The sequence below is a fragment of the Bubalus kerabau genome, chromosome 10 (assembly GCF_029407905.1).
Source record: "Bubalus kerabau isolate K-KA32 ecotype Philippines breed swamp buffalo chromosome 10, PCC_UOA_SB_1v2, whole genome shotgun sequence".
Classification (NCBI taxonomy): Eukaryota; Metazoa; Chordata; class Mammalia; order Artiodactyla; family Bovidae; genus Bubalus; species Bubalus kerabau.
The window spans coordinates 98,985,233-99,129,411 of record NC_073633.1 but is presented as its reverse complement, the minus strand read 5'-3'; the positions used below and the strand labels follow the sequence as shown (position 1 = coordinate 99,129,411).

General features: G+C 38.1%; 1 long non-coding RNA gene across 3 annotated transcripts; it reads left to right on the top strand.

The window, feature by feature from the left end:
• The first annotated feature begins 42,712 nt into the window (after positions 1 to 42,712).
• LOC129620691 (uncharacterized) lies at positions 42,713 to 139,353 on the top strand. 3 transcript variants are annotated; one of them, XR_008698669.1, is made up of 4 exons: positions 42,713 to 43,046; positions 75,188 to 75,319; positions 104,396 to 104,586; positions 138,981 to 139,353. It is a non-coding gene; the product is annotated as an uncharacterized LOC129620691 (long non-coding RNA). The 3 variants fall into 3 exon arrangements; XR_008698671.1 differs by lacking the exon at positions 104,396 to 104,586 and having other exon boundaries at positions 42,718 to 43,046; XR_008698670.1 differs by lacking the exons at positions 104,396 to 104,586; positions 138,981 to 139,353 and adding an exon at positions 77,166 to 77,336 and having other exon boundaries at positions 42,719 to 43,046.
• Positions 139,354 to 144,179: the final 4,826 nt, after the last annotated feature.

Genomic DNA, 144,179 nt, shown 5'->3' with positions numbered 1-144,179 from the left:
TCCAGGCAAGAATACTGGAGTGGGGTGCCACTTCCTACTCTAGGTGGTCGTCCCTACCCAGGGATCAAACCTGCATCTCTTGCATCTCCTGCCTCGGCAGGCAGATTCTTTACCACTGCGCCACTTGGGAAGCCTTGGTGTTGGTAAGATTGGTTGTAAAACACTTTTAGTATCAGAAAAAATAAGCAGAAGAAAAGCAGACTTGTCATCATTGCTTATGTTGTCAAGAAAAGACACAAGCCTCCCTTGACATCAGGTACAGCTGTACCTCTCCCCTGCTGCCTATTATCTGTTCCTTAGTTCCAACTTCAGAGGAGCTTGATTTGGTGTTCCCTCTAGATCTGCTGTAGGGTGGTGATTCACAGAGGCAATATTTTTCTTTGGATAAGAAGCTGGAATTCACAACTAGCTGGAGATGTAATAAAAGCAGATCCAGAAAGTATAAAGACAAGAAGCTTGCAGAACAAAAGATGAGAGGCAAGTAAACTGTATCCCCACCCCCTACAAAAAATGTGCTTTTGATGAAATTCCTCCAGGAGGTTGGAAATAACTGTTGAAATCTTGCGAAGTCCATGTGATCCCACAGGGAGAACATGTTAATCATGTTATCTCTCTACCTTCCTATGCAGAATATGCCGTAGGGTTTCAAGCAGCCTTGTGACAATGCTCCTCTACCACAAATCAAGTGGAGCAAGATTAAATAGGGAGGTGACGAGGAACCAAGGAGGGCTTCCCTGGTTGTTCAGGGGTGAAAAAACCACCTGCTCATGCAGGAGACACGGGTTCCCTCCCTGATCTGGGAAGATCCCACATGTAGCGGAGCAACTGGGCCCGTTTGCCACAATCACTGAGTCTGTGCTCCAGAGCCCGGGAGCCACAGCTACTGAAGGCTCTGCAGCCTGTGCTCTGCAGCAAGAGAAGCCACCCCAGTGAGAAGCCCCAGCATCACAGCTGGAAAGGGGTCCCCGCTTGCCACAACAAGAAAAAAGCCCATGCAGTAACGAAGACCCCACACAGCCAAAAGTAATAATAAATAAATAAATAAGTAAATAAAATTATAATAAAGAAAAAGAGGAAGGGAGGAGATGACATGCACCACCTCTGTAATGTTGGTAAGTAACCTGCTCCACTCCATAGCATGTACACTACGTGAGGATGATGATAATATAAATCCAATACTAACTAGACTGTGAAATTGCATTAGCAACTTACTTGTCATATAGAAGGCTTTTCATTTTCATTTTAATAGATTGAATCATCTCTGTTTTAAACAGGCCAGCTTATGCACAGTAGGTAAGCAAATAAATCGGACCCTGTACAGTCAATCTGTCTGTTTCCTGATCGATACTGACTGCTACAACCAAATTGATTACACAGCAATTCTTTAAACAACCAAAATTAACAGACTACAAGGTACATTTTTTTTCAAATATATGCATAACTACCACTTATTGTGTTCAATTGATACACAGACAATGCCTCTTTGATTAATAGATTACTGGAAACCCTTGGGTCATGTCTTCCTCTTTTCTCCCCTCCTCTCTCTCACGCTTTCTCCTTTTTTTCAACTCATTATTCAGTCCCTACGTTTTGTCCGACTCTTTGAGACTCAATGGACTGCAGCACGCCAGGCTCCCTGTTCTTCACTAATCTCCCAGAATTTGCTCAAACTCATGTCCATTGAGTCGGTAATGCCATCCAACCATCTTATCCTCTGTCAACCCCTTCTTCTCCTGCCTTCAATCCTTCCCAGCATCAGGGTCTTTTCCAATGAGTTGGCTCTTTGCATCAGGTAAGCAAAGTATTGGAGCTTCAGCTTCAGCATCAGTCCTTCCAAAGAATATCCAGGGTTGACTTCCTTTAAGATTGACTGGTTTGATCTCCTTGTAGTCCAAGGGACTCTCAAGAGTCTTCTCCAGCCCCACACTTTGAAAGCATCAGTTCTTCAGTGTTCAGCCTTCTTTATGGCCCAACTGTCACATCCATATATAACTCCTGGAAAAACCACAGCTTTGACTCTATGGACCTTTGTCAGCGAGATGATGTCTCTGCTTTTTAATATTGTCTAGGATGGTCATAGCTTTTCTTCCAAGGAGCAAGTGCTTATTAATTTCATGGCTGCAGTCACCATCTGCAGTGATTTTGGAGCCCACAAAAATAAAATCTGTCACTGTTTCCATTATTTCCCCATCTATTTGCCATGAAGTGATGGGACCGGATGCCACGATCTTCATTTTCTGAATGCTGAGTTTTAAACCAGCTTCTTCAGTCTCCTCTTTAAAACCTTCATCACGAGGCTCTTTGGTTCTTGTTCCCTTTCTGCCATTAGAGTGGTACCATCTGCATATTTGAGGTTGTTGATATTTTTTGCAGCAATCTTGATTTCAGCTTATAAATCATCCAGCCCAATGATTTTTTGCATGATGTAATCTGTGTATAAGTTAAATAAACACGGTGACAATATACAACCTTGAATACTCCTTTCCCAATTTTGAACCAGTCTGTTGTTCCATTTCTGGTTCTAATTGTTGCTTCTTGACCAGCACACAAGTTTCTTAGGAGACAGTTAAGGTTGTCTGGTATTCCCATCTCTTTAAGAATTTTCCAGAGATTACCAATTTATTGTAAAAGATGCTGCTGCTGCAGCTAAGTCGCTTCAGTCATGTCTGACTCTGTACAACCCCATAGACGGCAACCCACCAGGCTCCGCCGTCCCTGGGATTCTCCAGGCAAGAACACTAGAGTGGGTTGCCATTTCCTTCTCCAATGCATGAAAGTGAAAAATGAAAGTGAGATCGCTCAGTCATGTCCAACTCTTAGTGACCCCATGGACTGCAGCCCACCAGGCTCCTCCGTCCCTGGGATTTTTCAGTCAAGAGTACTGGAGTGGGGTGCCATTGCCTTCTCCTTGTAAAGGATACTGAAGGATAAAAATCAACAACCAGATGAAGAGAGAAATACAAAGGATGAGGTTTCAAAAGAAGGAGCTTCTGTCCACATGGAGTTTGGGACCTGGCTTGGTGGCTACTGGGCTTCTCTGGTGGGTGAGTGGTAAAGAATCTGCTTTCCAATGCAGGAGACTGATTTGATCCCTGGGTCAGGAAGATTCCCTGAAGAGGAAAAGGGCAACTCTCTCCAGTATTCTTGTCTGGGAAATCCCATGGAGAGAGGAGCCCGGTGAGCTGTAGGCCACAGGGTTGCAAAGATTCTGACACAACTTAATGACAAAACAGCAACAACAAATGGAGGCCAGTGGAAGTGTTTGACTTGTCAGCTTGGAAGCTCACCAAAGCCTCTGTTTCTGGGTTTTTATGGAGGTTTCATTGCATAGGCATGATTCATAAATTACATGGCCATTAGTAATTGATTCAATCTCTATCCCCTCTGCCCTCCCTGGAAATTGTGGGGTGAGACTGAATGTTCCACCCATCTATTCAAGGTTTGTTCCTCTTGCAACCAGTCCCCATCTTTAGATGCATTCCAAAATTAACTTTGTAATAGAAAATCAGTGGCTTGTTATGAATAGCAAGACACCCACTTCACCCCCTTGGCCCTGAAACATCTTCAAGAACTGGGAACAAGAGACAAAGTCAAAGTGAATCACTCAGTCGTGTCCAACTCTTTGTGACCCCATGGACTGTAGCCTACCAGCCTCCTCCATCTATGAGATTTTCCAGGCAAGAGTATTGGAATGGGTTGCCATTTCCTTCTCCGCAAAATATAACAACAAAAGTTGTTACCATGTCTCCCACCACTCAAGGTACTCCGAGGGCTCTAGGTGCCGCAAGTCAGGAATCATTGAGGAAGACCAACTATATATTTCTCAACTGGGTCATCTGAATGATCAAACGTATATTTTAAGTGACAGTTTTGTACCAGCTGCTTCCGAGTGACTTTCTTGGTGCCCAGGATGTGCCTTGGGCGCTGGTATGTTTGGGAAGACAGAATATGAGAGGAGTTTGGGAGTTGGTATGACCTGTCACCCTCCCTCCCTCTTTGTGAAAGTCCCCTTAGTTTTTCCCTCTTTCTTCATCCCCCACACTCACCTGTGCAAATGTGATGTTCACATTTAGTGCATCTATGCATTGTATTTTTTAGCTCAGTGACATGATCTGCAAGGAGCAGTTGACAAACAACACTTAAACAAAACAAATTATTTGCTTCAAGTGCACGAAAAGGGAGATGAGTATTCCTTGAGCTAGTCTTGAGAGGAGCAGTGTTTGTGTTGGGGGAGGTGGGGTGATAGGGGTGGGAAGGTTGAGGTGGTGGTATAGTTTTAAGATGTAGTCTGTGCGGTTTCTTTGGCATTATCCCCAAGTTAGTCCTGGATTTTTAAAATTTATGATACTTTGCCGAATATAGTCATAGATAATTTGCAATATTTCTCTCATGCTCAATCAATGTTATATGTTTAAGAGAATACTGATAGTAAAGACATTTGACAAAATAAAAATTTAAATAATATATAATATAAATTATATATTTCAAAGACTATAAAGAATAATTCTCCTTTGTGAAAATGAAACAAACAAAAAAAAATCAAGTTTCCATATCTCTCTCTTCATCTCATTTTGACCCAGAATTCAGCTGCTCTTTTAACAGGGTAGAGTAATAGAGGAAGAACACTGTCTCAGCTGTCTGAGTATTGAACACCAGCTGAACCCTACGTCTTATCTCTACAGCTGGAGTCCTGAATATTGGCAGGAGGGGACATGGGAGAAATTTTGTTTGCTGCAGCTAATCTTACACTTCATTAGCACCTTAGTGACTAGTAATCTCACTTCATTAAATGTGTTTATTTGGTAGTGTCAGCTTTCCTTCTGAAATGCCCTTAAATAATAGTGGTGACCCCTTTAAGGCGGGTGCCTCACAAAAGTCAAGAATAAAATTGTACCGGAACAGGCGATAACACCATAAGGGCTTTAATTTAAAATGAACAGCCCAGGGTCATTTCAGTATTTCAGATTGAGAGATTAAAACTCTTATGCTGGGAAATGTAATACAAAAATTCCAGTATAGTTTTGAAAGCCCATTTCTGATTAATTTTGGGGACTTGTTAAACCTGGAAAAAGGTACCTTACTTTATTTTCTTCTAAATTTAGCAATAAAGCAATGATGTCAATGATGAGAGTAAGGTGAGAATAAACACATGAAAGGAAAATAAAAGCAATGACTGAAGATGTCTTCCTGGAAGTATATTAAAAATTATGTAAGAAAATAGATATCACATATGTGCATGCGAATAAATATCTCCAAGCTCAGCATACGTGAAATGATCAAATCCTAATACTAAAAGGATAAGTTTAAGACTCATTGTGATATGACTCCTGTGCCCACTAAGGTATTCTCTGATAGCAGAAATTCATTGTTTCATGATAATTATTCATTCTTCAGCTGTAATCTCAGTCAGATAAAAGGTAATATAACCAATTCTAAAGCGCTTGCTTACCCCAGGGACTTAAAATGAAGTTCAAATTCTTTGGATTTGTGTCAGACTGCTAATAAACATTGAATATGAAGATCTTTTTATTCTTTTAGTGAATGATATTCCTAGTCAGTCTCTACTCTTGGTTTGTCACCTCCAGGGGACTCAATTTAACTGATACTGCTTCAAATAAAAGCATTTTAGGAGGTAAATTTCTCTTGTTTCCTGCTGCAGTAGTTTATGTAGAGAAAATCTATCAATAGATTTTAACAGAAATCAGAAACACCTAACTCTTTGTATATTATCATATATTATCTGAGGGATAATATTCACTGGTATTGTGATTTTAACTTCTCACCTATATTTACTGAAATATTTGTAAGAGATATCACCAATCATTCTGCATAAACTTCAGAAAATATCCAGTAAGTGCACCTATGTTAACAGAAAGCTTTATTATTCTTTTGTATTCTCTCTTGCTAAATAATTTTTAATATCAATAATAAAGTAAGATGGGATAGTGACAGAATATCTCTGTACTATCGTAACCAAAAGAAAACTCAAAATGGTAAAGAAACTAAACCCATAATTACAGAAAAAAAATGTTACGGCACATTAGGGACATAAAATACAGTTATCTGGAGTTAAATGGACCCACTTAAATTAAGATGACATATCCTGATGGACTTGTATCCTTTGCTGGAAATATGTCGGTTATTATCTCACTTAAAGATAGTCAATGAAAGTCTACTATGTTTGAGGCACTGTTTATGATCTAGGAATTAGAGAAAGTGTTAAAGCAACAGATAAAATCTCTGATCTCATGGTGAAAAAACTGTACTGAAATTGAGGGAAAACGTCTTGTGGATGATGCACAGTGCCCAGCAACAGACCAATGTTGCTATTGAGAGCGATCACAATAAAGATACAGTAAAACAAAACTCCTTCATAGAATACAAAAACACATGCTGGGGGACAGCGGAAAGTTAGAAACAATGAGAACTGGATGGGCCAAGATTCCAAAAAAGGAAGAACTTCAAAATAGTGATCTGATTATATGTAGTTACTTTTGCCTTTACAGCAATTTCTGGTTATGAATAGGGGTAGAAAGCTGAAAATTTATCGACTGAGTATTTCTGCTGGTGTTCAGAATAAAATAGTAAAACTTTGGACAGACTTTGAACATGGACTCAAGAACATAGCTAGTTGCCTTATTCATACATTGGCCATATTGTAAAGCAGAATAGATGGAAAGGCATAAATTTAAAATTTTAAAAGGGCTATAAAAAGAAGAATTGAAGTGTCAACAATTTACTGAGACAAAGGTTAGTTGTCCCATACTTATCCAGGGTTAGAGGCTTAAAGAAAATAAGTTGTTTATTGAAAACCTAAAGATTGAGGCTTACCAAGAGAACAAATTAGCTACTATTCAAAACAGTGTTTTGTTAAAATAAGCAGTCTCCAGTCTTTAAGTATGGCGAATTAGAAGCAAACCCTTCTCTGGTAGCCTCGCCAGGCACATTTTACATATAATTTCAAATTTAATCAGAAATTACTCCACATGTCATAATGAAGACAACATGTCTAAAATAAAAAAAAAAAATTGAGACAACAAAGGTCAATCCACAAATGTTCTATATACAACATTTAATCATAAAGGACACTATGATTATGATAAAATGCTTAAAATATGAAAATGCTAAAATATGAAAAAATGAAGACAGTTGAAATATGGACAATTTAACCAAATTATTATAATCTTCTAAATAATCAAATAATCATACTTCTAGAATGGAAGTATGTTTCAATATCTTAAAATTAATCACTGTAATTCAGCAAATTAACAGAGTAAAAAGAATAAACAATGATAAGCTCAAAAGATGCATAAAAGCATTTGGCATTTTTCAGTATCTCTCATTGATCAAAATTTTCAGCAAACTAAATCTGATCAGGAAAACCTATAAAAACTTAAAACTAATGTAATTTGTAAGAGTACCAAGGTGATGATGGCTCTTTTTAACACTCCTGTGAAATGGCAACCCATTCTAGTGTTCTTGCCTGGAGAATCCCAGGGACAGGGGAGCCTGATGGGCTGCTGTCTATGGGGTCGCACGGAGTCGGACATGACTGAAGCGACTTAGCAGCAGCAGCAGCAGTGAACATTATACTGGGAGTCTTATACAATGCAATGCAGTAAACCATGAAAGAGAAATAAAATGCAGACACATTAGGAAAATGACAAAAGTTTCTGCATTCTCATGATGACACGACTATATAAATTTTTGTAAAGAATTTGCAGAAAATGATGCTAGAACTAATTAGTGGTTGTTCATGGTCAAAGGATATAAATTATTTAAAAATCAATTGTATATAGATGTATTAGCAAAGAACTATTGGATATTGAATTTTTTAATGTATCATTTGCAATATTTCTAAAAACATTATGAAATACTTAAATTAAATCTAACAATACACATGCATGATTTGTGTGATAAAACTACAAAATGCTTGTGAAAGTAATGAAAGGAGATTTAAGTAAATGGAGAGATACATCTTCTTGCTGGATTGAGAGACTCAAGACTCATTATTAAGATATTTAGTTCAGTTCGGTCTCTCAGTCGTGTCTGACTTTTGCAACCCCATGAAATGCAGGAGTCCAACTCCCAGAGTCCACCCAAACCCACGTCCACTGAGTCGGTGATGCCATCCAACCATCTCTTCCTCTGTCGTCCCCTTCTCCTCCTGCCCTCAATCTTTCCCAGAATCAGGGTCTTTTCAGATAAGTCAGCTCTTCACATCAGGTGGCCAAAGTACTGGAGTTTCAGCTTCAGCATCAGTCCTTCCAATGAATACCCAGGACTGAACTCCTTTAGGATGGACTGGTTGGATCTCCTTGCAGTCCAAGGGACTCTCAAGAGTCTTCTCCAACACCACAGTTCAAAAGCATCAATTCTTCAGTGCTCAGCTTTCTTCACAGTCCAACTCTCACATCCACACATGACCACTGAAAAAACCATAGCCTTGACTAGACAGACCTTTGTTGGCAAAGTAATGTCTCTGCTTTTTAAGATGCTGTCTAGGTTGGTCATAATTTTCCTTCCAAGGAGTAAGCGTCTTTTAACTTCATGGCTGCAGTCACCATCTGCAGTGATTTCGGAGTCCAGAAAAATAATGTCAGCCACTGTTTTCACTGTTTCCCCATCTATTTGCCATAAAGTGATGGGACTGGATGCCATACTCTTAGTTTTCTGAATGCTGAGCTTTAAGTCAACTTTTTCACTCCCCACTTTCACTTTCATCAAAAGGCTCTTTAGTTCTTCAGTTTCTGCCATAAGGGTGGTGTTATCTGCATATGTGAGTTGATTGATATTTCGCCCGGCAATCTTGATTCCAGCTTGTGTTTCTTTCAGTCCAGCGTTTCTCATGATGTACTCTGCATATAAGTTAAATAAGCATGGTGATAATATACACCCTTGACGTACTCCTTTTCCTATTTGGAACCAGTCTGTTGTTCCATGTCCAGTTCTAACTGTTGCTTCCTGACCTACATACAGGTTTCTCAAGAGGCAGGTCAGGTGGTCTGGTATTCCCATCTCCTTCAGAATTTTCCACAGTTTATTGTGATCCACACGGTTCAAAGGCTTTGGCATAGTCAATAAAGCAGAAATAGATGTTTTTTCTGGAGCTCTCTTGCTTTTTCGATGATCCAGCGGATGTTGGCAATTTGATCTCTGGTTCCTCTGCCTTTTCTAAAGCCAGCTTAAATATCTGGAAGTTCACGGTTCACATATTGCTGAAGCCTGTTTTGGAGAATTTTGAGCATTACTTTGCTAGTATGTGAGATGAGTGCAGTTGTGCAGTAGTTTGAGGATTCTTTGCCATTTCCTTTCTTTGGGATTGGAATGAAAACTGACCTTTTCCAGTCCTGTGGCCACTGTTGAGTTTTCCAAATTTGCTGGCATATTGAGTGCAGCACTTTCACAGCAACATCTTTTACGATTTGAAATAGCTTGACTGGAATTCCATCACCTCCACTAGCTTTGTTCGTAGTGATGCTTCCTAAGGCCCACTTGACTTCACATTCCAGGATGTCTGGCTCTAGGTGAGTGTGAGGGATCACACCATCATGATCTTCTGGGTCATGAAGATCTTTTTTGTACAGTTCTGTGTATTCTTGCCACCTCTTCTTAATATCTTCTGCTTCTGTTAGGTCCATATCATTTCTGTCTTTTATTGAGCCCATCTTTGCATGAAATATTCCCTTGGCATCTCTAATTTTCTTGAAGAGATCTCTAGTTTCCCATCCTATTTTCCTCTATTTATTTGCATTGTTCGCTGAGGGAGGCTTTCTTATCTCTCCTTCCTATTCTTTGGAACTCTGCATTCAAATGGGTGTATCTTTCCTTTTCTCCTCTTTTCACTTCTCTTCTTTTCACAGCTATTTGTAAGGCCTCCTCAGACAGCCATTTTGCTTTTTACTCCAGTGAAATGAGATGTATGTTGACGCAAAACCATGATGGAAATGTTCATAAAGAATTTATTCATTATTAACAGAAATAGGTGAGAATCCACATATTCCTTAATATCAGAATGAGCAACCTGATGTACAGCCACACTATAAATAAAGTACTACTGGACTGCGGTTACTAGCACATGCCATGTCACTGATGGGCCTCACATGCCTCGTGCTAAGTGGAAGAGTTTAGATGCCAAAGTCTGTGTACTCTATGACTCTGTACATGGCATCTGTAAAGGCAAAATGGTTCAGTGAAAAGATCAGTGTTTGCCAGACAATATGGAGATAGTTGATTCTGATGAGGCAAGAAGAATTTTTTGACATATGTAAATGTACTATATCTTGATTGTGGTGCTGTTTGTATAACTATTGGATTTGTCAAAAGTTCCAAAAGTTTTCGTGACTAGGAATAGAATCTACAGTATACAAATTATGTCTTAATTTATAAAACCAAATAAACCAGTGTATTTTATCACATTTGTAGAAAAAGGTGGCAATCTTAACAAATGCAATAAAGACATTTCACAAAATTTAACATCTATGAAAGATTTTTTAAAATTCTAACATATTATGATTAGAAAAGAACTTCCTTAGTCTAATAAAGACTACACAAAGTTTTAATAAGCATCTGACTTAATTGTGACCTATTATTAATATAATCAGTAAGAGAAAGGAAAAGCTTAATTACTGGAAAAGTAGAAATAAATCTGTCACAATTTCTATTTAACATATGTATACATATGAAATCTAAAGAAACTATGGCATTTAGTAAGTTATCTAGGAAGATTTAAAGCTACCGTGTAAAATGGATAATTCAATCTTATTTCTATTTACCACTCACAAACAGAAAAGAAAATTTAAGGAGCACATAGTTTACAACATCTCCCATAAATCCCAAATATTTGCTAGTGAATCTAAGATTGTAAAGCCTCTACTCTGGATAATCCATATCACTATTAAAACATTAAAATATCTAAATATTGGGAGAAATATAGCATGTTCAGGTAAAGTTTGGGAAGTGTTAGTCACTCAGTTGTGTCCAACTGTTTAGAACCCCATGGACTATAGCCCTCCAGGCTCCTCTGTCCAAGGGATTTTTCCAGGCAAGAATACTAGAGTGGGTTGCCATTTCCTTCTTCATGGGATCTTCCTGACCCAGGGATCAAACCTGGGTCTCCTGCATTACAGGCAGAGTCTTTACTGTTTGAACCACCAGGGAAACCCTAAGTTTAGGTAACAAAACACTGTGTTGTGAAGAAGTCAAATCTCTTCTCATTGAACTAGAGTTAATTCACTCTCCTTAAAAAATTACTGCCTTTTATACTGGATGCTTGGGGCTGGTACACTGGGATGACCCAGAGGGATGGTACGGGGAGGGAGGATGGAGGAGGGTTCTGGATGCAGAAAATGTGTATACCTATTGTGGATTCATGTTGATATATGGCAAAACCAATGCAATATTGTAAAGTTAAAAAATAAAATAAATTTAAAAAATTACTGCCTTTTTAATGAAAATCAGCCAATTGTAAAATTTATATGGAAATCTGCAAGGTCCAGACACCCAAAACAATCTTGAAGAAGAATAAAGCTTGAAGACTTACATACAAGACACAATCTTTATTTTGTTGCTGTTGTTATTTAGTCGCTAAATCATGTCTGACTCTTTTGCAACCTCATGGACTGTAGCCCTCTAGGCTCCTCCATCCATGGGATTTCCAAGGCAAGAATAGTGGAGTGGGTTGCCGTTTGCTACACCAAGCGAACTTCCTGACCCAGGGATCAAATCCAAGTCTCCTGCATTGGCAGGCAGGTTCTTTGCCACTGAGCCACCAGGGCAACCCTAAATCTTTATTATTTGTTTTTTTTCTAATCTTTATTTTAAATGATGTCAACTAAAGCAGCAGAGACACGCAAAATGAATAATGTAATGGAGCAGACACTATAGACACTGTTCTATACATATATGATAAACTGATGTGCTATGGAGAATGAATAGTCCTTTTTATAAAATGGTGCTGGGAAAATTTAATTTCTACCCTTACTTTACATCTTACATAAAAGTCTACTTTAGAAGGATTAAAAACATAAATGTGCAAGGTAAAACAATAAAGCTTTTAGACTAAAACATAAGAAAATATTTTTATGACCTCAGGTTGTCAAAGAGTATTTGCAAAGAACATGAAATGTTAACAGAGAAAAGAAAGTAAATGATCAATGGAAGCATAATAAAACTAAGCACATTTTTTTTTCATCAAACAGAAACATTAAAAAACTAGAAAGTAAGTCTCATATTGGGAGAATCTTGTTATACAACGTATAGTTGAGAGAGAACTTGCATTTAGACTATAAAAATAAATGCTAAGCAACAATATTTAAAAGGAAGGCTAACCAATAGATAAATGGGGGAAATCTTAACAGGGAATTCATAAATAGGATATATAAATCTCCAATGGACACATTAAAAAATAGAGGTTTTCAACATAATCATTTTGAAAATGGAAAGTCAAACCAAAATAAAGTACCTCAAATTCCAGCCAGGATGAAGTCATTGAGATAGCCTGTGGTCCCACTAAAACTAACTAGAAATCTGGAAAAATATTATATATGTAGTGACTTATTTTCAACAATTGACAACACATAGCCAAAAAACGTGATCTTTTGGCGGAGGGGAATATGAAAAGTGAACACTAAAGTCTCCTCAGCTTTACGTTGGAAGGCAATTTCCAGACTACAGCATAGGCCAGGGGGTGCCCAAACAAGATACAATGTAAAGAAACCTAAGAGATAACCTGGTGTCTTAGGTTTGTGAGCAGAAAGGAATAAAGTATGTGGTGAAAGAGCTCCAGAAGCGCTCGTAATGTTCCCTTTACTCCGGAGCTGAATACTAAATTTTCCGTGTTTCAGCTGACACTGCTTAATACTGAACAGAAGGCTGACCAATTCCAAGACCTAAGCTTGGGAGAGATACTAACTAGCCAAATGGGAAAGACCCCCTTGAAAATCAGGGCATTTCATTCAGATCCCAGAAATGGCACAGCTTAGTAAGAGGGCACACGTAGCCCTGGAGCATTTCTCAGGCTTGTCACTAATTTCTTGTTATTGGGACCCATCCAGTGTATTGCAGGGTGTTTAGCACAACCCTGTCCTCTACCACTAGACACCAGTGACACTCCTCAGTTATTACAGTCAGCATGTCTCCAGATACTGTCCAAGGCATCCTACAGGACAAAAATCACCCCTGGTTGAGAACCACTGTCTTAAAGTTTACCCTAAGCCCTAAAAAATAAAACTTAAAGCCATGCCTCAAAGAGATCAAGCTCATCCCGGAGAAACTGAACTGCCTGCCATTAAAACAAAATTAAAAGTGAAGAGAGTTAGTAACACACTTCAAACAACAATGTAACATTCATAGGGTCTAGCATTTTGCCAAAATTTATTTTAAAAAGTGAAGAAACAGGACATTTTGACCAATCGCCAGAGGACAAAGGAGTCAATAGAAACAGAGCAAGAAATCACAGCCATAAAAAAATCAAGTGTAAAGCCTTTAAAAATTGCAATAAGCTGTATATGATATACAATTTAGCATAGCTCCAGTACTTTGGCCACCTGATATGAATAGCCAGCTCAATGGAAAAGACCCTGATGCTGGGAAAGACTGAGGGCAGGAGGAGAAGGTGGTAACCGAGAATGACATGGTTAGATGGCATTACCAAATCTATGGACATGAGTTTGAGCAAACTCTAGGAGACAGTGAAGGACAGGGAAGCTTGGCATGCTGCAGTCCATGGGGTCGCAAAGAGTCGGACATGACTTAGCAACTGAATGATGGCTTTAAATGTCTGCTTCAGTACCATTAGCACATTTACCTTGTTATATAGTCATTACCATAATCTATCTCCAGGATCTGTCATCTTTCCAAACTGCAACTCTGTGCCCATAAACTATAACTTCCAATTCCACTATCCTCAGCATATGATAGCAACTGTTATGCTTTCTGCCTGCATTTGACTACTCCAGGCATCTCATGTAAGTGGAATCATATAGTATTTGTAATTTTGCATTTTGCTTATTAAAAGAGCTTTTAACTGCATGAATCAAACACTGACAAAACTGGAAGGAGAAATGGACAAATTCTCAGTTATAGTCAGAAATTTCAAACAAACTCAGTAACTGACAGAGCAGAAATTAAAAAAAAAAATCACTGAGATATATAAAACCTGCAAAAACTGTCAAAAGTTGACTTCATTGGCATCTTAAAAACATTCAACTTCAAACTCCTCAGAAATATATTTCTCAACACTTAAAACACATAGCCAGTTTATCAATAAAGTCCATATGCTAGCTCAGAGAAAATAACTATCAACAAAGTATCAAAAATATACAGAATACATATTATGTCCTTTGATGTAATTACTTTGAAGCACAGTGGAATCATATTAAATCAGTAACTGCAATGCAGGAAACCTGGGTTTGATCCCTGGGTCGGGAAGATCCCCTGGAGAAGGAAATGGCAACCCACTCCAGTATTCTTGCCTGGAGAATCGCATGGACAGAGGAGCCTGGCAGGGCTACAGTCCATGGGGTCGCAAAGAGTCAGACATGACTGAGTGACTTCACTTTAACTTTCACAGGGAAGTTAAATAACACATTTCTAAAGGTCATGTTATAAGGTATATGAGAAAAATTTTGACACAAAATTAAACCAACTATTTATGGGACTCAGCTAAGGCAGTGCTTAGAGATAAATTGATAGCTGCAAATGATCATATTAAAAAAGAAAAAAATTTTCACATCAAACCTAATTTTCCATCTCAAATAGCTAGGAAGGGAAAACTTGAAACCAATGAAATAGAAAACAGATTAAAAAATGGAATGAGTTAATGAAACCAAAGAGGATTTTTTGAACAGATGATAAATTGATGAATTTCTATCTATGCCAATGAGAGAGAGAAAAAGGAAAAAAGAGATACTAATTAATTAACAATTGCAGGCATGAAAGAGGAACATGATTAAACATTCAACAGAAACTAAAAAGATAAAAGGGAAACAGAAATAATTTTAAAATAAATTCGACAATTAAGATAAATAGAAAAATTCATGGCAGATACAATATACCAAAACTGAATCAAGAAGAAATGAAAAATCTGAAAAGTACTACATCTATTAAATAAAAACTTATCACCAAGAAAACACCAGGCCCAGATTACTCTTTTGGAGCGTTCTATTGAACATGTACGGAAAAAAATAAAAATCAGCCACCACAAGTCCTTTCATAAAATAGTCGGGAGAAACGTGTGAGAGTAAGCTGATTAGGCACATTAGCAGAAGAGCCCTAACTGAATTTCCTCATGTATATACAGGCAGCAATATTTTTAAATAAAATGACAAAGCAAATGCTTTAATCTATAAAAAGGTAATACATAAGAGCCAAGTGAGATTTATCACAAGAAGGCAATGTAGTTCACCAAATCAAAAGAGGAGAAAAAAAATGAGTATTTTGAAAAATACAGAGACAGCATTTTACAAAATTCAATAGCCATTTCTAATAAAGTATATGAATGGATAAAGAAATATGTAGAAGACCCTATAGCTAACTTAATAGTTAAAAAAATAATAATATTTACTACACAATATGGCAAGACTGTCTACTCTCACTATTCTATCCAATATTATTCTGGTCAGTGAAGCAAGGAAAAGAAGTTAAAGAAAAAATGGGTTGGAAAGGAAGATATACAAACAACTATGTTTGTAATCAAAATGGTCAAGCAGAACCTAATACATCCAGATGAAACTTACTAGAATTAAGTATTTAATGTAGTGTGGTCATGGAATATAAATTCAGTATACAAAGAGAATTTATTTCTATATGCCAACAACAAGGTTCAAGAATTTAAAATGTGTAAAAATTGCATTTATGATAGTATTGGAAATATAAAAGAGGACAAAATTTAACATTTAGACATGATCTGTACCACAAAAGCACAGATTTAAAAATAAATTTTGAAAGAATAAATGGAATAACATAATAAATCTATATTATAAAGTTTATAAAGTAGAAAAACTCAGTTTTTTAAGATGCCAATTTTCCCCAAATTCATTAATTTATTCCGCATAATGCCAATTCAAATAACCACAGGTGTTTTTTGCTTTTGTTTTGTTTACTATTAAGCTGAATCTTAATTTTATATGGTATTGCAAAGGACTTTACTGCAAAATTTAAACAAAAATTGCTGGACTTCTAATATCTGATCATTACATTTACTAATGCAATATGGAGGGAATATAAAGATGCATATATCAGTACAAAGGAAAAGGGAGCCCAGAAATAGATTCCCAAACAACCATATGTTCATTTGATTTTTTATCAAGGTACCCAAGTAGCTAATTAGGAAAAGAAATGACGTTTCCACAAGTGGTGCTGATAGAGTTGAATATCTACATAAAAAAGCAAAACCCAAACCCTACCTTACAGCACATACAATAGAAAATAAAATACATCATGGATTTAAAACTAAGTGCTAAAACGAAAATTTCTATGAAAAAATATGGAAGAAACATCCTCACAATTTGGATATAGGTGGCAATTTCTTAAAGAAACACAAAATAGATATTTAATCAGAGAAAAATTATAAAATTCACCAACATTTTAAAGTTGCTTTGAAAAATACTGGTAGGGTAGTGGAAAGCCAAGGCATAGACTGGAAAAAAGTATTTTCAGTTTACTTATCTGACCTAGGACATATGTCTAGAAAGTATAAAGAACTCTTACAACTCAATATTTAGAAACGAGTCCAATAAAAAAAAATCAGCAAAACAACTGAAGAGCCACTTCATAAAATAAAATACACAAATGTCAATAAGTATATAGTGAGATGCTCAATAATTATTAGTCACCAGTGACTGTGATGAGGATATAAAGCATTAAACCAATTAAATAAAAATTAGATACCAAATCTATTTGATAGATAAATTTAAAATATCACACCAAGTGTTGACAATGTATGAAACAACGATAATTCTAATACATTTTTTTTTTTTTGTAATGTGAAATGGTACAACTACTTTGGAAAAGAGTTTGGCATTGTGTTAGAAGGTTGCAGAAATACTTACCATATAACTCAAATATTCCACCCTTGAAAAGTACAAATAGGTAAAACAAAAATTTGTAAAAGAATGTTGATAGAAACTTTATTCACAATAGTCCCAAACTGTAAACAACTCAAATGTTCGTCACTGACTGAGGAAATAAGCACTTTGTAGTATCTTCTTACAATGAATTCCTTATTACTCAGGAATGAAAATAAATGAACGGCTGATACATCCAACAAGAAGGATGGATATCAGAAATTTGCTAAGTGAAAGAAGACAAATAAAAGATTATATATTACATAATTTTATTTTATATCAACTTTAATCAAGACAGCTCATCTGTAGTAATGGAAAATGGGATTACTGATACTTTAAGTTAAATTCAAAATAGGTTATTACTACCAACCCTTCAGAAATGCTGAGTTTGTAAAAACTAGGACTCTCAAGTACTGCAAGTAGTAATAGAAATTGATACTTTGCAAATATTTCATAGTACTTGTTTAAACTGAACATACACCTATTCCATGCTCCCATATATCCCTGTCTGGGTAGATACACCACAAAAAAGTATGTTTATTTATGTAAGGTGATTTATAAAAGGCTAATAGTAGCAACATTTGAAAGAAGTCAGATATTTCTCAAAAGCAGAATGAATGAAAATTTGTAATATATTAAATTAAATCTGTACAGCAGTTTTCTAGGACTGACAGAACAAACTATCGTGGGCCAGATGGTTTAAACAACAAAAATTTATTTTCTCACAGTATGGAAGATAGCAGAGTTGTTTTTTTTCTGAGGTCTCTCTTACAGATGGCAGTCGTCTCCCTGTATTTTCACATGGTCTTCCTTCTGCCCGTGTGTGGGTTCTCATCTCTTCTTAAAAAGACATCAGTCATATTGGATGGAGGCCCACGTTAATTGTCTCATTTTAAGTTAATTAAATCTCTTTAAAGACACTCTCCAAATACAATCATATTCTGAGGTACTAGAGGTTAGGACTTTGACATGTGAATTTTGGGGGTATGCATTTAAACCCCTTATAAGGATATAGATATGTTTTGGGGTCTGGGGATTTTTTTTAGCCTTACCACAACGTACACTGAATGTAATGAACTAACCACTCTGCTTTGCCTCTAGAAGAGTGGAGTTTTATATACTCTTTGGGTGGGTCAAGGAAATAGGCATTCAAATAATGGGTGAAGGTGGTCAAAAGGTACAAATCTCTAGTCATAAAATAAGTGCTGGGATATAACATACCTTGTGATGGTTATGCTTAAGACAGCAAAAGAGGCATGGATGTAAAGAACAGACTTTTGGACTCTATGGGAGAAGGCGAGGGTGGGATGACTTGAGAGGATAGCATTGAAACATGTATATTACATATGTGAAATAGATCGCCACTCCAGGTTCAATGCATGAGACACGGTGCTCAGGGCTGGTACACTGGGACGACCCTGAGGGATGGGATGGGGAGGAAGGTGGGAGGGAGGGTCAGGATGGGGACACATGTACACCCATGGCTGGTTCATGTCAATGTATGGCAAAACCACCACAATATTGTAAAGTAATTAGCCTCCAATTAAGATAAATAAATTAATTTTTAAAACATACTGTATTGTTTTAATTAAAATTCATTAAGAGAGTGAATCTTAAGTTTTTATTATAGGAAAAAATATATATAACTGTGTGGTGATGGATAAAAATATCATTTTCTGTGTTCAGTGGTTCAGATGAGGAACTCTGGCTTGAGCCCAAGACTTTGGGGTGTTACAGATGTTACAGCAAAAACTCGCACTTATAAGATGAATAGTTGTGGAAAAACACTATGACAGTCACACTTCTAAGTGCTCTACGTATATTAACTACTTAAACACAAGGACCCTAATATCACTACAGGTTTTTGCATGAGGAAACTGAGGAGAGGCACAAAGAGATGAAAAAGAAAGTGTTAGTCACTCAGTCATGTCTCTTTGCAACCCCAGGGACTGTAGTCTGGCGGGCTTCACTGTCCATGTTCTCCAGGCAAGAATACTGGAGTAGGTTGCCATTCCCTTCCCCCAGGGGTCTTCCCCACTCAGAGACTGAACCCGTGTCTCCGGCACTGCAGGCAGATTCTTTACCATGTGAGCCACTAGGGAAGCCCCAAAGAGATGAAACTGCTTCTTCAAGGAAAAGGAACTAGCAAATGGCAGAGCCAGGCTTTAAAGTAAGTGAGCTTGGCTCATAACCATCATAGTATCGACACCTGAGCATATCCCAAATCCCAGAAGAGTGATTGGTCTGATGTAATTGTCTGAGGTTGCATTTGATCAAGACTATATTTACCAAGCAATTTATGTTTAACTCTGAACTAAAAGTTCTATCATGTTGATTATATTTTCAAAATAAGATAAGACTACTACTTCTGGGATATTCTGAGAATACAGTACCATTTCAACAGTTTCCAAGCATCTGTCTAAATTATTTGATTTGATTCATCCTTAATTCTATTAAATATGACTTTAAAGTAAGCCAAAATCTGGTTGGGGTTTTGAGTTGCATTTTTCGTTTTCAAAGACTGCATCTTCTCAGTGTTAGAGTATGGGTAAGGGATTTTACTGTAATGGTAGTTTATTATTACATTTATTTAAATTTCAATTGCGCTTAAATAACAGGAAATTTAATTTTTGCTTTAAATAGTATAATTGGTGAATGATATTACTTTATTCTAAATTGGTGTGATGGCACAGGAAACCCCTTTGGTTTCAATTAGAACAAACCACTAAGAGTATTTATAAAAAGCAATCTAATACTTAAAGTAAAGGATAATTTCTAAGAAATTAAAAACCAAGCCCCATTGAAATTGATTTAGGACAATTCTCCTTCACCAAAACCAAAAAATATAAATAAAATCACTATTGTTATTCAATGGGCATTCTAGAACAGACTACAAACAAGATAAATTTTTGGTAATATGAATAATATTGTAATACATTTCAGGGTAGTATTTAAATAGCTGGGCTTCTCTGATGGCTCAGCGAGTAAAGAATCTGCCTGCAATGTAGGAGACACAAGAGATACAGATTTGATCCCTGGGTCGGGAATATCCCCTGGAGAAGGGAACTGCAACCCACTGCAGTATTCTTGCCTGGAGAATCCCATGGATAGAGGAGCCTGGCAGGTTATATTACATAACGTCGCAGAGAGTCAGACAAGATGGAAGCAATTGAACATGCGCATATTGGTGCAGGGTAAAGGTTTTGGATATCAAGGTTAATCCTATTTTCTCAGAAAATGGCCACCCACTCCAGTATTCTTGCCTATAAAATCCCATGGGCAGAGGAGCCTGGAGGGCTACAGTCCGAAGGGTTACAAAGAGTCACACAAGACTGAAGACTGAGCACACATTTAAATGCCTAACTTTTTAGTATTCTTATTCACCCTTTACCTCTATATTAACAATTTCAAATGTATCAGAACCAAATAGCTTCAAGATTTCCATTGTCACTTTAATTCAGTTTTAAGTATAGTTATTTATTCTAGTTTAATGCATAATTTTTGCAATTAGAGTTTGAGTAGAGTTAATTTTTATTCTCTGCAACTCTTTATTGCTTTGTTATGTCTAGACATACCACACATCTTCTGCAATAAACATTTGAGTTTGGCTTCTTAATGCTATTGAGATGTTGACATCATTTACAATGTCTTCGTAATCCATCCATCATAATAATGTCAAGTAAAATTTGTAATCCTGGTGCTACTTTTGGTAACAACATTATGAAAAGAAGATTAACCTCAAGAAATCCACTGATAGCAAAGCAAAACTGTTTTCTATACAGAAACTAGTCTGGCACATTTGTGGTTGTATTGGGGTTTTTGTTTGGTCTCCTATAGCAATTTCTTGTCTTAAAGGTAGGCAAATACCAGAAAACAGTGATATATTGATCTCCACTTTTCTGATAGCTTTGTCTATCTACTGTAAAGACAGACGAAGAACATGAAAGATAGTTTATAGTGAATCACTGATTAAAATAACTCCTGAAGCTTTAGGGAAATTTGAATTAGTTTAAGTATTTACCAACCTAGATAGCATATTCAAAAGCAGAGACATTACTTTGCCAACAAAGGTTCATCTAGTCAGGGCTATGGTTTTTCCTGTGGTCATGTATGGATGTGAGAGTTGGACTGTGAAGAAGGCTGAGTGCCGAAGAATTGATGCTTTTGAACTGGGGTGTTGGAGAAGACTCTTGAGAGTCCCTTGGACTGCAAGGAGATCCAACCAGTCCATTCTGAAGGAGATCAGCCCTGGGATTTCTTTGGAAGGAATGATGCTGAAGCTGAAACTCCAGTACTTTGGCCACCTCATGCAAAGAGCTGACTCGTTGGAGAAGACTCTGATGCTGGGAGGGATTGGGGGCAGGAGGAGAAGGGGACGACAGAGGATGAGATGGCTGGATGGCATCACTGACTCTATGGACATGAGTCTGAGTGAACCCTTGGAGTTGGTGATGGACAGGGAGGCCTGGCGTGCTGCAATTCATGGGGTCACAAAGAGTCGGACACGACTGAGCATCTGATCTGATCTGATTTGTTATTTTAAAAATTGTGATAAACTTATGGTATTTTAAAAATTATCCATAACAAAAGATCTCAAATTACTTGGCAAATTTTAAAGATTGTTTCAATTGTTTTTCATCTAGTTACACTCTCGTGACAATATAGTGTTAGATATAGTCTGTACCGGTCCACACTAGAGCTAAATTTCATCTTTACAGATAATTGAGAAAAACCACCAACTGTGCTTACATAACAATAGGACCATGTCCTTCATTCCTGCAACTCTGGTTTAAAAAAAGATCACAGAGAGTTATTGATGCAATTTCCAAACCTTAATTTTTATTTGCCTGTAAATTTTGCAATTCTATTCACGAAAGATATTCCATTATTTTAAATATCAATATTTGCATTGTAAAAGGATTATTTATTGGTCTAGCAATGGGAGGGGGGTGACAGTATGAAATGGATTAGAAAGTCGACAGGAGACCAGATACAATACAGCGTAGAAGGCCTCTGGGATTCTTGAATGTGAAATACAATTTCTGGTTTCGTACGTTCCTCATTAAAAGAAAAACATAACAGCAAGAATAAAAAGACCCAGATTGATTATTTTTCAGAAAGAGTGTTTACTCATAAAAGATGGAAAGTTTTGAAATAAAATGATACCAAGAAAATCTTTTCATGTGAGCCAGTTTGTTACTTGATCAATTTAATCCACACCCAGGCATCGGAAAACATGGGCTGGAGCAGAAAAACATGTGGTTATGAACTGTGTGATACTGAGTAGAATTTGTAGCAAGAACAAAATAGACACTGAAGCCAAGGGTACAAGAAAGCCTTAACATCACATCCGTGTCTAGTATATCACACAAACAGCAGGTGTATTTTATTTTTCATATCTGTACATTGGTTTTCCATTAGAAACTTTCTGAAAGTTTAAAAAAGAAAAGACTGAAAGGGTGGAACATATAAACTATTTAAGCAATCTGTTTATTGAAAACTTGTAATTGGCCTCTAGGTATTGCATAGAGTGATCAGTAGATAAGCCTTCATCTTTCTCTATGCCAGGCACCTGACTTGTGCCAGGCACTGTGGGAGATTCAAAGAGAAATGACATTTGGCATCTCTTCTTGCTGAACCTGAACTCTTTTTTGGACCAGGAATCATACGATGTGAATAAAATTACCCTGTCTCCAATGGAATGTCAGAAAAAAGATTGATTGCTGTGACCTAAGTTGGTGAGGAAAAGCTTTGTGAAGAAGTTTCAGAGTCGACCTAGATCATCAAAGTGCAAGTGAAAGTCACTCAGTCGTGCCCCACTCTTTGTAACCCCATGGACTTATACAGTCCATGCAATTCTCCAGGCCAGAATACTGGAATGGGTAGCCATTCCCTTCTCCAAGGAATCCTCCCAACCCAGGGATCGAACCCAGCTCTCCTGCACTGGAGGCCAATTCTTTACCAGCTGAGCCACCAGGGAAGCCCAAGAATACTGGAGTGTGTAGCTTATCCCTTCTCCAGCAGATCTTCCCCACCCAGGAAACTACTGATGAATAACCTGAATCTAAAGTAAGAGACATCAGAAAAACAAAATATTAAGCATTATAGTCAGAAGGGGCATTGGGATCTGCATTATTTGAAAATATCAAAGGCTGAGCAAATATTTCAGATGAAAACAGACAAAAGACAACTGAAAATTAAATGCAATACATGATTTTAAACTATATGCTATACTGGAGGACCAAAAAATGAAATAGCGAAGGGCATAAAGAACATTAGGTCAAATGAAAAAACTGAATATGAATGAATGGTAGAGGAAATCATAAAATATAGGCAAAAAATCATTATCATCATCTTGTAAGCTATGTCATGTGTTATTGGTTTGAAAACACATTACCTAGGCATTATCTTATTTATCCCTCACAGCTGAAGAGCAATAAGCAAGCAAATTTGGCCCTGTTGTTGTTTAGTCACTAAGTCATGTCTGACTCTCTGATTCGGTGGACTGTAGCCCACTAGGCTCCTCTGTCCATGGGATTTCCCAGCCAAGAATACTGGTCCGGGTTGCCATTCCCTCCTCCAAGGGATCTTCCCAACCCAGGGGTTGAACCCACATCTCTTGCTTCTTTGCATAGGCAGACAGATTCTTCAACACTGCACCACTTGGGAAGCCCAATTTGGCCCCAGGCAGGATGCAATTGCTGTTAGGAGAACAATGGCGTGCTATCACGAGAAGTTCCCTTCTAGCTGGGCTTACATGGAAAAAGGCCTTAAAACCCAGAAGCTGTAAATCTGTGCGTGTTCTAAGTTATTGAAGTTTTTTTTTTTTTTTTTCTGTGTGTGCATGTGCATAGAGATATAGATAATACATATAGATGTAGACGTATAAACAAATAGATACATAAATAAAAAGTCACAGAGTCGGACATGACTTAGTGACTGAACAACAATGTAAATAAAATTTCAAAATAAGTTTTGTTTTGTTTTTTAATTTTAGGTTGATTGAATTATTCAGATCTCTCTTTAACGCTCAGGAAAATATAGGATATTCACAGTATGTCCTTGCCCAATTGCTTAACATGGAAAGGCATCTAGGATTCATTCTCATAATTGGCAACTTAAAGCTGGAAGCACCACTTCATATTATTTTACCATTATTACAAATTCTCTTTCATACAGTGAGCATGTATGTATGATATGTTTAGTTGTGGAAAATGAGTTATCAAATATCTTTTTGGCAAATAAAGTTTGCATTTTAAACAAATAAGAATAAAAAGGTCTAGAAGTTTGAAGTTCTATCAAATGAGAATATTGAAGTGAAATGAAGTTGCTCAGTCGTGTCTGACTCTTTGCGACCCCATGGACTGTAGCCCACCAGGCTCCTCCCTCCATGGGATTCTCCAGGCAAGAGTACTGGAGTGGGTTGCCATTTCCTTCTCCAGGGGATCTTCCCGACCCAGGGATCGAACCCAGGTCTCCCGCATTCCAGGCAGACGCTTTAACCTCTGAGCTTTGAGAATATTGGGCAGCCTTAATTCAACCACTTTCCTTCAGAAATTATTTTACTCCAAATATACAATGAAAAATATGCCAGTGGAGCTAGCAGAGTCAGTGAGAAATTAATGAAATGGTCTCCACTTAGAATAAAATGGAGGCAAATAAATGGCACCTGTTAAGAGCCACTGATAATTACCTGAACTTTTCAACAGCTGACAAGGATCAGTTCAGTTCAGTTCAGTCCAGCCTCTCAGTCGTGTCCAACTCTTTGCAACCCCATGGACTGTAGCATGCCAGGCTTCCCTGCCCATCACCAACTCCCAGAGCTTACTCAATTCCATGTCCATTGAGTTGGTGATGATATCCAGCCATCTCATCCTCTGTTGTTCCCTTCTCCTCCCACCTTCAATCTTTCCCAGCATCAGGGTCTTTTCCAGTGAGTCAGGTCTTCAGTCAGGTGGCCAAAGTATTGGAGTTTCAGCTTCAGCATCAGTCCTTCCAATGAATATTCAGAATTGATTTCCTTTAGGATGGACTGGATGGATCTCCTTGCAGTCCAAGGGACTCTCAAGAGTCTTTTCCAGCACCACAGTTCAAAAGTATAAATTCTTTGGCACTCAGCTTTTTTATGGTCCAAATCACACGTCTCATATGACAAGTATATATGACCTATAATAGCAATATCTAGTAAAGTGAGGGAAATCTTTTATCTTCCATGAGACACAAGGAATCTGTATTTTTCTCATTCTACAAATTAATTCTTTTCTATAGGATATCATTTTACATTAAGAGATGATAAATATTATTTTGGACTTACATGATACAATTCCTTTCAGAATCCATAAAATGTCAACTCTAATCTTCAACAATGTTGCAAATGCTATCTTCCAAATAACATCCATGTGGTGTCAAATAATTTATCACACACAGTAATAAAAGATTAAAGGATGTGAAACTTAGTTTAGGAAACTTCAGCTATGAAAATCATGGCAAAATAAGGTGACTTTCACATAATTAAAAAACTTTGGATGAGCTCCAAGTAAAGTCATCTACAGGAGTTAATTTTGAGTAAAGAAATCCGTAATTTTTATTGGAAAAAAATGGAATCAAAACATGATATGCTATGTCCCAGGTTATAGAAAATATTTTTACTTTTAATTAGCACTTTAGACCCTATATTTCAATTAAAAGTCAAACTTTCTAGGGAAATATATGCTCATATCCCTGTTTAAAAGGAGAAATTTAAAATTCAGAGATACTCAATGACTTGCTTAACTTCAGACATCTACTCAGTGATATCAAATCAATGTTCTTTTCAGACATCATACAGAGCATACTAAAAAGCAGAGACATCACTTTGCCAACCAAGGTCTATATGGTCAAAACTATGGTTTTTCTAGTAGTCATGTAGGGTTGTGAGAGCTGGACCATAAGGAAGGCTGAGCACCAAAGAATTGATGCTTTTGAACTGTGGTGTTGGAGAAGACCCTTGACAATCCCTTGGACTGCAAGGAGATCTAATCAGTCCATCTTAAAGGAGATCAGTCCTGGGCGTTCATTGGAAGGACTGATGTTGATGCTTAAACTCCAGTACTTTGGCCACCTGATGTGAACAGCTGACTCACTGGAAAAGACCCTGATGCTGGGAAAGATTGAAGGCAGGAGGAGAAGGGGGTGACAGAGGATAAGATGTTTGGATGGCATCACTGACTCAATGGGCATAGTTTGAGTAAGCTCTGAGAGTTGGTGACCGACATGGAGGCCTGGTGTGCTGCAGTCCATGGGGTCACAAAGAGTCGGACCCCACTGAGCAACTGAACTGAACTGAACTGAACTGAACCGAATTGTGCTGGAGAAAATTCTTGAGAGTCCCTTGTACTTCAAGGAGTTCAAATAAGTCAGTGGTAAAGGAAATCAACCCTGAATATTCATTGGAGGGACTGATGCTGAAGCTCCAATACTTTGGCCACTTGATATGAAGAGCCAACTAATTGGAAAAGACCATGATGCTGGGAAAGACTGAAAGCCAAAGGAGAAGGGGATAAGATGATTAGACAGCATCACCGACTCGATGGACATTAATTTGAGGAAACTCCAGGAGATAGTGGAGGACAGGGAAGCCTGGCTAGCTGCAGTCCATGGGGTAGAAAAGAGTCACATATAACTTAGCAACTGAACGACAACAACAGAACACCTTCAGAAAGATTATTCTGCTTGTGAGAAGGTATTCTTTATGACTCTTCAAATTATATTGAGTAAAAAGTTTCAGTTATTGAAGAAAACTTGTGTGATTTTTCCTACTGTATGTGACCATGAAATGTCAGGGCTCTTTTTCTGGAAGGAAAAAAATACAGAGACAATGGTTTATTTGTTGTTGTTTAGTCGTGTCTGACTCTTTTGCGACCCCACATACTGTGGCCTGCCAGGCTCCTCTGTCCATGGGATTCTCCAGACAAGAATACTGGAGTGGGTTGCCAACCCCTTCTCCACAGGATCTTCCCCACCCAGAGTTCGAACCCATGTCTCCTGCATTGCAGGCAGATTCTTTACCGCTGAGCCACCTGGGAAGCCTCAATGGTTTATTTACTGTTATATACTTTATTGAAATCTTTTCATTACATTTTTAGATTTGAAAGTCAGTAGAAACAGGTGGTTATTTCCATTTTCTCTGTCTTAGATATAAACCATAAACAACTGAAGCCCAGATGGTAAAGGAACTGGCCCAGGTGGTGAGTAAAAAGCCAGGCCTCACAGCTTCCAGCTCCTTCTGACTAGGGCACTTCTTATCCCTAAGGTTCTTTCTTAAAAATGAAATGAAAAATATAGAAGATATTACCCTTACTCCTGCCTTTGAAACCATTGATTCAGTTCAGTTCAGTTCAGTTCAGTCGCTCAGTCGTGTCCGACTCTTTGTGACCCCATGAATCGCAGCACGCCAGGCCTCCCTATCCAAAACCAACTCCCAGAGTTCACTCAGACTCATGTCTATTGAGTCAGTGATGCCATCCAGCCATCTCATCCTCTGTCGTCCCCATCTTCTCCTGCCCCCAATCCCTCCCAGCATCAGAGTCTTTTCCAATGAGTCAACACTTCGCATGAGGTGGCCAAAGTACTGGAGTTTCAGCTTTAGCATCATTCCTTCCAAAGAAATCCCAGGGCTGATCTCCTTCAGAATGGACTGGTTAGAACTCCTTGCAGTAAAAGAGGCTCTCAAGAGTCTTCTCCAACACCACAGTTCAAAAGCATCAGTTCTTCGGCTCTCAGCCTCCTTCACAGTCCAAATCTCACATCCATCCATGACCACAGGAAACACCATAGTCTTGACTAGACGAACCTTTGTTGGCAAAGTAATGTCTCTGCTTTTGAATATGCTATCTAGGTTGGTCAGAACTTTCCTCCCAAGGAGTAAGCATCTTTTAATTTCATGGCTGCAGTCACCATCTGCAGTGATTTTGGAGCCCAGAAAAATAAAGTCTGACACTGTTTCCACTGTTTCCCCATCTATTTCCCATGAAGTGATGGGACCGGATGCCATGATCTTTGTTTCCTGAATGTTGAGCTTTAAGCCAACTTTTTAACTCTCCACTTTCACTTTCATTAAGAGTCTTTTGAGTTCCTCTTCACTTTCTGCCATAAGGGTGGTGTCATCTGCATATCTGAGGTTATTGATATTTCTCCCTGCAATCTTGATTCCAGCTTGTGTTTCTTCCAGTCCAGCGTTTCTCATGATGAACTCTGCACATAAGTTAAATAAGCAGGGTGACAATATGCAGCCTTGATGTACTCCTTTTCCTATTTGGAACCAGTCTGTTGTTCCATGTCCAGTTCTAACCGTTGCTTCCTGACCTGCATACAGATTTCTCAAGAGGCAGGTCAGGTGGTCTGGTATTCCCATGTCTTTCAGAATTTTCCACAGTTTATTGTGATCCACACAGTCAAAGGCTTTGGCATAGTCAATAAAGCAGAAATAGATGCTTTTCTGGAACTCTCTTGCTTTTTCCATGATCCAGCAGATGTTCACAATTTGATATCTGGTTCCTCTGCCTTTTCTAAAACAGAATGTGGTCCACTGGAGAAGGGAATGGCAAACCACTTCAGTATTCTTGCCTTGAGAACCCCATGAACAGTATGAAAAGGCAAAATGATAGGATACTGAAAGAGAAACTCCCCAGGTCAGTAGGTGCCCAATATGCTACTGGAGATCAGTAGAGAAATAACTCCAGAAAGAATGAAGGGATGGAGCCAAAGCAAAAATTATACCCAGCTGTGGATGTGACTGGTGATAGAAGCAAGGTCCAATGCTGTAAAGAGCAATATTGCATAGGAACCTGGAATGTCAGGTCCATGAATCAAGGCAAATTGGAAGTGGTCAAACAAGAGATGGCAAGAGTGAATGTCGACATTCTAGGAATCAGCTAACTAAAATGGTCTGGAATGGGTGAATTTAACTCAGATGACCATTATATATACTACTGCGGGCAAGAATCCCTCAGAAGAAATGGAGTAGCCATCATGGTCAACAAAAGAGTCTGAAATGCAGTACTTGGATGCAATCTCAAAAAAGACAGAATGATCTCTGTTCGTTTCCAAGGCAAAACATTGAATATCACAGTAATCCAAGTCTATGCCCCAACCAGTAATGCTGAAGAAGCTGAAGTTGAACGGTTCTATGAAGACCTACAAGACCTTTTAGAACTAACACCCCAAAAAAGATGTCCTTTTCATTATAGGGGACTGGAATGCAAAAGTAGGAAGTCAAGAAACACCTGGAGTAACAGGCAAATTTGGCCTTGGAATAAGGAATGCTGCAGGGCAAAGACTAATAGAGTTTTGCCAAGAAAATGCACTGGTCATAGCAAACACCCTCTTCCAACAACACAAGATAAGACTCTACACATGGACATCACCTGATGGTTAACACTAAAATCAGATTGATTATATTCTTTGCAGCCAAAGATGGAGAAGCTCTATACAGTCAACAAAAACAAGACCAGGAGCTGACTGTGGCTCAGATCATGATCTCCTTATTGCCAAATTCAGACTGAAATTGAAGAAAGTAGGGAAAACCACTAGACCATTCAGGTATGACCTAAATCAAATCCCTTATGATTATACAGTGGTACAGTGGTGTGAGAAATAGATTTAAGGTCCTAGATCTGATAGATAGAGTGCCTGATGAACTATGGACTGAGGTTCGTGACATTGTACAGGAGACAGGGATCAAGACCATCCCCATGGAAAAGAAATACAAAAAAAGCAAATTGGCTGTCTGGGGAGGCCTTAAAAATAGCTGTGAAGACAAGGGAAGTGAAAAGCAAAGGAGAAAATGAAAGATATAAGCATCTAAATGCAGAGTTCCAAAGAATAGCAAGAAGGGATAAGAAAGCCTTCCTCAGCGATCAATGCAAAGAAATAGAGGAAAACAACAGAATGGGAAAGACTAGAGATCTCTTCAAGAAAATCAGAGATACCAAGGGAAAACTTCATGCATAGATGGGCTCGATAAAGGACAGAAATGGTATGGACCTAACAGAAGCAGAAGATATTAAGAAGAGATGGCAAGAATACACAGAAGAACTATACAAAAAAGATCTTCACAACCCAGATATAATCACGATGGTGTGATCACTCACCTAGAGCCAGACATCCTGGAATGTGAAGTCAAGTGGGCCTTAGAAAGCATCACTATGAACAAAGCTAGTGGAGGTGATGGAATTCCAGTTGAGCTATTCCAAATCCTGAAAGATGATGATATGAAAGTGCTGCACTCAGTATGCCAGCAAATTTGGAAAACTCAGCAGTGGCCACAGGACTGGAAAAGGTCAGTTTTCATTCCAATCCCAAAGAAAGGCAATGCCAAAGAATGCTCAAACCATTGATTAAAGCCATGCATTTTCATGATAGTAAGGGATTGTTCTAAATTCTACCTAAGATGCAGAGACCACTGTATTATGTGTTCAAGATTATCTTATCTGGGTTATGGAAAGCAATCACTGTAATTGTCTTCAAAAAGCAGTTAATTATATTGCCCACTGAATGACTGATGAGAAGGAGATTGAGTTCAAGTGAGATAATTCAACTTATTTGTATATGAAAAACACCAAACTGAAACTCCTAGAAGATTCAACAGTTAGATTTTAAATAAAACTCTAATAATCTTTTCTAGATTTCAGAACATGGTTATATAAAAAAATTAACTTCCAGGGTCATTTCACCATCTTTGGTAATAGGATTGATGATAATTTATAATGTGGAAAATTTATTTTTTTTAATCTTACTTCCTATGTCCACCACTTGGATCAATGTTTTATTATCAATAGTTAATATGTTTCATTTTTAGAGGAAATTACTGGATATTCTTTTATCTTCTTTGACTAGGTAGAATAGAAGCACTTATTTCACAGGGTATAATGAGGCTATTTTGTGTGCATGAAATGATGACAAGCCAATGTTTTTTCTCTTTACCAATTTTAACTCATTGTAATCTGTCTCTTAACTTCCCAGTCTCATCAAAAGCACATAAAGGTCAGAAGTTGAAGATCAGAGTAGGATTATTAGTCTGTCATGAATACAGAGTCATTAAAACAGTTAACTACATTGCCTACAGTAAGGTTTCCCCAATTCAGTAGCAGGATGTGTAGTTTTTATTTGTGAAAAAGTAAACGTGTAGAGATAAAATGAAAAGAACATGAACTTTTGTATTAAAAGCACTAACTCTGGGAAAGGAAAAAGAAACTAAGTAACATGAACTCCCAAATATAGATTGTTCTAAAACTGAGACTTTTTCATAATCTTTTTCTATGCAAACTTGTGGAGAAGTGACTGTAAGATTTATCCCTTAGAAGAGTTGTATGTGTTGAATGTTCATTTCAATAAAGCAAAGCACAGCTGTCAGTCATACATAGCTATAATTCTAGTAGATTTTTAGTTATTTTGAGATTAAACTCGGTCTACATCATGCCACTAGTTCTTTTGCTATTTACTGATTATAAAACAATATATAATAATTTTAAAATTACAAAGCAAAATAAATATAAGGAAAATAAAACTAAGCCACTAACCCACCATTAATACTTAATTATTTGAAACATTTAGAAGTTATACATACATTTCTGTGTTATATGCTCTGTAAGTCAAAAAGTTGGCTTAAAGCTCAACATTCAGAAAATGAAGATCATGGCATCTGGTCCCATCACTTCATGGGAAATAGATGGAGAAACAGTGGAAACACTCAGACTTTATTTTTGGGGGCTCCCAAATCACTGCAGATGGTGACTGCAGCCATGAAATTAAAAGATGCTTACTCCTTGGAAGGAAAGTTATGACCAACCTAGATAGCATATTCAAAAGCAGAGACATTACTTTGCCAACAAAGTTTCATCTAGTCAAGGCTATGGTATTTCCTGTGGTCATGTATGGATGTGAGAGTTGGACTGTGAAGAAGGCTGAACGCCGAAGAATTGATGCTTTTGAACTATGGTGATGGAGAAGGCTCTTGAGAGTCCCTTGGACTGCAAAGAGATCCAACCAGTCCATTCTGAAGGAGATCAGCCCTGGGATTTCTTTGGAAGGAATGATGCTAAAGCTGAAACTCCAGTACTTTGGCCACCTCATGCGAAGAGTTGACTCATTGGAAAAGATTCTGATGCTGGGAGGGATTGGGGGCAGGAGGAGAAGGGGACGACAGAGGATGAGATGGCTGGATGGCATCACTGACTCGATGGACGTGAGTCTGGGTGAACTCCGGGAGTTGGTGACAGACAGGTATGCCTGGAGTGCTGCGATTCATGGGGTCGCAAAGAGTCAGACACGACTGAGTGACTGAACTGAACTGAAGTCTTATCATTAGATGTTTCAACAAAACATTTTTCAAAGTTTTAATCTTTTTTTCCTTTGAAATGAAGTGAAATTCTCTCAGTCATGTCTGACTCTTTGCAATCCCATGGACTATACAGTCCATGGAATTCTCCATCTCAGAACACTGGAGTGGGTAACTTTTCCCTTCTCTAGGGAATCTTCCCAAACCAGGGACTGAACCCAGGTCTCCTGCATTGCAGGTGGATTCTTTGCCACCTAAGCCACAAGAGAAGCCCTGGTTTCCTTTACTTCATCATAAATTAAACATTACCATACTTTTAAATTATATTTAATTTATATTAAATTTAACATAATAAAGCAATACACAATCAGTGTGAAAACCATTCAAATATAGGATATAAAACAAGTCATATATGTTATTTTCATATGTATAAGAAAAACTGTGAGCAGTGTGTTTGCATGTGTGTGTGTGTGTGTTACAGGATGCTAAAACAAAAGTTTTATCTGAGGTTCTAAGACATAGGTCAACATTCCAAAGTGAAGTTAGACACCATGACGATGGATATACAAAGGAGATATTTCATGCCCAGTTACGTGTCTCTTAACTTCTCAGTCTCATCAAAAGCACATAAAGGTCAGAAGTTGAAGACCAGAATAGGATTATTAGACTCAGGATTATTACATCTTTAAATTATTAGAATTCTTAGAGACTTCATCCTAACTGGAATTTGAAACCATCGAGATAGCTTGTGGTCCCACTATAACTAACCAAAAATCTGGAAAAATATTATATATGTAGTGACTATTTTCCACAATGGACAACACAACTCTGAAAGATCACATTCAGAGGAGGTGAATATAAAAAGTGAACACTAAAGTTTCTGGAACTCACTTGCTTTTTTGATGATCCAGTGCATGTTGGCAATTTGTTCTCTGGTTCATCTGCCTTTTCTAAAACAAGCTTGAACATCTGGAAGTTCACGGTTCACATATTGCTGAAGCCTGGCTTGGAGAATTTTGAGCATTACTTTACTAGCATGTGAGATGAGTGCAATTGTGTGGAAGTTTGAGCATTCTTTGGCATTGTCTTTCTTTGGGATTGGAATGAAAACTGACCTTTTTCAGTCCTGTGGCCACTGCTGAGTTTTCCAAATTTGCTGGCACATTGAGTGCAGCACTTTCACAGCATCATCTTTCAGGATTTGAAATAGCTCGACTGGAATTCCATCACCTCCACTAGCTTTGTTCCTAGTGATGCTTCCTAAGGCCCATGTGACTTCACATTCCAGGATGTCTGGCTCTAGGTGAGTGATCACACCATCTATGATTATTAAACCGATTTCAACATGTATACATGATCAGTAGATGAATTTTTTCTAAGCTGGTATGTCTTAATACAATCAAGTTTCCTAGTTTTTCAGAAACAGTTGATTTTCTAATGTATGCTATATACTGTGATTTATCTTAGAGCAAGCACTATATTCGTACAGCAGGATTCTTCGAAACCACGTACAAAGGTTAGTAATTTACTTGAACTCTGTGAAAGGAAACAGGTAATGATATTTTGTTCAACAAACTCATAGGAAAACAAAGGACCAAGCAAGAATCATGTTGTTTTTCACATTTTTAGATATTTACAATTTCATTTTCAATCCAACTTGCACATAGAAATCAAGAAAAAATACACATAGTGGTACTCAGAACCACAAAAAGCAATGTAGGTGAATAAGTGAAGATTCTCATTGCTCTAATGATTTATTACTGCCCTCTGGAAATTACAAGGATCAAAAGCTTCTTTTTTTTTCTTTCAAATAGATAGTGAGATGACACATGAGATTGATTGAAAACATAATTATTTATTCTTCAAACACTTATCTGGATAAAACTCCTCAGATAAAACTGCTTCAAACAATGCTCCCTCCTAAGAACAGTCTCAGAGGGTGTATATTTGCTTCAAAATATTGTTTACACTGCTAGAAGTAAGACTCATCATGCTGGTTTAGCATTAACAGCACAGAGTGTTTTCTTATGACTTGGAAATAGTTATAAAGTTATAGCTATGTGCAACTTGCATTGCAAAGGACGAATAAGCATTATCTGGGTGGGAATAAAGAAAGAGCATTTTAGGTAGAAGGAACAGAAACTGGAGAGACACAGAACATCAAAAGAAAGAATTACTTAGGGAAAGTCAAATGCTTATTGTGGTTGGACCATAGGATGTCTGACCACGTAGGTAGGAGAATGACATGTTTTAAGATCACACTGCAAAGGGAATTTGTACAGGGCAATTGCCCAAATATTTAACCTTAAATATGATACAGAGCCTAGTGAAGATTTCAGAAGCACATGGCTAAATTGGTTTTTAATAATGCTACACTATTATTGTACAGAGGAAAAAGATCAGAATTTGATAACTAGTGGCTGTTCCTCCTTAAGTGGTTGTTTGGCCAATGATGTATTTCAAAGGATAATGTAACCGGCGGTAACTATGTCACAGCACAGCACAGTTTGAATATACTTTCATCACACATTTCTGTTTCCTGCTTCCTCCCATAGACTTCTGAGTTTGTGATCCTTAGTGAAGATGAACTGGAGTGGAAAGAGACTAGAACATATCTCAGCTCCACTACTTAATTGGCTGTGGAACCTTCACATGTCTTCCTTTATAAATGAGGGTAAAAATATTACCTACCTCATGGTGTTGCTCTGAGGATTACAATGATGTAATGCATGTAAATGACTTAGCACAGAGTCTGGCAAATAATAGGTACTTAATAAATGCTAACTACTGTTACTAATGAGCTTCCCTGGTGGCTCAGACAGTAAAAAATCAGCCTACAATGCGGGAGACCCGGGTTTGATCCCTGGATTGGGAAGATTCCCTGGAAAAGGGAATGGCAACCCACTCCAGTATTCTTGCCTCAAGAATCTCATGGACAGAGGAGCCTGTTTGGCTACAGTCCATGGGGTCTGCAAAGGGTCAGACACAACTGAGTGATGAACACAACCCATTGTTTTTAATATGAACATATCAGGAAGTTTATAAAAATAAGCCATGCCAGAGATGCTGAGTGCGTAGGGAATGGCATCAGATTAATTGTGGGGATATTTCTAAGACTATGATCAGTAAGAGTTGTATTTTGGAACACATGTATACCTGTGGCGGATTCATTTTGATATTTGGCAAATCTAATACAGTTATGTAAAGTTTAAAAATAAAATAAAATTAAAAAAAAAAAAAAAAAAAAAAAAAGAGTTGTATTTTGATAGAAAATTAAGAAAAAGAAAAAAACATCTCAATGAAGTTTAGATTGTGTTTATAACCTGATGACTGCAATGCTGGATTGATAATCAGTCAAGTTCATATCTTCAAGAAGGGGCTCCTCCTATGCTCTGTCAAATCATGGTATATAAGTAGCTGTTCTCTGTTTATACACAAGACTGTCTGTTTCTGCATAATATGACCTTCTCTCTGCCTATGAGGACCATGGTGTATTGGGGCTAAAATCTTACAGTAGAACTACACATTGCAGATGTAAACCACTGACGGAATGTTCAGGCATAATCAGCGGCATATTTTTTTAGCCTTCTTAAGATGTCATTAAGACCAAAGAAGATGACATAAGTTTCTGTAGTCTATGGGTTAGCAAAAGTTAGTATGTTCTGCTATGTAGACCCTCAATGAAGCTTATTGTTCTTGTAGAAAGTCATCTTGGACAGAAGCAAAATCTGTAGTATAACCTATATCTTCCCAGTGCTAATCTGGAGCCAATGATAATGAGAAACGGGGACTAAAAGGTAGTGAGAGATGGGCCTTTCATGCCGATGGGATGAACCGCCTTACAGGTTTCACCAACTGCCTTTTGTGGGTAGCATAATTCCCACTTTTTATTTTCTCTAGGAAACATAAGGATGCTTGAAGAACTTCACAGCCCAGATATCTGTTAAATACGTATCAAACTCCCACTCTCACTCTATGAATAGGAGGAAAATAAATAGCTTTGAAATTAGCCCCATTCCATAGTGTAGGAAAGTAATGTACATGCTCTTATTTCAATGTTCCTATGCAATTTCTAACCAGATTAGCAGTGGAGAAGAGAGCTGCACATGGATGGTAATTATATTTTCATTTCCCAGACACCAGCTTTCAGATGTAGACTTCCAGATATCACCATATAAATGAAGTATTTAAAGATAAACAGGATACTTTATGCAGTATCTGATTAATTCATTACATAATTTGAAGGGTTATCAAACTGGGAAAAATAAAATCAATTTTAAGATAGGAAGCAATTTGGGAATTTATGGTTCCCTTAAATGTCTGAATAAATCTTAGGATGAGATATAACAAGAAAATTGTATGGGTGTCTATGTTTGCCTAAAGAAAGAACAAATATCCATTGACTTAGATAAATTTAGATAATAAAGAACATAAAACTGAAATATGATAATTTCTCCAATTACATGTTTTTATTCCTTAAAATCTTTCATATAAATGATTCATATTTTCAATTCATTTTTATAGATAGTTATAGTTATTTCAGGGTTATCGTTCATGTAATTCTTGTGAGTATAAACATTTTCCTATGTCATGACCACTGCAGATATTACTAATCAATCACTGCAATCAACCAAGCTGCCATTTCATCTTACAGTTTATCAAGTCCAGAAGAAGACAGCCAAAGGTAGCATTGTTCTTAAGAGACAAAAGCACCACCAAAGACTGCAGGGCTCCCTGTTCAGATCCTTAGAGGCCCAAGATATGTTTCTCCTGGTTTAAGCAGCCCACAAAACCTCAGTAGTGAAGTTCATTCCCAGCATGACGGGCTTTGCTTGTGAAACTAGTGATCCCATGACTCCTTCCTCAGAGCTACTACAGGCAAATACCAGTTACGTTCCCATTTGTTTGCAAATTATGGAAACCCTGAATGGTTACTTCACCTATAAGAAAGAATCAAAGCAACCTTTACACCTGGACCAAGAAAATATCATTCAGTCAAACATAGTGAAAGTAAAGCTATCCAAGTAACCAGAATTTACCAGAGAAAAATATAGCAGGAATATCCAGAGAAAAGAATTAAGAGGAGGATAACACTGTAGGGAATCTGTAACAGGGAAAGTCGATGATGCACCATATCAGTGGGGAAGTAATTGCTAGCACATGATACTTAGAAATTTTTGTATCTTTTCAGGAAATCTATCTTCAAAAGGTGGCTGGTGACAGTAAAATGGGGAAAAACTCAAAATCTCCATCAATAGTCTAAAATTTTCTTAATTTTTTTTTTGTTCACTATTGAATATTATCTTTCCTTTTCTCCTTTGCCTTTAGCTTCTCTTCTTTTCTCAGCTATTTGTAAGGCCTCCTCAGACAACCATTTTGCCTTTTCCCATTTTTTTTTCCCTTGGTGATGATCTTGATCACTGCCTCTGGTACAATGTCATGAACTTTCATCCATAGTTCTTCAGGCACTCTGTCTATCAGATCTAATCCCTTAAATCTATTTCTCATTTCCACTGTATAATCATAAGGGATTTGGTTTAGGTAATACATGAATGGTCTAGTGGTTTTCCCTACTTTCTTCAATTTAAGTCTGAATTTGGCAATAAGAAGTTCATGATCTGAGCCACAGTCAGCTCCTGGTCTTGTTTTTGCTGACTGTATAGAGCTTCTTCATCTTTATCTGAAAAGACTATAATCAATCTGACTTCAGTATTGACCATCTGGTGATGTCCATATGTAGAGTCTTCTCTTTTGTTGTTGGAAGAGGGTGTAAGGAAATCCAAGTAGTCAATCCTAAACCTAAATATTCATTGGAAGGACTGATGCTAAAGCTGAAACTACAGTACTTTGGCCATCTGATGTGAAGAACTGACTCATTGGAACAGACTCTGATGCTGGGGAAATATTGAAGGTGGGAGGGGAAGGGGATGACAGAGGATGAGATGGGTGGATGGCATCACCAAAGTGACAGACATGAGTTTGAATAGGCTCCAGGAGTTGGTGATGGACAGGGAGGCCTGCCTGCTGCAGTCCACGGGGTCCAAAGAGTCAGACATGACTGAGCGACTGAACTAAACTGATTGAACATTATAGTCACTTGGGAATTTGACATGCATACTAATATCATCAGGAAAGAGAACTGTATTTATTTTCTATGGCCGTCTAACAAATGACCACAGACTCAGTACCTTAAAACAACACAGACTGATCAGCTCAAGGTTTCTATGGCTCAGGAGTCTGGGTGTGGGTTAGCTGGACTGCTCAGGGGATCACTAGGCTGTAATGAAGATATAAACCAGCAAAAATTATGTGAGGCTTGGAGCCCTCTTCTAAGTTCCTTGGTTGTTAGAATTCATCTCCATGTACCTGAATAACTGAGGTCTCTTTTACCTGTCAGTTGTCAGGCAGAGGCCTGATGTTTAGTGCCTAAATACCCTCACAGTTCCTTAGCACATGTGTCCCATAGAAGTCAACATGGATGTTTACTTCCTCCAAGCCAACAGGAGTGTGTTTCTCTGATGTCTTCCTCTACAACCAGCCAGAGAATGCTGTCTGCTTTTTAAGGGCTCACTTGATTAGGTCAGGCGTCATGTAAGGATGTGAGAGTTAGACTATAAAGAAAGCTGAGTGCTGAAAAATTGATGCTTTTGAACTGTGGTGTTGGAGAAGACCCTTGAGAGTCCCTTGGACTGCAAGGAGATCCAACCAGTCCATCCTAAAGGAGATCAGTCCTGGGTGTTTATTGGAAGGACTGATGTTGAAGCTGAAATCCAATACTTTGGCCACCTCATGTGAAGAGCTGGCTCATTTGAATAAAGACCCTGATTCTGGGAAAGATTGAAGGCAGGAGGAGAAGGGGACGACAGAGGATGAGATGGCTGGATGGCATCACTGACTCGATGGACATGAGATTGCGTAAACTCCAGGAGTTGGTGATGGACAGGGAGGCCTGGCATGCTGCGGTTCATGGGGTCGCAAAGAGTCAGACATGACTGAGCGACTGGACTGAACTGAACTGAAACCATACCTGATTTGTTGTTGCTATTTAGTTGCTAAGTCATGTCCGACTTTTTTGCGACCCCATGGACTGTAGCCTGCCAAGCTCCTCTGTCCGTGGGATTCTCCCAGGAAGAATACTGGAGTGGAGTATCATTTCCTCCATCAGGGCAAGTTCCCAACCCAGGGATCAAACTCACATCTCTTAAGCCTTCTGCATTGGCAAGTAGATTCTTTACCATTAGTGCCACCTGGGAAGCCCCCATACCAGACTCGGTCAGTCGTGGCCGATCCTGTGTAACCCCATAGATGGCAGCCCACCAGGCTCCCCTGTCCCTGGGATTCTCCAGGCAAGAACACTGGAGTGGGTTGCCATTTTCTTCTCCAATGCGTGAAAGCAAAAAGTGAAAGTTAAGTTGCTCAGTCGTGTCCGATTTAGCGACCCCATGGACTGCAGCCTACCAGGCTCCTCCATCCATGGGATTTTCCAGGCAAGAGTACTGGAGTGGGGTGCCATTGCCTTCTCTCCCCTACCTGATTGCTGCTGCTGCTGCTAAGTCACTTCAGTCGTGTCCGACTCTGTGTAACCCCATAGACGGCAGCCCACCAGGCTCCCCCGTCCCTGGGATTCTCCAGGCAAGAACACTGGAGTGGGTTGTCATTTCCTTCTCCAATGCATGAAATTGAAAAGTGAAAGTGAAGTCGTTCAGTGGTATCCGACTCGTAGCGACCCCCTGGCTAAACTTCCTTCTGGCGTGTAACACAACATCATCATGAAAGAGAGACCTCCTCAGGCTCACAGAGTCTGCTCTCCCTCAAGTTTATACAGTCTGTCCATATCAGTGGTCAGAAATGATGGGGGACATGTAGACACCCCACTACCAGAGTGACTAGGATAATTAACTGGATGATTAAACAAGGGCATCATGTTCTCAGATGAAAGTGGCAACCATTGCTAGAGTATTAATGTGTATTTAAGGAAAGGGTCAATAAAGTAAAGTAGTATTTTTGAATCTCTTGAAACACTGAGTTTCGCTCTCTGGGAGACTGAATTTCAGTCTCCTCTCTGTGAATTTAGAGCCTTTCATCTTGCTTCGTCTCAGCTCCCTCACTTAACAATTTGGGATTTAATAATGCCTATTTCAGAGAGTTGTTCCCTGCATCCAACATCAGATTTTTTTTTAAGAATTTTTAAAATCATAAGGAACGAAACAAATTATGTTTTTTTAAGGTTATTGCTTGAGCACCCACCTGCCCTTAGTGATAGAAGCACCCTCATCGCCCAAGGCCTCCCCAAACCACCCTTCTGGGGCAGGAACATGAGGGAGTTACTCCTGCTGCAAAAAGCCAGGAAGCAAGAGAAAACCGGGAAACGTGGCCAGTCCACTAACACCACAGCTTTGGTCTCAGCCACGTGAGATAACAGGCAGTGCTGCACATTCTGATGGCAGGAAACCTGTTCTCCTCCTACCATATACCTACTAATTCAGCACTTTTCTTCCCATCACCCCAGCAGCTCCCGCTGAAGTTCTGAAGACTCCTCTTTTATATCACACTCACATGTTCAGACATTCCCCACTAAAGCTTAGCTTGGTGCCAGGTGGGTCACATTGGAGAAGAACCTGGCCCCAGCTCCTGAGGGACTGGAATAAGTCTTCTCCATGGAGCCTCGTGTGCTGCTCCCCTCCCCTCAATGGACCATCTCAGCACATTTCAACAAGGGATCCCTACACTGCACATAAAGGGGAAAGACAACAAACACACAGTCTTTTTACACAACTCTATATATATATACACCTACACAGAAACTTTCACTGTCAAGGATTGCCTACTTGCCTTAAATTTTCATAACTTAGAAAATTTAAATCCTTCTTTGCAGTGAAGCAATATCCCCCAAAGAACTGTTCCTGGCTATAGGGTAGAATTGGCACTTCATTCCAATACTAACTTTTCATAAAGAAAAGTCTGCTCCAAGACTATGGGTATTGAGTGAGGCCAGGTAATCATGATTCAGGGCTTGGATACACATGGGAGGAGAGTTAGCCATTTGCATCATCCCCAGCATCTGGTAGTTTTACCCAGCATAGTGTGTGTGTGTGTGTGTGTGTGTGTGTGTGTTAGTCATTCAGTCATGTTCGACTCTTTGTGACCCCATGGACGGTAGCCTGCCAGGCTCCTCTGTCCATGGGATTCTCCAGGCAAGGACACTGGAGTGGGTTGCCATGTCCTGACCTAGGGATCAAACCCAGGTCTCCTGCATTGCAGGCAGATTCCTTACCGTCTGAGCCACCAGGGGAGCCATTAGCATTTTTTAAAAATTTGTAATCCATGTAACTGTAAAAGGTTAATATCCAAACCATATAAAGGATGCCAACGGTTAGGACTGAAACACTGTAGTAGAAAAATGGGCATTTCACACAAAGGAAATCTAAAATGGCTAATAAACCTTACTAGTAATGTTATAAATCCACATGAAAAATCGAGACCCAATTTATGCTCATCACATGGGTAAAAACTAGAAACTGGACAAAACCAGGTGTTGATGCGATCTGGAGGAATGGTGATGCTGGTGGGAAAGCAAGTCACCTCGACCCTTGGAAAGACAGTGGTACTCACTGGCCATGTGCTGTTCAAATAGCTCCACTGTCAGTGGCTTGTGAGTAGGCTGTGTCCAGCCATCGGGCGTCTGGATTGGCCTGTGAGAGCCATCCACCGTCCTGAAGAAGGCCCCATGCCACCACCACCAACGAATCTCAGAAACCTTCCCAGTCCGTGTGCATCAGGGACGTGAGATCACAGAGAAGCTAGTGTTTCTCCACCCCTAACACGTATGACTGGCAGCTCACATCGGCACCAGTGAGCTCGCTCATGGCAATCGTGGCCAAGCCATCCCTCCCAGTCTGAGTGGGACCAACCTGTTTAATAACAAGCGACTTTGGAGGCACCAGGGCTTCCTCTTTGCTCTCCTGGACCATCTGCTGTGGGACCCCGGCTGACTCCAGAACACTGGAATTGTCCCATGGGGTGGAGGGCTCTATGGTGAGAAGCTGTCTCCTCCAGCCACACCCCTATTAAACTGGCCAAGCAGCGAGGGGGCCCTGCGGCTCCCCACCAGCCTTGGCCAATCTTCCCACAGCTTCAGGAAGGACTGAGCCAGAGTCACCCAGTAAAGATGCTCCCTCATTCTCAGAAACAGTGTGAGATCATAATGTTTTCTGTTTGTAGCCTCTTCTTGGCATGATTTGTTACGTGGATCTCGAGACCTGAGAAACCTTGTCAAATAAAGATTCTCTAACAATCTGTTGCGGCTGCAGCAGACCTGGGATTTGGTCCTTTAACAAGATGCAGGTGATGCCAATGGGCCTACACGTGGTCCACGAGGAGCCAGGGCAGTGGCTTCAGCTCCCATCCCGCCTCCAGCCACCTGCAGTTGCACAAACCAGTGTGGCATCTGCAGCCGCCCCGGCACTCCAGCCTCCGCAGGAGAGTCAGTGCAGCCAGGCGGCGAGGACAGGACAGGATCCCCGAGGACAGGCCAGGACCCCCGAGGACAGGCCAGGACCCCAGAGGACAGGCCAGGACAGCCTCACACAGGGACGGTGACCAGCCAGACGGCCAAGCCTGCCGGGGAAGGTTGCACGGTGGTTCTGTGAGCCCTATGCCTCCTGGTGAGTTCTGGTTGCCTTAATCAGTGTTTACTCAGTGGCCTCTGGAAAGTTCTGGTTCCGTTTAATTCAGAGTTTGCTCAGTGGACTCCGGAAGGTTCTGGTTTCATTTAATTTCGACTTCTCAGTGAACTCCAGAAGGTTCTGGTTCTGTTAATTCCATGTTTGCTCACGGACTCCAGGAGGTTCTGTGTGTCCTGGTCCGGTTCAATCTCGAATAATTATAATTATTATTTCTTGTCGAATCCCCCAAAAAGCTATATCTTTTGGCTTGTTTTAACCACTATATTTATGGAAATGCATAGCTTTAATTTTTAGCATAAGGAATGTTAGGATGTTTGACTTTGTGTAGGCTTTTCTGTTCCTTAAAAAAAAAAAAAAAAAAAAAACAAACACTTGGCAGTTATAAAGATGTTTCTGTGCTTCTGCTGCCTGATTTAGCACACACAAATTTCCAGGAGCAACATCAGTACATCAAAGGATGTTCTTAAATAATTCATATAATTAAATTAAAGCTGCTTCAGAGCACCTTTCAGAGTCTGGAACATTTTTGATTGCAAGTGAGTCTCCAAAAGGACTTCTCAAAAATAAATGGTGATGGCAAAACCAATACAATATTGTAAAGTAATTAGCCTCCAATTAAAAATAAATAAATAAATAAATGAATGGTGAGTGGGTAAAATATGCATTTAAGAGTTTGTTGTATATATTATTTTATGACATTAGGAAAATAAGGAAAGTAGGCATAGGAATAATGACCTTTTATAAACAATACAGGAAAGTGCCTTCTTTATTATTTAAAAAAAAAAATTGGCTATGAACTTGCAAAGCAAAACAAATGCCTACCTAAAGCCTTTTTCAGCTGCTGTCTCTGTATTGGAGGGCGAGTTGATAGGCTTGCACTGTTTCTCCATAGATCAGAAGAAGGAAGGAGAAGTATGTCTAGAATATTCAGATTAAGTAATAATCAGTAAAATAGTCTCACTGTCCTGTGTCCCTGAGAACAAAACATAACATCAGAAAGGTTCATAAATCCAGTTCAAGAAAGAACGATTCATTAGAATTGCAAAACGACATAACTACTAGATTTTACTAAATGGTGGTAGTAGTAAATATATTTTCTGAAATTTTAGTTTTTTTTTTTTTCATGACTTCCATTCAATTAAAATAGAAATACCTGAATTTAGATGTAACGCCCCACAAGCTTAGGAAATCCTTGTCCTGTTATTTTACATATGTTTTTTCTAACAACCTAATCTGACAATCTCCCTGCAGTTAAATTATCTCACGGGCTTTCAAAATCTACAATTGCAATTACTTCTCACAAAAAATGTAGTTATTCATTATATTGTATACTACATCCATTCAGTTGCATTGGTACCCTACCAGAGAAGATAATAAGGAAAGTGAGATTAATTTTTTGGCCTTTCTGACATTTTAATTCTGTAAATTTTTTTCAACAAGGAACAGTAAATTTCATACCTGGAGTAGGTGTAAATCTTGAAGCGTTTATAGTCTTTAGTCCCAACTGAATAATAACTTTGCTACTAAAATGATTTAAAATTTACCAAAATAAAGGGCTGAATGGTACAAAAGGTGGAGTTTTCTATTAATTTATCTTGTCTATTGGCCTTGAGTCTTAATAACAGAGAATGAGAGAAGAGTGTCTAAAATAAACATTGAATTTATGTTGTCTTAATTTTTAAAAGTCACAAACTTGTGTAATATTTATAACTAAAACATATGATAGGAGATGGTGTTTAGAAGTTGGGAAAAGACGAGATCAAAGAAAAAGGTTAGCAAGACTGGCAAAGGCCTCAATGTAACTGAGGTGTAACTTCTGCAAGAGGAATAACATTTTTTAATATGCCACTGCTTACCAGGTTCTCTTCCATTTTTCAAGGTCATGATTACTGCAGTATTTTCCTAATAGTGTTTATAATTATGAGCAGAATCTTTCATGTCTCATCGAACATGCCTCTATAAGTTTTTGTATACTAGTGGATATGCTTAATAAATGAGTTAGAAGTTATATGAGTAGTGATTATTGATTTTTTTTCATTCTATAAAACTTCACAAGCTAGTCAAAAACCATTGGTCCAAGTATTTTCATTTTAAGGAATTTTCCATAATATGTCACAAAGTGCTCCTTTAAGAGGAATTTCTTTATTCTGTTCAACGGAGTAAATATGATTCAGTATTAATCTGTAGGTAGACCATGATGAAATGCATAATCTGCTCATCTTTTAAAGCTGTTGCTGTGTGTCAATAAATGTGTACGGGATAGGAAACCGTTAGTATTTCCATATTTGACTTTCCTTTCATCACACAAGCCATACCTCCTTATTGTCTGTATATATGCCCATGATTTTCTTAAGAGAAAAATGAAGCTAGCTCATTAAGCGGAGAAGGCAATGGCACCCACTCCAGTACTCTTGCCTGGAGAATCCCATGGACGGAGGAGCCTGGTGGGCTGCAGTCCATGGGGTCGCTAAGAGTTGGACACGACTGAGCGACTTCCCTTTCACTTTTCGCTTTCATGCATTGGAGAAGGAAATGGCAACCCACTCCAGTGTTCTTGCCTGGAGAAGCCCAGGGATGGGGGAGCCTGGTGGGCTGCTGTCTATGGGGTCACACAGAGTTGGACACGACTGAAGCGACTTAGCAGCAGCAGCAGCAGCAGCTCATTAAGCGGAAGGAAGTAAAGGTGTCCTAATCATAATAACTAAGCTCTGTCTATAAAATATTTTATACAAACCAAACTATGGAAAATAGAAAATCTTAAATTATGTGCTTATATTTCATTCCTGTCCAAGAAATCTCCACACAGTTCTAGAGAACAAATTTAACAATGCCGAGTGGTGGTAGAGGCTTTTATTTAAGGATGTTTGTAAGTGAAATGGTTTCTAGGCTTTCCTGCAGCTGAGACATTCTCCTGATACCCATGGGTCTGAGCTGGAAATAGTGAGAAACTAAAAAGTAAGAAAAGATAGTTTCAGGGCACATTCCTTCAGCAATTTGTGCTCAAAAATTTCTGAGATGAGCTAGATAAGGGGTTAGGTTTGAGTAAACGGCAAAATAAACAATGCATTTTAACATATGGAGGCAGCCAACCTGCAAACTAGCACAAAATACAAATATATCTTTATATTGGGGAAATAAACAACATTGTTTAGTAGGGTTTCACCATTGAACCAGAAGACAGAAAATTCCTTGGATCATGTCCTTCCCCTGATGCTTATTAAAAAGGGGGGTAATAAAAGCACCATCAGCAATCAATTTAGAAAATAGGCACAATCTCCTACAATACTCTTAAAGGTGATAGCCAGTAAGATCACCACACACATATAAACAGTAAGGAGTGATTCTATAGAAGTCCTACTTAAGATTTGACAAAGCTCTGACAGTTCTCATAATATACCTTGTTAACAAGAGTAACTGAAAACCAAACAGTAAAACACGAGGGTTGGAGAAATGACCCACAGCCTTACCACTCCACCTAAAAATGATATATGTCACTTCAAGCAGAGAGAAAAAAATTCATTCGAAAGACAGAGTATTGTTTCAACTGAATTTTGCTGCTCACTCCTCCATTTCCCTGGTCACACAGGAGTGGCTACAACACAAATATCAGCAGATTTTCATTCTGCAGCTTTGTTCAGACCTTGCTTTTATAAGGAATTTTGATTGACTGGTTAATTGATCATGATTCTGTTTCCACTCGCCAGAGGCCAGTTTATTTTCTCTCTGCTACCTTTTAATGAGAGCTTGATGTATTGGAAGGAAGGCGGGAGGGATGGAAGAAAGAAGGAAACAAAAAGACAAAGAATCATCCTGGAAAAATTATAGCACAAAGAATAGAATGTAAACCTCTTTATCATTTCTTACTTTCAGTTCAGTTCAGTCACTCAGTCATGGCCGACTCTTTGTGACCCCATGAACCGCAGAACGCCAGGCCTCCCTGTCCATCACCAGGGTGATGTCCCAGAGATCACCCAAACCCATGTCCATCGAGTCGGTGATGCCATCCAACCATATCATCCTCTCTCATCCCCTTCTCCTCCTGCCCTCAATCTTTCCCAGCATCAGGGTCTTCTCCAATGAGTCAGCTCTTGGCATCAGGTGGCCAAAGTATTGGAGTTTCAGCTTCAACATCAGTCCCTCCAATGAACACCTAGGACTGATCTCCTTTAGGATGTACTGGTTTGATCTCCTGACAGTCCAAGGGACTCTCAAAGAGTCTTCTCCAACACCACAGTTAAAAAGCATCAATTCTTCGGCGCTTTCTTTATAGTCCAACTCTCACATCCATACATGACCACTGGAAAGACCATTTAATGCTTTATAATTATACAATAAAAATATAAACTTCATAAAGAGCTCAAACTATAGTTAATGATAAAATTAAATGACAAGGGAGATTTGAAAACAAAGGGAAAAGCATCATACAATAATAAATTAGAAATATTAAGAAGTGTAATGTATCTAAAAATATATGTACTAATAATTAACTCTTGAAAGTAGTGACAGCAGCTAAAAATTATTGGTAGATAAAACTACACAAATGCAACTATTATAAATGGGAAAAATGGTTGATAAACTGGTGTGTGGGAGCACCAGATGCAAAAATGTAGATAATAAAACCAGTTAGATTGCTGTGTAGGTAACAGAGGCCCATCATTTGGAAGATGGTAAGATTTAAGATGTTTTTGGAGGTAGAGGCAACTGGATATGGTGTTAGAAGTAAAAATCAAGAATGAATAAGGAGTGAATTGTATAGTTTTGGTCTGGTGCAATGGATGGTGTCATCTATTTTGAAAGCAAAACATTCAGTGTATTACATGGGAAAATATTTGGAATGTGTTTTGGACATATTCAATTTGAAAGCATTTTAGCTTCTAAGCAGAAGTTCCAAGAAGATATCTGGGCATATGTCCAGATTGTAAGGAAGAGATAAAGGTTAGAAAACTAAACTGGAGATTCAGCAAGCTAGAGAGTGGCCTTTGAAACCATAAAAGTGGATAAAATTTCCTAGACAGAGGGCATAAAGCGAGAAAAGGATTCAGAAGAAGGATAAGAATCTCTGCAAAAAATAGAGATCTATTAATAGTACAGGAATAACTGGGCTTCTCTTGTGGCTCAGTGGTAAAGAATCTGCTTGCCAATGCAGGAGACATCGGTTTGATGCTTGGGTCAAAAAGATCCCCTGAAGATGTAAATGGAAATCCACTCATGTATTCTTGTCAGGAATATCACATGGACAGAGGAGGCTGGAAGGCTACAGTCCATGGGGTTGCGAAAGAATCAGACATGACTTCACTACTGAACAACAACAACGTAGGAATAATTGCCTGAAAAAAGCCTTAGAAGGAGTGTTCAAGGCAGGAGGAAAATATGATTGTGTAGAGGCATAGAAGACTAGAGGACAGCATGCTTATTGAGATAGGGATGGGGAGTGTTCAACAGTGTAAAATTTTTCTGAGAGTTCAATAAAATGAGGGAAAATTTGGTTTTCACAAGCTTTTATTCCTAGTAACACTGGTCACTTCCTATGGTGCAGTGGGATAAAACCCCAGTTAAAGGGAGTTGAGAGAGAATAGGAGAAGACAAAATAGAGACAGCCAGCATAGACAACTCATAGAGAACTATTTACCATGAATCGAAGCAAGCAAGTTTTGAGGATGGTTGAAGGAAAGTGTAGACAAGATATTCTGATGAGCGTAAACCTGACAGAGTTTTGAAATAAATGTGAGTAGCCCAGGAGAGTAGGATAAAATGTTGATGCAAGAAATATAGGAGCTAATTTCAGGAATACCATTCCTGAAAAATTGAAAGGAGATGGGAAACAGAGCAGCACAAATGGAAGATTCAGTTTAGAGACCAAAGGGACGTATCCACTGTAGCAATAAGGAAGTCAAACTGTAGTCGTGTAGGTTCATAAAATTGGTAATTTGTGGCAATACTCACATGGATTTTATTATTGAAGTATCAGTTCAGTTCAGTCGCTCAGTCGTGTCCGACTCTTTGCGACCCCATGAATCGCAGCACGCCAGGTCTCCCTGTCCATCACCAACTCCCAGAGTTCACCCAAACTCACATCCATCGAGTCGGTGATGCCATCCAGCCATCTCATCCTCTGTCATCCCCTTTGCCTACTGCCCCCAATCCCTCCCAGCATCAGAGTCTTTTCCAATGAGTCAACTCTTCTCATGAGGTGGCCAAAGTACTGGAGTTTCAGCTTTAGCATCATTCCTTCCAAAGAAATCCCAGGGCTGATCTCCTTTATTTATTTTTTTTTTTAATTTTTTAATTTTATTTTATTTTTAAACTTTACATAACTGCATTAGATCTGCCAAATATCAAAACTAATAGAATGGACTGGTTGGATCTCCTTGCAGTCCAAGGGACTCTCTAATTTTATGTTAATTATTGCTATAGAGCAAAATGATTCAGATATATATGTATATATACATTCTTCTTCATATTTTCCATTATGGTTTACTATAGGATATTGAATATAGTTCCCTGTGCTACACAGTAGGAACTTGTTCATATGGATTTTCTTGATAAAAGATGTTGTAGTGCCATCAGCTGAAAGTTATGAAAGAGGGTTGGAAAAGAATAAGAGGGATTTGAGAGGCTGTGAAAGAGTCCTCTTTGAGAATAAGGGAATGAATTAACCAGGCAAGTGTTGAAGGCTTGTCTGGCAACATTGAGTATCCATTTGAAATTTGTGGTTATAAATTTGAAATGCATCTACTCATCAAAATATTTTTTTTTGCAAGCAATGTTCTGATGCTATATATGATTGCATGTATTGTTAATAGGTTTGTCAAGCAAGCACTTTCTTGAGACAGGAAAGGGAAAATAAATAAATTTTCAATTTATTCATTTTATTCAAATTTTCTCTTGGGTTAGCAAAAAAGTCCACTCACGTTTTTCTATAAGCTGTTATGGAAAAACCCAAATAATATTAAAATATGGAATATTGTCCTAGTAGGGATATGAAGATCTGTGGAGAACAGGCATTATAAAAAACAAGTCTTAGAGTTAATGGATTGAAACATCTCAAAGAGCAAGCTGGAGAAATAAGACAAAAATATTTAGAGAGTGGAGGAGTTGAAACAGATTCTATAGTTGTTGCCAATCTGGTGATGACTAAGGATAGAATCTCTGTGAGTAGGTGATTGTAGTAGAGTGTAAAAAAATTATTACTGATATGTATAAAATATTACTAATGTAAACTAGAAGTCAAGAAATGGAGAGGCATGTATAAGAAGCCACATAATTGATAGTTATTTTATTAAAAAGAAACAAAAATTATGCTTTTAACATCAATGATTCCTTAACCACTTTCTACTCCAACACAAGCAAGTGATATAACATCCCATCATCAATCACACAATACTTATTCTAAAGGGAAAGGTGCGTTTGAGGCCATGCCACCTTAGAAGGTTAATTTTATAGCATTACTGAGAGACATATAAGACATTTCACATTTGGAAAAGTACTTTGCCTCAATAGCCCTTCCTCTGAACCATACCCAAGTAAGCATGATTAACCATTTTTATTATTACTCTTTTTTTTTTAACTTCTCAGAGATTTGGCACTATTTTATTTTTTTAAATTTATTTTCAGTTGAAGGATAATTACTTTGTAATACCGCATTGGTTTCTGCCATACATCAACATGAATCAGTCATAGGTATACATATGTTCCCTCCCTCTTGAACCTCCATCCCACTTTCAACCCCTTCACAGCCCTCTAGCTTGTTACAGAGCCCTTGTTTTATACCAAATTCCTGAGAGTTAATAAGAAATACATGATATAATATTCCTCTATTATGGAAACTTAAAATTATAAGTTATGTGGAGAGTTTATCACTAGATTTGCTGTCTTCAAAATAGGCAGTGATCAAGGGCAATATCACTTCAAGAATGGGTAATGATGGTTGTAAATTTCTAACATGATTTCCAGAGTATGCCCATGGCTGATTTCCCACTAAAAGTACCGTACAGATGATCTATAGAAGAATGAATCAATTATTACACACAAAGTATTTGGGCCTGAGCTCATTTGTCTGGAGTTTAGATTAGATTTGATTCAGGGAGGAGAAAAATTATTTTCTTTGAATAATTGAATAGCTAGGTTCTGATGCCAAACTATCCCGCCATTTGATCCTCTGAGATACCATTTTTATACATCATCCATATTTTAGAAATGTAGTATCTGATACTTCAAATAGCTATATGATTGCTTGAGATGGCAGTGATTAAAGTATAGAACTGGAATTTGGACTCATGTTTTCTAATTCTCAAAGTCACTGTGCTCACCATTATGCAATAGATGCCTGCTGGTCACAAAGGCTTTCGCTTCACCCTGTCAGGGTTTGGTTTACAGACTTGAGTACTAACTGAGAACACTTTTTAGATGATAGAGTAGAAATTTCATTTTTTGTAATAGTGAACTTTGACATCCTCATAGTGGTGACTGAGTTGGTGAATAGGACAAACACTGCAGAATCATAAATATGCTTTAATCTTAATCTAAAAGCAATATAAATGCATTCCTATTTATTTTAGTTAATTCATAAAGAAGACATCAGTTTGGTTCTTTTTAATTCATATAATATTCTTTAGGACTTTTAGCACTCAGTGAACTAAAATGGACTGGAATGGGTGAATTTAACTCAGATGACCATTATATCTACTACTGTGGGCAAGAATCCTTTAGATGAAATGGAATAGCCATCATAGTCAACAAGAAAGTCCAAAATGCAGTACTTGGATGCAATCTCAAAAATGACAGAATGATCTCCATTAATTTCCAAGGCAAACCATTCAATATCACACTTATCCAAGTCTATACCCTGACTAATAATACTGAAGAAGCTGAAGTTGAACAGTTCTATGAAGACCTACAAATCCTTCTAGAACTAACACCCAAAAAAGATGTCCCTTTCATTACAGGGGACTGGAATACAAAAGTAGGAAGTCATGAAACACCTGGAGTAACAGGCAAATTTGGCCTTGGAGTACAGGATGAATCAGGACAAAGGCTAACAGTTTTGCCAAGAGAATGCACTGGTCATAGCAAACACGCTCTTCCAACAACACAAGAGTAGACTCCACACATGGATATCACCTGATCATCAATACCAAAATCAGATTGATTGTATTCTTTGCAGACGAAGATGGAGAAGTTCTATATAGTCAGCAAAAACAAGAACAGGAGCTGATTGTGGCTCAGATCATGAACTCCTTAATGCTAAATTCATACATAAATTGAAGAAATTAGGGAAAACCACTAGACCATTCAGGTATGACCTAAATCAAATCCCTTACAATTATACAGTGGAAGGGAGAAATTGACTCAAGGTATTAGATCTGATAGAGTTCCTGAAGAACTATGGACGGAGCTTCGTGACATTGTACAAAAGGCAGGGATCAAGACCATCCTCAAGAAAAAGAAATGCAAAAAGGCAAAATGGTTGTCTGAGGAGGCCTTGCAAATAGCTGTGAAAAGAAGAGAAGTGAAAGGCAAAGGAGAAAAGGAAGCATATACCCATTTGAATGAAAAGCTCCAAAGAATAGCAAGGAGAGATAGGAAAGCTTTTCTCGGTGATCAATGCTAAGAAATAGAGGAAAACAACAGAATGGGAAAGACTAGAGATCTCTTCAAGAAAATTAGAGATACCAAGAGAAATCGTCATGCGAAGATGGGCAAAAGAAAGGACAGAAATGGTATGGACCTAACAGACGCAGAAGATATTAAGAAGAGGTGGAAAGAATACACAGAACTATTCAAAAAAGATCTTCATGATCCAGATAACCACAATGGTGTGATCACTCACCTAGAGCCAGACATCCTGGAATCTGAAGTCAAATGGGCCTTAGGAAGCATTACTAGACAAAAAGCTAGTGGGGGTGCCTTCACTCCAGTTGAGCTATTTCAAATTCTTAAAAATGAAGAAAGGCATTGCCAAAGAATGTTCAAACTTCCACATACTTTCACTCATCTCACACGCTAGCAAAGTAATGCTCAAAACTCTCCAAGCCAGGCTTCAGTAATACATGAAACGTGGAATTCCAGATGTTCAAGCTGGTTTTGGGGAAAGGCAGAGGAACCAGGGATCATCAAATTGCCAACAACTGTTGGATCATCAAAAAAGGAAGAGAGTTCCATAAAAACATCTATTTCTGCTTTATTGACTATGCCAAAGCCTTTGACTGTGTGGATCACAACAAACTGTGGAAAATTCTTAAAAGATGGAAATTCCAGACCACCCATCCTGCCCCCTGAGAAATCTGTATGCAGGTCTAGAAGCAACAGTTAGTACTGGACATGGAACAACAGACTGGTTACAAATTGAGAAAGGAGTATGTCAAGGTTGTATATTGTCACCCTGCTTATTTAACTTATTTGCAGAGTACATCATGAGAAACACTGGGCTGGATGAAGCACAAGCTGGAATCAAGATTGCTGGGAGAAATATCAATAACCTCAGATATGCAGATGATACCACCCTTATGGCAGAAAGCGAAGAAGAACTAAAAAGTCTCTTGATGAAAGTGAAAGAAGAGAATGAAAAAGTTGGCTTAAAACCCAGTATTCAGAAAACAAAGATCATGGAATCTGGTCCCATCACTTCACGGCCAATAGATGGGGAAACAGTGGAAACAGTGACAGGCTTTATTTTGGGGGACTCCAAAATCACTGCTTATGGTAACTGCAGCCATGAAATTAAAAGAGTCTTGCTCCTTGCAAGAAAAGTTATGACCAACCTAGACAGCATATTAAAAAGCAGAGATATTACTATGCTAACAAAGATCTGTCTAGTCAAAGCCTTGGTTTTTCCTATAGTCAAGTATGGATGTGAGAGTTGGACTATAAAGAAAGCTGAGCACTGAAGAATTGATGCTTTTGAACTGTGGCACAGTTGAACTGTGGAGAAGACTCTTGAGATTCCCTTGGACTGCAAGGAGATCCAACGAAATCAGTTAAATGTTCATTAGAAGAACTGATGTTGAAACTGAAATTCCAATATTTTGGCCACCTGATGTGAATAACTGGCTCATTGGAAGGGACCCTCATGCTGGGAAAGACTGAAGGCGGGAAGAGAAGGGATGACAGAAGATTAGATGGTTGGATGGCATCACTGAGTTGATGAGTTTGATCATGTTCCTGGAGTTGGTGATGGATGGGGAAGCCCGACGTGCTGCAGTCCATGGGGTCACGAAGAATTGGACAGGACTAAGTGACTGAAATGAGCTTTAGTCTTTTTGTAACTCTCATTCCCTCCATACAATCTCTTGTCCTCATTCCTTGGGATATTTTATCCTTTAAGAAAAAGATGTTATGATGTATCTCATGCTACATGATCAGGATCAATGATCTTATTTTTTCAGTATTAGGATGTAAGTCAGAAAGCTTAATTAACCTAAAATAAATGCATAAAATATTATATAACTGCAAAAAATACATATTTAATCACACATTGCCTGGCCATCAACATTGCTTATAAAAGTATTACAATAATATATTAGGTATATATTTTCATGATATCTGTATTTAATTTTATGGATATTATATGTAAAAAAATTACTGGTTTAAATGTTTAATTGGCAAAAAAAAAAAAAATGGACCATTTAAGTAGGTGTTCATCTGCCCAGTCATGTCCAACTCTTTGCAACCCCATGAACTGCAGCATACCAGGCCTCCGTGTCTCTCACTATCTCCCTAAGTTTGCCCAAGTTCATGTCCATTGTATTGGTAATGCCATCCAGTCATCTCATTTTCTGATGCCCTCTTATCCTTTTGCCCTCAGTCTTTCCCAGCATCAGGGGCTTTTTCAATGAGTCAGTTTTTTGCATCAGGTGACCAAAATACTGGGGCTTCAACATCTGTTCTTCCAATGAGTATTAAGGGTTGATTTCCCTTAAGATTGACTGGTTTGATTCCTTGCTGTCCAAGGGAATTTCAAGAGTCTTCTCTAGCACCATAGTTCAAAGAAATCAATTCTTTGGTTCTCTGCCTACTTTATGGTCCGACTCTCACAACCGTACAAGACCACTGGGAAGACCATAGCCTTGACTATAAGGACCTTTGTCAGCAGGCTAATGTCTCTGCTTTTCAACACACTGTCTAGGTTTGACATAGCTCCTGCCAAGAAGCAATCATCTTTTGATTTCATGGCTGCAGTCACCATCCATAGTAATCTTAGAGCCCAAGAAAATGAAATCTGTCACTGCTTCCACTTTTATCCCATCTATTTGCCATGAAGTAATGGGCCAGATGCCATGACCTTAGTTTTTATAATATTTAGTTTTAAGCCAGCTCTTTCACTCTCCTCCTTCACCCTCATCAAAAGGCTCTTTAGTTCCTTTTCACTTTCTGCCATTAGAGTGGTATCCCCTGCATATCTGATGTTATTGATGTTTCTCCAAACTATTTTGATTCCAGCTTATAATTCATCCAGTCTGGCATTTTTCATGATGTTGTCAGTTTATAGGCTAAATAAACAAAGTGACAGCAGACAGCCCTGTCATACTCCTTTCTCAATCTTGAACCAATCAGTTGTTCTATACAGCGTTCTAACTGTTGCTTCTTGACCTGCATACAGGTTTCTCAGGAGACAGGTAAGATCATCTGGTATTCCCATCTCTTTAAGAGCTTCCCACAGGTTGTTATGATCCACACAGTCAAAGACTTTGAGGGTAGTCCATGAAACAGAGGTAGATGTTTTTTCTGGAATCCCTTGCTTTTTCTATGACCCAGAGTATGTTGGCAGTTTGATCTCTGGTTCCTGTTCCTTTTCTAAAACCCGGTTGGGCATCTGAAAGTTTTTGGTTCCCATAATACTGAAGCCTAGCATGCCAGATTTTAAGCATGACCTTACTAGCATGGGAGATGAGTGCAATTGTCTGAAGGTGAGAGTATTCTTTAGTACTACCTTTCTTGGAATTGGGATGAGGATTGACCTTTTCTAGTCCTTTGGCCATTGCTGGGTCTTCCATATTTGCTGACATACTGAATGCAACACCTTAATGGCATCATCCTTTAGGGTTTTGAATAGTTCTACTGGGATTCCATCACATCCACTAGCTTTATTAACAGCAGTGCTTCCTAAGGCCCACTTGACTTCAGAATGTCTGGCTCTGGGTGACTGACCACACCATCGTAGTAAACCAGTTCATTAAGATCTCTTTTGTACAGATCTTCCATACATTATTTCCATCTGTTCTAGATCTCTTCAGCATCAACTAGGTCTCTACCATTTCTATTTAAATGGTACTGTCCCTAAAAAATAGTAAAAACTGAAATATTTATTTCTGAATACTTAAGATTATGTTTGAATATATTCACTTGGTTATGTTCATGTCATAAACTTTTTATTAAAAATTAGGTAGTAAAATTTTGTATATATAGGTACCTCCCTAGATTTTTTTGTTGGATGCTTGTATTTCTTATACTTATAGGTTCTATAGCCACATTGACATCACCCTCTTCAAGCAAAAATCTTGTGATGCTGAGTTTATGTTATTGACACCAAGTCTATATCTTGGTTGAGGTGAAGATGGCAGAGAATTAACATATAAGCAAGTACTCTATACCCCAAGTATTTTTCATATACATATTCATTTCATATTCAGGATACTCCTGGTAAGGGAAGATACCAGAATTCCCATGTTACAGATGAAAAATAGGAAACTCTGGAATATACAATTATGAGTATTGGAGCCAAGTTTCAGTAACGCCCCTGTCTGCCTCGTGATGACAACCCTACCACACATCTGTGACATCTCAAAACTCTTCAGATCAATCTGGAAGTAGACAATTCATGCACCACGACTCCAACAAATGCCCAAATTTCTCTAATTTTCTCTGTGTGGTTTCTTATTTCTGGTCATGTGCATTCTCTTATACTGTAAACTCCCAAATGTCAGAGGCTGTGTCCTCTGTTTCCAATAAAATTCTTGACCCCTTACAGTGGGTTGATCAACACATACTGCTAATAGTTAGATGAGACTATGAGTATTAACAAAAAAATTATTTTTCTTGGCACATGTGGATCAAGCTTTCTGCAGGCTCGTTTTCACATTCCATCTGAGCCCACATGTCATTAGAAACAACCCATTGACATAATGCGAAATGTCTGTTCATTTGTGTGGAAAGATGAGGGGCCCCATCCAGACAACTGTGCAAACATTAAACAGTCACATAAAATAAACTCCTAACATTATATATGAACACTGAAGTCAGGAGATTTTGTGAAGTGGTGAGTGAAAGGGAAGTTCAAAAACATGAATATTTAGATATTTAGGCAGAGCAATAAAGGAGTGGTAGAGATATAGGACATTGCTCTGTGATTTAATTAATCATTGCTTAGCTGGGGAATGGGTGGGATTCTAGAGTCCACTCAAGTGAGGGAGAGTGGGATTGTGTAGTGACCTGGTCGTGGTATGGTATGGTTTGGGAGAAGACTAACAAAGGAGGAAAGGGACTGAACAAAAACAAAAGAGTGAGAATTGGAGAAAGGGAGGGGTGCTTCAGTATGTTTTGGAGTCTACAACAAAGAATATAGAATGTCTAAAGTTCTGAAGTAAAAAGGAGAACAGTAGCAAAATTGGAAATGCTCATACAATTCCTTCACTCTGCTTATGCAACAAGGACCATTTATTCATCCTTTAATCAACACCAGTTATCACCTTAGCAAGATGAATGGAAAAAGTGAATTGTAGGACATGGAAGCAAAATGTAAATGTTTCTTCTCTCCATGTTTCATTGGCATCCATGGGAGAATGGATATTTTATTAATACTAAACAATTGTTTGTATTGAACAGTTGCCAAGTCATGTCTGACCTCTTCATGATGCCATGGACTGCAGCATACCGGGCTTCCCTGTCCTTCACCATCTCCTGGAATTTGCCCAAGTTCACTTCCATTGCATCAGTGATACCATCCAACCATCTCAATACTTGTTCAGTATTGAAAGGTCTAGTGTTGCATGTATACAGAATATGATGTTCTTGAACGTGGACACTGATGCAAATAGAGACATGTATGTAGATACTCATAATTAAATATAGGTTAAAAATGGAGATAGCTTTCACCGGTTGTAAGAGCTTCCCAGGTGTGTAGTGGTAAAGAATCTGCCTGCAGTTCAGGAGACACAAGAGACCCATGTTTGATCCCTGGTTTGGAAAGATCTCCTGGAGGAGGAAATGGCAGTCCACTCTAGTATTCTTGCCTGGAAAATCCCAGGGACAGGAGAGCCTGGTGGGCTGCAGTCCATGAGGTCCCAAAGAGTCAGACACAGCTAGCTAGTGTGTGTGTGTGTGTGTGCACACGTGCACACACACACACACACACGCTACATTATACTTTGAATAAAATTCACACTTTTTTTATGGCCTCCAAGATGCTGCATTAATCAGCCTCTATTTATCTCTAGAAACTCATCTGACGTCACTCACCTTTTATACTATATCTTCTGTCAATCTCTAAAATACATTAAATAAGTTCATGAAAGAGGACACTTTATTTAAAATCAAGAAAGGAGGAAGTTAAAAAGATACATGCTTATGATTTATATATTGTCAGTACTGTTCAGTGCAGAGGCAGAGAGTGCTACTGACATGTCAGTTCTCAACCAGATGGTACCTGTAGTAGGCTGAATGGTGGCTTCAAAAAATAATGTTTTTGTTTGTTTATTTGTTTGTTTTTGTCCCTGAAATCTGTGAGCATGACTTAGTTTGGGAGAGAAAATGGCTTCTGTATATGTAATTAAGAATCTTAAGATCAGAGTATCCTGAATTACTTAGGTAGGTCTTTCCTAAGTCCAGTAATAAGTGTCCTTAGAGAGCAGAGAAGTGTAGGTAAAAGTGATGGAATACAGAGGCATAGATGGGAGGGATGTGGCCACAAGCCAAGGAATCCATGGAACACTGAGAGCCATCAGAAGCTGAGAGAGATAATGAAGGGTTCTTCATATAGCTTCCAGAGGAGTGTGGCCTTACCAACATTTTGATTTCAGACCTCCGTTCTCCAGAGCTGTTAGAAAATAAATTCTTTGTGTTTTAAGCCTACAAAAATATTCAGTTCAGTTCAGTCACTCAGCCGTGTCCGACTCTTTGCGACCCTACGAATTGCAGCAAGCCAGGACTCCCTGTCCATCACCAACTTCCGGAGTTCACTCAGACTCACATACATCAAGTCGGTGATGCCATCCAGCCATCTCATCCTCTGTCGTCCCCTTCTCCTCCTGCCCCCAATCCCTCCCAACATCAGAGTCTTTTCCAATGAGTCAACTCTTCGCATGAGGTGGCCAAAGTACTGGAGTTTCAGCTTTAGCATCATTCCTTCCAAAGAAATCCCAGGGCTGATCTCCTTCAAAATGGACTGGTTGGATCTCCTTGCAGTCCAAGGGACTCGCAAGAGTCTTCTCCAACACCACAGTTCAAAAGCATCAATTCTCCTGCTCTCAGCCTTCTTCACAGTCCAACTCTCACACCCATACATGACCACAGGAAAAACCATAGCATTGACTAGACGAAACTTTGTTGGCAAAGTAATGTCTCTGCTTTTGAATATGCTATCTAGGTTGGTCATAACTTTCCTTCCAAGGAGTAAGCGTCTTTTAATCTCATGGCTGCAGTCACCATCTGCAGTGATTTTGGAGCCCAGAAAAATAAAGTCTGTCACTGTTTGTTTCCACTGTTTCCTCTTCTATTTGCCATGAAGTGATGGGACCAGATGCCATGATCTTCGTTTTTTGAATGTTGAACTTTAAGCCAACTTTTTCAGTCTCCTCTTTCACTTTCATCAAGAGGTTCTTTAGTTCTTCTTAGCTTTCTGCTGTAAGAATGATATAATCTGCGTACCTGAGGTTATTGATATTTCTGCTGGCAATCTTGATTCCAGCTTGTGCTTCTTCCAGCCCAGCGTTTTCATGATGTACTCTGCAGGTAAGTTAAATAAGCAGGGTGACAATATACAGCCTTGATATACTCCTTTCCCGATTTGGAACCAGTCTGTTGTTCCATTTCCAGTTCTAACTGTTGCTTCCTGACCTGCATACAAATTTCTCAAGAGGCAGATCAGGTGGTCTGGTATTCCCATCTCTTGAAGAATTTTCCACAGTTTATTGGGATCCACACAGTCAAAGGCTTTGGCATAGTCAATAAACCAGAAATAGATGTTTTTCTGGAACTCTCTTGCTTTTTTCAATGATCCAACGAATGTTTGCAATTTGATCTCAGGTTCCTCTGCCTTTCCTAACACCAGTTTGAGCATCTGGAAGTTAACGGTTCACATATTATTGAAGCCTGGCTTGGAGAATTTTGAGCATTACTTTACTAGCGTGTGAGATGAGTGGAATTGTGCAGTAGTTTGAGCATTCTTTGACATTGCCTTTCTTTGCGATTGGAATGAAAACTGACCTCTTCCAGTCCTGTGGCCACTGCTGAGTTTTCCAAATTTGCTGGCACATTGAGTGCAGCACTTTCACAGCATCATCTTTCAGGATTTGAAATAGCTCGACTGGAATTCCATCACCTCCACTAGCTTTGTTTGTAGTGATACTTTCTAAGGCCCATGTGACTTCACATTCTAGGATTTCTGGCTATAGGTGAGTGATCACACCATTGTGATTATCTGGGTCATGAAGATCTTTTTTGTACAGTTCTTCTGTGTATTCCTGCCACGTCTTCTTAATATTTTCTGCTTCTTTTAGGTCTATACCATTTCTGTCCTTTATCGAACCCATCTTTACATGAAATGTTCCCTTGGTATCTTTAATTTTCTTGAGATCTCTAGTCTTTCCCATTCTGTTGTTTTCCTCTCTTTCTTTGCACTGATCGCTGAGGAAGGCTTTCTTATCTCTCCTTTTCTTTAAATTGGTAGAAAGCATATGGAGTGTAAATTTAATGACAAATATGTAAAAATGGATCTGTAGATACATTAATTGTAGAATTTTCTAGGATGGATACGATAATCAGTACAGTAATATAGATTCACAAAGAGTCAGACATGACCGAGTGACTGAACAACAACAGTAACACAGAAGGAGCTTACACCAACTGCACCCATGTGGCTCATGGAAACGTCAGAGCAAACATAGCTGTGTTCAGTTTACCAATAAAATGCATATGTTAAAGTAGATGGAAGAATTTTGAATTTACATGTATTTCATTCTAAAGAAATTATAGATTATTTTGATGCAAGGTAAAACATAAGTGTGTGTGTGTGTGTATGTATAATATATGAACAAGTGTATGTCTTTAAATTCATAGCTAGTGTTTATAAAGGTTTAATAAGGATATGCTTCTGTTGCTGAGTCTCATAAGACAACCTCTATATTGGGTATCAGTTCAGTTCAGTCACTCAGTCATGTCCAACTCTTTGTGACCCCATGGACCACAGCATGCCAGGCCTCCCTGCCCATCACCAACTCCCAGAGTTTACCCAAACACATGTCCAGTTGAGTCAATGATGATATTGGGTCTAGATAGTGTAACTGAAAGTGGGATCCAGCTATTTACCACTCAAAAGTCAGTAAAGATTCAAGGTTCATGGAAAGGAAAGTTTGCTTTATTTTGGATGCCACCCACCAGGAAAAGGGGAGAGGGGAGAGGATGGATGCCTGTCCAAAGGCTGACTTCCCACCCTCTCCTCATAATCAGTGGTCAGGAGCTTTTACAGACAGAGGGAGGAGGCTACATACTGAAAAGACATGGCCAGCTCTGAAGGTAATTTTGGAAATTAGTCATCTCTGTGGTCTGACCAGCATCATTTTGGTTGTTTTATGTACAGTTCATCTTCAGTTACAGAGTCAGTTTTTTCTCATTTCTTTGAGGCCAGCTCTCAGAATTGTGGCAGCTTATGTCATGGCTACAGTCTGGTCATCGTGTATTAATAGTTAACTTCTCCCAGCTGGTGGGGGTTTCGGTATCTACAGAACATACCGCAGGATATGGCTCAAAATATTACCTATAGCCCTTGAGAAGGAGCAAAAGGTTTTGATAAGGAACTAAAGGTCCTCGACTATGCTTAATGACTCCATTATTATTATTTGTTCTCCTTTGACTGTTTTCCTTTGCTTTTGCATTTTCTCACTTCTCTGATTAAACGTTTTATTTGGCTGAAGCTTTTCCACAGACAAAAGTCAGGCAAAAGACATTGTGGGTGAGTACCACAGAATCCTGCTCTGTCTCAGTAATGTTATAGGACGGATGTGGAACTAGAACTTTCCAATGCCATGATTAAAAAACCTGCTTCCAATAACCACATCATAGAAAATTGTGTCCCTTAGGCTTTATACTCCACGAAAATAACATCTCTGTTTTAGTTATGATTTGGTTTGTGTCACTGCCCTATATAGGGGGATAATGTAGATCATTAGGTTGCAGAAAAATCAAGCATGTATAAATAAATGCACATAAATTAAAATGTCATAACATTGTTCTTTTATAGAAATTATATAATAATAAGGCAGTGTGGGAGAAACAGAGTAAAAAGAAAAGGAGGAGGAAAAAGAAAAGGAATAAAAGTTTGCTTCTAAGAAATGCACTGAAATTATAAGATTGGTGCTAGGTACTTTTATGATGTCTAATTCTCCAATCCTGTGTGTATTATTACCCCCTTATTTAGGGGTAGAGAAACTGAAGCTTAAAATGTGGAGAAAATACAATCATTTTGGTAATCCACAAATTAAAAGTAGATGGTTGATCAAAGAGAAAGACATAACAATTTTAAATATCTATGCACTGGACATAGAAGCACCTCGATACATAAGACAAACACTAACAGACATAAAAGGAGAAATTGACAGTAAAACAGTAATAGTTGGAGACTTTAACACCCCACTCACACCAATGGACAGATCATCAAAATAGAAACTTAATAAGGAAACATAAGCCTTAAATGATACAGTAGATGATATGGATCTCATTGATGTCTTCAGAACATTCCATCCAAATGCAGAAGAATACACCTTCTTCTCAGGTGCACATGGAACACTCTCCAGGATAGACCATATCTTGGGTCACAAATCAAACCTCAGTAAATTTAAGAAAATTGAAATCATATCAAACATCTTCTCTGACCACAACACTATCAGAATAGATATAAATTACAAGAAAAAAAACTGTAAGACACACAAACACATGGAGATTAAACAATATGTTTCTAAATAACTAACAGGTTACTGAAGAAATCAAAAGTGAAACTAAAAAATTTCTAGAAACAAATGACAATGAAAACATGACAACTCGAAACCCATGGGATGCAGCAAAAGCAGTTATAAGAGGAAGTTTACAGCAATACAATCCTACCTCAAGAAATAAGAAAAAACATCAAATAGACAACTTAACTTTACACCTGAAACAACTGGAACAAGAAGAACAAAAAAAAAAATTGGTATAGGGAAAGATATCATAAAGATCTGCAGAGAAATAAATGAAAAAAGAAATGAAATAATAGTAAAGATTAATAAAACTAAAAGCTGGTTATTTGAGAAAATAAGCAAAATTCGCAAACCTTTAGCCAGACTCATCAAGAAAAAGAGAAGAATCAAATCAAAAAATTAGAAATGAAAAAGGAGAGGTTACAACAGACAATGCAGAAATACAAAAGATTATAACAGACTATTATGAACAACTATATGGCAATCAAATGGATAACCTGGAAGAGATGGATAGATTTTTAGAAAATATTCAATCTTCCAAGACTGAAACAGGAAGAAATAGAAATCATTAACAACCCAATTACTAGTGTTGAAATTGAAACTATGATTAAAAATCTCCCAAAAAACAAAAGCCCAGGACCAGATAGCTTCACAGGAGAATTCTATCAAACATTTAGAGAACAGCTATTGCCTATACTTCTAAAACTCTTTTTAAAAATTGCAGAGGAAGGAACACTTCCAAACTCATTCTACGAGGCCACAATCACCCTGACACCAAAACCAGGCAAAGACAACACAAAAAAAGAAAACTACCAGCCAATATCACTGATGAACATAGATGTAAAAATCCTCAACAAAATTTTAGCAAACAGGATTCAGCAACACATCAAAAAGCTCATACACCATGATCAAGTTGGGTTTATTCCAGGGATGCAAAGATTCTTCAATATACTCAAATCAATCAATGTGATACACCATATTAACAAAATGAAAGATAAAAACCATGTGACAATCTCAATAGATGCAAAAAAAAAGCCTTTGAAAAAATTCAGCAACCAATTATGATCAAAACTCTTCAAAAAATGGACATAGAAGGAACCTACCTCAACATAGTAAAGGTCATAGATGATAAGCCTACACCAAACATTATTCTCAATGGTGAAAAACTGAAAGCATTCCCTTAAGATCAGGAACAAGACAAGAGTGTCCACTTTGACCACTATTATTTAACATTGTTCTGGAAGTCCTAGCTACAGCAATCAGAGAAGAAAAAGAAATAAAAGGAATCCATATCAGAAAAGAAGTAAAGCTCTCACTGTTTGTAGATGACATGATATTGTAAATAGAAAACCCTAAAGATAATATCAGAAAATTACTAGAGCTAATCAGTGAATTTAGCAAAGTTGCAGGATACAAAATCAATACACAGAAATCATATGCATTTCTATATACTAACAATGAAAATTCAGAAAGAGAAATTAAGAAATCAATCTCAGTCACCATTGCAATGAAAATAATTGAATATCTAGGAATAAACTTACCTAAGGAGACAAAAGAACTGTATACAGAAAATTATAAGACACTAGTGAAAGAAATAGAAAATGACATAAACAGATGGAGGAATATTCCATGTTCCTGGGTAGGAAGAATCAATATTGTGATAATGATTATATTACCAAATGAAATCTATAGATTCAGTGTGATCCCTATCAAATTACCAATGACATTTTTCACAGAACTAGAACAAAAAGTTTCACAATTCATATGGAAACACAAAAGACCCCGAATAGCCAAAGCAGTCTTGAGAAAGAAGATTGGAGCTGGAGGAATCAACCTTTCTGACTTCAAATTATATTACAAAGCTACAGTCATCAAGCCAGTATGGTACTGGCACAGAAACAGAAATATAGAACAATGGACCAAGATAGAAAGCCCAGAAATAAACCCATGTACCTATGGGTACCTTATTTTTGACAAAGGAAGCAAGAAAATACAATGGGGCAAAGACAGCCTCTTCAGTAAATGATGCTGGGAAAACTGGACAGCTACATGTAGAAGAATAAAATTAGAATACTTCCTGATGCCATACACAAAGAAAACATGTATTAAAGACCTAAATATAGGACCAGAAACTATAAAACTCTTAGAGGAAAACATAGCCAGAACCCTCAATGACATAAATCAAAGCAAGATCCTCTATGATCCACCTCCTAGAGTAATGGAAATAAAAACAAAAGTAAACAAGTGGACCTGATTAGACTGAAAAGCTTTTGCACAGCAAAGAAACTATCAGTCAGTTCAGTTCAGTCGCTCAGTCATGTCCGACTCTTTGCGACCCCATGAATCGCAGCACGCCAGGCCTCCCTGGCCATCACCAACTCCTGGAGTTCACCCAGACTCATGTCCATCGAGTCAGTGATGCCATCCAGCCATCTCATCCTCTATCATCCCCTTCTCCTCCTGCCCCCAATCCCTCCCAGCATCAGGGTCTTTTCCAATGAGTCAACACTTCGCATCAGGTGGCCAAAGTACTGGAGTTTCAGCTTTAGCATCATTCCTTCCAAAGAAATCCCAGGGCTGATCTCCTTCAGAATGGACTCGTTGGATCTCCTTGCAGTCCAAGGGACTCTCAAGAGTCTTCTCCAACACCACAGTTCAAAAGCAGCAATTCTCCGGCGCTCAGCCTTCTTCACAGTCCAACTCTCACATCCAAACATGAGCACAGGAAAAACCATAGCCTTGACTAGACGAAACTTTGTTGGCAAAGTAATGTCTCTACTTTTGAATATGCTATCTAGGTTGGTCATAACTTTCCTTCCAAGGAGTAAGCGTCTTTTAATTTCATGGCTGCAGTCACCATCTGCAGTGATTTTGGAGCCCATTCTGAGGGTTGTCTCTTCACTATGCTTATAGTTTCTTTCTACTTCATGGGAAATAGATGGGGAAACAGTGGAAAGAAACTATAAGCATAGTGAAAAGACAACCCTCAGAATGGCAGAAAACAATGGAAAATGAAAAAAATGGCAAAGGATTAATATCCAAAATATACAAGCAGCTCACACAACTCAATACCAGAAAAACAAAACAATGCAATCAAAAAGTGGGGAAAAGACCTAAACAGACATTTCTCCAAAGAAGACATACAGATGGCTAGCAAACACATGAAAAGATGCTCAACATTGCTCATTATTAGAGAAATGCAAATCAAAACTACAATGACATATCACCTTACACCCATCAGACTGGCCATTATCAAAAAGTCTACAAACAATAAATACTGGAGAGGATGTGGAGAAAAGGGAACACTCTCGCACTGTTGGTGGGAATGTAAATTGATACAGCCACTATGGAAGACAGTATGGAGATTCCTTAAAAAACAAAAACAAAAACAAAACAAAACAAAACAAAACCTAGGAATAAAGCCACCATGTGACCCAGAAATTCCACTCCTAGGCATATACTCTGAGGAAACCAAAATTGAAAAAGAACACGTATCCCATTGTTCACTGCAGCACTATTTACAATAGCTAGAACATGGAAGCCCGAGAAGGCAATGGCACCCCACTCCAGTACTCTTGCCTGGAAACTCCCATGGATGGAGGAGCCTGGTGGGCTGCAGTCCATGGGGTCGCCAAGAGACGGGCATGACTGAGCAACTTCACTTTCACTTTTCAGTTTCATGCATTCGAGAAGGAAATGGCAACCCACTCCAGTGTTCTTGCCTGGAGAATCCCAGGGATGGGGGAGCCTGGTGGGCTGCTGTCTATGGGGTCATGCAGAGTCAGACACTACTGAAGTGACTTAGCAGCAGCAGCAGAACATGAAAGCAACCCAGATGTCCATCAACAGATGAATGGATAAAGAAGTTGCAGTACATATACACAATGGAATATTACTCAGCCATAAAAAGGAACACCTTTGAGTCAGTTCTAATGAGGTGGATGAAACTAGGGCCTATTATATAGAGTGAAGTAAGTCAGAAAGAGAAAGATAAATATCGTAGTCTAACACATAGATACGAAATCTAGAAAAATGATACTGAAGAATTTATTTACAGGGGAGCAATGGAGAAACAGACATAGAGAATAGACTTATGGACGTGGGGAGAGGGGAGGAGAGGATGAGGTGTATGGAGAGAGTAACATGGAAACTTACATTACTATATGTAAAATAGATGGCCGATGGGAATTTGCTATATGATTCAGGAAACTCAAACAGGGGCTCTATGTCAACCTGGAGGGGTGGGATGGGGAGTGAGATGGGAGGTGGGTTCTGGAGAGAGGGGACATATGTATAGCTATGGCAGATTCATGTTGAGGTTTGACAGAAAACAACAGAATTCTGTGAAGCAATTATCCTTCAATAAAAAATAAATTAATTTTTTAAAAAGTAGATGGTTGCTTCTGCGATAGGATTTTTCTTTTGTTCCAAATTGCCTTTTTGCAGTCCCTCTAAAGACCCAAATAGTCATCCTAGGGTCTTGAACTGCAGAGCACTTTTTCAGAATCTCCTACTAAAATATAAATAATCTACTCTCTAAATAGTGTTATTTTAACTCATGTGTTGCAATCATCATGTTTTATAAGGGCAAAAATTCAGGACAATTTAATTGATAATATGGAGACCAGAAGCCAGGAAAATACAAATGCATTGGCAAATCTCTACGCTCTAGTAAATGAGCTATTTTGTTGCCCTTAAATATAAATGAAATCTTATTGAAAGAAAACTGATTTTTTTTCCTGACAGTTTATCATTAGAAATAGTTCCGTTTTCCTTAAGGGATTAAAAAAGACTGATGTAGTGAAAAAGAAGCAAAATACAATTGTACTGTTTGTAGGAACAGACAACGGAAGGAATCTTACATTTTTTCTGAAAGACCTACTCAGTGGTAAAGAATGTGCCTGTCAATGCAGGAGACTTGGGTTTGTTCCCTGGGTCAGGAAAAATCCCCTAGAGGAGGAAATGGCAACTCACTCTAATATTCTTGCCTAGAAAATCCCATGGACAGAAGAGCCTGGTGGGCTACAGTCATAAAGAGTCAGACACGAGTGAGCACACACACACACACACACGCACATAACTTATCACGAAATTAGGCACATAGATGTCTCATTAAATGATGGCTTCATTACCATCTTCATCATAATCACCATCCATTTTTCCCTATAAGTTTCATGTTTAGCAAATCAATATGCAATGATTTGAGGTTAACTATTAATATCTTTAGTGAAAGACCCTAGGGCTTAACAATGTGAAATACATACTTTGTGAAGTCATGGAAATTCACAGATTTCAGGAAAGGTTTTTTCCCCTTTTCCTGCAAATATCAACTACACAGCATTTGATGATCTTACACAACTGATTGACCTTAATGGCACATTGATATTGTACATATTTTATTGATTGGAATGCCAGCTCAACAAAGCACTCCAACTAGGTATTTTTGTACCTATGAAAATTTATAAACTGCCTCAAGTTCAGAGTTCTGATCCTTGCTAACATGTTTGCTTTTAGTATATTCTGTTCCATCACTTTGGATCCAGAATATAATAAATATTATTATCAAGTGAACACATTTACCCCTTAGCTGAGAGGCCAAATAGCTTAAAATGTGTTATAATAAAAAATTTACTGTTTCTGTCTTGATAAATTGGGAATGTGGCTTTTTCAAGCTAGTTTTGTACATGAGAATGGATAGCTTTTAGCAATTGTCAGTATTGACTACTATTAATATTATACTTTGCTTGCAGAGTAAAAATTTGTCAAGAGTAACATAAAACTGTGCATGTCCGTGCTTCATCTGACATTCCCTTCCTTAATGTCGAGCAATCAGACCCCAGGTCCTGGAAGTATGGCGGCTGTACTGCTGCTCTTCAGTGTTCCTGGGCTGTTAGTTAGGTTTTAGTTAGGTTAGTTAGTTAGGTTAGTTAGTTAGGTTAGTTAGTTAGGTTAGTTAGGTTTTCTTTTTTTCTTTTTCCTTTTTAAATAAAAGATAATTTCTTTTTTTTTAATCTTTTTATCTGCTCTTTCTCTTCTAGAAAAACACCACTCTCTCTGCTTATGTCTATCATATTTTCTTCAATTTTCAATGAGATGTTGTCTATTTTCCCAGTAACTCAAGGTCTTAGCTTTTGTATCAGTCAGACATGGAAAGAGATACATAATGTTTCTAGCTTCCCTTTTCTTTAGCAGTCTTTCTCTGGAGTTACATCTGTGTCAGAAAGATTATACCTACAGGTAGTGGACATTCCTCAAATATTCTAGACTCCATTTACCTAGCAAAGATTGTTTTCAATTTTGTATACATTTTTAATCGACATACTGAAGAAATTCTAGTAAAGGCTTTTTTAGGGCTTGCGCTCAGTCTGGTCCAACTTTTGCAACCCTTTGGACTGTAGCTCACCAGGCTTCTCTGTCCATGGAAATGTGCAGGCAAGAATACTGGAGTGGGTTGCCATTTCCTCCTCCAGGGGACCTTCCTGACCCAGGCCTCAAATCCATGTCTCCTGCATTGCAGGCAGATTCTTTACCACTGAGCCAATTAGCCACATGCTACACGCAAAGGGTTGACTCATTGGAAAAGACTCTGATGCTGGGAGGGACTGGGGGCAGGAGGAGAAGGGGACAACAGAGGATGAGATGGCTGGATGGCATCACTGACTCAATGGACGTGAGTCTGAGTGAACTCCGGGAGTTGGTGATGGACAGAGAAGCCTGGCATGCTGCGATTCCTGAGGTCACAAAGAGTCGGACACGACTGAGCGACTGAACTGAACCAAACTGAACTGACTGAGAACCAGAAAACTGATAGTTTCAGTACTGGCTTTGAAATTAGATAAAAATAAATTTAATAATAACCATTATACTAAATATCTAATTATGTATACTAACTATATATTATACTACCTAACATTTTACTAACTATATATACTATCATAGCATCCAGTCCCATCCCTTCGTGGCAAATGGATAAGGAAACAATGGGAATGGAGAGACTTTATTTTGGGGGGGCTCCAAAACCACTGCAGATGGTGACTGCAGCCATGAAATTAAAAGATGCTTGCTCCTTGGAATTAAAGATATGAGCAACCTAGACAGCATATTAAAAAGCAGAGACATGACTTTGCCAACAAAGGTCCATCTAGTCAAAGCTATTGTTTTTCCAGTAGTCATGTACGGATGTGAGAGTTGGACTATAATGAAAGCTGAGCACCAAAGAATTGATGCTTTTGAACTGTGGTGTTGGAGAAGACTCTTGAGAGTCCCTTGGACAGAAAGGAAATCCAACCAGTCCATCCTAAAGAAAATCAGTCCTGAATATACATTGGAAGGACTGATGTTGAAGCTGAAACTCCAATACTTTGGCCACCTGATGCGAAGAGCTGACTCATTTGAAGAGACCCTGATGCTGGGAAAGATTGAGGGCAGGAGGAGAAGGGGACAGAGGATGAGGTGGTTGGATGGCATCACCGACTCAATGGTCATGAGTTTGAGTAAACTCTGGGAGTTGGTGATGGGCAGGGAGACCTGGCTTGTGGCAGTCCATGTGGTCGCAAAGAGTTGGACATGACTGAGCAACTGAACTGAACTGATTATACTAACAGATGTAATTTCTGAAAGACAAAGGAAGGCATTAGTTATATTTATCAAAATTAAGAGGATGGGAAAAACAATGAGGTATCCAATATTAAGACAAAAAAGATGGTCAATTAAAGAGCAAATATATTAATTAAAGCAACAAATGTGAATGGATTAAATTTCACTATTAGAAGACAGACTGGACAAGAAACAGTCTAAATGTATAGTGCTTTCAGGAAGTTATTTAAAACAGAAAACACTGGGAAACTAAATGAGATGCTGATCACAAACACGCCAGGAAAGCATGTAAATGAGAAAAAAACAAAGTTAATGTTAAGAAGTGTGCTTAAGCACAAAGCATAAAAGATATTTTCCACTCAAGATATTCAAATATAAACCAAATAATGAATGATATTTTGTAATAAGACAAGCATCATCATCTATAGAATATTGAAACTATAAAAATAAATCTTTAAAAAGAAAATTTAAAAAGAAATAAGCAATTTTAAAAGTGAAATATATAAATCAGTAAAACAAAGATTTAATTTTTCCACCAATAAAATGCATTCCACTTAGTTGTGGGGCCTCTTAATGCTCATCAAGCATTATCTTTCAAGCTGACAGATGGTAGATAAATTTTATAACTTTTCTAGAAGGCAATTTTGCATTGTATATCAAAATCAAGAATCATTTGGCCATGATAGTCTTAGAAAGATTTATATTCAGATTTATTTATTGAGCATATCATTATTCAAAAGTCCATAAAGTTGGAAACAATATAAATGTCTCACAATATGGAGTTTTAAAAATAAATGACAATAATGCAATCTAGTGTTTTAAATAATATTTATCATGTTCGAGGCATTGATTAAATCAATCAACATATATATAAAACCATCTGATTAGAAGAACAAGCCTATGAAGTAGAATTGTTTTTACTCCTTATTTTCATTTATGGGAACTGAGAAAGTGAGAAATTAACGAATTTGCTCAAGTTCAAAAGTCAATAATGGTAAAGCAGTGATTAAAGCTCAGGCAATCTGGCCCTGAGGCTCAGTTTCATAATCTCTCTATGCTATAAAGTTTTATAAATGAAAGCATCCATTATTAAAGAATAATTTGTATCCATGGAAGTATGATATTAAGAGGTTTTTCAAGAAAATGAGAAAATGTCCATGATATTGGTAAGTGGAATAAAATTTTACTATGTAAGATATATGAATATATAAAACCGTGACAGGGATGATTTATACAAAGGGTATTGCCACAGAGGAAGGTATAGATTATTCATAATAATTTTATATCTTGTGAATTTCCCAACATTTCTAAAATAAATTTACTTTAATAAAAACACATAATAATTGTGGCAGTAAATGATCAGTATTTTATACCATAATCTGTCTACTATATGGTATCTTTATCATTTAGTAATACTGATATATTGAACAGTCAAATAAACAGCACCCAGAAGTTCCTGGAATGGTGCCTATAAAGTATACATATATTTATTCTTATTGATGCCATAATTATTCAAAACTAGTTTTTTAAAAATTGTATGGCAAGAAATCAGTATAAATCTGAATAACAAGTCTAAATCTGAATAACAAGTCTAAATCTGAATAAGAGCTGAGTGTGGGGGTGGACACAAGTAAAAATGATATGCATTCTTTCTAAAAAGAGAAACTAAAAAAAACTTGCTGAACTTGAATGTTAAAAAAAAAAAAAAAGATTCCCAGGACTTTTAGGCATACCACAAAATTAACGTGCATAAAAAACAATATCTCAGTTTTTCTACTTCAATGTACTTTGTCAGATTTCAAGGGTTCAAGATAATCTTCCAAAATGTTGAGCCGTTGATCTGTGTTTTCCCTCTTCCTATTTCTCCCTCAGTTTATTTTTTAAGGCAAAAGACAGAAATTAGACAAAGAGGAATAAAACCATTTGCCATAGAGCCACAGGCCTTTAACTTTCTCCTTGCCACTCCCCAGGGTAAAATGGTTTGGTACAACAAACACAAGATCCTAATTCTTAACTGAACTTTCCAGAACCAAATATATATACATATATGTATGTAAATATCAAATAAAAGAGTCAGAAGAGCAACCCCTATAATATATATAATAGACGAATAGAGAAAAAATATTCAATGTTCATATTCAATATGGTGGTTTAGTAAATATTTAGAATTTGGATTGTGGCTATGAGATATGAATTGATTTCAGAATGCACAGTTTTAAAAGGAATGTGTTAATGAGTATTTGGAGTAAGCAAAGGAATGATAGGAGTCTGTTCTTTCTCTCTAGAAATGTACTTATTTGGCCCTTGCCCATACTTATACTCTACCCTAATTCTCAGCCTATATGTTCATTGCCAGAGTTATTGTTCAAAATGCAGAATAGATCTTGACAGTCTGTATAGAACCTGAGATATTTCCTTGATTTTCTTCTGGTGATGGTTGTTGTTCAGTTGCCCAGTCTTGTCTGACTCTGTGACCCCATGGACTGCAGCATGCCAGGCTTCCCTGTCCATCACCAACTTCCAGAGCTTGCTCAAACTCATATCCGTCGAGTCGGTGATGCCATTCAACCATCTCATCTTCTGTCGTCCCCTTCTCCTCCTGCTTTCAGTCTTTCCCAGCATCAGGGCCTTTTCAAATGAGTCAGTTCTTCACATCAGGTGGTCAAAGTATTAGAGCTTCAGCATTAGTCCTTTCAATGAATATTCAGGACTGATTTCCTTTAGGATGGACTGGTTGGATCTCCTTGCAGTCCAAGGGATTCTCAAGAGTCTTCTCCAACACCACAGGCCAAAAGCATCAATTCTTTGGCGTTCAGCCTTCTTTATGGTCCAACTCTCACATCCATACATGACTACTGGGGAAAACCATAGCTTTGACTATATGGACCTTTGTTGGCAAAGTATGTCTCTGCTTTTTAATATGCTCTCTAGGTTTGTCGTAGCTTTTCTTCCAAGGAATGGCTAGATCCATGAGGATGACATCCAACCATTTATAACACAGTTACACCTGCATTAACAACACCTCTGACTCCATCCTAACTAACCCTCTTGCTAGAAAAAAATTCTCAACATTCCAAACAAACCAAACTTTTAAACTTGTGTTTTTGCACATCTTACTCAGTGTACTTAGTCCCTTTACTTCACCTGATACTGAGATTTCTCTTTTTTCTCTATTTTCAATTTTGGCTCTAATTGTGCATGAAAAATATTTACATCTGTGAGTTCCTAAAGGAAAAAAAAATTCATACTCATATTCTTAGCACCCAGCACAGTGTCCGATCCAAACAATTAATAGATAGTGATGGGATTAGGGATGAAATGAGGCATGCATGTTGGCAGACAATGTTAAAATGAAGCAGGTGCAGTTGTTGAAAATCTGCATTTCATTTCTAAATAACTCAGTAGTGAATGCATCTTTTTCCCTAAATTTCTAGAAAAGGAAGTTTTTTTTTCTTTTAAACTAATTAATTTATTTTAATTGGAGATTAATCACTTTACAATAGTGTAGTGATTTTTGCCATACATTGACATGAGTCACCCATGGGTGTACATGTGTTCCCCATCCTGAATCCCTCCTCCCACCTCCCTCCCCATCCCATCCCTCAGGGTCATCCCAGTGCACCAGCTTTTTTTTTTTTTTTTTTTTTAAGAAAAAAGCTCCTCATAACATCCATCTCTTTCTGCAGAGATCTAAGGACTATTTTGATAATGTTGTGAGTGAGTCACCAGCTTAACCACAATGATGTGCAACATGAAAGGCTCTCAGAGGGAACATGCAAACAGCCTGGAACCCCTTTGCTTGTCCATCCATCAGTTATCAGCTTTGTTTTGTTCATTGTCATTCAGGGGCTAAGCCAGGTCCTACTCTTTGTGACCCACAGACTGCAGCACAAGGCTTACTTGTTTACTTAAGTCCTGTTGTGACTTTTTATTAATATGAATTTGAGTATGTATTTCACCATAAATCTTTCTTTAATCCATTTTCAAAGTTAAATAAGCTTTCTATGGTCCTTAGTTCTTCAATACAAATTTTTTAATGAATTTGTTAAGCTTTCCCCCTACATCCACCAGAATCATTGATTATGATAGTGAAAGACTATTCATAAAAATAATGTCCAGATCATTTATAAAAATAGAATTCTGACTCAAACTACCATAACCAGCCCAGGAAACAAAGCCATTATCTACAGTAATCAGCCCAATAAGCCAGCCTGTTCATCTACAACTTAGACTTATGGGAAATCAGACCACTTTGTCTAGTCAAGAAAAACAAACAATAACTACTGAAATGGTAGGCGCTAATAGCCAGGGCCTGATTAATAACTGACACCTTTCCTAATTCTGTCCCCACTTCTTACTTAGGACCAACCTGAGAAGGCCAAATGTGTGCCTGTAACCAGTCAAGTGGGATCCACTTCTGTTTAGCCTGCCTTTAGTTTCTCTCGATAAAGCTTTCTTGCTTTTCTGCCTGCCTTCGTTTTGAGTCTGCTAAAGGTTAGTGATGGTGGTGGTGAACTCCCTTCGTATACACAAGCTCTGCAAAAATAAATGTTGCCTGTTTGAATTTGGTAGGCTCATTAATTTACACATTTCATTAAACATATGGATTAGTCTGGGAGAAAATGAAAGATTTATGAGTTGTTCCATTCAAGAATATAGGCTACATTTCCATTTTTCAGAATATATTTTATTTGCATTGTTTTGTAGTAATCTTTATAGATGTATAATCTTTATCAGGCTAATAACATTTATTCAATTTATATTTAATTCTGTTTTTCCTGCTAAATCTATCACTTCATTAAAGAGAGAAGTTCTAGAATTTCTAGACCCAACTACTTAATATTTCTCTTCTGGTTGCTATTTATTTGATGCTATATCTTAGGTTTATGTATGGCCTGGAGGTTTGTATCAGTTCAGTTCAGTCGTTCAGTCATGTCCGACTCTTTGCAACCCCATGAACTGCAGCACACCAGGCCTCCCTGTCCATCACCAACTTCCGGAGTCCACCCAAACCCATGTCCATTGAGTCAGTGATGCCATCCAGCCATCTCATCCTCTGTCGTCCCCTTCTCCTCCTGCCCTCCATCTTTCCCAGCATCAGGGTCTTTTCCAATGAGTCAGCTCTTCGCAAGAGGTAGCCAAAGTATTGGAGTTTCAACTTCAACATCAGTCCTTCCAATGAACACCCAGGGCTGATCTCCTTTAGAATGGACTGGTTGGATCTCCTTGCAGTCCAAGGGACTCTCAAGAGTCTTCTCCAACACCACAGTTCAAAAGCATCAATTCTTTGGCACTCAGCTTTCTTTATAGTCCACCTCTCACATCCATACATGACCATTGGAAAAACCATAGCCTTGACTAGACAGACCTTTGCTGGCAAAATAATGTCTCTGCTTTTGAATATGCATAAAACCATATATTTATTGGTAGCATTCCCAGGTGGTGCTAGTGGTAAAGAATCCACCTGCCAATGCAGGAGATGCACAAGACATGAGTTTGATCCCTGGGTCAGGAAGATCCCCTGGAGAAGGAAATGGCAACCCCACTCCAGTGCTCTTGCCTGGGAAATTCTATAGACAGAGGAGCCTGGTGGGCTATAGTCCATGGAGTCACAGAGAGTCAGACACCATTGAGCCACTAAGCACATGCTTCCTGTTATAAAGAATTATGAATATGATATTTTTGTGTCTATTAACAATAATATATAATTGTATGCACTTTATACCTTACCAGGCTCATTCTAATTACATTTCTTCTTTAATTCTCATAAGAATAAGATGTGGATATTTTCATTATGCTTACTTGAAAGACAAAAAACTTATTCAGAGATTAATTAATGTCCCAAAGCTAATAAGAGGTACATGGGACTCCTATCATTCTTGGAATTCCAAAAGACAAACTCAGTTGTATTAGGGAAAGTCAAAATATTAATGACTAGTATGCATGAGAAATCTGAAACTTGTTCTTTCTAATGGATCTTCTTCTATCAGTAAATATATAATTATAAATATAATTTTGGTGGCATATGCTTTTACAATAAGTCCAGAACATATCACTATTAAAATCCATGAAAAGTGTGCATTGATTATGTTATGCAAGATGTTGGATTAGCCAGATCATGTCATTCTTTATATCCATACGATTTTCTAGTATGTAAACTTAGCAGTACTTCTTAGCTTTTCTAAATATCAAAGTTGTCATCTGTGCAATGTGGTTATTCATAGTATTTACAATAGGGATATTAATAAGTATTTATGTAGAACTGGGTCGGGCATATAGTAAGCCCTCAATAACGGGTTAGTTGATGTTTCTGCTAGCAACAGTAACTTCCTTCTCATAGATGTCACCATCTTCACAACATCATTCTGCCTGGTTGACTACCAGAGGAGCTAGAGCTGGACTTTCACAATTCAGCTGGGGATCATTTACCAGCATTAAATTAAAAAGCCTATGAAAGCAGTTTTATCAAAATAAACTAGATAAAATAATATTTGTTAGAATCATGTTTTTGAATAATCTTATATTTTATTTCTGAATGTATCAATGTTGAATGTATTATTCAAAAGACATTTTCCAATAAGTACCCACTGTTTTCACATCTACTTTTTGATGGTAACAAGCTACAGTGTAAGCCAAATTTTTCAGAATTTTTTTCTAGACTTTTAAATTTTTAAGATAGTTTATGTTTAAAGTGTAAAGATGAGCCACTTGTTTACCTGCATCATGCGTACTAATATGATAAGCAATGTTCTTTAGGGACAACTTACCCATAATTCCCAGCATATATAATAACAAGAAGAGTTATAACAGAAAATTGAGAGTCACTTATTCAAAAGCCATATCACAATTTGTCACAAAGCATAACACCTTTTGCCTGTAGCTCTTTTGGATGGATATAATGTCTCACTTGTTTTAAAGTTTCTTTTTCCTAAAAATATCCAGAGGCATCAATTCACACTGAACTAATGGCGACAATTTTGTTCTAAATCCCTGAGGAAAGAAGATGTCAGAATGTTGGCCAGGATTGACTTCTTTTTTAATCTTCTCCCTAGGAACCATTTGAAAAATGGTGCTTCTAGTGACATAGATGCAGGTCTTGTAACACGAAGTTAAATTTGCTGTCCTTTCAAAGGCAAAGCTTTATTTATGCCCTGAAAATTCAAAGGCATTTGGAAATCTCTTGATTGACTTGGACATTTATTTGACTCTGCATCAAACAAATAACCAATTCAAAACAACCAAGCATTCTGCACTGCCAGTCTTCACCTCCAAGGTGAAATCGCAGTCAATAAAAGGTTCATATTGGAAAATGTGAGTGACATTTAACTAAGGGGTGCAAAGTATACGGCTGTGTTTTTGACACTAGTCCTCCCACACAACTGTCAGCAAGCCTAAATTAATGCTGGAAGTTCTATAGGTTTCAATGATGGATGAATATATTTAAGCCGCATCACAGAACCACAGAAGTAATGAGCTTTGCAGTTTTTCCGATACCTATATGTTTGCGTAATCTCTTTAGATTTTGCTTAACCATCTTCCTGCATCACTGTTGACACTGTTATAAAATTCATACATGTTTCTCAGATGAAATATACTATGTATTCCCATAAGAAGGGGTATCAAGTTTGTCACTGTCATAAAATGAACATCCTTTATACCAAATTGGTAATTTTTTGTAAATCAAAACTAATACAATTATGTAAAGTTTAAAAATAAAATTTAAAAAAAAATAATAAAAAAAAATAAAAAGCAGAGACATTACTTCGTCAACAACAACAACAACAACAAAGTAATTATAACCACCTGGGATGTGTTCACTTTCATATTAGAGAATATGTTTGTATTATTTCTAGACATCATTTCAGATGTAATCTTTATGTCCTTTCACCTCCTCTTCTCCATACATTCCCTCAGGAATTGGCATTCAGAAGTTGAATATATAAGGAGTGAGTTACCAGACTAATGTTGAGAGACTTAGCACAGAACAGTTCTGTAAAATGCAAACTCGTTCTTAATTATGTCACCTGGGCACACAGTGTCATACCCATTCTGATTTTACAGCACATATTTCCATGTACTGCACTGAACCCTCTTTTTCTGAATGAAAAAAAAGACAAAAGGTGTTATGCTTTTTGATAAACTATGATGTAGCTTTTAAATAAGCTTTTAAATGGTTCCATTTGCTTAAGACAAAAACAGGTAGATGGCTATATTTGGCCCATGGGTCATAGTTTAGTGACATTTGTTTAGACGTTATAAAAACTCATGTCTTTCAGAAACCAGTCAAGCCCTTTCTATTAGTGTTGGTCAGTGCAAAAAAAGAAAGAGAGGATACTCTAATTTCTTTAACTTTGAAGTTCATATGACAATGAACTCATTAGCTCTCTGGCTTAATTTCTACACATATAGTAGGAAAAAATAATGCCTCAACATTTTCTGCACTTTTGTGAAGTCCTAGAAAATGAGAAAGGCAAAAATGACCTTCCGTTTTAGTCCTTTTGAAAGTCACCATTCAATTGTCAATAACAATGTGCTCAGTCTGACTGAAAGGTCTTATACCATAAGTGCAGAATGCTCTATTATGAAAACAATTCTGTTCATGAGGAAGCCATTTCTGTTTCTCTAGGATGAAGGAAACCAAGTAAAATTTTCACATATATTCAACTCTGAGATAACCGATATTTGTGTAGTTGTAACTTGCCTGTTGTATTTTGTATTGCTCAAAGCAGACTTTACAAGTTTAAGTACAAAGATTTGGACATTGTATTTTTATATTTGGGCTTCCCTGGTGGCTCAGACGGTAAAGCGTCTGCCTGCAATGTGGGAGACCCAGGTTCGATTCAGTGGACTTTGAGATAAATATTTCTACCATGTGGACCACAGCAAGCTGATATAAAGCAAAACATGTATTTAAGATCAGAAAGTTGTAAAAAGAATTATATATTTTCTTCCTAAGAATTAGGAAATTAAATACAATAGGTAGGTAGTTCTCTATGGTTGATTCATTACTATCTTCTACTAGAAAATTATGACTCTAAAATGAAACCAATTCAATCCTGGGGTTAGCCAAGCAGATGTTTGGCTAAAACATATTTACCCTGGCCAGTTAATACAAGGAAAAAAAAAAAAAAAGCCCCAGATGTTGTACCTCAGAAATTTTGAATCAAATTCCTTAAGACCTGCTTAATTCAGGATCCATTTTCAGATCTTAAGCCCAAATCATGAACCTGAATGCTAGAATATTTGTTGATTAATATTTTCTTTTCTAGCCATGTTTGAAAATGCAATCTTTCAAAAAGTTAAATCATTATTTATATTATATGGAAAATACCCCAGTATACCTTTAAATTGCTATTAAACCTACTAGGATCAATAATTGCAGCAAATTTATTATTTTTATACCTGGTATTTTTCCCATGTGATAAAAATGGATGTTTGTAATACAAATGTGATAAGTGTATTTATTTAATGAGGCTAAGTTGGTGTTTTCATTGAAGGGGACTTTGCCAAGTGCCTTTTTTGTTTTTTTATGTAGTAATCCCATTTTCATGATAAACACTGAGGAGTGTGAAAAATATAGCAGTTGAGATAATTTTTATCCAATGTATTCATTCTAGTAAGCTGTTGAAATAGGTTAGGAGAATGATTCACTTTTTTAAATACTTGAGGCAAATTAAATTCTTAAGCTTGAGGGTTGGGGATAGAAATAGGTCAGAGTTTGCTAGATAGTATTCACATGGAATTTATTGAAAAAGTACAAGTAATAGATAAAGTTGGAAATGATACTAGTCATTATCGCATCCTCAGAGGAAGTTAACGCAATGATAAATAGCAGATCCATATCATTAGTGAGACTCTTCCCCCAAAAAATAAAGCAGTCAGTCATGGCAACTCTTAAAAACCCTAATTTTGATACAGTCCTTTTTGACTTAGGCAGCTCAGACGGTAAAGCGTCTGCCTACAATGTGGGAGACCCAGATTTGATCCCTGTGTCAGGAAGATCCTCTGGAGAAGGAAATGGCAACCCACTCCAGCATTCTTGCCTGGAAAATCCCATGGACGGAGGAGCCTTGTGGGCTACAGTCTGTGGGGTCGCAAAGAGTCGGACACGACTGAGGGACTTCACTTACTTCAGTACATGTTAATGTAATTGATGGTTTATTGGTAAAGTTGGTAACTTATAAGAGGATAAGAGGATACTATAGATGAATTTTAGTAAAGGTCTCCCAACTTTTTTTTTTTTAATGGCAGAAACCAATTAGCTGTTCGCAGCATCCATTCCCCTTTTTCACTGGGCACACATCTAGACTTATTTTTCAGGGCTTCTTTTATTTAAATATTACCGTATGACTGAATTCTAGCCAAGAGGATGTGTATGGGTTTGACACACACCACTGTCAAGCCTGGCCCATAAACCTCCCATGTGATTCTTTCTCTTCTATCTCTCTCTCCATTTTTGCCAACTGATGTTGATGTCCTAGGAGACCATGCAGCCACATGTTATTAATAAATACAGCACCGCCTCCTTTTGGGAATCTTGCATGATTGCATAGAATGGGCGGCAGCTTGGTTTTTTTCTCACCGCATCCCAGTTGTACTCACAATACAAACAAGATGAAAAATGTAGTCATACTACCAAGATTGGACATTGACACCAAAAGTAGAGACAACAAAGGAAAAAAAAAAAAAAAAAGGAACTACATCAAGTTAAAGACCTTTGACACAGCAAAGGAAACCATCAACAAAATGATAAAGCAACCTATAGAATGAAAGAAATTACTTGTAAATCATATATCTGACAAGGGGTTAATATCCAAAATATATAAAGAACTCATCCAACTCAACAACAGCAACAGCAAAAAACAAAACAAAACAAGAACAAAAAAATGATTAAACATAGGTGGAGGATCTAAATATACATTTTCTAAATATACAGACAGATGGTCAAAATATATGAGTGCTCAGATCACTGCTCAGCAGGGGAGTGAAATATGCACCTCCACTTGTTAGACTGGCTCTTATTTTAAATACTACCAGTGTTGGTGAGGATAAAGGGAACCCCTGTGCACTGTTGATGTGAACGTAAATTGGTGCTGCCACTACAAAAACCAATGTGGATCTTCCTCAAAAAAAAAATTAAAAACAAAACTATCATGATCCAATAATTCACTACTGTGTATTTATGCAAAGAAAATAAAAACAACTCACAAAGATGTATGCACCCCCATGTTTCTTATAGCATTATTTACAATAGCCAAGATATGGAAGCAACTGTATCTTGACAATTGACAGTTGGATGTCTATTGGATGAATAGATAAAAAGATGTGAATAATAATGGAATATCATTTAGCCATAAAAAAAGGGACTCCTGTAATTTGTAACAATATGGATGATCTCCTTGAGGGTTTTATGCTAGTGAAATAATCAGAGAAAGACAAATATTATATGAACTAATTTATATGTGGAATCTAAAGAAGCAAACTTATGGACACAGAAAACAGACTGATGATCGCCAGAGCTGGAAGGTAGGGTTGGGGAAAACAGGCGCAGGCAGTCAAAAGAAAATAGCTTCTATTATAAGATAAATATGTTCTGGAGACAATAATATACAGCATGGTGACTACAGTTAACAGTAGTGTATCATATATTTGAAAGTTGCTAATTGAGTAAATCTTAAAGATAATCATCAATAATTTATATCTGTGAAGGAATGGATGTTAACTAAATTTACTGTGGTGATCATTTTGCAGTGTGTGCTTATATCAAATTACTTGTAGGGAAACTTGGACAGTACAATGTTTTGTGTCAATTATATCTCAATAAAACTGAAAAAAAAGTCCACAATAGGACAGGTCAAACCATAGTTTTACATAAGATGGAGCATCAGTATCAGTCAGTCAGTTCAGTTGCTCAGTTGTGTCCTGAATCGCAGCATGCCAGGCCTCCCGGTCCATCACCAATTCCCGGAGTTCACTCAAACTCATGTCCATCGAATCGGGGATGCCATCCAGCTATCTCATCCCCTACGTCCCCTTCCCCTTCTGCCCCCAATCCCTCCCAGCATCAGGGTCTTTTCCAATGAGTCAACTCTTCACATCAGGTGGCCAAAGTATTGGCGTTTCAGCTTCAGCATTAGTCCTTCCGATGAACACCCAGGACTGATCTCCTTTAGGATGGACTGGTTGGATCTCCTTGCAGTCCAAGGGACTCTTCAAAAGTCTTCTCCAACACCACAGTTCAAAAGCATCAATTCTTTGGCGCTCAGCTTTCTTCATAGTTCAACTCTCACATCCATACATGACCACTGGAAAAACTATAGCCTTGACTAGATGGACCTTTGTTGGCGAAGTAATATCTCTGCTTTTATGGGACCTTCTAAATATGTATAGAAGCAGTATGTTCTTTAGTTATTTGGAATGAGAAATTGTAAAAGAAATGCATGCTCATTTCTTTAAAGAATCAGTATTAACCAGAATAAAGAATAATATTTTTAAAGTCATTTGAAACCTACTATATAAGCTATTCATGATTAACAATAGATAAATGCCATTTCAGTTTTCCATACATTCATTCTTATGTACATACATAGCTACTTCAAATAGCTAGACAAGTTGATAAAGAGAAATAGCCCAGCATTTTTTTTTAAAAAAGGGAAAATATGGATCTGGGAGTTGTTATAGCAGATAGTTATGGTAACAAATACATGTAGGGTCTGAGATTTGAGTACTGATCTGCCGAATATGGTTGTTGTCAAGATTCAAAATCTCTCTGAGCCATGATTATTTCCATCAACAACAAAAGCAAAATTACTATTCTCAGAAATACTTTATCAGAAAATTGCTCTGCTGATTGAATGAAATGCTACATGAAAATACTAAACAATATCTTGTATAATGTGCTCAACTGATATTAATTTTCTTCCATTAAAGAAACAAATCTAATTCTCTTTATTGCATAGAATAATTTCTCTTTTTTAGTTCTATTTTTGCTAACTTATTTATCATTTTAGCATTAGTTTTCTATATTTCAACATTATAAAGTCAATAAGCCACAAAATCAAACAGTTATTCTCACCTAGAACTAACAGGAACAATAAAAATTCTTTGATTAAAATTTGTTGTGTAACTATAGCTTGACTGGTAATCAATGTAAATAAAAAATTTCCTTATCCATTTCTATATCAATAATTCTTATCAAATATTAGCAGATCATTAACAGAAATATTGAATTTGAATGAATTGCTTTTTAGAATTTTCTTGATACTGGATTTACACAAAGGAGATTGAATTCTGATAAAGGAACTTAGCCCTTATAGCCAATAATGTAAATTAGTTGGGGGAAATAGTTTTAAGTGAATAAATTGATGAATAACTAAGTCGGTGCTTATAAATATACATAAAGATATGGGTTTTGAGGATAAGAACAAAGGGCAGAGACTGTAAAAAGTGAGAGGAAAGATGAGACAGTTCCTTGATAAGGTTAAACCTATATGCCAGAATATCAGTAACAACTTTTTACAAAATTGTCCTTAGAAGTACAAAAATTGACTTATAAACTAGTTCTTACAAAATCCATCATACAAAACAAAGTAACTGTGAGAACACTCACAAATACTTTCTTTTTAATAAGATCAATTAGAGAAAACACATTAGTAATTTAACACAGTTTAGCAGTATGAACTCATAATCACCAACTAGGAGTGAGACTGCATATCAGTCACAGCGCAGGCAGAGAATAGATGGCTCCATCAAAGTGGGTAATTTTAGGTGAGTTTAATAAAGATACTATTAACAAAAATTGGGGAAGGTTTTAGGAAAGTCACAAAGACTTGTAGATAGTAAATTTTTAACTCCTTTCTGTAAATTATAACACTTATTCCATCTGTTCCAACTTTGCCTGCCTGATGTTCACCTACAGTAGTCTCCCTACTTGCTTTTAACTCAGTACTAGTCAACCCTCTAAATGATAGTCTAGTGAAGAACCAGACAGGCAGAGAGTTACCTCATTGTTGTGTACATATATTTATAGAAGCCCATTTGAGAATGTGAGAACAGCTAGTCTGACTATCGGCTTCTCAAAGGACACCTCTGCTGTACATTAAGGGTTGAGATAGTATTTTTTTAGGATAAAACAGGGAGTGGGTAATGTAGCCAGAGAGAAGTGTGTCTATAGGCACACTATTGTTGCTGTTCACTCACTAGGCCATGTCCAGCTCTTTGCGGCCCCATAGACTGTAGCATGCCCGGCTTCCCTGTCATTCACTATCTCCCAGAGTTTGCTTAAACTCAAGTCCATTGAGTCAGTGATGTCATCCAACCATTTCATCCTCTTTCAACCCCTTCTCCTCCTGCCCTCAGTCTTTCCCAGCATCAGTTGTTGTTTGTTGTTTAATGACTCAGCTGTGTCGGACACATTTGCAACCCCATGGACTGTAGCCCACCAGGCTCCTCTGTCCATGCGATTTCCCAGGCAAGAATACTGAAGTGGGTTTCCATTTCCTTCTACAGGGAATCTTCCTGACCCAGGGATTGAACCTGCATCTCCTATACTGCAGGCAAATTCTTTACCCCTGAGCGACCAGGGAAGCTGAGCATCAGGGTCTTTTCTGATGAGTCAGTTCTTCTTTGCATCAAGTGGCCAAAGTATTGGAGCTTCAGCTTCAGCATCAGTCCTTCCAATGAATATTCAGGACTGATTTCCTTTAGGATGGACTGCTCTGAACTCCTTGCAATCCAAGGGACTGTCAAGAATCCTCTCCAGTGCCAGGATTGGAAAGCATCAATCTTCAGCATTCAACCTTCTTTACGGTTCAACTTTCACATCTGTATATGACTCGTGGAAAAACCACAGCTTTGACTATGCAGGCCTTTGTTGGCAAAATGATGTCTCTAGCTTCCTTTCCAAGGATCAAGCGTCTTTTAATTTCGTGGCTGCAGTCACTGTCCACAGTGATTTTGGAGCCCAAGAAAATCCATCACTGCTTCTACGTTTCTCCATTTAATTGCCATGAAGTGATGGGATCAGATGTGATGATCTTAGTTTTTTTTAATGTTGAGTTTTATGCCAGCTTTTTTCTCCCCCTTTTCACCTTCATCAGTAGACTCTTCAGTTCCTCTTCACTTTCTGCCATTAGAGTTGTATCATCTCCATATCTGAGACTGTTGAGAGAGCATTACAGGTATATAAGTGTGAAACAGCATGTGACAAGAAGAATACAAGTAGTACAGTATCTGTAAGAGTGCCCATAGGTAAAGCTGCAATTGGGAAGGATCTCAAATATGAAGCACCACATAGGCCATAGGTAATAGTTGGGACTTTATCTTGCAGTTAGTGGGAGATCATGAAAGAGTTGTAAACTCAGGAATTATATGATGATAATTATACTTTAGCAATCTTTCTCTGGCTACATAAATCTATAATGCAGAAGAAGAGGGGAAGAATTCAATTGTACTAGCTTAAGTGAACTAAATCAATGTCAGTAACATTAGTGATAAAAAGGAATCAAAATCTTGGCTTCTGTTTTCAGTGGGTGGTCACACCATTAAGTGAGATAGAGTTTAAAAGATCAGGAAATATTAGAGGAGAGGTGACTATGGACCCAAGGTCTTGAGTGTGCTGAGAATGCGGTAACTATGGCACATTTAGGTAGCGGTTCCAAAAGCATAGTTGAAATGCTTTTTGAAAGCTCAACAGAAGAATCTGGGCTGGAAGTATAAAGGGGGAATCCTAAATTTCCTATGTAATTTTCCAATGTGGATTAATGCAGCAATATTGAATGTTTACTATGTGCCAGACTGAGATTCAGGTAGTAAGCATATAGCACTAAATGAAATAGACTAGATAAGGGCTCTCTAAAGTTTTCATTTTGAGTTGCTGTATTTGAAATTTAAAACAATACATGTATAGTTCACAAATCAAGCTGTATAAAGTGTATACAATGAAAAAGTATCTCTCTTTCTCATCCCAAGCCTCCAGCCTCCTCTTTGAGGTGAATATTTGCAAATAAGCCTCCAATATCTTTTCTTTTCAATATAATTTATCTACTAATATGAATATTCTTATATAGTTATGTAACTGGAAGTATATTACAGTCTTCCATATTTTGCTTTTATTTCTTATTTAATTTTAAATTCTTTCCACAGGAACATGTACAATAAGTTACTTATTGTTTTCAGAACATAAATTTATATATGTGTGTATATATATAGGAGAAGGCAATGGCATCCCACTCCAGTACTTTTGTCTAGAAAATCCCATGGACGGAGGAGCCTGGTGGGCTGCAGTCCATGGGGTCGCTAGAGTCGGACACGATTGAGCGACTTCACTTTCACTTTTCACTTTCATGCATTGAAGAAGGAAATGGCAACTCACTCCAGTGTTCTTGCCTGGAGAATCCCAGGGACGGGGAAGCCTGGTGGGCTGCCGTCTCTAGAGTCGCACAGAGTCGGACACGACTGAAGCGACTTAGCAGCAGCAGCAGTATATATATATACACATATATATATATATATATATATATATATATATATAAGTGCTATGAGTATATACATATATTGTTATTGAATAAATGCCTTCCTAAGATAAATACAGGTTTGTTTTGGTCTTTTCCTGCTGCAAATAATACAGCAACAAATATTTATATAGGAATAAATTTATCAATAATACACATTCCTAGAGATTAAATTTCTGAGTCAAAAAAATGTTTATCTTTATTTTAATACCTATTTCCAAATTATTCTCCAATGAGATCACACTAATTTACACTTCTACCAGCCATGAACATGAATAGCTGGACCTTCAACGAGGCAGTGTATGCTGTCCCTTCTCTTTCTTTTTTACATTTTGCTTTTTGAAAAGTGAAAACTTGTATCATTATTGCAAATTTTATCTGTAAATGAGACACTAGACTGAATCTTTGCCACATATTTATGAATCATTTATATTTTGTTTTCTTGGAACTACATCTGTATGTCCTTTACTCAACTTTCAATTGGGTTCTTGGCCTTATCCTCAGTATTCCATGAAATGCTTTGTGTGTGTGTGTGTGTGTGTGTGTGTGTGTGTGTGTGTCTGTGTGCTCAGTCGTGTCCAGTTCTTTGTGAAGTTCTGGACTGTATGCTCTTCTGTCCATGGGATTCTCCAGGCAAGAATACTGGAGTGGGTTGCCATTTCCTCCTCCAGAGGATCTTCCCAACCTAGGTGTCAAGCCTGGATATCCTGCATTGCAAGCGGATTCTTTACCACTGAGTCACTGGGGAAGCCCAGAATGCTTTGATGTATTTAAAATATCAGCCTTCTGTTAAATGTTACAAATATCTTCTTGTTTTATAAATTGAATCTCTCTGCAAGGCTAAAAAAGATACCACACACAAAGTTGTCCTTTGTGATTTCTAGGTTCTGTGCTTTGTGTAAAGAAATTTCCCACTTCAATAGAATTATTAACAAAATTTCCCAAGTATCCTTTTAGCTCTGCAAAAAAGCTTTAATTAAAAGTTCACAACAAGCCTGCAACTTTGTACTAACATTCCACTTTTGAAATCTGGTAACTGAGACTGAGATAGGTTGAGAAGCTAGCTTTTGGTCCCAGAGCTCTTAAGTGACTGAGCCCAAGTTTGAAACCAAACTCTACTCAGAGCAGTGGGCAAGTTAACATGAACCTAAAGAAAATCCACAATGATCCCTTTAGATGATTCTCTCCTTTCTTTTTTGAGAAGACCGCTGAGCCAGCTGTGTTGGTTGGGTTGCTTTTAATAGGAAAAAAGTAGTTCATTACAGAAAGGAGGCTACAAGAGTGTCAACCAAGCAATCAAAGGAGATTTTTTCCACCTATTGTTTTCATGGAAAACTGTTTCTGTTGATTTTAAAACAGCCTAAGAATAATGAATGCATTGATTATGTGAAACAGTAAGTTTTGAACACGTGTATGTGTCAGAATATTTTCAAATACTCTTAAGTGGTAAACTATCTAGGCAGGGCCCTTTATCTCAAGAATCTCACACTGAGGCAATTCCTTTTCTCTGTGCTGTGCTTTCTCTTTCCTTTCTTTCTTTCTTTCTTCTTCTTTTTTTTTTTTAATGGCAGCATGTTATTTTATCATGTGTTTTATCATGTGTTTGTTTTTGTACTAGAGCTTCCTGAATAAAATCAAAAGAAGGTTTTTTTAAGTGCTATCATTTTCAATAACATAATATTCTCTGCCTGGATCCTGTGATATGTGACCCAGATTCTCTACCAAAACTAAGTTGTTTATTGCCTTAGCTGATGGTGGTGCAGCTGATGGCTCTTAGAACTGAGTCCCTCTTCAGGTCTTATCTTCAGGCAGACCCACTGTGATGTCCCCTGAGAAGGTAGTCCTAATCTCATAGCTGCCTCATGCAGCCGAATAAGGGCCTGGGACTTGACCTCAAACTGGAACAAGTCTTAAAGGGTTCTTCTAGGTCGGGAACTCCCCATAGGATTGTCTGAGGCCTCCTTTTCAATAGCTTTGCACTTCAACTTCCCCTGCCTAATCCTGCTTTTTTCTAAACCTTTCTTTAGTTTCCTGAGACCCTCCCACTGCACACAAATCTTAGCTGCATGGACCATTACCCTGGGCCTGGTCACTTTCATTGCCGGTTCTACTGGAGAAACATTCCTCTTTCAGCCAATTTCCTTTATCTTCTGTTTGCAGTCTTTGCCTGAACAGGCCCTATATCTGCCATTTTTAATGTCTGTTTTTGAAGACAAAGTCATATGTACTGACTTTTAGAAGTTTTATTGATAGGAGAAAAGTCACTTTTTTCTTTAAAAAATTATTTGATTTTTTTTTTTCACTGATGCTTTTCTAGCAAAACCTAATCCGAACTGTCCACAACTCTTAAATCTCAAAAACCAAGCAATAAACCTTGTAAAATTTCAGTTGTAAATTTTGAGATTTTTGTCCAGAGTCTAAAGTTGGCAATGAAAGTGAGGAAAATAAAAACAATCACCTAGAAAAAAATTAAGTCACCTGAAAGTTGTTTAAGCTAATTTTTTACCTGGAAATAATTTGTCTCAAAGTCACTGATTGAAAGTCAGGTCAAATCTAACTAATCTTATTACCTCCATGAGTCCATGATGTTCTCAAGGTCTACCTTTAAAATGGTAATAATGCGGTTTTCAGTTCAGATGCTCAGTCGTGTCTGATTCTTTGCGACCCCATGAACTGCAGCACGACAGGCCTCCCTGTCCATCACCAACTCCCGGAGTCCATCCAAACCCATGTCCATGGAGTCGATGATGACATCCAACCATCTCATCCTCTGTCATCCCCTTCTCCTCCTGCCCTCAATCTTTCCCAGCATCAGGGTCTTTTCCAATGAGTCAGCTCTTCACATGAGGTGGCCAAAGTATTGGAGTTTCAGTCTCAACATCAGTCCTTCCAAGAACACCCAGGACTGATCTCCTTTAGGATGGACTGGTTGGATCTCCTTGCAGTCCAAGGAACTCTCAAGAGTCTTCTCCAACACCACAGTTCAAAAGCATCAATTCTTTGGTGCTCAGCTTTCTTTATAGTACAACTCTCGCATCCATACATGACCACTGGAAAAACCATAGCCTTGACTAGACGGACCTTTGTTGGCAAAGTAATGTCTCTGCTTTTTAATATGCTGTTTTAAAAACAACTAAATCATGTAGTTTTTGCATGTGGAGAATATTATATAATTAATTTATTAGGCTCTTTTCCCCTAAACTACTGGGAGATTTCATGTCATAACTGCATGTACCAAAGTGTACAGTCTGAATAACTAATGTGTTTTTTTTTTGTTATTAATTTGACCAAAATCAAGACCTTCAGTGTGTCAGATAATCTTTGGTGGTTTAGTTGCTCACTCGTGTCTGACTTTGCAACCCCATGAACTGTGGCCCACCACAGATAATCTTTACTGCACTTGTAAAACTTGGTGAATGAGATTGGTAAAGTCCCTTTATATTAGTTTGTACCCCAGATAAGACAGTACAAGTTCTCTATACTAGGGAAGATGTTGCAATAAATTTTTAGGTACTGTATTCTAACATTTTAAGGATTTTTATGAAGGGCAAAAGAGTCTAACATGTTATAACGGGCATTATAAGGCACTCTACAACTTTTGAAGTTAAACATGGTGAAGACTTTATGCATTTAATGAGTGCTTTCTATGGGGCAGGATCAGCTATCAATTTCCCTTTTCTAAAGCTGTTCAGTTCCTTTGTGTCTATTATTGCCATCAATCGCCTTCCTTATTTTTCCAAAATAGATTGTGTCTTTATCCTCTATACTTATTTTTCTATCTCACTTTCATGGTAAAGAACCATCAAGAAGTTGTTACTACTAATTCAGTTATTGTTCCACATTCTTTCTAAAGGAAGAGATCAAGAAAAAATGTATAGTCTTTGTTGCTATTCAGTCACTCAGTTGTGTCCGACTCTTTCTGACACTTTGGGCTGCAGGACACCAGGCCTCACTGTCCTTCACTGTCACCTGGAGTTTACTCAAACCCATGTCCGTCGAGTGGGTGATGCCATCCACCCAGCTCACCCTCTGTTGACCCTTTTCCTCCTGTCTTCAATCTTTCCCAGCATCAGGGTCTTTGCAAATGAGTCGGCTTTTCCCATCAGGAGGCCAAAGTATGGGGCTTCAGCATCAGTCTTTCCAATGAACAATCAGGGCTGAGTTCCCCTAGGATTGAATGGTTGGATGTGCTTGCAGTTCAAAGGACTCTCAAGAGTCTTTTCCAATACCATAGTTCAAAAGCATCAATTCTTTGGCACTCTGCGTACATTATGGTTCAACTCTCTTTTCTATACATGACTACTGGAAAAACCATAATTTTGACTAGATGGACCTTTGTTGGCAAAGTGATGTCTCTGGTTTTTAATACACTGTCTAGGTTGATAATAGCTTTTCCTCCAAGGAGCAAGCATCTTTTAATTTCATGACTGCAGTCACCTTCTTCAGTGATTTTGGAGCCCAAGAAAATAAAGTCTTTCTCTATTTCCACTTTTTCCCCTTATATTTGCCATGAAGTGATGGAACTCGATGCCATGAACTTCATTTTTTGAATGTTGAGTTTTAAGCCGGCTTTTTCACTATCTTCTTTAACCTTCATCAAGAGGCTGTTTGTTCCTCTTCACTTTCTGCCATAAGGGTGGTGTCATCTGCATATTTGAGATTATTGATATTCTCCCAGCAATCTTGATTCCAGCTTAAGCTTCATCCATTTGAGCATTTTGCATGATATACTCTGCATGTAAGTTAAATAAGCAGGTAACAATATATAACTTTGACATAATTCTTTCTCTATATTAAATCAGTCCATTGTTCCATGTCTGGTTCTGTTGCTTGCTGACCTGCATACAGGTTTCACAGGAGGCAGGCCAGATGGTCTGGTATCCCAGTATCTTGAAGAATTTTCCACAGTTTGTTGTGATCCACGCAGTCAAAGGCTTAAGCATAATCAACGAAACAGAAGTAGATTTTTTTTTTTTTTCTGGAACTCTCTTGCTATTTCTATGATCCAATGGATGTTGGCAATTGGATCTCTGGTTCCTCTGCCTTTTCTGAATCCACCTTGTACATCTGGAAGTTATCGGTTCACATAGTGTTGAAACTTAGCTTGAAGGACTTTGAGCATTACCTTGCTAGCGTGTGAAATGAGTGCAATTGTTCAGTAGTTTGAAAATTCTTTGGCATTGCCTTTCTTTGGATCAGAATGAAAACTGACCTTTTCTAATCCTGTGGCCACTGCTGAGTTTTCCAAATTTGTTGACATATTGAGTGCAGCACTTTCACAGCATCATCGTTTAGGATTTGAAATAGCTCAGCTGGAGTTCCATCACCTCCACTAGCTTTGTTCGTCGTAATGCTTACTACAGTCCACTTGACTTCACACTCCAGGATGTGTGGTTTCTAAGTGAGTGATCACACCATTGTGGTTATCTGGGTCCTTAAGACTTTTTTTTTTACAGTTCTTTTGTATATTCTTGCCACCTCCTCTTAATATCTTCTCCTTCTGTTAGGTCTTTACTGTTTTTGTCCTTTATTGTGCCCATCTCTGAATGAAATGTTCCCTTGGTATCTCTAATTTTCTTGAAGACATCTCTAGTCTTTCCCATTCTGTTGTTTTCCTCTATTGCTTTGCACTGTTAACTTAAGAAGGTTTTCTTCTCTCTCCTTGCTATTTTTGGAACTCCGCATTCACATGGGTATCTTTCCTTTTCTCCTCAGCCCTTGGCTTCTCATCTTTTCTGAGCTATTTGTAAGGCCTCCTCAGACAAGCGTTTTGCCTTATTGCATTTCTTTTTCTTGGATGGTTTTGATCACTGCCTCCTGTACCCTGTACAGTGTTATAAACCTCAGTCCATAGTTCTTCAGGCACACTTATTAGATCTAATCCCTGGAATCTTTTTGTTACCTCCACTGTATAATCATAAGGGACTTGATTTAGGTCATACCTGAATGGTCTAGTGTTTTTTCCTACTTTGTTCAATTTAAGTCTAAAATTTGCAATAAGGAGTTCATGATCTGAGCCACGGTCAGCTCCAGTCTTTTTTTGGTCACTGTATAAAGCTTCTCCATCTTCCCCTACAAAGAACGTAATCAATCTGATTTTAGTATTGACCTTCTGGTGATGTCCATGTGTAGAGTCGCCTTTTGGGTTGTTAGGAAAAAAATGTTTGCTGTGAACAGTGCATTCTCTTGACAAAACTGTTAGTCTTTGCCCTGCTTCATTTTGTGCTCCAAGGCCAAACTTGTCTGTTACTCCAGGTGTCTCTTGACTTCCTACCCATTCCAGCCTCCTCTGATGAAAATGACATTTTTTTTTTTTTTTTTTTTTGATGATGATAGTTCTAGAAGGTCTTGTGGGTCTTCATAGAACTGTTCATCTTCGTCTTCAGCATTAGTGATTGGGGCATAGACTTGAATCACCGTGATAATAAACAGTTTGCCTTGGAAATGAATTGAGATCATTCTGTCATTTTTTTTGATATTTTTTTAATTTTATTTTATTTTTAAACTTTACATAATTGTATTAGTTTTGCCAAATAAAGATTGCACCCAAGTATTGCATTTCAGACTCTTTTTTTGGCTATGAGGGCTACTCTGTTTCATCTAACTGATTCTTGCCCACAATAGTAGATAAACAGTGGTCATCTGAATTAAATTTGCCCATTCCCATCCATTTTAGTTCACTGATTCCTAAAATGTTGATGTTTATTCTTGCCATCTCCTGCTTGACCACTTCCAATTTACCTTGATTCATGGATTAACATTCCAGGTTCCTATGCAATATTGCTCTTTACAGCATCGAACTTTACTTTCACCACCAGACACATCCACAACTGGGCATCACTTATGCTTTTGCTCAGACTCTTCATTCCTTCTTAGACTGTTTCTCAGCTTTTCTCTAGTAGTATATTGGGCACCAACTGACCTAGGGGGTTCATCTTTCTGTGTCATATCTTTTTGTCTCTTCATACTGTTCATGGGGTTCTCAAGGCAATAGTTCCAAACTGTTTTGCCATTCCCTTCTCCAGTGGATCACTTTTTGTCAGAACTCTCCACCGTGACTCATCCGTCTTGGGTGGCCCTACACGGCATGGCTCATAGTTTCATTGTGTTATACAAAGCTATGATCCATGTGATCATTTTGGTTAGTTTTCTGTGATTGTAGTTTTCATTCTGTCTGCCCTCTGATGGATGAGGATAAAAGGCTTATTCAAGCTTCCTGATGGGAAGGACTGGCTGTGAGGAAACCTGGGTTTTGCTCCGATGGGCAGAGCCATGCTCAGTAAATCTTTAATTCAGTTTTCTGCAGATGGGTGGGGCTGTGCTTCCTGCCTGTATTTTGGCCTCAGGCCAAGCTATGGTGGGGGTAATGGGGACCTCCTCTACACATGCCACCAGTGCCGCTGACTGCACAGCAGGCCATTGTTGACCCACGCCTCCACAGGAGACTCCCAGACACTCCCAGGAGTCTGGCCAAGTCTCTTGTGGGGTCATGGCTCCTTTCCCCTGGGTCCTGGTGCACACAAGTTTTTGTTTGTGTCCTTCAGGAGTCTCTTTTTCCCCAGGCCTGTGGAAGTTCTGTAATCAAACCCTGCTGACCTTCAAAGGCAGATCTCCTGGGTATTCTCAGTCCCTTTGCTGGATTCCCAGGTCGGGAAGCCTATTATGGGACCTAGAACTTTCACAGCAGTGTGGAAAGTTATAGCTCTTTGGTGTAATTGTTGTCTGGTTTGTGAATCGCCCTCCCGGTGGCTCTATGATGGTGAGGCTAATGGTGACCTCCTCCGAGAGAACTTAGGCCATGTGCCACGCATCCTAGGACTCCCGCCAGGGGCCCTGTCCCTGCAGCAGGCCACCGCTGACCCTTGCCTCCACGGGAAACCCTCAGACACACACAGGCAGGTCTGGCTCAGTCTCTTGTGACTCAACAAATATTTATTAACACCCACAATGTGACTGACCCTATTCTAAGTATAGTAACCAAGGTAATCAAAGTCTCTGCTTTCATGGAGTTTTATTCTACTATGAAAAAAAGACAATAAATGAAATCATTTCATAGTGACATTGTCATGAAGAAATACCTCTGGAAGAAATGCTAGAGAGGATGGTTTTGAATGGAGAGAGGGGTGGTGAAGGCTTAAGAGTTTATGTTGGGAATTAGAAAAAGCTTCCTAAAAGCCCAGGAGGAGGACTCCTCCCTAGTTCTATCCTGTTAATAATCCCCAGTGTTAAACATAAAATGCATGCTTGCCCTTGTGTGTATTTTATAACAAACTCAGCATTTTGCATGTGCCTTATGAGAACTGGTTGTTCTCTTGGTACACATTTATTTAGTCTTATGTTTGATTTGTGTATTTGTGTTTAATCTCTTGTATCAAATATCTGCAATTGCAATCCAGTTCCTTTTCAAGTTCTTGAGTAGCCTCAATACAATGGCTTCTAATATTGCAAGAAGCCCCAGAAGAAAAATAAATAAATAAACCCAGGGCGGAGGGGAAGATTTGTAGAATTTCCCAGAAGACCTACCAAGTCTTAGGAGACTCTGAGGCTCAGAGCAACAAATGTACCATATTCCAATAGGCCATTCATTATATGTTGAGCATAAAGTTTGGGACCATCTCTGGTCCTGTTTCATCCATCAAATCATGAATATCCACCTATATACAATTATTAACCAAATGAACACATACCTAATGAATAAAATTGGACAATGTCTTTTATTAACTGTCTAAAGCTCAGTTTTTCTTCCGTTCCTTCCATACTCAGGCAGGGCTTTAAGCATTAAATCCAGACTTGAGAAAGCAAGAATTGCTCTGCCCAATTGTAACCACTGTTAGACTCCTAGCTCTTTTTTACTTTCTCATTCTGTGTTCCTCTCAACCAAACACAACCCCTGCCTATAAAACCCTTTCTGTGTTCCAAGGTCTGTTTAACTGGTACTTTTCCAAGGAAGTATCTCTGCCTGTTTTAGCTCATGTTGAACTTTCCCTTTCAAAACCTTCTTTGCATGAAGAGTCACCATCTTACTCAGCAGTACATCACCTTTTATTTATATATTCTCTCAACTAAAGCATATTGTTGTAGAGAAAGAAGGCTCCTTTCTTCAATAGTCCACCTTCCAATACAGAACTTAGTAAATACCTACTACTTGCAGAACTGTTCCATTAACAGAACTAGTCTGAACTAAACTGGAAAATAGATGATGCAGTACTTCAGATGTCCTATGACCTTATTCTTCCCACTTTCTTACTTTTTCAAAATAATAAATTGCTCAAACCTTATTACACCCCCAATCAAGTGCTCTCCCAGTGTGTCCAAAGATCAAACTGTATAGCTTTCAATAATATATTAAAGAGGGAATGATGCAAATATTCCTATTCACGTCCGTTTTCAGTCGCTCTGTAGTGTCCGATTCTTTGTGACCTCACGGACTGCAACACTCCAGGCTTCCCTGTCCTGCACTATCTCCCTGAGTTTGCTCAAACTCATGCCCATCGAGTCGGTGATGCCATCTAACCATCTCATCCTGTACCATCCCCTTCTCCTCATGCCCTCAATGTTTCCCAACATCAAGGTCTCTCCAGTGAGTCAGCTTTTTGCGTCAGGTGGCCAAAGTATTGGAGCTTCAGCATCAGTCCTTCCAATGAACAGTCAAGACTGATTTCCTTTAGGAGTGACTGGTTTAATGTCCTTGCAGTCCAAGGGACTCTTAAGATTTTTCTCCAGCATCACAGTTCAAAAGTATCAGTTATTCAGTGCTCAACTTTCTTTATAGTCCAATTCTCACACCCACACATGACTACTAGAAAAGCCATAGCTCTGACTATACGAACATTTGTCATACAGTGTACATTCATGCTAAGTCTCTTCAGTCATGTATGACTCTTTGTGACTCTATGGACTATAGCCCACCAGGCTTAACTGTCCATGGGATTCTCCAGGCAGAAGTACTGGAGTGGGTTGCCATGCTGTCCTCCAGGGATCTTCCCATCACAGGGATGGAACCTGCATCTCTTACTTCTCCTGCTTTGGTAGGCAGGTTCTTTACCACTAGCACCACCTGGGAAGCCCTTACAGGAGTCTTAGGAGGCAAAAAGAAACCCAGAGGGATGGTACGGGGAGGGAGGAGGGAGGAGGGTTCAGGATGGGGAACACGTGTATACCTGTGGCAGATTCATGTTGATATACGGCAAAACCAATACAATATTGTAAAGTTAAAAAATAAAATTAAAAAAAAAAGATTTTTGGAAAGAGTTTTCTTTTATTTATTCTCAATTCAATACAGAGGCCATTGATCTCAGTGCCAGTCCAGAATAGCAGTCTGCTGCAGTTGTTTACAATTCTTTATTTTGATGGATCCTTGTGGATGTTACTAGCAAATCAGTTAACTCTGTGTCGTCTAAATACTAAGATAACTTTTAATAAACAAAAGAAGAAACCAACAACTTGAAAGTTACATCAAAGACATGAATGTTCTTTGCCTACATTCTGGTATAAGGGGCTGTCTGGTTGAGTCCGGTCTTTCAAGAGATTTTATTTATCCTTTTCAGCCATTGACCTTCTTAGAGGAGTTTTTTTTGTTTGTTTGTTTTTTGTTTTTTATATCTGTTTTGCTTGATGTCCTGATGCCTACCACAATGTGGACTGTTTATTTTTATTTTTTAATTTTGAGCTTAACTCTGCGTTAAATGAACATTCCAGTTACTAAATGCATTGACTAATCAATGAAAAGGTGATAAAGTAAGCCATAATTAATCAGCAAGAGGCTGATTTCCAAGAAAAGTTTCCTTTGAAGGATTTAAGGAGTCTGATTCTAGTTGGTTTCCAATTTTCCCTTCTGCATAGTAAACCCCTTATATTTCCTGAATAAGAGGAGGTTGGAGGAATAAAAATATCCTCACAAGTTAACAGTCTAGAGGCAGAACAATAGGAGATGCAATCACCCTTCCTGGTAATATTCTGGGTGGAAACTTCAGCACCTAATGGAAAAGCACTCTGATGAATTAACATGGTGGGATTTAAGAGAAATATTCTGATCACTGCAAAATCAGTGAGGATGAGAAATGTGAGCAGGTAATTGAATAGGGAACATTTATATGGCATTGAAGCTGTGCTGGCAAAAAAAAATATTATTAAAGTAACCTTTTATTTAATATATCATCACCTATAAGACAGGCTTTGTAGCATTTCAGCTTGGAAGGACTTCCTTTTGAATAGTGTAAAGTTTTGGCAACTTTTTTTATTGAGGGATTCTATAACTGAACCTGAGCATAGTTTAAGGTACATAAATTAAAATGAACTTCAGAGACCACAAAGGCAAGCATTTTGTAGTATGAAGACTTTTCAATTAATCATGGAAATGGTTGGTCCATAACCCTCTTTTGGACCAGGACTTACCTTAATAATTTTTATATTTTGTATATAAATATACTTTTAAAATATAATTTTTAAAATATATATATATTTTAAAAATATGTATTTTTATATTTTATGAAGTTGCATTGCAAAAACAAAAAAATGCTGAAAGCTAGCCAGAACACCGTATATAAAATATATCATACATAGTCATAAACTAGGAATCATTCTCCCCTTAAAATGGAACAGGTTTTTAATATCTATTTTTTAATATTTTATCCGTACCAGAAAGGAAGGAGCATCATCTCATCACTGTGGCTTCTGGGGACCAGCATTAGGGGAAGGAGCTAAATTCTTCTGCACCTTTCTACCCTGCTCCCGAGTCTCCTGCGCCGGGACTCCTGCCTGCCCCATCATTAGCTGATCGCGTTCTCACGCCCCTTTCCTGGCTTACTTGCTCGTGGTGACTGACAACACCGCAACTCTGCACTGTTGTTGCAATTTGTCACCTTAGTCAGATCTTGATTATCTTTTAGTCTTTCTGGTTGTGGAAAGAAAGCTCAGTTTACTGTCACTCTGCTCAGTAACTTTACTCCGCCTCTTGCTAGTCTCAGAGACTAGTCCTCAGACCTGAAACAGTATCTGCAGAGAGTTCGACCCCACGATTTTCGTCTTCATTAAATTTCATTCTATAGTCACTCTTTTTTAAAGATAAGGAATATTTCTTTTCCATATAACAGACGGATATGAAGGATTTAAGGATTTTTAAACCAGTGTGAGTCTTTAAAAAGTAAAGAAAAAAAGTGAATTCTTTTAATTTAAAAATAGTGGACCATTTAACAACAATATAAGTGGACCTTGGATAGCAAAAAATCATGAGAGTGGCAAAATAAAGTTTGAGAAACATTGCTTTGCCTTACCACATTTAAAAAGGGACTCAGGTGCAGAGAAACTAATAGAGAAACTGATGCAACTGGACAGGACCCAGAATCAGAAGGATTAGAAAGGTGGTGGGACCAGGCAGGACCACACTAGCAGCATAATTGAAAAGAAGCTAAGCCCGAGAGAGGTGGGCTTCTGTTGCTAATTTCTTCAACTCAAGGTCAAGATGAGAAAGTGGAGCTCTGAGTTAGTTAGTGAGGTCAAGAGAGGAGGGAACTGCAGAAGCTGAGGATAAAGCCCAGAAGATTCCAGGTCCTATAATTAATGAACTGAAAGGGAATGAAGTCCAAAGGTCAAAACCAAGTACATGATAGAAAGTAGTAATAGAATCAGCTACCAAACCAAAAATAAATCAGATCTCAGAGGAAAATGTCACCCACTGTTTTATTGTTTTAAATCAAAGCTATGGGTATTTTTTAAAATAAATGTCAATTCTTTCTTTGCAATTCTCATGTGACACTGCCTTATGGTAGTATAAAAAGTGTTAGTTTTATCCATTCATCTGCTAATGGACATCTAGTTTGCTTCCATGTCCTGGCTATTATAAACAGTGCTGTGATGAACATTGGGGTACACGTGTCTCTTTCAATTCTGGTTTCCTCAGTGAAACGAATCGCCAGTCCAAGTTTGATTCGTGATACTGGTTGCTTGCGGCTGGTGCACTGGGACAACCCAGAGGGATGGTACGGGGAGGGAGGATGGAGGGGGGTTTGGGATGGGGACCACGTGTATACCTGTGGCGGATTCATGTTGATGTATGGCAAAACCAATACAATATTGTAAAATAATTAACCTCCAATTAAAATAAATAAATTTATATTTAAAAGAAAAAAAAAAGAAAGTGTTAGTTTTAAGGACAGTTTTGAAATGCCAATTTAGATATTGTTGCTGCTACTGCTGCTAAGTCGCTTCAGTAGTGTCCGACTCTGTGCGACCCCATAGAAGGCAGCCCACCAGGCGTTTCTGTCCCTGGGATTCTCCAGGCAAGAACACTGGAGTGGGTTGCCATTTCCTTCTCCAATGCATGCAAGTGAAAAGTGAAAGTGAAGTCACTCAGTTGTGTCCAACTCTTAGCAACCCCATGGACTGCAGCCTTCCAGGCTCCTCCATCCATGGGGTTTGTTAGTACAGGCCAAAAGTTATCTAAATTTAACATAAGTGATATAATTTTTTGGAATGTTTCTTAAGGAAAATGATACTTACATTAATATCTACATACAAAGAAGCCTTTCATTTCATTAGTCACTCATGGAACTTAGATTTCTCTGCAGCACTTCTTAACATAATCATTTCAAGTCTCTTAAGAGATGATTCAGATATCTTTATTTTGTCAAATGTTTAGTATTCTTTGTGAAATGATGCTATAATATCTAGTAAGTGGTCCTCAGTTACTAACATGTCTCCAAACACAAAATAGCTACCTTAATGCATGCTTAATCATTCATAACTCATTATTAACACTGTAAAAGTCATAAAAATATTTAAGTCACTTAAGAATCTTAGTTACTTGTGTAGGCTATAAATCTGACTTCAAACTAAAACTACACAGCATGCAACCTGGTATACATTTCCTCCTATCTCTCTACATCCTCCGTGAAATGTACTAATAGTTGGGAAATACAAAGTACCATTTCTTTGTAGGTAGGTGACTTCATGGCTAGGTAGGTGACTTCATGGCAGCATCCATGAAGAAAAGCATTTTCAAAACTGACCTTCTGTATCATTCACAATATTCTCCTTGGCATGAATTTCTGCCCTACACTTAGAAGGCAAACACACAGAGAGAGGCTCTTTTCTATGTGAGACCCTCACACATATACACACATTATTACCACCCTTAGTCTTTACCAATACATTAATAATGCATGTGCATGTATCATTATAACATGGATTTTATTCTGAAGAGCTTATCTGTTGATTTATTCAATCTTTACATAACTCTATGATGTAAATACTATATTACCATTACTTTCCAAGGTCATTAATGAAAGATATTTTATTCATCCTTGTACAGTCTATTTATAGCATAGGTTTTGGCATAGAGTTACTATGAATAAATGTATAATTAATGAAGGAATGCTTTGTACTTTAAAGATCACTAAACTGAAGGGCAAGTACTCTGAGTAACTCGCTTAAGAACACAATGCCTGATTAGGACTCAGGCATCGAGCCAGGTCTTTGCTTTTTAAGTATCATCGCTGGTTAAGACTTTGGACATCTCATGAACTTGTACTCAAATTCTGACATGTCAATATTCTATTCTACACACCAGAAACATTGTTGAATGTTTTGGCCTATGTTTCTGTTTTAAAAGTCTTGGTTTTATATCTAATAAAATGTGAATAAAAGCAAATCCAAACTTAGTGAATTATTGTGAGAATTAAATAAGATAATATGGATCCAGCACCTTTTCTAGTGACAATATAAGGTAAAAAAAAAATCCCTGTGTATTAGCTATTAATATCCCAGCATATCAAGCTGTCTCTTCATATAATGCAAATGAAAACAAGCTGTTTTCGGGCTGTTAAGAAGGAAGACGAAAGAAGAAAAGTTTGGAATAACTTAGAAGTCGAGGTCAAAACTAATGTTGAAAAGGTCATGCATGTCAACGTTCAAGCAAATCTCACATATTCCTATAGAGGTTGTTTGGGGTATAAGGAAAAGAAATGCAGAAATAAGCACAGTGTCAACCAATGGTACTTGTCTAAAGAATGAGTATATACAGTCAAAACAAGAGAGGATCCTAGAAATGAAGGTGAAATCCCTCATGACATCGAACAGATGTCATTCATCTTTCTCACACCAACATTTTTAGTTCCTACTAGAGTCAAGAATAACATTGCCTGAACAAATTGAACGGTTCAGATCCCAAACTCTCAAGTCAAATTCCCCAGATTAGAATCTTGTGCCTATCACTTCTGGCTGTTTGACTTTTGGCAAGTTACTTAACCTTACTTAAACTTTCAGTGTTTCAGTTTCCAATCTATAAAATGAGAAGAAGAATAATACCTATTAAATATGCTTGTTATGAAAATACAATTTACATTTTTAAAATAGCAGAGAATAAGTGGTGATTTATTTATCACATAAATAAGAGCATTCATTCAATTTCCTTAAAAAAAAAAATCCTACGTCAAGCCTTTCTGACAATTACAACAGACAATGCACAATTCACAGCTTTAGTGGAAATGAGAGTTGTCATATTCAGCTGGGGACAGCACGTTGGAAAAGGTTTGCAGCAGAACACAAGTGCCATAGGGACAGGCATTAGCGTGCAATGTCTACGGCTTTACCCGCGATGACTTGCTTGCCTGACTAGCACATTAACAGTCACGCAACAATTCTATACTAGATAAATGACTAAAGCAAAAACAGTTTGCTTAACTATGTACCAAATTATTGTGCAGACAGTTTCAAGGTATTTCTTTCCCTTGAAAAACATGTGTTCTTAGCTCTATTTGCTATCAGAAATTATGACAAAAACTATCTTAGAGAATACATAATTGATACCAAAGTTTTATATCTGCAGTTTCATCTACATGCTAATCAGAGATAATTTATTCTAACCAAAGCAACTTTATTGTGTAAACAACTGCTCAATGAGAAAGATATGTTCATCGATGGCATGTATATAACCTTACACAGGTTTAGGCAAAAAGATTTATTGTGATCTAATAATACTGGCTATATTTACATAGTACCTGATTTGCATTAGGTACCTGCTGTGTGTGGTTCCTTCATTACCTCATCTTATCCTCCAAATACTGTACGCTAAAGACACAAATCAGGAGATTTAAGTTATTTGTCTAAGGCCAGAGAGCTTAGTAAACAGCAGTACAGAGGTCTCTATCCCCAGATATCTGACTCCAGAGCTGTGAGTAACTTGTGATGGGACAACATAAAGGGCTTGCCCAATTAAACATTGTATCAGAAAGGTCATTCTTTTTATGAGGATGATGTTTTGAAACATTCTAAGAAGGAATCAACTCAAATTTTAAGAAGGATATGATAGAAATAGAAGTTAACCTAAACTCTCAATATACTCAAATAATTGACACCAAGTGTGTATCACAATTATTATTGCTTTCCCTTTGAATTAAATATATTGGTTATGGTTGCATAGTAGCAGATGCAGTTCCTGCCAGAGAACCTCTCCCAGGGAGACTTGTCCCGGCCCGACAATCTCAACACAGGTTTACTGGAGCGTGGAAGCTGGTACCCACGGTTTCCGGATTCAGCTGCTGTCCCTCAGGCCACTCATACTCAGACAGTCTTCCGATGCCTCCAGGGAATCTGCCAGATGCTAATAACTCACTACTACTGTGACCTGTTTACATTTTTTTAAAAGCAAAGCTATGATGATTTTCTATCTTGGTCATACCAGTGACCAACAGTAATTCTTAGGCCTGGAAACACAGGATGACTTAACCTCACTTTGTGAGGTTTACTAATGTGAATTTACATTAAAAAAGTACAGAGCATGAAGATACAGAAAGTAAAACTTACTTGATTAAAAGATCTGAATTATAAACCTATGATTTAATTCTCTTAGGATTTTTGTCCAACAAAATTTCACAGTTGCCAACACAGTTTTCCTTTTCATGCACTGGCCCTCCTAGAGTATGGAGCATATGATTACATATGATATTATAAAGGGCACTTTATTTTCTTGGCAATGTCATACCTAAAACAGGTGAGTTTTAACCAAAAAGTACAAAGATTTTTGATTCATTTATATAGGTAACTATCTCTTTATTCTCTGCAGGAGATTGGTATTGTTGTTCAGTCGCTGAGTCATGTCCAACTCATTGTGACCTCATGGACTGCAGCACACCAGGGTTTCTTGCCCTTCACTATCTCCCAGAGTTTGCTCAGACTCTTGTTCATTGAGTCAGTGATGCCATCCAACCTTCTCATCCTCTGTGGCCTTCTTCTCCTCCTTCCCTAAGATATGCTGTAAGTAAAACAAATGATCATTTTTATATAATACCACATGCTTCAGAAGAAAAAGATTGGACTAAAAATAAGCACCAATATCTGTTTTGTGTTATTAAGTGTTATGAGTCACTGTAGAAGTAGCTGGTGTTGATGACTGAAATGAGATACCCATTCCAACACCAAATCCTAATTTGGCAGAATAATGACAGAAAAATTCACTTTGATCCAGAGGACAATAGGAATGACACTGTAGTCTTCTTAACGGAAAAGTGACATTAAAAAAAAAAAAGTTTTGTGAGTAGTCTTGCAATATAAAACGTCAGAGAAAGATCTGCTGAAAGGCATCTGCTCTTGCAAATGAATGCTTTGTAGTCTTGATCAGTTAAGTTCAGTCACTCAGTCATGCCTGACTCTTTGCAACCCCGTAGACTGCAGCACGCCAGGCTTCCCTGTCCATCACCAACTCCCGGAGCTTGCTCAAATTCATGTCCATTGAGTCGGTGATGCCGTCCAACCATCTCATCCTCCGTCATCCCCTTCTCCTCCTGTCTTCAATCTTTCCCAGCATCAGGATCTTTTCTAATGAGTTGGCTCTTCACATCAGGTGGCCAAAGTATTGGAGCTTCAGCATCAGTCCTTCCAATGAATGTTGCTAAAATTTACCCTCCCACACTCTGAACTAAGCAGTTCTGTTCTATAAGCCAATGAAATGGCCAAAATGCAGAAGTGAAAAGTGTTGTGCTGTAGTTTCAGTAATCAGATGTTTCTCCCATTTTTTTGATGTCTTGAATCCTCTCTTAAGCCATGAAGATTAATAGCCCTACTTGACAGGTGGATCATTTAAAGTGTTAAGCATCAGTGATAAGCTAACCATCTGATGGTTGGAACAAGTTATAGTAGGGAAAAAAGCAGTCTCTGTCACAGATCAGTGGCCCAGTAGATATGGAGATCATTTGATTCAGCAGTGTTAGTTTATCCACATGATCACTAAAGCTTCCTCAAGGAAGGAAAAAAGCAAAAGACAGCCATCAGACTGCATGTTCCAAGTATTTGCCACCTATTTAGAGATATAAAGACAAGTGAAATAGCTCAAATAATTATTGTTGCATGGAGAAAATGCTGACTCTATAAAGTTCCTGTAAAAAACTACTCACAGAAATAGACTTGGGAAGGTTTTATATTCTTTACTTCCCCCTCTGCCATTCTGAAAGAACTAAGCTCTGGTTCTTCAAGAACAGAGGTTCTTAATATGAAATCTCAGGACCAGCAGCAACAGCATTACCTGAGAATCTGTTAAAAATACATGCTATCAGAACCCACCCCAAGTCTGCTGAATTGTAGACTCTGGGGGGTATGCTTGGCAATCTGCTTTTGCAGCCCTCCAGGTGATTCTGAAACACACTGAAAGTTAATAACAAATATTCCAGTATCCCTGATGCCCAAGGCAAATGGTCAGTCACATTCTCACTCCATAGATTTCCAAGTGGAAACCAGCCTCTGGTCTGTTGTCCATTTATTGGTAAACTCTAAACTTGAGACAACACGGGAGAAATGATTCTTGGAAGCACAGTTTTTCCTACTTAGAAACACTTATGAATTGAGATTGCAACAGATAAGCCAGCTGACGCACATTTATTATGGGCTTTGTGACTGTATTAGTTACTGCAAATGACTCAACTTCTCTTACAAGAGACAATAATGTTGGTTCAAGAACCAAGAATTCCTGGGGAATTCCCAGGCAATGCAGTGGTTGGGACTCTGCCCTTCCACTGAAGGGGGCATGGGTTGCATTCCTGGTCAGTTAATATCCCATGCAAATGATTGGAATCCATCTAAGTGATTAAAATGAGAGGATTATTTGGATAGTATTCAATGTATCCATACGAAAGAATTGTCTGATATTATGAGATGAGTCACTGCAGAGGTGGATGGTGTTGATGATTTGTAAGTATGATGGTAGAAAGAAACAAGGAAATGAACTCCATTATTTTCTATTCAAGATACATTTTTGAGCTCCTACTATCCACCTGAAACTGGTAGTGTTGGAGACATGATGATAAACATGATACAACTCTGGATGCACAGAGAATAAATGATGTTAGTTGATAATAGGTGAAAAACAAAAACTGTTTGAAGCTGTCATATCCAGGTGGAAGTTAAATATAATTCTTTGTTTTTTATATTGTTTTGTATTTTGCCATGTTTTCTATTATAGTCATGACTTAATTTTATAGCCAATAATATAGCATTTCTTAACAAAACAAAAATGTAAATAGAATCCCATAAAATTAAACTACTGCACTAAAGAATTAGAAAAAAAAAGATTATATGAAGAAATGTTTTAAATAAACACCTGAATTTACTTCTAAGATGCGACCTCGAACCAGTATAGATTTACTAAAGGTTTTTTTCACTTTATATATCTGTAATGTTAAATAATTATAGCTGAGTCTTCTGTCAGGCCTCTAGAAATTCATTCTGAAAATTAAATAAAGACCTGCTCAGTCCTAACATTGTTATTTATTCAGGGAGAGACAAATAGATGACTTCATTAAGAGAAGTTTTTAAAAATAAGTGAGCTTAGCATAGCAAGACACTCAGGTAAAAGTCACATTACCTGGACTGTAATTTTATTTCCTAGTTAGTTGTTTTCTCCATAAGTATTGTTGCTAATTTGTGTGAACCGTCACAATTTTGACTTAAATGTTCCTACCCCCTAAAACTGGAGAGGGAAATGGCAACCCACTCCAGTATTCTTGCCTGGAGAATCCCATGGGCAGAGGAGCCTGGTGGGCCGCCCTCCATGGGGCTGCAAGAGTCGGACATGACTTAGTGACTAAACCACCACCACCACCCCAAAATGAAAAGAAAAGAAATTCTTATCTCTGTTAATGTTCTAAAATCAACCAAAATGGCATATAAAGATTTAAGTCTGTTGCCCAGAAAATGTTTCAGTTGCCTATCCCCCCAAATTTGCTATTGTTGTTCAGTCACCCATTCTTGTCCGACTCCTTGTGACACCATGGACTGCAGCAGGACAGGCCTCCCTGCCCCTCACTGTTTCCCGAAGTCTGTTCAAATTCATGTCCATCACATCGGTGATGCCATCCAGCCATCTCATCCTCTGATGCCCTCTTCTCCTTCGGCCCTCAACCTTTACCAGCATCAGGGACTTTCCCAATGAGTCGACTATTCACTTCAGGCGGCCCAAATCCCGGAGCTTCAGTTTCTGTATCAGTCCTTCCAATGAGCATTCAGGATTGATATCCTTTAAGATTGACTGGTTTGATCTCTTTGCAGTCCAAGGGACTCTCAAGAGTCTTCTCCAGGGCCACAGTTTGAAGGCATCAATTCTTTGGCGTTCTGCCTTCTTTACAGTCCAGCTCACAGAACCATACTTGACTACCGTGAAGATCACAGTCTTGACTATAACAGACTTGTGTTGTCAGAGTAATGTCTCTGCTTTTCAACACACTGTCTATGTTTGTCATAACTTTCCTGCCAAGAATCAATCATCTTCTGATTTCATGGCTGCAACAACCATATGCAGTGATTTTAGAGCCCAAGATGAGGAAATCTGTCACTACGTCCACATTTTCCCTTCTATGGGCCATGAAGTAATGAGGCTGGGTGCCATGATCTTAGATTTTAATATTTAGTTTTAAGCCAGTTCTTTCACTCTCCTCCTTCACCCTCATCAAGAAGCTTTTTAGTTCCTCTTCACTTTCTGCCATTAGAGTGGTATCATCCACATATCTGAAGATTTTTCATGTTTCTTCCACCTATCTTGATTCCAGCTTGTAACTCATCCAGCCTAGCATTTCTCATGATGTGCTCAGCATATAAGTTAAATAAACAGGGTGACAGCAGACAGCCCTGTCGTACTCCTTTCTCAGTCCTGAACCAATCAGTTGTTCCATACAGCATTCTAATCGTTGCTTCTTGACTCGCATACAGGTTTCTCAGGAGACAGGTAAGGTGGTCTGGTATTCCCATCTCTTTAAGAGCTTCCCATAGTTTGTTATGAGACACACAGTCAAAGGCTTTAGCGTAGTTGATGAAAGCCTCCTCAGATAACTACTTTGCGTTCTTTTTTTTTTTTTTTTTTCTTTTGGATGGTTTTGTTTGCTGCCTCCTATACAATATTACTGGCCTCCATCAATCATTCTTCAGGCACTCTGTTTACTAGATCTAATCCCTTGAATCTATTCATCACCTCCACTGCATATTCATAGGGGATTTGATTTAAGTCATACCTGGCTGGCCTATTGGTTTTCCCCACTTTCTTTAGGTTAAGCCTGAATTTTGCTATGAGTAGCTGATGATCTGAGCCACAGTCAGCTCCAGGTCTTGATTTTGCTGACTGTAAAGAGCTTCTCCAGCTTTGGCTACAAAGAATGTAATCAATTTAATTTCAGTATTGACCATTTGGTGATGTCTATGTGTAAAGTTGTCTCTTGTATAGTTGAAAAGGGTGTTTGCTATGACCAGTGCTTACACTTGACAGAATTCAGTTAAGAATTTGCTCAGATTCATTTTGTGCTCCAAGGCCAAACTTGCCCGTTACTCCAGGTATCTCTTGACTTCCTACTTTTGCATTCCAATCCCCCCAAATTTAGCAATGCTTAATTGTTTTAATGTTTAGTTAATAAAATTAATATTTAGAAGAGACATCACATCGTACTAACAAGTCCATGTTGTATTAGTTCTCTCATTTAATAAGTTTAAAGAGTCTCTTATCCTAACTTTTGAAAAAAGCTAAATTATTACTAAGAAATATAGTTCTGTTACTCAAATAATACAACCAAAGACTGCATATATATTAAAAGTTTACACAGTCAAATCAGAAAATAGTAATAATGTTAAAGGGAATCATGTAACTCTTTTGAGCAGCAATGAAAACATGATTGTCTCTACTAAAAAATCATTAGTGGGTCCATTTTGCTACTGTGATTGAAGAGAAGCTCTTGTATGGCCTTCAACTTTCCCTATCATGAGTGCTTCAGCTTAGTACTTAAATGACTCTTCCCACTTTTCTTCCTACTCTTCTTTGAGGTATGGTAGCACCCTGGAAAGAATATAGGTTTCTAGTACTACATTTGAACCCGGATGTAATTCCTTTCTTGCTGGATTGTTTGATAAAGATACAAAGCAACTTATATGGGCTTCTCAGGTGGCTCAATGGTAAAGAATCTGCCTGCCAATGCAGGAGATAGAGGTTCAATCCCTGGATTGGGAAGACTCCCTGGAGAAGGAAATGGCAACCCACTCTAATAGTCATGTCTGGAAAATCCCATGGACAGAGTCCATGTGGGGTCACAAAAGTCAGACACAACTTAACAACTAAACAACAGCAACTTATATGAAGTTCCCAAACCTTAGCAGCAATTTTATTAATGTGAGCTAATATCACTCAGCTTTTTGCTACCACTATAGATTTCTTTTATCAAGCTGTCTAATCTTGGTAGAATTCCTTAACAGTTTCTGCCTTATCAAATAGCAATTAGAAAATGTCTACAACCATTTCAAATTCTATCTCAAATGGCATTTTTCTAACCAAGTCTTCCCTGTTCTATTCACACGGAATCATACCTCTCAAATTTTACTCACCATAACTTTGTTATATTCACATTTTAATGCATTCCTTATTGTTCAGCTGCTAAGTCATGTCTGACTCTTTGCAACCCCATGAACTGCAGCACGCCAGCCTTCCCTGTCCCTCACTATCTCCTGGAGTTTTCTCAAACACGTGTCCATTGAGTCAGTGATGCCATGTGGAGGGATGAGATGGATTCCTTAATGTCCTGCATTAGATTGTGGGTTCCCAATTGTAGAAAATATACCTAAATAATCTTTGTTGCTCAGGCCTAACTTTTAGGTTATATATTCCTGCACAACAAAACATCCAAAATTCTAATGGCTAAATCAGCACACTCTTATTTTTCCTCATGATGCTTTGGGTTGAATGGGCTCATCTGTGCATTTTCTCATGTGGACTTCCCTTCTGGCCACTCAAATGCTATGGTTGGAATCATCTGAAGGGTGAACATTCAGGACAACTCATTCATCTCACTGACCACTGATCCTGGACATCAGCTGGAATCTCACTGGAAACTCTCTATCAAAGAGCCTCCATGTTTACTTCATTTGCTTTGAGCTTCTAACAGAGAGATACAACCAGAATTTGCAAAGAATCAATGTTCTGTTGGTTAAAGAGCTGCTAGGAACCACCAGATTTCAAGGAGATAGAGAAATAGATTCAATATATGTGAAGACCATGTAGGGAGAGCAGATACTTTTAGCTGCATTTAGGAAACACAATCTGTGGTGATTTACATGGAACCAGTCTCACAAGAAGTGCTTTCTCAGTTTTTGTAGGATGAATATATGTTTACTTGCTCCTTCAGGTAAGTTTTCTTGGGCTCGGTTGTGTTTATGATCTGAAGCATCTAGGTCAGTGACGAATACATATGCATGTTCATTTATGATGTTGAGTTGAAGAATGCCACCACCCCATTAACTTGAATGATGTTCTCATTGAAGCAACCAAATCATCTGGTTTTGCGCCTGTAATGACTCTAAGAGGTACCTGGAAACAAAATGGAAGTCTCCCTTGTCTGTAAAATAATATTTTAGTAGTGTGAGATATGCCATTTTTACCAAAGAAACATTGGTTGTCCTTTGGAAAATCATTAGGTTTACCTAATATCAGAATATAAGTGAGTAAAATATATTTAGATTAATCTTGGGAAAATACTGCTCAGATGCTCAATTAATTTAGAAAGTAAATAGATGTGTTCCTTACTCTGAACCATCTTAAACTTGTTTTGCTGGCTGATGCATGTCTGATGTTACTAGAGACCGGACAAGGACATTCTCATGGCATGGACATGAGTCAGATATAGATCATTGGTGACTTCGATATGCACTGTTTAATTGAAATGATTTGAATGAGATCCCTATTAAAGAGTTATCCAGATGGGAGGTACAACTGTAGAAATAATAATGTATTTAAATGTTTTACCAATATTCTGTTAAGGGTAGTAGAGAAATGATGCAATAAATAGAAAGAGATGCAGGGTAAAGACTTTTTTTTTTTGCTTACTTGTATCAATCTACTTGATGTTAGGTGACAGACATGTTTGGTATTAGCCCAACAGAAGAAATTGATGATGGAGGTTAGAAAAAAGATAATTGCAGAAGTGAAATGCATGTGAAATATAGAGGAAATTGTGCCTGGGGAACAAAGAGAGGTTTTTGTCTTTAGATCTCACAGGGATGTTTACTCCGTTATGAGAGAAGGGAAAAAAGTACCTGAGCTCAAGGACAGCTCAGAAGGTGGAAAGTAGATGGCCTCTCGCATCTGACTATATACATCTCATCTGCTGTATCTCATCAGGAACATCCCTCATCTGATTGTATCTGCTTCTCAATGAAGCCAGTTCATTTTTGGAGGTTTGAGGTTTGAAGAGAGAGAAGTAATAGTTTTCTCTAAGAGCATAAAAATACAATATCAAAAAATTAGATTAAAACATGTGGTGGAGATTTTCAGCTGTTTATCAAGATATTTTTCATTTGTCCTCTTCTTTGTGGTCAGAGAATTAGACTGCAGTTTTCAGATTGGCTATAAAATGAGCTCTCTAGCAGCCTGTAAGCAGAAGGGTCATGTGCTGCCCTCACAAAAGATTTCTCAGAAGCAGAGAAGCCCTCTCTATGTCCTCTCTTTTCTCTGTGCCAGCTGGACACCAGCAACAACTAATTCTCTGATGAGACAAATCCAGAAGATGGAAGAAGTCCCTGTCCCGTGATCACAAGTTAGGTCTCCTCGGAGTTGGAGGTCTTATGCCCTATATGGAAAAAGACCCTGATGCTGGGAAAGATTGAGGGCAAGAGGAGAAGGTGGCAACAGAGGATGAGATGGCATCCTCTGGATGCCATCACCAACTTGGATGGACATAAGTTTGGGCAAGCTCTGGGAGATGGTGAAGGACAGAGAAGCCTGGCATATGCAGTTCATAGGGTTGCAAAGAGTCGGACATAATTTAGCAACTGAACAACATGATCTATTTAGGTTTTGTGAGCTAACCATAAGATTCACCTAAGACTGTTATGTCAATGAGAAGTAAACTTCTGTTGAGCCACTGTGTGTATTTTCAACACAGCATATCCTAACACATTAGATTGGTTGTCAATGTTGAGGGCACATTGGTATTTATGGTCATAACTTGAAGAGAGGCCAGTCCTGATTCTGGTATGATCCTCCCAGGAATCTTAAAGAAGGTGATAATCAGATATTGTTTCAGTTCAGTTCAGTCACTCAGTCATGTCCAACTCTTTGTAACCCCATGGACTGTAGCATGCCAGTCTTCCCTGTCCATCACCAACTCCCGGAGCTTACTTAAACTCATGTCCATTGAGTTGGTGATGCCATCCAACCATCTCACCCTCTGTCGTCCCCTTCTCCTCTCACCTTCAATCTTTCCCAGCATCATGATCTTTTCAAATGAGTCAGTTCTTCGCATCAGGTGGCCAAAGTATTGGAGTTTCGGCTTCAGCATCAGTCCTTCCAATAAATATTTAGTAAATTCCACATGATTCAAAACTTGCTAAAATGGAAGCACTGGAGTGAGTAGAAAGGATAAGTAAGTTATAGGGGTAGAAGGTAATAATCAGGGAATGACATTTTATTGATTTTATTGGTCTAGAGTAAGATTATAGGAGTAGGTTGCTAGACAAGGTGGAGGAAATTAGTGTCAGAGTCCAAAAGATGGTAGAACTGAAATGTCTCCAATAAAAGAAAGAACAAAGGGAAATATTGCAAAGGTGAGTGGAGGCACTCTTATTCTGTTGTGTCCAGCTGGAATTAAAGTGTGATCAGACACAAGCATTTATCTTCATTCTGCTTGTCAGTCCACCATCCCGCAGCCTTTTCAGACGCAGGACATTTTCAATTTGGTGATTTCGAAGGAAGAGTCATTGAATCACTCCTCAAAGCTGTTCATTTGCCTTTTGCTCCCATTGTTCTTAATGATTTTGCTGAAAAGATCTAAACTGTCAGATCATAACCGAAATGCACAACAATGTAGTCAGAGAATACTGTTTTCCTTTGCTTGGGAAATAAAAACCTTTATTTCACATTTGCATTTTGCCCAAGTCTGTTTGCTGTAAAAATCTGAAGCTAAAACACAAACCCAGCCTGTTGCTTCTTCCTGAGAACATTAATTGTCTCCAATCATTGTTAGAGCATCTGTTTCACATTTTGACAAGCGCACTTATCTTCTTTTTTCCCTTCATATTCCTCTGGTAAAAATAATGAATAAATTACAGGGGGATGACAAATGTGTTGATAATCAAGATGAAACACAAATGAGGTGGAAGAGGCTGTATTTCTTTGCAGAGTTCTAAATTGCTTTTTTTCCTCCTTGTACATCGACATGCCTGACTTAGAAACTAAAAATACCACCACATGGGAAAATTAACAGAATTGCTCAAACAGAAATTATTTTTCACCAATGGAAGTATATAAACAGAATTTCTTTTTGACATTATGTATCATAATTTGCCTTACAATGTGGATACCCCAGGAAAGTATATCTCGTTTCTCATGTTTCTAAGAGGCTGAGACCGTAGTAACTATAATATAATATAATACATCACAGCTGCATTTGGAAATAATTGTTGAATTTTGAATGGAATTTGGGAATACCCAATTGAAGAGAGCAAATGTTGTTCAAACTCAAAGATACTAACCTCTGGGAGAAACAACTCCAAATTGGCTGTCAGGAGACTTTATTATTATTTTTTTTTAAATGAGATAAATTTCCTCCAGACCATTCCCTTAACATTTCCTATGAAAATATTTATTTTCAATTTTACAGCCTCTGCTATCACTATATTCAGAAATCAGTTTAAAAAATCTCATCAGTTTAAAAAAAATGAGTTTGGGTGGATTAGTGTGGATCATCAGTGTTACCACACTGACTAAGACTTGTGGAAGTATTAGTCTGCCTTTTTAAAATTGAATTTCATTGCCTTTAGATAGAATAGACTCTCCTCAGCTTGCTATGTGTCTGCCCACACTTTATTTTTCAATACCTGGTTACTGTCATCTGTCGGGAGTTAGAGGTATTTGGCTTGTGCAATATCAGGCTAGGTGCAATCTCAGTGCCCTGACAACTCAAATATTCTAAGTCTATTATTTCTATCTGAATTTAGATTATTGACATCTTGACCTTTTTTTTTTTAACACCACCACTACTCCAAATATGAAACCAAAGAAATGAGTTCAGAACCCACTGAGTCTACATAATCCAGTGAAGCAAGTTCAGACTTGTTGAGAATATAATGTCTTAGTTATGGTGAAAAATAAAAATCAAATAATACATATAGCAAGTCCTAAGAGAGTTTTATTCACACATTGAAGCATTGCAAAGCTGTGGTATATGCCTTATTTTGTTTGTATGGATTCTTTCTACACAGAAAACTTTTTCAAATACCTCATAAGTCACAACAAATATTTGGAGCAATGGACCTAAGGATATGGAATAACAAGTTACAGATCAACTCAGCTCAGCTTAAGCACACAGATTTTTTATTAGACAGACACTCCCAAGACAGAGAAGTAGACTGACCCCAAAAGAGCCTACCTCATCTTTTGTTCCAATCCCTCTTGGCTTCCCATTTTCATAATTCCCCTTTCCTCATTTTGGTTATGGTGTGTGCAAAGTAGGGCTTGTACCCACCACCAATCAATGAAATAGAATGGAAATGGGGCATTCGCACAAGGCCAGCTGATAATTGTAAGTTATATAATAGCAGGCTGTGTTGTTTATGTCCGTAATCCAGTCTGTTATAATTAGATGTAGAATATTCACTAGCCCTTACTGGACTCCTAAATGCCTAAGGTTACTTGGAGAAGCCCTTGCAGTTATTTATTTCGTATGCACTGTGTACCTACAGCCGTGTGCAGGAGTTGAAAAGTCTCTGTGGTTATCTTGTAGCATATTTGTGAGCTCTCCTGCGGATGCCTCCGATGGAATTTAGAGAAGCCAGGCCACCTCTCAAACTTCCTAACAATAGTAATCAAGGGAGTTCTCTGTTCTTAGAAAATTGACACATCTCATATGTGAAAAACTGCTATGTCATAAATACATTTTGCAGTTACCACCTTCTGGGCTGTTTTAATACAATTATTAAGACATAATTAAGTAGATTGGTACATTTCATATCAGAATGCTTAAAACTTCAAAGTTAAATTCTTTTGACAAAATGAACTTTATTATTATTATTATTTTACTTTACAATATTGTATTGGTTTTGCCATACATCAGCATGAATCCACCACGGGTGTACACATGTTCCCCATCCTGAACCCCCCTCCCACCTCCCTCCCCGTACCATCCCTCTGGGTCATCCCAGTGCACCAGCCCCAAGCATCCTGTACCCTGCATTGAACCTGGACTGGCGATTCGTTTCTTATATGATATTATACATGTTTCAATGCCATTCTCCCAAATCGTCCCACCCTCTCCCTCTCCCACAGAGTCCAAAAAACTGTTCTATATATCAGTGTCTCTTTTGCTCTCTCGCATACAGGGTTACCGTTATGGTCTTTCTAAATTCCATATATATGCATTAGTAAATGAACTTGTTTTTTAATAGTTTTCCACTTGAATGAATTTCTATTTTTTATTTAATAGTCAGAGCATCATCTTATCATTAGATGTAAATGAAAACCTATCTAATATAATTATTCTGTTCAGTCTCTCAGTTGTGTCCCACTCTTTGCGACCCCATGCACTGCTGCACGCCAGGCCTCCCTGTCCATCACCAACTCCCAGAGCTTGCTCAAGCTCATGTCCATTGAGTCATGATGCCATCTAACCATCTCATCCTCTGTCATCCCCTTCTCCTCATGCCTTCAGTCTTTCCCAGCATCATTATTTATTTATTTTTTCCCAGTGAGTCAGTTCTTCCCATCAGGTGGCCAAAGTATTGGAGTTTTAGCTTCAGCATCAGTCCTTCCAATGAATATTCAGGACTGATTTCCTTTAGAATGGACTGGTTGGATCTCCTTGCAGTCCAAGGGACTCTCAAGAGTCTTCCCCAACACCACAGTTCAAAAGCATCAATTCTTCGGTGTTCAGCTTTATGGTCCAACTCTCACATCCATTAATGACTACTGGAAAAACCACAGCTTTGACTAGATGGACCTTTGTTGGTAAAGTAATGTTTCTACTTTTTAACATGTTGTCTAGATTGGTCATAACTTTCCTTCCAAGGAGTAAGTGTCTTAATTTCGTGTCTTCAGTCACCATCTGCAGTGATTTTGGAGCCCCAAAAAATAAAGTCTCTCACTGTTTCTATTGTTTCCCCATCTCTTTGCCATGAAGGGATGGGACAGGATGCCATGATCTTTGTTTTTTGAATGTTGAGTTTTAAGTCAGCTTTTTCACTCTCCTCTCTCACTTTCATCAAGAGGTTCTTTAGTTCCTCTGTACTGCTTCTATATATCTATATAATTATGATAATCTATTTATTAGATAATATATTTATTACTACATTATAAATTCTAACACTAACCTTAAAATAAAAATATAAAAATGTCCTTGTTCTGATTATAAATAAAAATGTTTAATCTGGTTATTTTATATGAAACATTACTCATGGAATCTTAAACAATAATTTCAAAGTGTCTGGACAAAATGACAATTTGTATCACTGATGTCATTCATAGGATGTCACAGTTCAGGTTGTCTGGGAAGCAGACTCCGAGAGAATTTATTGCTCAGAAAGCTTATTAGGAAGTGACCTTGAAATCATCCCTATGGAGGGAGGAGGGGAAGCAGGACTGCCTAGAGAAGTGGAGGCTTTGCTGAGACCGAGTACCTCAGCCAACCCCGTGGGAAGCTCAGGACCTGCAGTGGCCCTTCAGAGGCGTCCTGTGTTCAACCAGAGTGGCCAGGTCTTTGCAGTTCTGCCTCCAACAGATATGAAATATGGGCTTCTGCCCGCAGGGGGCAGCCTTGCCGTTGGTGGTTCTCTGCAGTTGGGGCCACCTCTAAGAAACCGACAGCTGAGGAGTTGAGGGAGCATACGCTTAGCATCTGGGGCCACAAGATCCGAGAGGTGACTCTCCGTGTTGGCTGCAGGCCACTTCGTGCGCTGCTCAAACCCACTTCTCCATTCGTGTCCTCTGGTGCTCTTCTCTGACCAGAGGAAACTTAGAGGAGAAAGGTGATCGAAACGAGCTACAGCGCCCGGAGTAACAGCCGATCTGATGAGGGAGCCGGATCTGCCGCTTAGGGGCAATTCTGTTTGCTGGTGACATTTCTCTCTCTCTCTCTGAATTCCCAGTTTTCATGCCCTTCTAAGGTTATATAGTAGTCTTCCTAGGCTGCCATGATAGAATACCACAGAGTGAGTGGTTTAAATGACAAACATTTATTTCCTCACAGTTCTGGAGGCCAGCAAGTCTAAGATCAAGATTCCAACAGAACTGGTTTCTCATGAGGCCTCTTTTCTTGTCTTGCTGATGACAACCTTCTGTCTGTGATCTTTTCTGGCCTTTTCTCTGTGCACGTGTGGAGACAAAGAGTGAGAGCTATGGTGTCTCTTCCTCTTCTAGAAGTGTACCAATCCAGTCAGAATAGAATTCCATCCATCATTTCACCACTTCCTCAGAGTCTCTGTCTTAACATTACATGGGGGCCAGAGTTTCATCCTATGGGAGGGACACAGTTCAGCCCATAACAGGCTGTGATTACTACGACTACTCACCATGACAAGTGGGTAAAGTAATAAAAAGCAGGAGGAGAACGGAACAACAGAGAATGAGATGGTTGGATGGCATCACCAACATGATGGACACAAGTTTGAGAAAATTCCAGGAGTTGGTGATGGACAGTGAAGCCTGGGATGCTGCACTCCATGGGGTCACAAAGAGTCAGACATGAGTGAGCGACTGAACTGAATAAAAAGCCAAGTGGATGCCTTGGATACTCAGTATATCCCTATCTTCGTTGTGCATCTACCAACTTTCTGACGATCAATGATGAGTAACCCAAGATGACAATGTCCCTTCTTTCATGGAAGTCCTTGAACACAGGGTTACAATGCAGTGATACTCCTGACATGCCTTCTAGCATATATTCCCCACTGGGGACCAGGACCTCTAAGCCTACTCCCTCCAGAGTTGTGGGGACAAGAAGCATGTATTCCCCAAGTGAGCCACGGAAGTGATGGTGAGTGGGAACATTTGAGCATCTTGAACCCAGGTAGTCTTCCTACTAGGGAAAAGGTAGCAGATAAAGCTCATTGATTCAAGGTACATATTGTGTCCTGGAGGATGCTGCCCTAACTCTGAAAAGTATTCCCTCCAATCTAGAGCCTTAGCTCTGTCTTCCTAACGTTGTTCCAAAGCTCTGTTTTATAGACAGCTTCCTGGGAGTGTAGTATGCAGTATGGCTGGCTGATACCACAGTTGCGGGGCCTTTTATGAACTGTATTTGCTGTGAAGTCAATTGTTTAGTGTGATGTGTTTTATGGGATTGCATGCCAGAAGATCAAACACATCATAAGCCCTTGAATATGGTGCTGCCTGAGACTGCCTGCTTCTGGAATATGCTTACATAATCAACTTGCCATTGGCTGCCCAGTTTATCTTCTCAAGAAACAGGGCTATACTGGTAGCTCAGAATCAGTCTCTGATGTATGGCAAAACCAATACAATATTGTAAAGTAAAAAGAAAAAAATAATAAAAAAATAAAATTTTAAAAAATAAATAAAAATAAAATATGGGAACGTATTCATAAAAAAAAAAAAAAAGAATCAGTCTCTGTTGTTGGCAGGTTGAAATCCAGCAGTGTCAGTATTCTCTGTATGTCACTTAAAATATTATTTTTTTTTTGTATTTAGTCACTAAGTCATGTCTGATTCACTGTGACCCCATGGACTGCAGCACATCAGCCTCCTCTGTCCTTCACTATCTCTCAGAGTTGACTCAGATTCATGTCCATTGAGTCGGTGATGCCACCCAACCATCTCATCCTCCGTTGCCCCTTTTCCTCCTGCCCTCAGTCTCTCCCAACATCAGGGTCTTTTCCAGTGAGTTGGCTCTTCGTATTAGGTGGCCCAAGTGTTGGAGTTTCAACATCAGTGATTCCAATGAATATTCAAAGTTGATTTCCTTTTGGATTGACTGATTTGATCTCCTTGCTGCCCAAGGGACCCTCAAGAGTCTTCTCCACCACGACAATCTGAAAGCATAAATTCTTCAGCACTCAGCCTCCTTTAATGGTCCAGTTCTCACATTCATATACCCTGGTGGATTCCCTGGAGCCACAGAATACCCTGGTAGCTCAGACAGTAAGGAATCGGCCTGCAATGCAGGAGACCTGGGTTCAATCCCTGGGTTTGGAAAATCCCCTAGAGAAGAAAATGGCAACTTCTCCATTATTCTTGCCTAGAGAATTCCATGGACAGAAGAGCCTGGCAGCCTGCAGTCTATGGGGTTGCAAAGAGTTGGACGTGACTGAGAGACTAACACATACTTTCACTTTTGTACATGACTGATAGAAAAACCATAGTTTTGACTAGACAGACCTTAGTTGACAAAGTGATATCTCAGCTTTTTAATACACTGTCTAGGTTTGTCATAGATTTCCTTCAAAGGAACATGCATCTTTTAATTTCATGGCTATAGTCATCATGCACAGTGATTTTGGAGCCAAAGGAAATAAAATCTGTCACTGCTTCCACTTTTTCCCCTTCTGTTTGCCATGAAGTGATGGAACCAGATGTCATAATCTCTGATTTTTTAATGTTAAGTTTTAAGACATCTTTTTCACTCTCCTCTTTCACCCTCATCAAGAGGCTCTTGAGTTCCCCTTTATTTTCTGCCAGTAGAGTGGTATCATCTGCATATCTGAGGTTGTTGATATTTCTCCCAGCAATCAAAATTCCAGCTCATGATTCATTCAACCTGGCATTTCACATGATGCACTCTGCATATAAGTTAAATAAGCAGGGTAGCAATATACAGCCTTGTTGTATTCCTTTCCCAGTTTGGAACCAGTCAATTGTTCCATGTCCAGTTCTAACTGTAAAATGATAAAAGATCTAAATAATGAGAGTTTCAGTTCAAGTTTTCTTTCTTGTCTAAATAGAGCTTCAGTTCATTTTCTTTCTTGTCTTTCCTTCTCTACATGCCCTATGAATGCAAAAATCCTTGTATACCAGACCTAAGACATATTCATAGCAGATGGAATAACTGAATAAATCAACAAATTAATGATAAACTATAAGAGAGATTGAATGATAGTCAGTCAGTCTATTCAGTCGCTCAGTTGTGTCCAACCCTTTGTGACATCATGGACTGCAGCATGCCAGGCTTCCCTGTCCATCACCAACCTGAATGATAGTATTTGGATCACATATTCAACCAGTGTATTTTGAACATGTTACACATGCACATGGAATATAAAAAATAAATACATCACTGCCCTAAGTATATGGGGCTTCCCTGATGGCTCAGATGGTAAAGAATCTGCCTGCAATGCAGGAGATCTGAGTTCGATCCCTGGGTTGGAAAGATCCCCTGGAGAAGGGAATGGCTACCCACTCTAGTATTCTTGCCTGGATAATTCCATGGACAGAGGAGCCAGGAGGGCTACAGTCCATGGACTCACAAAGAGTTGGACACAAATGAGTTACTAACACTCAGTTCAGTTGCTCAGTCGTGTCCCACTCTTTTCAACCCAATGGGCTGCAGCACGCCAGGCCTCTCTGACCCTTACCAACTCCTGGAGTTTACTCAAACTCATGTCCATTGAGTTGGTAATGCCATCTAAGCATCTCATCCTCTGTCATTCCGATCTCCTCCCCACTTCAATCTTTCCCAGCATCAGGGTCTTTTCAAATGAATCAGTTCTTCGCATCAGGGGTCCAAAGTATTGGAGTTTCAGCCTCAGCATCAGTCCTTCCAATGAGTATTCAGGACTGATTTCCTTTAGGATGGACTGGCTAGATCTCCTTGCAGTCCAAGTGACTCTCAAGAGTCTTCTCCAACACCACAGTTCAAAAGCATCAATTTTTCGGCCCTCAGTTTTCTTAATAGTCCAACTCTCACATCCATACATGACTACTGGAAAAACCATAGCCTTGACTAGACAGACCTTTGTTGGCAAAGTAATGTCTCTGCTTTTTAATGTGCTGTCTAGTTTGGTCATACGTTACTAACACTAGGTTTATGAAAAATCTAGCAGTTTATACAGGTATGTATGAAAAGACAGAATACAAGTATACTGTGAAAATTAATAGAAAAGTTGTGCTGTTAGTGGAAAGTATTATTAATTCTCAAAGGTTGGAGGGCTTAACTTGCTTAATGGAATTCAAGAAAGGTTTTTTTTCCACAGAGTAGATTTTACTTAATTCATATCTATAAGGAATAGGAAAAGGCAGCTCTTTGTTGTCAGTAAGAAGCTGCATCCAACAAAAAGGAAAAATGCAAAAGATTAAGAAGAGGCTAAAAGAGTTAACCTCAGAACGAAAACCCTGCTTACAATGTGAGTTCAATGAGGGCTGAGGTTTTTCTTCTGTTTTGTTCACTGTTGTATCCCAGGGCTTGGACCCACGTCTCTTGTGTCTCCTATATTGGCAGGCAGGTTCTTTACCACTAGCACCACCTGGGAAGCCTTGCAGGTAAGGTCTCCCCTAACAAAAAGCCCTACAAGATATTGACACCAGCAACCTTATCTATTAAATTAGTGTATGGATGAAATGCTGTAACAAAGACATCTTTAACTACAGAGGCTTAAATGAGGCAGAAATTTATTTATTTTTCTTCTATATAACCATCTCTAAGTTGGCAGTCCTCAGCCAATTCTATGGTGCAGCCCTCCTCAACAGGACCATTCCACATTTTATACCTGCTATCTCCATTGTCCAGCAAGTGAGTGCAAAGAGCAAGCGCTTCCTAAAGAATCTCACCCAGATATTGCGTGCAATACCACATCGTGCTGGTCACATCTCCCTGACCAGGATTTAGTTCCATGGCTTCTTAAGTAGAAGGAAGACCAGGAAATGTGGTTTTTTATTAAGTGGTGATGCTCCCAGCACAGACTGTGTGGGGATCCACTGTTACTGAAATTGAGAAGGAGGAATTCTAGTGGAAAATATCAAACTCTGAAGTTCACGGTAATTCATACTTTAGATATTTACTTATTTTATTTTATTCAAAGACATCATGTATCTGGCTGTGCACCTGCCTCGATAGTGCCTCCTTCTCAGTCCCCTTCACTGGATTTTCCTTTATATGTAAATGTTGGAATCTTGGCCCTCCTTTCTTGTCTACATGTACTTTATCTGTGGTGAATAAGGAGAGATAAATTCCAGCAGGTTCAAACACTGCTTTATTTATTAATCTTATTCTCATAATCCCTATATGTTTATCCTTTATTGTTTAGTCACTCAGTTGTGTCTGGCTCTTTGCAACCCCATGGACTGTAGCCCACCAGGCTCCTTTATCCATGGGATTTTTCAGGCAAGAGTACTGGAGTTGGGTTGTCATTTCCTTCTCCAATATTCTTTATATACAGAATTTATTTTATTTCTCTGTTGCTGGACCCTACCTCTAAATACCCAATTGCCAAGTCAACATTTCCAAGTGGATCTCTAATATATATTTCAAACCTAACTTGGTGAAAGTGTAACTATAGATTCCTAACCCTCTAAAAATTTGCTCCTGACTCCCCATGCTTTTTTCAACCTCAATCAAATGCATTACTACACACCCAGTTGTTTAGATTAACAAATTAAGAATCACTCTAGGTTCCTCTTTGGTGTTCCAATTCTGTATCTCAAACATTAATTAAAAAAAAAAGCTCTGTCTCTAAATTACATCCTGAATCTGATTATTCGATTTCCCTATTGCTTCAATACTAATCTAAGCTACCATCACCCCCCACGTTTGCCTGGGCTCTGATTTCTAATCCCTCCTACTACCTGTGTACCCTCAATCTAGTGGCCCGAGTAGTTTATTTCGGAGAGCATTCCCCAGACGGCATTAAGCTCTGATGCCTCCATGACTCTTTACCCCCTTTTATCTTCTCCATAGCATTTATCAGCATCCGCTTCCCTTGTCTATATACCGACAAGAGCAGGAGGTCAATATTTTATCTTCCTCCTCTTGAAGGTATGTTTTGTAATGAATGCCTTCCTCAACACTCTATCCCTGCTCTGCAAATGTCTGTCACTACATTAATTTGCAATTCCGAATATTTGGTAGTCTATATAATCAGGAATAAATGTCTGAGTTAATGGATGCTGACCTCTAAACCTTTATTATCTCCTAACACAGTCTCTTATGTATCACTCCCTCTCTCATTCTTCTTGATCTTATCTTCCAAACAAACAAGTTTATGACCCTCTTTGTCAAAAACCAGTTGTTGCCTCACAGATTAGAAGAGATGAGACAACATCCCACATCTCACCTTCAACTTAAGTTTTCTTTTAATCATTTATTTATTTAGGAAACTTTTATTGATTTCCACTTGGAGCCAGTACTCTGCTAGGTGCTAGAGATACAGAGCTGAGTGAAGAAGTAATCTTTGCCCTTAAGGAACTCAGCATGCAGTGAAAGTAAGCGTCCTCAGTTCCATGGTCCAAGTGTGCATAAGGTGCTCAGAGAGGCATTGGAAGGAGCAAGCTGTGAATGTATTTAATAAAGATTCATCAATTCTCACAGGTCACAAGTCACCCTAAGTACAGGGGAGGCCAAAGCCACCAGATAAACATGCCTCTCTAAACCTTTCCTTCAACTGGACTGAATTATAAGTAGAACTTGGTAAACTAATAAATGATTTCTGACAAGCTGTCAAAGATTGTTTCATGTTAGAATTTTTAAAAAGAGAGAGAAAACAAACTATGTGAACTGAAACTTTACACATTTCCAAAGGTTGCTGATTTAAGCTCCTCTGAAGATATTCCTTTTTATGTTCTGTGAGAGGAGTTTATTGCTGTGACTTGGGGTTTTCCCCTTAATATTTCTATCTCTTCCTTCTATCATAAATATATTTCCTGAGCTCTTATTGCCTGAAATCAAATCCAACAGAATTATTTGAAAGACATATGTCCTTTAAAATTATTGCAAAGAAAGGGCATAAGAATGCTCTCAATTCTCCTGAGTCCAATTTTCTCTTCAAGTTCAGAGTTTCACCGTAAGTCAATGAGAGCTCTGTGCTGGAGGGGAATAGGGTAACTCTAAGAATTGGGCCCCCTAGAACCATCCAGTCAGATAATTTATCATTCTATCCTCCTGGAATTGCGATGTTCCTTTGCCCTGTCACCGCTATCTTATTACTTTTGTTTTATTTGTCCTTATTTTCACAGGGTCAGAACCCTACCACAGCCTTCAACATGCCAGTTAGCAAGAATATCTAAATATGTATGGAAATTTGTATCTTAGGTTGGGGAACAAAACACCAGTTGCCATAAAGTTGTTTGGATTCTAGTTAAACTCCAAGTTGTCACTTTTTTATTTCTCTTTTTATTAGTTTATTCTTGTTCTTTCAAGTGAATGTAATGCATTTGAAAGGTGCCAGATTATCAACACAGATTTAAAATCTTTATTTAGGTCATAGAACAGATACAGCATCAGTAGCAATAGGAAACGATGTTGCCTGATAAATGTTTATTGATGAGGGATCCCTGCTGTAAACAGAGCAGGATTTTTCATTAATATTCCAATTGCTGTATCAACAATCCACTCTAAATCCACAGATAGCATATCTGTGAATAAGCTAAATCTTAAAGAGAAAAAACATCGATGAGAGAAAGAGACAGAAAATTTCTATGTATGTGTATACACAAAAGTTAAATGAAAAACATATATGCATTTTATATTTAGTAGATAGATAGATATTATTTCAGTATACTTCAAATTAGTTTCTTTCCACTCTGTGGACAAGACATGGATCTTAGAAGACTAACTCCTTTTATCTCCATTACCAATCCCAACTTTTGTATTATCACTGTCCTTAGGATGTGAGATGGTTGAATGGCATCACTGACTATGGACATGAGTCTGAGCAAGCTCCAGGAGCTGGTGATGGACAGGGAAGCCTGGTGTGCTGCAGTCCATGGGTCGCAAAGAGTCGGACACGACTGAGTGACTGAACTGAACTGAATTAAATTATATAAATATGTGTGTATATATATATATATATGTATGTTTGTGTGTGTGTGTATATATATATATATAGTAACTTTGTGTTTATATTTAAGCCCTGAATTATACTTACTATTACTTTATACTATGAATATTCATTTAACTATTTTATATCATCAATATTCACATATTAAGTTTTTTCTAGTGTTCTTCATTTCCATTTCTTCCATCTAGTCCAATTTTCCTTCTGCCTAAAGAATGCCATTTACCCTTTTGGGGGAAATATGCCAATGAAGATATCTCACTGTATTTGTTTGGGAATGTCTTTTTACTTTCACTTGAATGTAGCATTTTAGAAGGTCTGGTTTTATTATTTAGCCACTTAAAGGTGTTAATTTATTATCCTCTATTCTTCATTTTTGTTGAGAAGTCACTATCAGTTTTATTGATTTAAGATGCTTTTGAGATTTTCTCCTTGTGTTTCAAGAGTACCCAGGGTCTATTATATATATCCTGACTGTCTTGTAGAGTGTTTGGATCTGTGGTTTGATGTTCAGTTTTGGACAATTCTTGTCATTATCCCTACCATTATCCCATTATCCATTGTCCATTATAGCTACCCTATCCATACCCCTTTCTCTTTCTCGTCTATCACTAGGGCTTCAATTACCAAAGTTATATAATTTTTTAAACTTTTTTTTTCTGTAGTTATATACTTATATGGATTTTTCTATTCATTTGCTCTATTCTTCAATTCAGATATTTTCTGCTGACTTGTCATTCTTTGATAACTCCTTTCTTTTTCTCTATAGGATTTGCTCTTATTAATACATCAGAGCTAACCATTTCAATTACTCCATTTTTAAATGCATTTTCAATTTTAGAGTTTTAGATTTACAGAAAAGTTATAAAAATAGTATAGAGAATTTCCATATACCCCACCTCCAGTTTCCCTTATTGCTAATATCCTACCTTTGTATGGTACACTTACCACAACTGATGAACCATTACTGACACATTAATTATTCCATTTTTCATTTTAGAATTTTATTATATTTTCTGAGACTCTGTAACACACCTTATAAACTATTTTATTCAACTTACTAATCAAAGTTATTTTAGCGTCTGGGTCCAGTAACTTCCATCATGGGTCTTCTGTGAGTCAGTTTCTCTAAATATTTTTTTCTTTTGGTGGTTTATCTTGATCTATTTGGTGTGTGTGTGTGTTTTAAATGTCAACCATCGTTTTATAATATTGTGAAGGTTCTGGATGATGTATTCTTTATTCTGAGAAGGTCCATTCTCTCCTCTGATGGATAGCTTGGAGGGGATGATATTAAACCAGTGATTGGACTGATTTAGAGGCTCAGTTTTACTAGCATCTTGCATTCTTTACTAAGAAGGAGCTTTCCAGGGATCCCGCCTGAATGTCTCTGTTGATAACTAGGGCTTTTCTTATTTGATTGTGTATTCATTTTTGGTTTTTCTTTTTGGGCTCTTTAGGAACCAAACAGACCTAGTGGTACCTTCCCAGGGATGGACCCTCCCATATCCTCTGCCTCATGTCTATAAGAAAACTCTAGCCTCCCCAGCCTTCTCTGAGTTCCAAAGATCAAATTCAATCAGAGAAATTAGAAAATGTAGAAACAAAGGAAAACCATCCAGTCGGACAAAATAATAATAGTTTGGTCATAAAACAAAGTCAAGGACCTTTAGTTCCTCCTCTAGGGCTATCAGTAATATACTGAGCCACATTATTGAGTTGTTTTACATGTGCTAACACCCATCAGGTAAAAGTTAACTACATGCTGACCGCCAGCACATAGACATTAGACCAGTTGGAACCAAAAGGTTGTCAACTGAGATTCCTCAAATATCACCCTGTTACTTCACCATCAACCAATCAGAAAACTGAGCATGAACTGATCACAAACTCCACAATCCTCTCCTTCACCCTGTCTTTAAAAACCCTTACCTAAAAGTTATCAGGGAGTTTGCATCTTTTAAGCATGAGCTCCCCATTTTCCTTGCTTGGCCACACAATAAATGCTGTTCTTTCCTTTACCACAAGAAGATATCAGCAGATCAGTTTTGCTGCAAGTTGAGTAAGTGAACCCAAGTTTGGTTGAGTAATAAGCTCTGTAAGATTAGAGATAGCTTGCTATATTTTTGGTGGCTTTATCCTTAGCTCCTTAGTTCCCTGCCTTGCAAACGCCATAAAGAGCAAACTATGAACTGTTTTAAGGTTGACTCATCATGTTCTTAGCCCTTTAAATCCTAGCTGCTTGATTGCGCTGAATTTATCTTTTGATTTACTCAGACTTATGTCATCCCTCCAAGTTCTGCTGATTTTTCTTCCTCTTAGCCATGGCCTTTTGCCTGGATTTCTCCACCTCTTGAGTTCCATAAATTGCAAATGCCAGTAGCAGAAAGAGGCTGATAGAATGTACTGGTCTTAATCCACATGTTCTAGTCTTGGAAGCTTCACTGATGGCCTCAAACTATTTGTTTTCCTAATTTTATATATTCGACCTAGTTTTTTTTTTTTTTAAGTGAAATCTCTTATTTTCCACATGCTACTCCACTTAGCTAAAAGAAAAAGTTTTTCTGTATTGCTCTTCTGCTGTTGTCATTGTTTACTCATTTTTGATAAAAAAAAAGTATAATAAAATGCATAAATTGTAATTACACACCTAGATACATATTATATAATTACACACTTGTGTAACTACCCTCCCAGATGAAAATCTAAGCTGTTAAAAATTTGTGGCATCACAGAAGGCCCCAAGAGACCCCTTTTAGTCTCAAATAGTATCCTCCACCCCACCTGGAACCACTATTCTAATTTTTATCTCCAACAATTAATGTTATCTATTCTTAAATTTTTACACAGTTTATTGTGATCCACACAGTCAAAGGCTTTGGCATAGTCAATAAAGCAGAAATAGATGTTTTTCTGGAACTCTCTTTCTTTTTCTATGATCCAGCGGATGTTGGCAATTTGATCTCTGGTTCCTCTGCCTTTTCTAAAACCAGCTTGAATATCAGGAAGTTCATGGTTCACATATTGCTGAAGCCTGGCAACAGACTGGTTCCAAATAGGAAAAGAAGTTCATCAAGGCTGTATATTGTCACCCTGTTTATTTAACTTATATGCAGAGTACATCATGAGAAACACTGAACTGGAAGAAGCACAAACTGGAATCAAGATTGCCGGGAGAAATATCAATAACCTCAGATATGCAATGACACCACCCTTATGGCAGAAAGTGAAGAGGAACTCAAAAGCCTCTTGATGAAAGTGAAAGTGGAGAGTGAAAAAGTTGGCTTCAAGTTCAACATTCAGAAAACAAAGATCATGGCATCTGGTCCCACCACTTCATGGGAAATAGATGGGGAAACAGTGGAAACAGTGTCAGACTTTATTTTGGGGGGGGGGCTCCAAAATCACTACAGATGGTGACTGCAGCCATGAAATTAAAAGACACTTACTCCTTGGAAGGAAAGTTATGACCAACCTAGATAGCATATTCAAAAGTAGAGACATTACTTTGCCAACAAAGGTTCGGCTAGTCAAGGCTATGGTTTTTCCTGTGGTCATGTACGGATGTAAGAGTTGGACTGTGAAGAAGGCTGAGTGCCAAAGAATTGATGCTTTTGAACTGTGGTGTTGGAGAAGACTCTTGAGAGTCCCTTGGACTGCAAGGAGATCCAACCAGTCCATTCTGAAGGAGATCTGCCCTGGGATTTCTTTGGAAGGAATGATGCTAAAGCTGAAACTCCAGTACTTTGGCCACCTCATGGGAAGAGTTGACTCATTGGAAAAGACTCTGATGCTGGGAGGGATTGGAGGCAGGAGGAGAAGGGGACAACAGAGGATGAGATGGCTGGATGGCATCACTGACTCAATGGACATGAGTCTGAGTGAACTCCAGGAGTTGGTGATGGACAGGGAGGCCTGGTGTGCTGCGATTCATGGGGTCACAAAGAGTCGGACACGACTGAGCGACTGATCTGATCTGATTCTTAAATTTCATATAAATGTAATTATAAAATACCTGTCCTTTGTGTCTGTTTTCTTGATGTAATTCTTTGAGATTTATTTATGCAGTTGCGTGTATCAGTAGTTTGTCTTTAATTTTATTGATGTGTAATTTTAAATTATATCAACATGTCACAATTTTTAAAATTGATTTTATCTTTGGACATTTTATTTTCAACTTCAGGTTCTTATAAATAATTGTGCCATATGTAGTCTCTTAAAAGTCTATCTGTGATCATCAAGCACTCTTTGCTGATAAGTATATGTCTACCAATGAGTATTTTAAATTGTTGAACCAGTACATTCATTTTTGTTGCAATAAGGGAAGGACAAAAAATGTATTTATAGGCATCACTATTTACTATTTTCCTAGAAGTGTCAATCACATAGTAAGGCAATAAAATTAAAGGTAAAAATACTGGGAAAGTGAAGATGATCATTGTCAGGAACTAGATTCTCTAGCTGAAACAAAATAAAACATATAAATGAACAAACAAACCACTAATATGAACTTCTTGCTTAGAAAATACAATAACCTAGATTTTACAAATCACAGTTGACCATAAAAAAGCAGAAAAAGTTGTCAAAGGTGGACCAAAAGTAATGATCAGAGCAGATAAGATGGTTTAAATATGTGACTGTCTTCAAAATTAATCTCTAAAATATCAATATATTTAAATATATTAAAATAACTTGATAATATAGAACCTGGCTATTCAGATAAATAACTTTTATTTATTGAGATGTTGAATGATTGGCATAAGGTAATTTGAATTCTGCTCTTCCTGATGCCTACAAATATGGATGCTAGTTTTTAAGGAAAAAAATTATAGCAAGTACATGATATGTACCCTATCAGCAAAAAGAAAACAATTTAGACATTTTAATATTTCTATAAAGAAAGTTAATGGAACTAATAGGGTGAGTATAGTGTATATTTTCGGTTGGGGTAATATTGCTTAAATTGACACACTTCTTCCATGCTAACTAAAGAAAGATCTGTTGTTTAGTTAGTAAGTCATGTCCAACTCTTTGTGATCCTAGGAACTGTAGCCTGTGAGACTCCTCTGTCCATGGGATTTCCCAGGCAAGAATAATAGAAGAGGTTCCCATTTCCTCCTCTAGGAGATCTTCCTGACCCAGGGATTGGACCCACATCTCTTGCATTTTCAAACAGTTATTAAGCACTGAGCCACCTGGGAAGCCCACAAAGAAAAATCTAGCAGACTATAAGACCCTTCAAAGAAGTGGACCTCTGAGAGATCATTCTTTCTTTATTTCTACTCTTCTAGCTAGTGGACAATCAGGTCCACAGTGAGCATCCAGAGAAACAATTTTATTTTACTAATGAACACAATCTTTAAGTTTCAGTGTTATTTTCCTAGATACAAGTCTGTATAAAAACAATATTGGTTTGCAATATAAAGGAAAAAAAAAAACTTTATAAGAATCTAAGTGTTAATGTCTCAGTCGTGTCTGATTCTGAGACCCCGTGGATGGTATCCCTCCAGGTTCCTCTGTCCCTGGAATTTTCCAGGCAAGAATTCTGGAGTGGGTAGCCATTCCCTTCTCCAGGCGTCTTCCTGATCCAGGGAGCAAACCCACGTCTCCTGCATTGCAACTGGATTCTTTACAATCTGAGCCACCAGGGAAACCCTCTAAGAGTCTAAAGTGCATGTAAATAGACATAGGATGGTCAGTAAATCTCATTTTAGTATCTCTCAAGAGAAAGTAAAATTGTGCCTTTAAAAGTTGCAAGAAAAATTTATAATCAAACGTGTCTGGAATATGATATGTCCTATATACATATTTGGTGATGGATGCTTGCCCTTTAATGCCTTTTTATAATATTCTCATTAACCCTGATTTAATCCATAATACATGGTATTATTGGTACATGGTACACAATCATAACTGTTGAACTTGAGTCTGAAGCAATATTTAGGTTACTGGCCAGTAATTCTAATTTACTCCCTTGCCTGGCAACAAGAAGGTTTCTTGTTTTTGTTGTTGTTTTTCATTTCCATGATCCCTAAACTTTTCTGGATGGTTGCAGATGAGACAGGGAAAACAGAAACATTTTCTTTGGGCAAAGCTTTCTCAATTTTCCTATTTTGGGATAATAAAGCATGAGTTTTAATTAAGTTTGTAGGCTTACCATCTGTGAGCATCTGGAGTTTCATTCTGTTGTAATGTTGCAAGAGCCACCAATTCCAGCTCTCCTGAAACCAGGACATGTAGACCAAAAGGCAGGGTAATGGCCAGAAGGTAATATTTCCCTTACAGTCACTTTCTATTCTATCTGTGAGTCCATAAAATTGTTGGTATAAAACTTCAAACCATTTATACTCAATTATTACTTTCATGGAAAGCTTATAATAAGTCTACTTATCCTTTATTTTTCCTATTAACAACATGCTAAATTTGAGATTTTTCTATTCTTAACTACTCACTTTGAAAATACAATTTGTTCAGATAGTTGTTTACCTACCTGATAAGACAGAAACATTCAATAAAAGTTTAAAAAAAAAAAAAGGACAGAAACATTCATTTTATTTACAAATAGGAAAAAAAATCTGGTGCTATTGCTATATTAAAAAGAAAGAATTCTAAGGTTTGCTACTTTTTTCAAATGAAAATTTAGGAAACAAAAAGGTCTGGTGTATCAACATTTTCAAACGGATAGAATAATTTTGACCAAATAGCCTGATGCCTAATCTTTATAAGGTAACAAAAGAATCACTATATCAAACAGAAAAATCAAATCAGCTGTGGTTTAATCACCCAAAGTCTGTGGTCTTGAAATGATGGCATAAAAACTCCATTGTTAAAATGTAACTTTTAATGATTAGTGGTGAAATTTGCCATAGATGAATGACCATGTATTGAATTTTGGCTTCTGTTATAATTATTGCAAAAATTTGATTAAATAACTTTTATTTCTGTAATTGGCAGCAATGTGATGTTGTGGGGGAAAAAAAGGCTCTAGACCTAAGCCCCAATCTCAAAGTAATTTCAATGAATTACATGCACTTTCAGTGGAAAGCTTTTTGAACAGCATGTAACTGGCATAAATCTGTCAGTCAAGGGGGAATTTACATTTTCAAAAGATTGTAAATTATTTTCTTGAGATAAAAAGCCTTTACATTAAAAGAACAAAAATGTATATGTTTGGGGGGAAGGAAATGGCAACCCACTCCAGTTTTCTTGCCTGGAAAATTCCATGGACAGAGGAGCCTGGAAAGCTACAATCCCTGGGGTCACAAAAGAGTCAGATACAACTTAGTGACTAAGCAACAGTGTATGTCTTAGTTATCTACTTCTGTGTACAGAACCATCTCCTACTTTAAAACTTGGCTTGAACTAACAGCTATTTTATCATGTATCATGACTTTGAGGGATAGGATATTGCTTAGGAATCAGCTGATTTTTTTTTTAATGTATTATGTGATGTCAGCTCAGTCATTCAGTGATAATCAGCAGACAGATGGTCTCATCTAGAGGATCTCAAACAGCTCTGCTCACATGTGTTTGCCTTACTGGTGACGACTAGGAAACAGTCAACCACAAATGTGACTTGGATTCCCCTACAGCATGGCAGCCTCAGGGTAATCAGATACATTTGAGATGGCCCAGGACTCCAGAAAATTGTTTTCAACAAGCCTAGGTAATATCTGTAGGTTTTCTATGACTCATCCTTAAATGTCTCAGAATATCACATATTCCGCATTCTGTTGATTAAATACACCACTAAGACCAACCCACACTGAAGACAAGTGAAAATAGATGTCTCTTCTGTGGGAGATGTAAGCCAAGCATTTGTGTCCATTTTAAATCTAATGTATAGAAAAGATATATATAACACATGGATGTCAAAGCTAGCACACTTTCACACATTGGATACATCTCAATAGCCACAAGAATGTTAGAAAACAGAACATTAACAAACAACACTACAGTTCTGTTCAGTCACTCAGTCGTGCCCGACTCTTTGTGACCCCATAGACTGCAGCATGCCAGGCTTCCCTGTCCATTAACAGCTACCTGAGCTTACTAAAACTCATGTCCATCTAGTCGGTGATGCCATCCAACCATCTCATCCTCTGTCATCCACTTCTCCTCCTGCCTTCAACAGCTTGCTGCATCAGAGTCTTTTTCAATGAGTTAGTTCTTTGTATCAGGTGGCCAAAGTGTTGGAGTTTCAGCTTCAGTATCAGTCTTTCCAATGAATATTCAGGATTGATTTCCTTTAGGATGGACTGATTGGATCTCCTTGCAGTCCAAGGGACTCTCAAGAGTCTTCTCCAACACCACAGTTCAAAGGCATCAATTCTTTGACGTTCAGCCTTTTTATTGTCCAACTCTCACATCCATACATGACTACTGGAAAAACCATAGCTTTGATTAGATGGACCTTTGTTGGCAAAGTAATGTCTCTGCTTTTTAATATACTGTCTAGGTTAGTCATAGCTTTTCTTCTAAGTAGCAAGTGCCTTTTAATTTCATGGCTGCAGTCACCATCTGCAATGGTTTTGGAGCCCCCAAATATAAAGTCTGTCACTGTTTTCATTGTTTCTTCATGTATTTGCCATGAAGTGATGGGACAAGATGCCATGATCTTAGTTTTCTGAATGTTGAGTTTTAAGCCAACTTTTTCACTCTCCTCTTTCACTTTCATTAAGAGGCTCTTTAGTTCTTCTTGGCTTTCTGCCATAAGTGTGGTGTCATCTGCATATCTGAGGTTATTGATATTTCTCCCAGCAATCGTAATTCCAGCTTGTGCTTCATCCAGCCCATCATTTCTCATGATGTACCCTGCATGTAAGTTAAATAAGCAGGATGACAAAATACAGCCTTGATGTACTCCCTTGCCGATTTGGAAGCAGTCTGTTATTTCATGTCCAGTTTTAACTGTTGCTTCTTGACCTGCATAAAGATTTTTCAGAAGGCAGGTCAGATGGTCTGGTATTCTCATCTCTTGAAGAATTTTCCATAGTTTGTTGTGATCCATACAGTCAAAGGCTTTGGCATAGTCAATAAAGCAAAAGTAGATGTTTTTCTGGAACTCTCTTGCTCTTTCGATGATCCAGTGGATGTTGGCAATTTGATCTTGGTTCCTCTGCCTTTTGTAAATCCAGCTTGAATTCTGGAAATTTATTGTGCCCATCTTTACATGAAATGTTCCCTCAGTATCTCTAATTTTTTGAAGAGATCTCTAGTCTTTCCCATTCTATTCTTTTCCTCTATTTCTTTGCATTGATCATGGAGGAAGGCTTTCTATCTCTCCTTGCTATTCTTTGGAACTCTGCATTCAAATGGGTATATCTTTCCTTTTCTCCTTTGCTTTTTACTTCTCTTCTCTTCATAGCTGTGTATGGCCTCCTCAAACAACCATTTTGCCTTTTTGCATTTCTTTTTCTTGGGGATGGTTTTGATCACTGCCTCCTGCGCAATATAATGAACCTCCATCCATAGTTCTTCAGGCACTCTGTCTATCAGATCTAATCCCTTGAATCTACTTGTCATTTCCACTGTATAATCATAAGGGATTTGATTTAGGTCATTCCTGAATGGTCTAGTGCTTGTCCCTACTTTCTTTATTCTTTCTTTATTCCTCCCCCTTTAAGTTATATAAGCCACTCAACAGTAACCACTATCCTAATCTGTAGAAGCATAGTTTGGTTATTGTGCTTTATAGTGGAATTAGACATATATCTTCTTTTGGATCTATCTCCTTCTGTTCAATATTATGTTTGTGAGAATCCATCTATAATGTAGGATATAGTTTTAGCATTTATTTTCATTGCTGTATAGTATTTTATTTTTGAGAACATAACACAAAATTTATCCCTTGTACTACTGAATAAATAGATATATGCATGGTTCTCAGTTCAGGCTAATCTTTAAAACTACAGATATCTTCTCTTTTGCAGGCTTTTTTTTTTCTGGCTCTAGGGAAATGTTTTTTCCACAACTTCACATGGAACAATAAAAGTGTTTAATATAGAAAGATAAAGGGGACACATCACTTTCATATTTTTTGCCTACATATTTCAAATACATATTTGTAGTAGATGATGTAAAATATCAACAAGAGATCAAATAAGTATGTTTAAGGAAAAAGGCATTTCCTTTCCCTGCAAAACTTACTTTCAGATATCACTATTTCCTAATACTGACCAAATGCCTTATATGTTTATTCAGGCAAAGTGCTGAACATAAGGATGTCTCTGCATTGATATTTCAGCCAAGGGTGCCACAAATAAGGAACTATTGTGTTGGCCAAGAGATTCGTTCAGGTTTTTCTGTAACGTCAGAGGAAAAACTCAAATGAACTTTTTGGTCAACCCAATGTTTATTGTGAAATGATCACTTTTGTGCTTTTCATAGCCTTACACACATTTTATCTATTGCATCACTAGCTGCTCCCTGTTAGAATGGTTAAAAAAAAAAAAAGAAAGAAAGAAAGAAATTTTACCTTGAGTCCTAGAATAATGGATTGCCAGTCCAGTCTCTAACAAGTATAACTTCAAAAGTTTGGGGGGAAGTATAACCCTTGAAAAATAAATAAGAAAGAAACACTAATCAGCTGTAGAGAAAAGAAACTTCCTCCAGCACAAAACACAGTATAGACAATTTGTTTCAAACTGAGATCAATGTGGCCTGAACACAAATGACAGAGGACTTTCTGTGCCTTTGCACGGGATCAGTTACTTGCGGATGAGAATGATTCAAGAAAAAAATTAGGCAAAACATAAGGTTTTAAAATGAAAAGTTCAGATTAAGCACGAGAGAGGAATGACAGCTTGTTTCACCACTGCTGCTGCTGCTGCTAAGTCACTTCAGTCGTGTCCGACTCTGTGTGACCCCATAGACGGCAGCCCACCAGGCTCCCCCGTCCCTGGGATTCTCCAGGCAAGAACTCAGGAGTGGGTTGCCATTTCCTTCTCCAATGCATGAAAGTGAAAAGTGAAAGTGAAGTCACTCAGTCGTCTCCGACTCCTAGTGACCCCATGGACTGCAGCCTACCAGGCTCCTCCGTCCATGGGGTTTTCCAGGCAAGAGCACTGGAGTGGGGTCCCATGGCCTTCTCCATGTTTCACCACTAGTTATCAATAAATAGCTCTCAGCGGTGTGACATGTTCCTTAAAGGGATTTTATAGAAATACATGGTATATACGTTGACTTTTTGTTTGGACACTTGATAGCTGTTTCTCTGGACTCTGTACTTTCTCATTTGATTATTTATGCATTTTTCATGCAAAAGGTTGATAATGACTGTTTCATCAGTTTTGTACTTGTGATCGTTTATATTGCATCTGAGGTTAGTCATTTTATCCACATTACATCTTCACTGGCACTTTCTCTCACAAGCCAATAATGCAAAGAATTGGTTTTAGAACTCTTCTAGAAGTTTCCATGCTTTTTAGATGACTAATGCCTAGATAGAGAAAAAAAATTGCATGGAAGAATTGAGCTCATTAAAAAAAAAAAAAACTGTTGTTTATTACAGTACATTGACAAATAAGTAAAAGTTAAATTACTTAAAAAGGAGCTCAGTTCTTATGTTTATTGTGTATTTTTATTAGTTGTTTCCTGAAATTGCCATCCTTGACTTTAATACTTTTGAAAGCTCTCTTTATCAAAATAATTGTGATTCACTTTATCACTCTCATAGATTGGATATCTGGGGTTTAAAAGTTCCTGCTTCATTATTCTTGGCTGGAAATTGGCCAACCATCCATGTGAGTGTGATCACCTGTGTGAAAACAAGTGTTGTCAGAGCTTGTCAAATTCACCCAATTCTTTTCTGCAATCAGTAGACCTTTGCACATAGCTTATGCTGACTTCTGTAGTACATCTATATTTTAGCTAAATCTAAATAATAAATTACAAAGATCATAAATGATGTAGAAAAAGACAAACCATGGGAAAGAGGTTTCATGGAGCAAAATGACGGGGTTTTAGCCAAGCCAATCCTTTATGGCCTTCAGTACACGTGACAGTGCCCATGCGAAGTATTAAAATTGTTACCTATGGTTCATTACCCTCATCTGGACAAGCCACCCTTTAGGCCAGGTTTCTATAACAAGGCTAGAATTTCTAAAATGATGGAGACAAAGCTGTTGCCATAAAACTCATTAAAATAGAAATCCTCATTATTAAAGAAATATTTTTATTTATAAATACCATTCATAAGCAAGCAGTGGTGGTTGGACTCCTGGTAGAGCTGTGATAGGGTGTGAAAGCTGACCCTCCACACGATGGATGTTTAATGGATTATGCACATTTTGGAGAGCAGGATCACAGGCAGCATTAAGAGTAACGTGTGTGTGTGTATGTGTGTGGACCTTTATGATATTTTCAGACATATTGCTAGGTCTTAGACAGGTTGGAGAGTTTTTTTTAGTGTTTACCCTGTATGCTTCACCTTTATTAAAGACAAGACATGTTGGGTGGACCAAAATTTTCTTTTAATACACTAAGTTGGATCCCCTTCCCATGTCCTCGTAATGTTCTGTTCCGTTTATTAGTCTATTCCTGAAACTTTGCAAAGTTGGAATACTAAAGCAAAGCAGCTTGCAATGACGGATTATGTTTGCAAGATACATTGCAAGACAGTATAAATCAATTCATGTAAAATTACAACTGTTTTATTTCCTGTCATTTATTAAACAAATGAGCCTATATTATACTGTTTTTATCCACATAATAAACTTGTATATCACTGGAGATGCCTCTGTGTATGGTAAAAAGGACAGAGTTTCTGGAAAGATATTTGATACAAAATTTATCTCTGATATTTAATAGCTACCTGCCCTTGAGCAACTGTCTTAACCTCTTTGTGTCTTCATTTTCCTCACTGTAAAACAATCTTACTAAATACTTACAGATAGTGCTCAGAAAGTTACCCCCCCAAAAAAAAATTGATAAGTAGAAAAATCTCACAGAAGAAGGGATTACTAGAACCTCTCTATAGAAGACACTTCATGCCAGGTAAAACTTTGCCCCCAAAGACTTTATTGATAAGCCTAGAAAATATCATATTCCTTAAAAAACAAAAAAACCCTTCAGCATCACAGCCTCTAGCAAGTTTCCTGACCTCAGTCCATTCCCATAGAACTGACAATCCTTATTTTCATTCGACATTTGTATCTATATGAGTGCCTTAAAATATTCCATGTTTTTCTCTTTACTCTTAGAGCCCATATGCCCTGCAACATTAAAGAAAAAAAAAAAAAAAAAAAACATGAAATCATCCCTGATCTCAAGGCTCCTACCATGGTGCTCAACCGCAGACTCTTAACAAACATTTGAAAGAAAGAAGAACGGATCAAAGCCTGAGGTTATGATTCAAAATAGATGTGAGGAAGATTACATGACTAAGAGGAGCACAGAACAGAGTGAACTTATCAGCTGTTCTCCAGGTCATCAGTCAAATGTGGTGGCACTTACATGATTTCAGAAAAAAAAAAAAAAAATGTTTAGTAATATCCCAAAATGCATTTTTGTTTTGTTGACCAAGTTTGACTATGTATGTGTATGCACAGGTGTCAATAAAATTATTCAATAATATTAACCTTATTCAATAATGTTTTGATTCTTGGGAAATAAATTAAGGATAAATCATTAAGAAGAATTTTCAGGAAAATTATTTTAATAGTTTCTCTATGATTTTACTTTAGATTTGTGGCCAATAAAGTGATGCAAGCAGTTTAAATTTTTGTAACATATCCCCTTGGAGGAAATCATGGTACTACATTGTTATATTAAAAAAAAAATAGGGGGGATGTGGGCAGTGATAGATCTTAACAACAGCTTTTCCCTGAGACACAAGTTGACAACAAAGTTGAAATCCTGTGCAGTTGGGTGTGGTTGGTGATAGAACTAAGTTACAGCTAACAGAATATGGGTTGAAGTGATGGGCCAGGCTATGGACAGATTCCTGAGCAATCCTTGATTTCTCCTGTCCTGTCCCCTGCCACCAGCAGTAAGAGATCTTGGAGAATGGTCAGAATGTAAGGTGGAAGTTGCCAAGGAACCCTGTGACATCACATTCAAGTAAGCTTCCCAGGAGATCTTTCAGACCAGAAGTCTACTTTGGACTTCTGCATGATTGAGAAATCAAATTTCATTTTGTTCAGCTATTGATACCCTAACTAATACAATGACATTCTGCTTAATGAATATTTTAAATTGATTAATAAAACTTGACACAGTAAATTCCTAAAAATTTAAAGGTTTTTAAAATAAGAATTGAGTTAGACAAGGCTGTGGTCCATGTGATCAGATTGACTAGTTTTCTGTGATTATAGTTTCAGTGTGTCTGCCCTCTGATGCCCTCTCGTAACACCTGCCCTCTTACTTGGGTTTCTCTTACCTTGGACGTGGGGTATCTCTTCAAGGCTGCTCCAGCAAAGCGCAGCCACTGCTCCTTACCTTGGACGAGGGGTATCTCCTCATGGCCTCCCCTTCTGACCTTGAACATGGAGTAGCTCCTCTAGGCCCTCCTGCGCTCGAGCAGCTGCCGCTCCTTGGACTTGGGGTAGCTCCTCTCTGCCGCCTGCTCTGACCTCGGGCAAGGGGTAGCTCCTCTCAGCGGCTCCTGCGCCGTCGCAGCTGGTCATGTATGGATGTGAGAGTTGGACTGTGAAAGAAGCTGAGGACAGAAGAATTGATGCTTTTGAACGTCTGGCGTGCTGCAATTCATGGGGTCGCAAAGAGTCGGACATGACTGAGAAACTGAACTGAACTGAAAATTTAGAATAAGCTTCAAACATGCCCTAAAAACAAAAGATGTATAATGAATCCACATACCATCACTTGGTTTCAACAGTTAGTAACATTATGTTATTTTTTTTTAAGTTTTCCCTCTCTGTTACATTTATGTGTGTGTGTGTGTGTGTGTATTTACATGTAAGTAAGATACAGAAATCATAAGGCTTTGTTCCAAAATATTTCAGAATGTATCTCTTAAGATAGGGAAATAAGGGAAATAATGGCAAGGATTTTTATATAATTATCTAATATCTAGTCTACACACAAATATTTCAAAGTTGCATTTTATAGCTGCTTTTGATAAACTTGGATCCCAGTCAGGATTTAGGAACGGCTCATAGCTCTTTAATCTTTTAAACCAAAAGTAATGCACCACATCCCTGTGTCTTTATCATTCTTCCCCTTGTGTGTGTATTTCCAGTTGCTAGTGTACAAATTAACACAAACTCAAGGGATTAAAAATCTATTCTCTTACATTTCTAGAGATCAGAAGTCCAAAATGAGTCCTCAGGACTAAAGTCAGGTGGTTCCTTAGAGAGAGCATGAGATCGTCCATCCCTTACATCTTTCACTGGAGGCTACCAGCTTTCCTTGGATCCTGGCACATCCCTCTGAGCGCTGCTCCTCTAGAGCACACCACCTTTTCCTTACTGTAATAAAAATCCCTCTGCATTGCTATTACAGGGCACTTGTGACACATTTACAGCCCACTCAGATAAACCAGGATTGTCTTCCCATCTCAGATTCTTAATTACATATGCAAAGAGCTTTTTGCCATATAAGGTAACATTCACAGGTTCTGAGGACTCAGGTTTCTTAATCTTATTTCTGGACATCTCGGTGCACCATTTTCAGCCTACCACAGCGTGTGGTGATACTGATTCCTTGAAAAGATCAGGCCAATTTTCTTACAGATTGCCCCACCTTCTGGATTTGCCTGATTATTACTTCACTGTGTCATTTAACTTGTTCTTCTATGCCCCATATATCTTACACAGTAAAGGTTAGGTCTTCAGGCTTGATGAGATTTAGGCTAAACATTTTTGGCAAAAAATACTTTATAGGAGAGTCTGTGAACTTCAAGATTGTATCACACCGGAGGGCATGCACTGTCAGGTTTTTCCCGTTTTCCAGGAACGTTAACTTTGATGACATTAAGGTGGCCACTGCCATGTATCTCTGGTATATTTTTCCTTTTGCAATTGTCAAGACACCCATGGGGTAATATTTTGATGCTCCATGACCATCCTATTTTCTGATCTTTTACTTAATAATTGTCTATCCTACTGTCTCACTTTGATTTTTCTTCTGTCTTTTTTTGCAAACCTCTTAAAACTTAGCTAATCCCCTCTTTCTTCCTTTATACATGCAGTTCAATCAGGGTAATTTAATCTTTGATGCTAATAGATCTCATAAAGTCCAGGGTCTTTTAAACATTAATCCTCTTTGAACACCAACACAGTGACAAAGAAGAAAGTTTAGATTTAAGAGATCCTGTTACAAGGGTCCCATTTCAAGGAGCTTTCAGTGACCCCTTCTTATATCCTACAATGGATTTCAAAACAGAGTCTTGGATTAGACCAATATATAGCTATGACATCATAGGCATATAAAAACAGAAATCGAACTATCGTCTTCTGTTCCTTCCTTGCATTATAGTAAGAGGTTATCACATTTTGAAAATTGGCGCATTTTGATATCATGTTTTGTGTTAGTTGGAATGAAATTGCCTTGATGTAGAAGGTGCTCTCAATGGAGGTATCATACTTGTTTTTCCGAAAAGGGATCACTTATGTCCAGATGAAACTCACTCTGAGAATATGGTCATGATCACCTTTCCGTTTGATTCTCATCATCAAAAGATTATAATTATTTGACTGCAGGGGACTGATTGCAATTTCCCAGAAAAATGATCTGCTGTCATTTTCTATATTGCCCATCCCTATAATCTCTCCCACAGCCAATGATTAAAAAACAAACAAACAAACAAAAAAAACTCTGTTGCCAAAGATAAGTCAGTGCCTTGGGAAATCACATAAAAGATGCTAGCCAGCTGTTTCCTTTCTCACTAAGTACTGACTGTGAAAATAGGGGGATAAATTGTTGGGATCAGGACTTTAAGTTAGAATGGATTAACTTAATGACTGAGATGTATGACCATGGCAAGCTCTAAAATTTTATTTTCTGGATAAAGTCATGAGGAAGTGATAGCTGGATCTTCAAGCACCCCAAAACCAAAATAAGATGGATGAAGAGACTGAGTCTTTTGAGTTCAACTATTTTAGTTTTGTTTCGTTTTTTTTTGTTTTTTGTTTTTTTGTTTTTTTTTTTGGTTTTTCTCCTATAAGAAAATTACTCTACACACAAGAGTAAGTTAAAGACAAATTTGTTTGGATTTCTTTTTTTCATCTTCTTCCAGTCCAGAAGGACTAGGTTATTAACTAGATAGGATTGACAGGGACAAAATGCCATTTTGAAATGTCTGAAAGGAGCTGAAGAGATATTGAGAAACAGAGGCGACAGTATTGCAAGATATTTGGGTGGGTTAAGAGAGTTGAGAGACTGATAGTTGGACTATAAAGAAAGTAGAGTCCTAAAGAATTGATGCTTCTGAACTGTGGTGTTGGAGAAGACTCTTGAGAGTCCCTTGGACTGCAAGGAGATCCAACCAGTCCATCCTAAAGGAAATCAGTCCTGAATATTCATTGGGAGGACTGATGCTGAAGCTGAAACTCCAATACTTTTGTCCACCTGATGCGAAGAACTGACTCATTGGAAAAGACCCTGATGCTGGGAAAGACTGAAGGCAGGAGGAGAAGGGGATGACAGAGGATAAGATGGTTGGATGGCATCATGGACTCTATGGACATGAGTTTGAGTACACTCTGGGAGTTGATGATGGACAGGTGATGGCATGCTGCAGCCCATGGGATCACAGAGAATTGGACACGACTGAGCTACTGAACTGAGAGACTAGAAACAGAGAAGCTGTTCTGTCTCAGAAAGGAGAGGGTTATTGTGGAGACAAGAAAGGTAGTGTACCTCAGTCCTGAATATACCAGCTTCTGGATAAATCCTGACCCAATGCTCCTGGCACTGACTTGAGCCCTGGCAAACCGTGTGCCTGTCTCTGGGGAAAACATCATCACCTGAAGCACTTCCTCTCCAGGCTCAGTCTTGCAAAGACATGAAGATCTGGGCAGTCAGAGTTAATGCCAGGAAATGATGTCTCCTCAAGCATACACTCGGAGAAGGCGATGGCACCCCACTCCAGTACTCTTGCCTGGAAAATCCCATGGATGGAGGAGCCTGGTAGGCTGCAGTCCATGGGGTCGCTAAGAGTCGGACACGACTGAGTGACTTCACTTTCACTTTTCACTTTCATGCATTGGAGGAGGAGATGGCAACCCACTCCAGTGTTCTTGCCTGGAGAATCCCAGGGACAGGGGAGCCTGGTGGGCTGTGGTCTATGGGGTTGCACAGAGTTGGACATGACTGAAGCGACTTAGCAGCAGCAGCAGCAGCAGCAAGCATACACTAAGCAGTGTGTCCTGCAGCATGGGGCGAGAGCAAGAATAACAGACCCAGCCTCCATCCCATCCATCCCCCTGGGGGGGCAGGGC